Source organism: Pongo pygmaeus, chromosome 19 (assembly GCF_028885625.2).
Source record: "Pongo pygmaeus isolate AG05252 chromosome 19, NHGRI_mPonPyg2-v2.0_pri, whole genome shotgun sequence".
NCBI lineage: Eukaryota > Metazoa > Chordata > Mammalia > Primates > Hominidae > Pongo > Pongo pygmaeus.
Genome location: NC_072392.2, coordinates 97256990 through 97397042, shown reverse-complemented (window position 1 = coordinate 97397042; position 140053 = coordinate 97256990). Strand labels below are relative to the sequence as shown.

At 53.6% G+C, this 140053-nt stretch overlaps 4 protein-coding genes and 1 long non-coding RNA gene across 25 annotated transcripts in view; 3 read left to right on the top strand and 2 right to left on the bottom strand.

The window, feature by feature from the left end:
• The window catches only part of RBFOX3 (RNA binding fox-1 homolog 3), a 527163-nt gene extending 487235 nt beyond the window's left edge, over positions 1 to 39928 (top strand). For 5 of the 8 annotated variants that reach the window (XM_054457213.2, XM_054457210.2, XM_054457211.2 and 2 more), the window contains 11 exons: positions 13455 to 13709; positions 21741 to 21878; positions 24420 to 24473; positions 25291 to 25383; positions 26905 to 26965; positions 30970 to 31023; positions 31927 to 32059; positions 32512 to 32692; positions 33781 to 33842; positions 34808 to 34886; positions 38400 to 39928. In XM_054457213.2, coding sequence (XP_054313188.1) covers positions 13488 to 13709; positions 21741 to 21878; positions 24420 to 24473; positions 25291 to 25383; positions 26905 to 26965; positions 30970 to 31023; positions 31927 to 32059; positions 32512 to 32692; positions 33781 to 33842; positions 34808 to 34886; positions 38400 to 38402 — 1080 coding nt within the window. In that variant the 5' untranslated portion in view covers positions 13455 to 13487 and the 3' untranslated portion in view covers positions 38403 to 39928. The remainder of the gene's footprint in view (positions 1 to 13454; positions 13710 to 21740; positions 21879 to 24419; positions 24474 to 25290; positions 25384 to 26904; positions 26966 to 30969; positions 31024 to 31926; positions 32060 to 32511; positions 32693 to 33780; positions 33843 to 34807; positions 34887 to 38399) is intronic. The other 3 variants (XM_054457214.2, XM_054457215.2, XM_054457209.2) reach the window with 3 other exon arrangements.
• A 745-nt stretch (positions 39929 to 40673) lies between these two features.
• ENGASE (endo-beta-N-acetylglucosaminidase) lies at positions 40674 to 54150 on the bottom strand. Of its 8 annotated transcripts, none has more exons than XM_054458348.2 (15): positions 53989 to 54150; positions 51568 to 51635; positions 51200 to 51401; positions 49442 to 49590; positions 48717 to 48874; positions 48021 to 48169; positions 47113 to 47278; positions 46298 to 46486; positions 46049 to 46152; positions 45582 to 45690; positions 45221 to 45411; positions 44486 to 44634; positions 43832 to 43940; positions 43442 to 43556; positions 40674 to 43243 (listed from the first exon to the last, which is right to left on the bottom strand). In XM_054458348.2, the coding sequence occupies exons 1-15, from the start codon at positions 54126 to 54128 to the stop codon at positions 42827 to 42829; spliced, it is 2415 nt and encodes an 804-aa protein (XP_054314323.2). In that variant the 5' UTR covers positions 54129 to 54150; the 3' UTR covers positions 40674 to 42826. The 8 variants fall into 8 exon arrangements, with proteins under 8 accessions (XP_054314323.2, XP_063512642.1, XP_054314321.1 ...); XM_063656572.1 differs by lacking the exon at positions 46298 to 46486 and adding an exon at positions 53189 to 53313 and having other exon boundaries at positions 51200 to 51397; positions 53989 to 54062; XM_054458346.2 differs by lacking the exon at positions 46298 to 46486 and having other exon boundaries at positions 43832 to 43937; positions 53989 to 54149.
• A 27345-nt stretch (positions 54151 to 81495) lies between these two features.
• Positions 81496 to 108849, bottom strand: C1QTNF1 (C1q and TNF related 1). Of its 4 annotated transcripts, none has more exons than XM_054458024.2 (4): positions 108710 to 108849; positions 87157 to 87325; positions 84603 to 84742; positions 81496 to 83773 (listed from the first exon to the last, which is right to left on the bottom strand). In XM_054458024.2, exons 2-4 carry the CDS (start codon positions 87309 to 87311, stop codon positions 83223 to 83225), a joined length of 846 nt encoding a protein of 281 aa, XP_054313999.1. In that variant the 5' UTR covers positions 87312 to 87325; positions 108710 to 108849; the 3' UTR covers positions 81496 to 83222. The 4 variants fall into 4 exon arrangements, with proteins under 4 accessions (XP_054313999.1, XP_054314002.1, XP_054314001.1 ...); XM_054458027.2 differs by lacking the exon at positions 108710 to 108849 and adding an exon at positions 105496 to 105568; XM_054458026.2 differs by lacking the exon at positions 108710 to 108849 and adding an exon at positions 97352 to 97520.
• Positions 104145 to 112587, top strand: LOC129017438 (uncharacterized). Its single transcript, XR_008495073.2, has 3 exons — positions 104145 to 104423; positions 111563 to 111793; positions 112182 to 112587. It is a non-coding gene; the product is annotated as an uncharacterized LOC129017438 (long non-coding RNA).
• Positions 112588 to 121904: 9317 nt separating this feature from the next.
• Positions 121905 to 139587, top strand: CANT1 (calcium activated nucleotidase 1). Of its 4 annotated transcripts, none has more exons than XM_054457501.2 (5): positions 121905 to 122052; positions 126212 to 126321; positions 133102 to 134058; positions 135891 to 136094; positions 137194 to 139587. In XM_054457501.2, the coding sequence occupies exons 3-5, from the start codon at positions 133428 to 133430 to the stop codon at positions 137562 to 137564; spliced, it is 1206 nt and encodes a 401-aa protein (XP_054313476.1). In that variant the 5' UTR covers positions 121905 to 122052; positions 126212 to 126321; positions 133102 to 133427; the 3' UTR covers positions 137565 to 139587. The 4 variants fall into 4 exon arrangements, with proteins under 4 accessions (XP_054313476.1, XP_054313474.1, XP_054313471.1 ...); XM_054457496.2 differs by having other exon boundaries at positions 121911 to 122052; positions 133406 to 134058; XM_054457499.2 differs by lacking the exon at positions 126212 to 126321 and having other exon boundaries at positions 121907 to 122052; positions 133406 to 134058.
• Positions 139588 to 140053: the final 466 nt, after the last annotated feature.

The following is a 140053-nucleotide window of genomic DNA, read 5'->3' as shown; positions in this document are numbered from 1 at the left end:
CAACTGTAATTAGCAGCAGCAGCAGCAGCATCACTCAGCATTTACTGAGCACCTGCTGTGTGCCTGAACCGTGTCAGCCCCTGGGGACTCAGTGATGGAAGCACAAGCACTTGTGCTCGGGGTCTCAGGGTCTGGGGTGCTACCCTCCACTGCTGAGGTTCTGGAAAGTTCAGGTGGGCTCAGGTGCCAAAGCACCACCAGAGGTTTCTTCACTGTGATCACAGCCTCACTCTGGCCTGAGGCATTTGCAATAGCACCCCTGCTGAAGCAGGGCCGTGCACCAAGGTCTCTGGCTTTAAAGTACCTTCAGGGACCCCTCTGTACATCCTGCACCTTAGGGATGACTCCCGAAGAGCTCCTGATAAGGAGGCATGAGATTGCCCTGGAGCGAGAGGTCTCCTGAGCTACCCGTCCTGGTACAGCAGGCTGGGGGGCAGGGAGGAGTCCCCACAGGAGCAAGGGCAGCCCCGGCTCCCAGGCCTCTCACCTTGCGGGCTACGACCTGGCTTTTGGGGGTGTTCCATGCTGGTCAGGGGCCTCTGCTCTCATCCGGCAGGGATGCTCACTCTCCCAGTCCAGCCGGAGCCACAGACCTTGGAGTTAGGAGCCTGTGAGCTGTAGAGGTGGCCTGTTTCTGGGCAGAGGAAGCAGCTGAGTCTGAAGGCAGGAACCTGGTGTGGGAGAGAGAGCTGTGGCTGCATAGTCCCTCCTGTCCTCCTCCCACCTGTGACCTCCATCCTGGGAAAGCCCTGGCGGATCCTGGGTCCACAAAGCGCCTGGGGAAAACCTGCTTCTGGGACCTCAGCGGGTCATAGAAAACGTTCACGATGGTTTATTTCTGCTTCTGTGCTTCTGGGAAGCAAAGTCCCCCCATCATCCACACATGGGGGATCCGCTCTAGGAGTCATCGAAGCAAATGCTCAATGCCAGGAGGACGTGCCCAGCCTTCAGTTGGCCACTCAGGAAACTGGAGGTTTCGACCAAGCCAAACATAATAGAGGCCGAGTGGGGGACCCCAATCATGGAATCATGCATCTCCAATTTAGCCAATGTTGGGGAGGGCTTCCGCCAGGAGTCTGCTCCCTGAGGGTAGGACTCTACCCGCTGCTGTGCCCAGACATCTAGAACCTGGCGCTGAGTGGTTGCATGGTGTGTATGTTGGAGGCAGATTCACGCACGCCATTGCTCACTTTCCTGCTGGTGCAGATGTGAAGAACAACAGCGCTCCCTGCCCACACCAGCAGCGTGATGGGGGCAGCGTGACGGGGGCAAGTCAGCCTCTCCGGTGCCCATTTTCTCCTTGACAAAGTGGACAGAATGTTCTCTGAGACGCCTTTCAGCTCGAACCTCCTGGGATCAGGGGTCACAGGTCTCTTATGAGTAGGGCTAGCTCCACCCTTCTCGGAGATATCCAGATAACTGGTGCTGTTCCAGCCCAGTGCAGCTTTAATCACGGCAGGACATCTTTCCCGGAACCAGACCCGACCCCAGCACACAACGTGACATCAGGAATAGGAACCGGCCTCTGATGCGGGGGCTCAAGGGCCCCTGGTCAGGGCCACCTGGGCCTTCCCTTGACATCATCACGTTTTCCAGCTTAATCTTCATCCGTTTTAGATAATCTTTTATTTTCCCTAAAACTTCCTTGACCTGTAATATGCACATTAAAAAAAGAAAAGAAAATAGGAGCATCACCTGCAAGAAAATACAAGCAAATGCATTGTCTAGAAATGCCTGTTCTTCTGTTCCTCCGTTCTTCCCACCTCCTCTCCTCCCTCATCGCTCCGGACACCTGCTTCTCCCTCGGGTCTCCCTCTCATCGTTCCTGTTCACGCGTTATGTCTGGGTTGTCCTCTGGCTCTTGGAAACTACCCGCTCTGCTCTTGAACTGGCCACCTGGGCAGGCACAGCTGGGGAACCCCCCTTTCTGCACTCAGGTATCAAGAAGGGAAGCTGCTCCCAGCCCCTGAGGAAGGAAGGGTGCACCCAGACCTGCGTGATGGTGACGTCGGGTGACAATTTGGAAGGCTGGCCTGGATTCAGATCCGACCAGAGCCATTTGCCTGTGACTCTTGACCTGTAAGTTGGGAGTGAATGTGGCGTTGGAGTCGTGCTGAGGAGCAGCCAGGATGGGCAAAGCTGGTAGCAGTTGGCCACTCAGGAAACCGGAGGCTTCACCCAAGCCAAACATATTAGAGAGGCGGATTCTGTGCGTCCTTGGAGGACCAGCCTGCGAAGGGGAGGCTGTGGGATGCCTGCAAAGCCCGGCACCGGGTGGAAGTTTCCAGAAGGCAGATTTCAGCTCAGTGAGTTGCAGGGCTGTTCTGAGATGGACTGAAGGAGCCTGCTCGTCAGTAAAGCACCAGTCAGGAGGCTTGTTTGAGCAGACGTCCAGGGTGCCGGTCAGGGAGGGAACAGAGGAGACTTTGGCTGGCTGGCTGGGCTGGTTGTCTCCTGCAGGAACTACCTGTTCTAAGATTCTAGAACTGAAGGAGCGTTCAGGGTGCTCAATTGCAGCCAGAGACGAGGATGTAGACTCCCTGGCATGCAGAGATGGGGCCTTGTTTGCACGCCCTTGGGTATGTAGACGGGGAAGAGGGCAGGACCACCCCTGCTTCCAGGCAGGGGAGGTCAGAGTAATGAGGTCACCTGATCCAGCCATCATCAGGGACCCCAGGGACTGGAACCCACACCCCCTGCCTGCCGGAGGTCAGCCCCCCGGGTCACCAGCCTCCCCTTCCAACACCAGATTCCTCCAGGATCTCGGGAGGGCTGTGGGCCGGGCAGGGGTGCTCACATCGGGTACCTGCCTGTGAATCGCTGCCTGCCACATGAGGGCACCACACGCTGTTGGTGAGATGGCTCTGGCCCCCACCCCAGACTCTGGAAGTGGACATCCGTCTGTCCTGTTCTGGTCCCCATCACAGGGATATGTGGGGCTGACAGCCTCAAGCCCCCTCCTCCCACCAGACTTTCACACGTCTGTGTTCCAACCGCATTCAAACTGGGAATGTGGCAGATGCGTCCAGGAAGTCTGAGGTGTCCCAGACCGTGGGGAGGGGGCGAGGGACTTTCCTGCTCATGGGCCACATAGACGCTGGCCTTGGTGTCCCCTCTGTGAAACTCAGCTTGTGACATCCACCTCTGCAGGTCAGCAGGAGAATTAAATGTGCAGGGGGGTGGTGGTGGCTGTGAGGGTGAGGGCAGCACAGATCTGCAGGTGGGTGGACTCGCCTCTTGGGCAGGCAGGTGACCTGCACGGGTTGCACAGGCTGTGACACACCTCACAGCTCGGCGGATGGGGCCTGGCGTTCCCCTCTCCCTCCCTTCCCCATTTCTGCCTGGAATGGGCTTTGCCCAGAGGTGCTGGAGAAATGGCCCAGTGCCCAGCCTTGCCACCAGCCTCACTCCCCCTGCAGCCTGCCCTGCCGGCCCAGGGCCACGCGGCGCCCTTCCCGCAGGCGGGAGGCGTCTGAAGGCAATTAGCTTCATTGTCCTGGAGGGCCCGAGAGGAGAGGGAGCCAGGAAGGGCTGTGCCGAGGGAAGGCGGCCAGGCCGTGCGGGAGGGGCTCCATCCACAGCCAGACCGTCGGCCAGCCTGTCTCCTTGCCGCCTGCTCCCTGAGCGGCCTGCCAGCCCGTTGTCCCACACACAGGCTGGAGGACCTTACCAGGCAGGACTGGAGAGCACATTGGCCAGTGGACAGGCCAGGTAGAGAACACACTGGGCCAGCGATGTGGGCAGAGACCTCTGGGGGTCCTCAGCTCTATGTCTGGAAGATGGAGGGTGCTTCTGCCCGACCCTGCCTCCAGCAGATGAGTCATTGTCCCCATCCCACAAACTAAGTTGCTGAGGCCCAAAGTGGTGGTGGGGCCAGTGCACAGGGTCCTGGAACCAAGGATATGTACACCCAGAGCACAGCCCAGGCGAGGCCATGTGGCTCGGACAGTCAGCCACAGCCCCAGCCTGCCCAGGGCCCCACCTGCCTATCCTGGACTAGGGAAGCCCTTGCCCCACACCGTCATGTCATCAGGATCCAACCGGCAGCAGGTGGCTCGCTCATTCCCGGGTAATTGGAGACGAGTTTATTTTCAAGGAGGTGTCTAGAGGGCAGGGTTGGAGGGACCACCAGGGACAGCACAGGACCCCAGAACTGGCGACAGCAGAGCCATTGCCACGCCAGGCCCGGAGGAGCGGGTGGAGGAAGCCATGACTACAGCCAGGGAGCGGGGAGAGTCGTGGACTGGGCTACCCCCGAGACAAGGTCAGTCCACCATGGTCCAGGACAGAGCCAGCCCAAGACTGCCTCCCAGTGGGCAACCAGGGGACCAAATACACCAGACCCACACTCCTCTCCCACCCCCCACTGTCACCAGGAAGCCACAGGGCAACGGGTCCAGGCCCGGCTGCCAGGTTCATGGAGCAGAGGCAGGGTAAGGGGTGGAGAGCGGGCCTGGCAGGCCAGCCACTCCCAGAGCCCTGGCCCTGCCTACAAGGCCAGCCCCGGCCACCCCCCTGCACAACACCTTCCCTCCGCCCCCACACCCGAGCCGGTGCCGTCCCTCTCTGTCATGGCCCCTGGTTCACCTTTGCCAGACACGTGGACATTAGCCTTTATGGAGCTCACCACCTTCCAGCCCTTGCTGCTGCTGGCTGGGAATGGTCAGTTCCCTGTGGTACCAGAAATCCTCTAGTGTATAAGGCCCCGTCTCATTCACCTCTAAATACAGGGCCAGAGGAGGGGCTCCATAACTGTTGCTTGAACTGCATTTAATTTTAAAATGTCGAGTGCAATCTTTGCAGACAGCCTCGTTCAGTGTCATTTATCTGCCACAACATCAGGCCTCCAGGGCAGCCGTGGTGGTCACCTTGCTGTGTGATCGAAGGGAGTTGGGCGGTGGTGTGCTGGTAAATGTCTAACAACCCTCTCTCCTGTGACAAATCCCAATCCAGCCCTTATGTGTGACGTGCAGCCTTTGGCGATTCCTGTGCTGCAAATGCTCCCACCAGGGCTGATTTCAGGCTCCCAGTGTGGTCACTAGACCTGGAGTTGTAAAGAGCATGCCCAGTGGCACTCTCATGCTAGGATGAGCCAGCCACCACCTCCATGCCAACTCATCTCGCACTTCCCTGCCTGCTGTGTTGAAGAGGGTATGTGCAGTAGAGTACATGGGAGGGGGCAGTCTATGCAAGAGCCTCGGCTCTGTGACCCTGGGCAGGAACCTTGGCCCCTCTGTAAAAATGGCGTTCGTGGTACCGACCACACAGAGGAATGGTAAGTAAAGATGAGATGATGGCCGCAAGGCAGTGGACACAGAGCAGGCCTGCAGCACAGCCGGGTTTCCTGCGCGTCCCCACCTGCATCAATAGCCCCTGAAGGGGGTGGCTGGCCAAACTTCACTGCCTGCCGCCTGCCTGCCAGGCGCTATAGGAATGGCTGCCCAAGCCTCATCTGCAGAGCAAGGCCGACACCTGAGCCTGCCTTACAGGCTTGTGGGGATTCAATGAGATGGCACGTGAGGTACACTAGAGCTTGGTCAGCGAGCACGCCCACGGAGACCTCTTTCTTCATTTGCACATTGAGCCATCCATTAGGGACATTGTTAGTGTGTCCCCTCTGTGTGTCACACACTGCTCTGGATGCTGGAGATTCAGCAGCAGGAGGGACAAAGTCCTTGCTCTCCTGACTAGTTCTGGGGGCAGAGGCAGACGGTGATCATGGATGCCTAGAGGCACTCAGAGGAGGAAGGGCAGAACTGGGCTGGGGGTAGAGGGGGTGGGGAGTGCCAGCAGGGCGGGGAGACTCCAGTTTTTGTTTTTCTTATTTTTAATTTTTGTGGGTACATAGTGGTGTATGTATTTATGGGATACATGAGATGTTTTGATACAGGCATGCAGTGTGTGATAATCACATCAGGGAAGATGGGGTGTCCACCTCCTCAAGCATTTATCCTTTCTGTTACACACAATACAAATATGCTCTTTCAGTGATTTTTAAATGTACAATTAAGTTATTATTGACTATAGTCACCCTGTTATACTATCAAATAGTAGGCCTTATTCATTCTTTCTGCTTTTTTGTACCTATTAACCATCCCCACCTTCCCCCAGCCCACCGCCACTCGCCTTTCCAGCCTCTGGTCACCATTCTTCTGCTCTTTGTGTCCATGAGTTCAGTTGTTTTGATTTTTAGATCCCACAAATAAGTGAGAACATGCGATGTTTGTCTTTCTGTGCCTGGCTTATTTCACTTAACATAATGATCTCTAGTTCCATCCATGTTGTTGAAAATGGCAGGCCCTAATTTTTTTTTATGGCTCAATAGTACTCTGTTGTGTATCTGTACCACATTTTCTTTATCCATTCATCTGTTGATGGACACTTAGGTTGCTTCCAAATCTTAGCTATTGTAAACAGTGCTGCAATAAACAGCAATGCAGATATCTCCTCCATATACTGATTTCCTTTCTTTTGGGGACATACTCAGAGGTGGGATTGCTGGATCCTATGGCAGCTGTTTTCAGTTTTTTGAGAAACCTCCAAACTGTTCTCCGTAGTGGTTCTTCTAATTTATATTCCCGCCAGCAGTGTCTGAGGGTTCCCTTTTCTCCACATCCTCGCCAGTATTTGTTATTGCCTGTCTTTTGGATGTAAGCCGTTTTAACTGGGGTGAGATGATATCTCAGTATAGTTTTGATTTGCATTTCTCTGATGATCAATGATGGTGAGCACCTTTTTATATACCTGTGTGCCAAATTCCTTAGGTGGCAGCTAGATGTTCAAGGAACAGCGGAGACATTTGTGGCTGGAGTAGACAAGCGAGAGGAGAGAAGTAGGAGCAGGGGTCGTGCAGGACCCTGGTGGGGGAGGGGCCATCTCAGGACTTTGGGGTCTACTGTGCAGAGGATGGAGTGTAGGCGCCAGGGAGGAAGCAGGACCAGACAGGAGATGATGGCGGCCCGACCAAGTTGGGAGCAGTGGGCGGTTCAAGGTGGCTAGAGGCAGAGCCAGTGGGGTTTGCTACTGGACTGTTTGTGGGGTGTGGGCCAAAAGAGCCAAGTCAAGGGTGACCCCCAGATTAGGACTATGTGCTGGACTGGGGGGCAGGTGTTTCCTGAGATGGGGAAGACCTCAGAGATGGGTTTGATGGGGGCAATGCGGACGAGGTCAGAGGTCCCTTTGGGGGCACGTCAAACCCTCAAAGTGTGGTGTCCGAGTGGAGACTGCAAGGGGCAGCTGGGACTCTGGGGAGAAGTCCAGGATGGAGATAAAACTTTGGGATTGTCAACATACCAATGATTTTTTTTTTAATTTTGAGACTAAATCAAAACCTTCAGAAAGTCAGTATAGACAGGGAAGAAAGAGGTCCAAGTTCTGAGCTTTGGGGCCCATCAATATCCAGATGTTGGAGAGATAGACAGGAATCAGCAATGCAGATGAAGCTTCCAGTAAAATAGAACCAACCGAGAGTGGGGCAGTGCAGCCAAGAGAAGTGTCTCCACATAGAGGAGCCACAAACTGTGGCCAACGCTGCTGAGGGCCCAGACCAGACAAGGACTGGACACATCAGTCACATTGCAATGGTCACACTGCATTTTCAGTATGGTAGATGTAAAAGCCTTGACAAAGGTGGCTTCAGGGAATGGTGCCTCGGAATGCTGGCTTGGAGTGGGATCCAGAGAGAATGGGAGTGAGGGAATTGGGGCCACAGGTATAGACAACTCATTTGGGAAGTTTTGCTCTAAGGGAGGTGGTGAATTGGGTTTGTAGGATGAAGGAGCCATGGTGTCAAGGGTTTTCTTTCCCTGTCACGGGAGAGACTGCAGCCTGTCAGGGTGCTGGCAGGAGGAAAACATTGATGGCTCTGGAGTGCAAGGGGCAAATTGCCAGAGATGTGAGCACATGACAGTGAGAAGGGCTGGTTTCTAGTGTACAGGTGACGTGGTTGGTCATGTCTGGGAGCACGATGCTCATCGCTGGGAACAGAAGGGAGGGCCTGGTGTAGGTGACGAGGCAGGGAGGTAGGCAGGTGAATGTGGATGTCATCTCCTGTTTCCTAGAAAACAGGAAGCAAGGTCTCACCAAGAGTGAGGATAAAGGAGGACATTCGGAAGGTTGAGGAGGAAGGGTGAAATCAACATTCAGGTTGTGAGAGCTGAATGGCAGTGCCTGGCCCATGGCAGGGGGTGGTCATGGATTCTGAATGAATCATTCAGGGTGATTTTGTGTTTCTCTCCATCAGTGTGGGCTGTAGAGTGGAGCAGGAAGAGCTGGGTCGTAGCAGTTTTGCCAGGCACAAGTGATGATAGAAGAGGGGGGCAAGTTTGTAGAGGAAGGAAGGATAACAACTTATCCGTGGTCTTTAAACTCATCCATCTGTCCATCCACCGATCTATCCATTTATCCATCTGTCCATCCATCCACCCACCTACCCTTCCATCCACCCACCTACCCTTCCATCCACCCACCCACCCATCCACCCACCCACCCATCTGTCCATCCAACCATCCACCCATCCATTCATCCGTGCATCCACACACCCACCAATCTTTCATCCACCCTTCTTTCCATCCACCCTGCCATCCATCTATCCATCCACTCATTTATCCACCCTCCCATCCATCTACCCATCCATTCATCCATCCACTCATCCATCCACCCACCCATCCATCTGCCCTCTCATTCGTTCAGCCTTCCACCCATTTATCCACCCTTCCATCCATCCATTCACTCATCCATCTACCCACCTTCTGATCCGTCCACTCATCTACCCACCCTTTAATCCATCCATCCACCCATCTATCCAACCATCCATTTATCCTTCCATCCACCCACCTGCCCATCCATGAACCCCTCCCATCCATCCATCCATCCATCCATACATACATCCACCCGTTCATGTACACTGAGACTCTTCTGAGTAGAACAGGGTGCTGTGCTGAGTGCAGGGATATGGGGACAAAGGGTGAGTGAAGTGGTCCCCATTCTCTGAGAATGTGCAGTCCCCTGGGGAACCAGATCCTTCCACAAGCTGGTCCAACATGAGGTCATCTGAGATAAGCCCCATAGCCCAGCAGGAACTCCTCCACTCACACCACCCAACCCCAGGCCCTCATTGACTCTGAGCCTAGCAGACCTGGGAAGAAGAGAAGCAATGGGACAGATACTGGCTGCACAGCCTTCTGTGTGCTGGGCTTTCACGCGCCCTCTCAGGATGGGCCTGATACACTTTGCTTTTCTGGTCTGGGGCGCTCCACCAGGGCTGCATGTCAGAGTCTCCTGGGAAACATTGGTTGTAAGTGGCCTCCGTTGTTCAGGAGTGCAGCCCAGGTGTGGACACTTCTCTAGGTGACTGGGATGTGTAGCCAGCTCTGAGAGCCACTTGCAGGACCACAGCCACCCCAGCACAAGTGTGGAGGACACACAGGGCAGGGATATTGCTTGTCACCCTAAGACCCCCTGAGTCACGCTGGCTGGCTTTCATTCTGCATTTCCTCTGCCCAGGCTCCATGGTGACCATTTGCAGATGGAGAAACCTGTGCAGAGAGGACAGACAGTCACCAGGACCACCTGGTGGCTAAGGGGGGACATTGGAGCCCATCCCCATGCATTGCAGGGTCTAGACCCCGAGGCTTGGCTGTGAAACCTCCTCTCCCTTGCAAAACCCCCTGGGCAGGGCTACAGTTCCATGTGGAGGTACATACGGTGGGTTTGGGATCCTGGCTGCCGGTTCTCCTCTCTGGGGTCCTCCCGTACTAGTTTGGCAAATCACTTTGTCTCTGCACCTCGGTTTTATTAGCTGGGAGAGGGGGACGTGTCCACTCAATGAGTGAGCGTCTGTAAAAGCAGGGAGCACTGTGGGCTCAAATATGCTGTTTTATTCTAGTGTCACAAATGTCCCTAAAATGTCCCCATCTCCTAGGGACCTCTTGCCCACCACAGACGCCCTCAGATCTGGCACCTACTGCCGGAGCCCCCCCCTTTATGTTGGCGGGTTCCCCTGTCACTTGTTAGCTCAGGACTCTGGGCTTCAACCCTGCAAAACCTTAAGTGAGAGTGATTGGCAGCTGTCATTCAGCCCCAAGTTGAATGACAGGGATGAGAGCCCTGCAGAGGGTTAGAGGTAGGGTGAGAAGGAAGCAGATGGGACAGGAGCTGCGCTTTCTTTTTTATTTTATTTTTTTTTTTATTTTATTTTTTTTTTTTTGAGACAGGGTCTTCCTCTGTCACCCTGGCTGGACCACAGTGGTGTGGTCTTGGTTCACTGCAGCCTCAACCTCCAGGCTCAAGTGATTCTCCTGCCTCAGCCTCCCACCTAACTGGGACTACAGGCATGTGCCACCACGCCTGGCTAATTTTTTTTTTTTTTTTTTTTTTTTTTTTTTTTTTTTTTGTAGAGAGGGTTTCACTGTGTTGCTGAGGGTAGTCTCGAACTCCTGGGCTCAAGCAGTCCTCCCACCTCAGCCTCCCAAAGTGCTGGGATTACAGGCATGAGCCACTGCGCCCGACCAGGAGCCCACTCTTTCTCAGGCCTTGGAGGAGGTGGAGGAGGGGGTTGCTGAGAAGACAGTGCAAGTCGGTGAAGGCTCTAATCAAATATTTATCAGCAAATTCATCTCCCCCGTGTCTGCAGGGCCCTCATGCTGTGCCTTCCACACTTTCTCTTCACTCTCTTGCTCCTGTTTTCCTGATTTTGCCTCTGGCCATCCCAGGTGCTAGATGCTCTCCACCCCTCCTGGGTGCCCCGACTCTCCTTCCCTCTCCTCCTTCGTCATGGATCCACCCCTTCCCACTGGACTCAGTCACCAACACATTTGCTAACAACGGACGATGGGGCCTTGCCAGCTACTTTGGAGCAATGTGCCAGGAACCTCCTGCGAGTGCGTACGCGTGCACACGTGTGTGCCTCCCTCCCGTGGCTCAGGAGCTTGAATGTCGCCCCAGTTTCAGAGTCTGCAGAAGGAGGGAAGGAACCAGCTGGCTTTTTGGGGATGGTAGGAGGACAGCACTTCTGCTCCTTAGGTTCCCGCTCAGTGAGTCTGTTGCAGGATGGTGAGCACCGAGACGGCCCCCGCTGCAGAGCCCAGGGCCGGCCGGCACTGGGGGCTTCAGGGAGCAGGGCACGGCTGGGTTGCCCGGGCTCCACCCTTCCAGCTATGAGCACCCACCCTAGGTTGCTGGGCCCCCGGACAGAGGGTTTGGGGCCTATAAACAGAAGGAGGGGGTGGCCGGGTCTGAAGCAGAACACCCAGCCTTGGACCGTCCCTTGGGGCCGCATCCCTGGTGCAGCCAGGTCCCTTGCAGCCCCCAGTGCTGTAACAATGGTTTGACATCTGGGCCGTTGTTTTCTGAAGCTTTCCTTTCCCGCTGGACTGCAGGCCCCACCAGCAGGGACAGGGGCTGTCGAGGTTGCTGCCAACGCAGCCCCTTCCCTGGCATGGGCCTGGCACACCCCAGGTACCCAATCAACAGTTGTTGGGTGGATGTGTAGGAACTGAATGAAGGACGCAGAGGACAGGCCAGGGGTGGGGGAGGCAGGACAGAGGTGGACATGCCAGGTCTACCCGTGCGAGGAGCATGGGTACATAAGGGGCTCCTCCTTAGCCAGGGGAGGCACTGCCCAGAGGCCGAGAACACAGGAGCCCAGCAGAGGGGGGATGTGTGGGTGTGGAGGGAAGCGAGAGAAAGACCACCCTGCGAGGGCAGCCCCCAGCCTCTGCCTGCACCTAGTAGGTGCTCACTAACGTGTGTGGTGTGAACAAAGTGTGCGTGGCCCCAGGCGATGGGAGCATGGGGTGGAGGCGCAGGTGAGGGAAGTGAGCAGCCGCTTCCCTGCTGGGCATTCCTCCTCCCCACAGCAAACCCCACCTTCAGCAAGGACGCGGACTCCTGCCTGTCCCTGCCGGGGTGGCTGTGAGTGTCAGACCCATCCACATCTGAGCAGGAATCCTAACACACAGGTGGGCTGCTCCAGGCAGAGGCGGCATCTGTCCTTCCAGGCAGTGGGGCCTCCTCACCGCAGACTCCTGGGGGGCGAGTGCCTCGCCTGCTCAGGGGGTCCTGGGCCTCAGGCTGTGTCTACAGTGGAGGACAGCGAGTGGAGGAGGCGAGAGCCCCTTTCCCTCTGCCGCCTCCGCCTGCACCTTGCTCTCTGGCACTGTGAAAGACCCCAGCCCTCCTCTTGGGGTCATAAGGCCTTCCCACCAGGGTTGCTTCTCAGGCCCTAGGTCAGTGGTTCTCAGTGCACGCAGATTGCTGGAGGAGGCCTGGGGTGCGCCCTGGAATCTGCATTGCCCACCAAAAAGCTCTCAGGTGCTGCTGATGCTGTGGGCCCAGGCCCTCCACTTTGACAGCTACTGCCCTATATTGCTCCTGGGGCCCTGCCCAAGGGCCTGGGCTTCTAAGAGCCTCTGAGAGGCTGCGGGAGCAGTTTTCCCCACTTGGGGCAGCAGGCCTTCGAGGGAGCACAGACAGATCTTTGAGAGCTCCTCAGAGATCCTTGAGACAGAGGCCGGAACCCTCCCCGCCCCCCTGACACACCCCACTGTCACGGCCGTCACTGCCAGGGGAGGCAGGAGGCCCTGAGTTCAGCTTCTGCATAGTCACTTCCAGGGATCCAGGTGTGGGCTGGGCAGCGCCCTCTCACTCCTGCTTTCCAGTGACAAAACTGAGGCTTAAAATTATTTGAAGATGAAGTTTCGCTCTTGTCGCCCAGGCTGGAGTGTAGTAGTGCAATTTTGGCTCACTGCAACCCCTGCCTCCCAGGTTGAAGTGATTCTCCTGCCTCAGCCTCCCGAGGAGCTGGGATTAGAGGCACGTGCCACCACGTCCTGCTAATTTTTGTATTTTTAGTAGAGATGGGGTTTCACCATGTTGGCCAGGCTGGTCTTGAACTCCTGACCTCAGGTGTTTGGCCTGCCGAGGCTTAAAATACTTAAGGAGGTGGGAAGCAGGTGGGTTGGCTCTAAAAGGGGAAAAGCAGTAGTCCTCACACTGCTGGAACATTCTGTGTGTTGTGTGAATCCATGTCAGTATCCCGCTGGTAGAGGTTTTATGGATGTTACCGTGAGGACCCTGGGCACAAGGTGTACAGATCACTCTTTCTTACAGCTGCATGAGCCTACAGTTACCTTAAAATGGTTAATTTTTTTTTTAAATCAGGTAGTTTTAAAAAACCCTCCAGTTGTTCTTGTACCCAGGTCTGACAAGTGTGAGTAAATGGGCTGAAACCCGGGGGTGTCTGACTCCAGAGCCAGGCTCCCTGGCATTCCCAGCACAGCACCGCCTCCTGCTCTGAGCTGGTGCCTATGCCGGCGAGCCCCCCTTGGAGGGGCCAGGGAAAGGCTGCTGAAAATACTGCTGGAGAAGCTCTGCTCAGCCACAAGGCCCCATCCTCAGGGGCTCCGGGAAGGGGACAAGATTCTAACCAGGACTTGCTCTCTCTCCTTCCACAGAGCGATCAGGACGCCACGGCTCCGCCTGAAGCAATGGCCCAGCCCTACCCCCCCGCCCAGTACCCCCCTCCGCCACAGAACGGCATCCCTGCCGAGTACGCCCCGCCCCCACCGCACCCCACGCAGGACTACTCCGGCCAGACCCCGGTCCCCACAGAGCATGGCATGACCCTGTACACACCAGCACAGACCCACCCCGAGCAGCCAGGCTCCGAGGCCAGCACACAGCCCATCGCCGGGACCCAGACAGTGCCGGTAAGCGCCCTCATGACCCCAGGCCCAGCCCTGGAGCTTCAGGGAGGAGCATCCACCCAGAAGAAGGGTGGCCCAAGAGGGTATGAGGTGTACCAGGTGGGTGGGGGGCCTGGGCAAGGCCTCTGTGTATGGAGGGCGGGCCTTTTACGGGGCTCCTGGGCCAGAAGTCACCCCCAGCGAAGGCACTTCCAGCCCCTGCTCAACCCCCGGCACCGAGCTTTGTGATGAGCAGGCATCTGGAGGGATGGCCGGGCACTGAGGGGTGGGGTGGCAGCCACCGTCCTCCAGCCGCCTGGGCCTGGCTTCCCTGCTTCGAGCAAACACTCACCCCAGCTGGGAGGTGTCCTCGCTGCTAGAGACCTGTTAGTAGAAAGTGAAGGAGACGGGCGGAGGGCGGAGGCAGAGCCGCGGAGGCGGCCCGGGGCCCTCCGAGCTGCCTCGGGTTGCAGGCCCTCCTATCATTTCTAATCACTTGTAATCTACCTGCTTGGCTGGCCTCCAATCAGATAGCTTCAATTATGTGGTTGTAATGCAGCTCCCAGGCAAAAGTGCTGAGCCCTCACTTCTCAGATTTCCTGAGAGCAAAGAGAGCCGGCAGGGAGTGGCCAAGCGGCTGGCCTGGAGTGGGCTCTGGGTACAAAAAGCAGGCCCTGCCTCCACCCACCCCGCAGAGCCCCGGCCGGCGTATTCCTTTTCTCTGGTCCCTTCCACTGAGATCTCCATGTGCCTCCGCTGCCCCTGCTCTGGGGCTCCAGGTTCATCCAACTGTCCCCGCTGGCCCTGTCCCAGCCACTGGATGTGCTAGCTGGCGGGGCTGGGCAGGAGGCCAGAGCTCTCTGCACTGCCCGGGAGTGGCACTGCCCTGGCGGCTCCCAATGGGCGTCCCCTCCCCACTGCCTCAGCCCTCCCGCAGTCCAGCCTGGCTCCCAGCATGCTGCGTGGATGTAGATAGGAGCCTTCCCTTGGTGCATGTGTGGGCAGGGGCTTCCTCCAGCGTCACCCAGGCCCTCTGCGGAGAGAGCCCACCCAGCCGCCTCCTGGGCTGGACCCGACCCTCATCTGGCACCCAGGCGGTGCCCTTCCTCCCTGCTTGGAGCCCCACCCAGCCCGAATCTGCCCCGAGGCCATCAGCCTTTCCAGCGCCCCCAGCATCCTGATACCCAGGGTTCCTACAGCCACAGGACACACGTGGAAAAGGCCAGACCCTGGGGTGGTAGAAGCAGTGGCCAAGCCATGCTTCCCTGTCTGTTCTGGATCTGATTCATCAAACCCACGCCCTGTGTGTGCTTAGAAAAGAAAGAGACCATCCCATGAGCCACGCCGGGTTCACCATAAACAAGTCGCGCGAGAGCAGGCTGGGTCTCTTTCTGACTGACTCCAGTAGACACAGCTCATCTGCTCAAACCTCTGACAGCCACCTTATGGACAGACGAGGGGGTCTCTCATGGTGAGCCTCAGGGGTTCGTCCCAGAAGAAAACCAGAAGCAGGAGGGTCAGACGCACAGAAAACACAGCTTGGGGACAAACCTAGCGCTCTAACTGAACAACAGAACCGAGGCCAGATGCCTCCTGGACACCTGGGGCCACCAGACACAGCCTACCAGGACACACATAAAGTCTTCCTTCACTCGGCAGACATTTGCTGAGCACCTGCCGTGTTTCAGGCACTGAATTGGCACTGAGGCTACAAAGAAGAAAGGACCCAGCCCTGTCCCCTAGTTCCTGCCACGCAAGGACAGGAAAGTCAGAAACAGAGGCTGGCTTGGGTCTGGCTTGCCCGTGAGAGTCCACGGACCGTGGAGAGAATCCCCGAGTGAGCAGCAGCTGCTGAAAAGGCGAATGCTGCATCCGATGAAGTACTCTCCGACTAGGAGGATGGGAGTCTCACCACCCAGTCGTCAGCCTCCAGAGCCTCCCAGGAATCGTGTCCAGGTGGGAAGCACCCAGAGCCCAGAGAATGGACAGACGGCCTTGACCTTCCTTTCTTCAGGCTGGGGTCTCTCAGGTCTGGCAAAGCGTTGAGGGTCATGGTCTACAGATCTTTCATCCGGGGACCCAGAGGAGAGAGTCATTCTCCATGACCTGCACCCAGGGCGGGGCTGCAGGCAGAAGTTACGGCATCGGCGTGGTACCCCACGAAGAACAAAGACCTGGGCCGCCTCGGAGGCCATGCGCTCCCCGACCTTGGAGTATTGGTTCATGCGGAGCCTTCCCACCTTGGAAGGCAGTTGGAGAGGGTGTTCTAGATTCCAGGAGCTCCTTCCTCCCAGAGGCTGCCCGGCACTCACAGCTGAAGGCCAAACGCCTCCCTGTTGGCTCAGGTGTCCCCAGGCCCTGTCCCTGGGTCATCAGCAGGGCCCTTTCAGCTCACTCGAGCCTCCCCTTGGCCCTGCCCCAAGCAGCCTGGTATTTCTAGATCTTCGGGATAGGGAGTAGGGTGAGTTCAGAGCTTTGGTCCAGACCTGCCTAGGTCAGAGTGCCTTCCTGAGCTCCCGGGGCACTCAAGGGCCCGTGTGCAGCCAGCAAGTACCCTGGTCTCTTCCTTCCCCACCATCCCTGAAGTCCTACCCAGGGAACCCCCCGCCCCAAGAGCCTGCTGCCCAGGTTGGCACCAGGTCAGGGCACACAACCCCCTGTATGCTCCCTGGACCCAGACACCGCCCAGAGGCCACTGGGGCTTCCCGCCCTCTCGCCCAAGGGGACTTCCTTCTGCTGGCGAGCATGGGCTGCCCTGGCAGTTGGTGTGGCCAGGGCAGTGGAGAGGGGGAGCTCGGAGCGCCTGTCCAGTCCCCACATCACCCGCCCCACTGGTAGCTGTGGCAGAGCCGGCCCCTAGATGGCAGGGTCCTGTCCAGGCCCGGGGGCCCACACAGGCAGCCTGTTCCGTTCTAGGACCTGGGGCTGATGGCGTCGATGGGAGAGAGCAGTGGTCCCTGCAGCCCATCCCCATGCCTCAGACCTCCCCGTCTCCTCCACCCCAGGACCCTCAAAGACAGGCTGGGCCCCAGCTTCCTGCTGCTCCTCCCCTCAGGAGGGTTTCCAGCCAGGAATTGGTGGGAAGTCCGTGTTCATCCAACTCAGGGCCTTTCCCGACACCTCCACCACCCAGGTGGGATGTACCCCCCAACCCCTAGTCACAGAAGCAGAGCTGACCCTGCAGAGAGAAACATGGGGTTCCTGGGGGCCACCGGTCCCTCAAAAATTAGTTGGGCATGGTGGCTCGTGCCTGTAATCCCAGCTACCCGGGAGGCTGAGGCAGGAGAATCACTTGAACCCAGGAGGTGGAGGTTGCAGTGAGCCAAGATCACGCCGCTGCACTCCAGCCTGGGCGACAGAGCAAAACTCTGAGAAAAAGAGAGAGAGATTAGCACGCAGATAAAAAATGCCAGACAAAGCATGGAGGGTCACTGTGGAGGGCCATCCAGGTAGAGGGAGACGGAATGAGACTGGTGTTTTCCAGAGCCCATGTGGGCTCCTCCACCTGCCAGAGGGGACCCCACGTGGGCCGCGAGGGCCAGCACCTGCCCCACTGCCTGCTGGGGATCTGGGCTCTGCACCCCTGGCTTCACTACAGGCATAGATGCTTGCGCCCAGGTCCCTGGAGGCCTCTCTGCCCAGTGACCTGCAGCCCAAGGATGAACCTCTGTCCTCTCTGCCGTCCGTCGGGCCTGAGCCTCCTCTCGGAAACTCCTGCACTTGCCCTGATCTTCCATTTGGACCACCTTGTCTATAACTACAGGCCTTACAGTCTGGCCGAGGCCCTCTCTCCTCTGCCAGGAGCTGCAGCCCTTGGTCACTATGTTCTTGGCTCTCACAGCTTATGGAAGGGGTGAGGGATAGGCCGTGGCTGGCCGCTGGCCTGAGAAAGGCAGAAGAGAGGAGGCGCTGGTCCCCAAAGCAACGCCACAGTGAGGCTCAGCTGAGATGCCCCTACCCAGGCTGGGAGGTGGGAGTGGATGAGGCGTCAGTCGGCTGCCCGTGCCACAGTGCAGAGGCCAGAGCAGGGGAGCTTGGAATCCTGTGTTCTTCAAATGCCACGTGGGAGCCGACAGCTCCACCCAAGGAGGGGCCACCAGTGCCGCCAGGCTCTGAAGCAGACACTCCCAGTGGATAGGCTGAGACCACACGCAGAGAACCCCTCCTCCAAGGCTGACTGGCTGCCCACCAGGGGCTCACCAAGGCGGGTCCTTGCCTGAGTGCCCAGGAGGTCTTTGGAGGAACGAAGGAAGATGGCGCTGTCGAGGAAGGGATTTCCAAAAACCGGTTCATCTTGTGCCGCAGCAGCACAGCTTGGTTCCATGCCAACAACGGCCGCTGGGTCCCACCTGCTGTCCAGGGTCTGCCTAGGTCTGCCAGACCCTGCCCAGGGCTCATTCCCTTTGCCTGTGTCTGTGCCAAGCTTGGGGGGCCCAGGCAAAAGTGGGTGCAGGCTCCTCAGACGATGTGGAGAGTGGGAGATGCTGTGTGGCCTCTAGACCCCCACCCTGAACTTGAATGGGCTGGGGAGGTGTCCATAATGGCCGGGCCAAGAGAGAGCTGGGGAAGGACGCAGAAGCAGGACCCACAGCCCAGTCGGGAGGGAAGGGCAGTCCTGTTCTTTCCTCTTTCCCTGCATTTCAGATCAAGAAGCAAAGATGCCTTTTTTTTTTTTTTTTTTTTGAAGTGGGGAAAGAAAGCCCCTGAGAAAGTTGGAAAGGCGGTGGAGGCTGCTGGACCACTACAATCAGCGGTGGGAGGGCCTCTGTCCCCCGGCCCGGGGCAGCCTGTGTGCAGTCATGCGCGGGCTTCCCTGCACACCTGACAGTTTCACAGCCATTGAACCCACTTAGCCTCTGCCTGGGCTGAGCAGGGATAGAATAGCTTCTTCCTCAGCTGTGTCGTGGCCCCACTCATGGCTCCTCCCACTCACACCCCATCACCCCATTCCTCCCGCCTCATCCTCGGCTGCTCCCCTTTAGGACTTTGGGGTGGATGCCCCAGCTCCCCTGGGTGGGCGTGTGGCCGGTTCCCACCATCGTGGCCGCCCTGGTGTGCTCACCACCGCCCTCTGCTGCTCAGAGGCCAGAGCTGCATGCCCCTATCCAGGCCGGATTCCCGAATCCGGGATGACTCAGTCACCCCAAGTCTACCCAAGAGCAGCAGAGGGCACGGGCGCATCCCTGTCCACCGAGGAGGAAAGACCCATGCCTGTCCAATGGGAGCATGGGGTTCAGACCTCCATAAAGATCGGCGGATGTTTGGACGGTCTCGCCTTGGTTCAGGGGTAAGGTTGTCCCCTCCGGAGGTCTAGCACAGGCTTGCTTTCTGCAAGAAAACTTCGGACCAAGGAGGATGGCAGCAGAACTGGGAAACTAGGCTGCTGGGCATCTCCAGTTCCCCAGGCTTGGATGGAGGAGCCCCCCGCGTACCCCTGTGGAGCCAGAGTCAGCTGCCCTGTGTTGCCCGTCACTGGGGACCTGATGCCAGCCAGACCAGGAGTCTCCGGAGGCCTGTCGTCCACCCTCCTGGCCCTGCCAGCTGTGCCCACCACGGATGCCTCCATGCCAAAGCTCAGCCCCCGCTGATGGGGGTGGCACATGTCAGGGAACCCCAAGGAGCAGCCGCCCAGCTTGCCCAAGCCTGGGGGCTCATGCCCTCCGAGAGCCGTGGCCTCTTTCCACCTCTTGGGGTCCTGAGGGAGATGCGGGATGCACCCGCAGCCTCATGCCTTGGGAGCACGTAGAGCTCAGAACACACACTCGTCGGAACTGGGTCAGCACACCCCACGGCACGTCTGCTCAGACAGGTCCTGCAGTGCATGCCCAGGTGAGCACCAGGACAGCAGTTCCCACGCTGTGGGGTGTGTGCTGCATCCTCGCTTCTCAATGCAGGGGACAGAGCTGCATCAGGGACATGGACACGTGCTCCACAGCCCTACAGCCCTCAAGACCCCACTCCCAGCCTGCCCCACTGCCAGCGCTAGGGGCTGTCGCCAGGGAAGAAGCTGCGGTACGGGGGAGGCTGTGTCCACCACCACCCTGCGCAACCCAGGAAGTGGTGACTTCCCCTCTGGTCACCTAGGGGCACCTGCTGCTCCGGAGCCTGGTCAGAGGCTTCCTGGCCACATGCAGAAATGCAGGGGAGCAGCCTGTCCTTCCAGAAAGGACAACCAGGGTGGCCGTGCAGGGGGCGTGACAACCGGACAGCCACTCAGACAGGAGTCAAGGGACCAAGCTCTGGCCACTTAGCTGTAGTGTGACCTTGGCACAGCTCTGCCTCTCTGGCTCCATTTCCTCTGCTGTGGGCCGAGGCCTCCGGCACTGTGACCCCAGGCTCCCCACTCACCGACCTAACTCAGCACTCCTTTGGTTGCCTGCGACAGATGCCCTCCAGAAAGTGGCTTCAGCAGCCAGGTGCTTCGCCTGGCTGGAGATGCGTGGGAATGGCTCTCTGGGGCCTCTGTTCTTGGCTTTTCTCCTCTTGCTCCCAAGCTGGCTGCCTCTGCTCCGCAGGCCACATGGGAGACCATGCTACCAGCCTTCCATTTGTACCGACTGCAGTGTAGGCCTCTAAGGGACCCCAGGCTCCTCTACTGCCCTTCGAGAAGGGATCCAGATGGCTGGAGCCAAGACCCTCCTACCTTCAGCTGGCGTCCTGTCCCAGAAGCCAGTTGGCCTCTGAGGAGGGGTTCTCCGTGTGTGGTCTCCAGCTGTCCACTGGGAGTGTCAGGAGGCCCAGAGCCAAAGATTCAAATGCAAAGGGTGTATTTGGGAGATGATCTCACAAAACCCCTAAGGGGCAGCATGGAATTGAGGCGGGAAGGCGAAGGAAGCCAATAAAAGGTACATTGTCAGCCTGCTGTTCCCATGGGCAGCTGAGCTCAAATTGCTGGAGGAAGCGTGGACAGTGAGAGCCCCTCCAAGGCACCCCATGGGAGCTGGAGCGTGCACCCACCACCTGTGCCTGTCGCTACCGAGGGACTCTCCTGCACCCTGGTGCTCCTGTGCCACCCACCCGCCTTGCCAGTGGGCTGAGCGGGAAAACAAACAGCCTTCGAGGCTGGCACCTGCGGTTTGGCTGCATCCACGGAACTGGCCTGTAGAGGCCCTTGGGCCTGGGCCCAGGTCGTGACGAGCTAATGGCCACCTTGGACAGTCACCCATGCATCCACCTGGCCGATGCTGATGAAGCACCTGCCGCATGCCTGGAGTTCCTGCTCTGTGGATACAGCCGGGACCGAGCCAGACTGAAGGCCAGCCTTGCCGTGAGCTCGTGGCCAGTCCACTGGAGAAGACCACGCAGGAAAAGCCTCACACAGGCCACACTGTGCTGCCTCGGGCAGAACCCCTGCCTTCTCACAGGGAGCTGGGGGCCGGGTGGCTTTTGTTTCCTGAGACCCAAGTCTTTGGGAGCCCATCTGCCCACCAAAATTTGGGTCCAAATGGGGGCTATAAAGGACTGGACTTGGCCACGCCCTGCCTTGGGAGAGGCTTCCGGAGGTGAACGCCGAAGGTTCTGAGTGGCGGCAGCAGGCTGGAATAAGCAGGAGCATGGCAGGGATGGGGGACACGAAGGGGCAGCACCTTCGGACAGGCGGATCCTCAGGCCAGGCCGACATCTGTCTGCAGTTCACCACTTCATCATCAGGACTTGAAAGCCAGTGGGGTCCTCAGGCTCCCAGAACTGCCTTGAGATGTCAATGGGGCTAAGAGACCGTGGAGGTTCAGCCTCTGTGGACAGGCCTGGGCTGCGGGAGCGGGGAACAGAGCAGGCCAGGAGGCCTTGCACTGGGATGGCGGGAGGGAGGCGGCCTCACCTGCACAGTTTGGGCAAAGGCCTAGAGGTGGGGCCTCTCTGTGTGAGGTGCCCCTGTGCTGTATCTCATGGGAACCGTCTGCCCAGATTCTGCCAAGGATCCCAGCCCAGGGATGGGGGAGAGGCCCAGAAGGGTGGGGGAGAATCTGGCCTTTAGACTCTGCCGTCCCTTTAGCAGAGGGGATGGGCAACCCCGCACACAGATGCAGCCTCCACAGCCCAGTCCTCTCCCTGCAGCAGACAGACGAGGCGGCACAGACGGACAGCCAGCCGCTCCACCCCTCCGACCCTACAGAGAAGCAGCAGCCCAAGCGGCTACACGTCTCCAACATCCCCTTCCGGTTCAGGGACCCTGACTTGCGGCAAATGTTCGGGGTGAGTGTGCGCGGCCTCACCCATCCTGCCCTCCATACCTGCCCCAGCTCCAGGGTGGCGCCTACAGGCCCTGCCTTCCTGCCCATACCTGCTCCCCCACGTTTCCTGCCTCCCACTGCGCAGGGAGCCTCTGGGGCCCCAGGATTCCTTCCCTCCTGGGCCCAGCCCTGCCCTGACCTGAACCTGCTGGGATGGTGGCGGGGAAAAGGAAGGCCTCAAGCTGAGGAGTAGGGGGATCTGTTGTGGCTGCCCCTCAAACCCCACCCCTCCTGCTCCCAGCCAGAAATCCACCCATGGCCCCCAGGCCACCTGACCTCAGGGGTTTCCTAGAGTACCTTGGGACCTCGCAGCCAGTGTGGTTATGACCACCCTGTTGCCACATTCTGGCTCCCATCTCCTCGCAAGAGGGTACCTGGAGGGGCAGCTCGGCCTCCCACAGAGCAGCAGCCTCAGCCCCGGCCTCTCCTGTGTGCCTGGGGACCAGGCAGTCAACCTCTCTGGGCCTGTGTCCCCCGGGCCCCCATGTGGGGAACTTGGAACCGGATGCACAGTCGATGGGAAGTGAAGCCCATGCTGGACTCTGAGGCCTGTTCCGGGTTTTGCACTGTAGGCTTCAGCCCTGTGGTGTGGTCACTGTGAGAACGTGCAGGGCTGCCCCTGGGTCCTGGGGCACTTTGTTGTTATTGGACTTGAATGCACCAGGCAGGTGTTGATGCCTGCGGGGGCTGGGGCTGCCAAGTGGTGGGTGAGTGGCAGCAGCTGGGTGTCTTAGCCCGGGCTCCCAGGCCTGCCCTGGCCACAGAGGACCACGCAGCCTGGCCGTGTTTCTTCCCTCCCTCCAAACTTCTCTTCCGCCTGCCTGCCGCGGTGCCCACCCCACCTCTGCTGCGCAGGTAGAAAGCCTCTGGCTCCTGAATCCCAGCCTCTCTCCTCATGCCATCTTGACCCAGGTGGGATTTGTCAGGCAGACTGGAAGCACCTCTGGCAGCCCAGGGTGGAGAGGTCCCCCTCCACCTACCCCCTGATGTGACCCCTAGAAGTCCACTCCCCATCTCAGGAGCCCAGCCTGGTTGGATTTGGAGTCTAGACTCACTGGGGGGCTGGCATGACTTAGAATCATCAGATGGCAAGGACTCTGTCCCTTCTCGACTCTGGGTCCTGAGCAAGCTGCCAGATTTCTCTGGGCCTGGGGCTGCCCCTTAACAGCAGCTGACATTTTGGAGCTCTGGCTGGCTGCCCTCAATGGATGGCATTTTGGAGCTCTGGCTGGATGCCCCCTGCAGGGGACCTGTTTACGGACACTCAGTCCCTGCAGGACGGGGGCACCATCCCCTGTCAGCTCCCTGGGTCCCTACAGGACAGGGGCACCATCTGCCATCAACTCCCTGGGTCCCTGCAGGATGGGGACACTGTCCCCCGTCAGCTCCCTGGGTCCCTGCAGAATGGAGGTTACTGTCCCCCTCTTTTCAGCACCTGGCAGACTTGGGATTTCATTGCTGTCTGGCCCCGCTGGGGCTTGCTGCACCCCCCACCTCCAGGACTGTGTGGAGGTGACTGGGAAACCCCCGTCAGCTGCCTGCACTGCAGGCTTCAGGACAGGCCCTGGGGACCTCAGAACTGTTGTTCGGGGCTGTTCACAGGCTCATGGTCTCAGTACCAGTGAGAGAGACAGGGCTGCCCCATGGGGACTGTGGCCAACAACGGGAGGGAAGGCGGCAGCCAGAGCGTCATGGCTCAGCTGGCCCGAATGTCCTGCACAGGCAGGGCCTGGGTTCAGGTCACCATTGCTCAGCACCCCACGCCAGCACAGCCCCATGACAGGCTGTGCAGGGTCCCAGGGGCCTGGGCAGAAGACCCTCCCTCTGCTTCCCTCTTCCCCCTGTCCAACCTCCTCCCCATCTCAGGGAGGCCTGAGGGTCCCATTTCCCAACCAGGGGGCCTCAATCTCCATTTCCTGACCCCAGCACTTTCTCTTCTCTGTGGCACTTTGTCCCCAATGGGCACTCATGTTCCTCTGTCTCCCTCTCCCCCATCCTTTAGAGAAGGGTCTCAAAGCAGACCTTTACCCTTTAGTGTGAATTAGGGGTGGCGATCGTGCCTTGGGTGCCCTATCCCCACTGTAACCCTTTCCAAGTGGCCAAGTCCTAGCAGGGTGTGGAAGGGACACTGGTGATGTGCCTACCCCCATCCCCAGCTGGCAGCTGGAGTTAGTGTCCTGGCAGGAAAAGCTCCCCAAGGCAGAAGGGAGACACAGGCCTCCAGGAGAGGCTGGGAGAGCTGTCCCTTCCCCTACACCACACCAAGGACCCTCTTGGTGATGCCTTGGGCACCCTCTCCCCACCATCGCCTTCTCCAAGTGACCAAGTCCCAGCTGCTCCATGACCAGAGGTGGGAGGGGGTCCCAGGTCTCCTTTCCCAAGCTGGGGGCCCAGGGCAGAGCACAGGCATGAGCGTCTCAGGAGTGGAGCTGGCGGCCGGGCCAGCGGTCTTAACCCGCACTTTCCTGTCTGCCCCACTCCCTCTCTGTCTCTGTCTCTGCAGCAATTCGGAAAAATTTTAGACGTGGAGATCATTTTTAACGAGCGGGGCTCCAAGGTGGGTGCCGCACGGAGCTGCCGCCTTACAGCGCCGGCTGTAGGTCCCGCCAGGCTAACGTGTGAAATGTGCGTTTCCTTCCTGGAGAGCTTCGCGCCCGAGGACCCCTGAGCGACACGGGTGCTTGTATTCCCCGCTCTTCCACCCCCACCCGCCCCGCCCCCACCCCAGCTGTCTGTGTTGTTGCTGCCGCTGCCGCTTTTTCTTTCTGAGCCACCAGGACCTCTTGCCTGCACCCCAGAGCCCTGGGCCCCAGGCCCGGGCCCCACCCCACTGAACGCTCACCCCAGGGGACCACTGGCCTTGAGGCTTGAGGGAGGGGCTACAGAGAGGGCAGGCTGGGGAGGGTGTCCGACGGAGACAAGCCCTACTCCCCTTCCAGGAAGGCACGACCCTCTACCCTGGGCTCCGAGGGTGGAGATGGGTGGGCTGCCCCTGCAGGTCCTGAAGCCCAGCCTGGGCCCCCCACCCCAAGGTGGGGTTCAGGGGGCAGGCCTGGCCTGTGGTCAGGTGTGACGTCTCTTATGTGGCTTTGGCCTGTCCCTTTGGAGATGCTGGGTGATCAGCTCAGGTTGGGCTCAGGCTGGGTCAGCAGCTGCCCCCCTGGGGCCCATACCCCTCCTGGCATCCTGCCGGTGGCCCTAGGACAGACCTCTGGGCTGCCTGCGTCTCTGCCTCAACTCACCTGACTCAACCCCTTCTCTCTCTCTCCCCCCTCCCCTGCCCCCCTCCCACTCCTCTTCTTCCTCCTCTTCCTCCTCTTTCTCGCCCTGTGTCCTCCTCTCCGTGCCTGTCCTTCCCTCTCCTCTGCTCACAGGGTTTTGGGTTTGTAACTTTTGAAACTAGCTCAGATGCTGACCGAGCCCGGGAGAAGCTGAATGGGACGATCGTAGAGGGACGGAAAATTGAGGTGCTCAGATAAGTGTGCTGTGGCAGGGATGCCCCAAGATCGCCCACCTGCCCCCCAGCTCCCCCAACCAATCAGCCCCACCACTGCCGCACCCTTCAGAGAGCCTGGCCAGGGTCCCCTGGGGTGGGAGGAAGACTCGCACTAAGGCCAGGGTCACTGGCTGCCAGCTAAGCCCTATCACCTGTCACCCCTTCAGGCTCACCCAAGGTCCCCTCTCCCCTGCCTCTTCCCCCCTTTTCCTAGGAGAGGCCCTGTCCCCAACCAGACACTGGAGGAGCCCCAGAAATCCTGTTTTTGGGGCTTGGCAGCCTCAAGGACCACAGCCAGCCCACCCGGTCAAGGAGCCATTAATCCCCAGACCCTGCTCACCATGGAGCAGCGGCTGTCCCCAACCTGTCCCCACATGGCCCGGTCTGGGCCCTACAGTTTGCCCCCACCTTGGCCCCACTCCACCCCTTGTTTGGGTAGAAGCAGAGGCAGCAGCGGCAATGGCCAGGGCAGAGGAAGAGACCAGGCCCCAAGGAGGAGCAGGCAGAGGGGGCTCTGGGTCCCTCCCTGACACCCACCCCGCTCTGTCCCCTCCTTCCCTGCTCCCCAGGGGTCCAGAGTGTCAGTGGGCTGTGTTCCCTTGCTGCGGCCTGAGTGTCTGGAGCTGGGTCCCCCAACAGGCAGGGCAACCAAAGGGTGGCTGGAGGAGGGCTGGGGCCAGCCACCAAGACAGAGCCCTCGGGCAGGCAATGAAGGGCCTGAGAGGAGGTTTCCGGACTTCTGAAGGCACTGGCTTGGCCAGGCTGCAGCCCCACGCCCTCGGGGCTCACATGGAGGACGCAGGGGAGGCAGAACAGCCCAGACCCCTTCCTGGGACCCATCACCCCTGCTATTCTCAACTCCCTTCCACACATGCCTTGTCTTCTCCATCCCAGGCTGCCCCTGGACAGCCTCACCCAGGCATATGTGTGGAAAATAGGTGACTTCGTGCCCAGAGCCCCCCTCCCTGTTGGCCTCGTTCTCCAGGGGCACACGGGCCCCATCAGAGACCTCTGTACTCTGCAGTATTGAGGACTCTGGCCTCGGGGGAGGGGGGGCATCATCCAGGAGGGGTATGTGGCCACCTTGGTACCCCTGCCTAGGTAGGCCTTGGCAGCCTCAGGGAGGAGGGGGCATCCTGGAGTCCAGCCTCTTAGCTGGTTCTGGTCAGAGAGCACTTTGTGGAGAGTCCACCAGGGAGCTGCTCCAGCTGTTCTGGGGTGCCTGGGAGCCTGGGGCTGGGTTTATGGGAACAGCCACATGAAGAACACAGGCCAGCAGGCCTGGGTCTGGGGTCCTGGGCCAGGCGGGGCTTTAGCCCGTGCTGGGAGCAGTGGGGGCCAAGGCTCCCAGAGGGCAGGCAGCATGGTGGAGAGAGGAGGCCGGGGTGGGCGGTGCCGGGGGGTTAGGGGAGCAGGGCGGGGAGGAGTGGCCGGTGGGTCTTCCAGGAGGCTAATCCTCCCTCTTCCTCTCTCTCCTTCCCTCTTTGGACAGGTCAACAATGCCACGGCCCGAGTCATGACCAACAAGAAGACAGGGAACCCCTACACCAACGGTAAGGGGCTGGGTCCCCCCACGAGGCTGCCGGGGTCACTGGTTGGGACAGAGGCCCTGGGGGAGCTGGGGCTGCTGCAGGCTGACCTTCCTGGATCCTAGGCAGCCTCCATCCCCAGTGTCCCAGCCCTGGGGCTGCTGCTCAGCTCCTGGTCAGAAGCGGGTGGGGCAGAAGAGGCAGGAGGAGAGCTGGGGGCCACTCACCCCACTCATGGCCCCGTACAATCAGCCATAGCTGGAGTCTCGCTTTCCCAAGCGTGCCTGGCCCCCAGAGGCCACACGTGCAGGCTTCTGATCCAGGGGGACAGCTGTGCCTTCCTGGATTAGGACTGACTTTCCCCCAGGGCCAGAGTTTGAAGGCTTCTGTGCTGAGAACTGCTGCACCGATTCCCAGTGTAAGCAGGCTCAGGGAGGGCAGCGGGGGCACGGGGGGCCTTGGATGAGCTTCTAGACCTCTCTGAGTTCCAGTCTCTTCATCTGCAAAACAGGAATAGTGACATCATCCCCCAGAGCTGTTCGATGACAAATGACACCTTTAAGCGCCATGAGCAAGGGCCCGGGGGGAGGTGCTCAGATTTCGTAGGATGTGATTACAGGAACTGCCTTCCTGGGGCTTTTCGACATGGGTGGCCCTGAGGCCCCAGGCTGAGCCCTGCTGTCCACAGCAAGGGGAGATTGAGGAATCTTGTGCAGGTGCACCACACTGCAAACGGAGGTGGCCGGTCTTCCTTGGAGATGGATCTGCCGACACTAAGTGCTGGCTCTGGAGAAGCAGAGGGACCACTGGTGGCCACTAAGTGCTGGCTCTGGAGAAGCAGAGGGACCACTGGTGGCCACTGCGAGTCTTAACTCCATCCGGCAAACGGAGGTGGCCAGTCTTCCTTGGAGATGGATCTGCCGACGCTAAGTGCTGGCTCTGGAGAAGCAGAGGGACCACTGGTGGCCACTGCGAGTCTTAACTCCATCCGGCAAGGGGCCTGCTTTGAGCGGAGCGGGATACGTTGGGGGCCTCCGCTCATTCCTGCCAGGGAGCAGCTTCCCACTCGGACCCCTTAGAAGCCTCAGCGCTGCCCCTAGACAGGATGGATCTCCCTGTTGCCATGGACTCTCAGACGGTGTCACCCCCAGCCTCTCATGGCTCCCCATGTGATCGGCCATACGTGGAGTCAGGTGACGACCAGCACGGAAGCCTGGGCAGGACCGCCCGATCCGCTACCTCTCCCCCCAGCTCTTCTCCTGGTGTCCGATGCTGGGGTGGGGCCGGGCCTCTGGCCTGGCCCAAGTTAGACTTGATTCTCGTGGCCTCATATCCTGCTTTTCTGAGGACTTACACGTCTCAAATTCTTTTTAAAAATTTGGGAGTGTTCCCGCTTTGCAAGCATCCCGAGTGCGTCCTGGGTGTGACTCTTCTGTGATCTGGCACTTGGCACAGGAAGTAAAAGCGGTAGACATTTTTACAGGGTACAGGTGATCAACTAGTGGGGCTGCAAAATCTCTGGAACCAGCTGCCCACTCTGCACACAAGGGCCACGCCCACCGCTGTCTGGGCAGAAGTGAGAATTCAGGGGAGCATGGAAATCAGAACAGACCCATCTCTGAATGGCCTCGGGCTGTGCGGCTCATGAGGGGCACAGAACCCACGCCAGTGAAACATCAGGGAATGGAAGGAGGTGGGAACCTTTGCCCACCTTTGCAGCAAGAGCCGTTTCATCTCAATGTCTTCATCAGCCTGGACACAGAGGGCTGCAGTGGGACGGCCCTGGGTTCTCTGCAGGTTGGCACCGAAGCCAATACATGGGCTCTGGTGGCGAGTGCCGCGTGACTTGGCTTCAACACTACCCAACAGTCTGGAATTCATCAGTTGGGGGTGGAGGTTTCCATTGTAGAAAACAAACCCACCAGGTTTGCCCAGGTGTTAACTATTTACGGTAGAAACAGAGGCCAGCCAGGCAGTCTCAGGCTGTCTCTGCCATCTGGGGTTCCAGACAGTGAAATGGAGGCAGCAGAGACAGGTGGAGGCTCCCAGAGGCAGAATTGACAGGGGAGGGCACCCAGGAAGCCAGAATTAACAGGTGAAGGTGCCCAGGGCCATCTGAAGCACATATGCAGCCTCCAAGTCTCACTCGCCCAGAGTGGACCCAGAAGAGCCACTGGATGGAGCCCAGGGGAGTCTGGGCTTGGGGTCAGGGTCTCCAGGACTCTGCTCCATCATGGGCCTTCTAGTAAGAAGAGTCAGTTCTTCGGACTGGAGGTCTTCCCAGAAAACAAAACATTTCTTTCAGCCTGATGCAGTGGTTCACGCCTGTAATCCCAGCACTTTGGGAGGTTAAGGTGGCAGGATCCCTTGAGCCCAGGACTTCAAGACCAGCCTGAGCAACATAGGGAGACCCTGTCTCTACAGATAGTTTTTAAAATTAGCTGTGGGTGTGGTGGCAGGCACCTGTGGCCCAAGGTACTCGGGAGGCTGAAGTAGGAGGATCACTTGAGCCCAAGAGGTCGAGGCTGCAGTGAGCCATGATTGTCCACTGCACTCCAGCCTGGGCAACAGAGCAAGAAACTGTCCCCCCCCGCCAAAAAAAGTTTCTTCCTTCCTAACCTGGGATTTATCTTTTTGGAAGATTCCAAAGTCCCAGCAATGGCGTCCAGACACAAGGTTGTGTGATGGTGGGCTGGGGATAAAGGTGGGGTGAAGACTTGGCAGGAGGAACATACCCCGACCCTCCATCCTTACTGCCTCCGGTCTGCCTGCCCTGCAGTGGGGTTGTTAGAATCTGGGTCAGGGGCTCACACGTGGCCTGGGCCCACTGCCACCCTCTCCAGATGCTATCTCCCCAGCTGGCCAGTGGGCTCTCGTCCCTGCTGTCCCTCCCCCTACAGTGCAAAGGGACAAGGAGCCGGGCCCACGGGGGATGCTGTAGAGATAAGACCTGGGTACACTGAGGAGGGGTAAGGGGCTGGGCCTCGTCAAGAAGCCCTCCTACCCACCCTGTCAGAATGCCTGGAGCCGGAGCCCACTCCAAGGCAGCTGGTTTCCCCCCCAGAGGCCTCCAGGTGGAGCAGGTCTTTGCTCTGCTCCTGGGTTCCCCCAGGGAGAGGAAGACTGACCCACCTGCAGGAAGGGAGAGGCTGGGATGCCAATTACAGCCTGGGATCCATGGAATGGCCAGGAACATGGGTCTGGCTGAGGGCTGCAGGCTGGGATCCCTGGCTCTGCCACTCCCCAGCTGGTGACAGGAGGTTGCTGTGCCACTCCAGGGCTCTGTTTCTTCATCTGCAAAATGGGGAGGGTGTGATGGCTCACTGGGCAGTGAGGACCCAGTGAGTTTCGAACAGTCTGTGTGGCTCACACACAGTGTTGAGGAAAACCAGCCCGTCCTTATTATCATCCCCAGTCCAAATGCCCTTTCCTCCTCGACCTGCTCCCAGGCCACCCTCCCGGACAGCCGCTGTGGGGGAAGATGAGAACGGGAGGAAAGTGAGAGCAGGACTCAGCACTGGGAAGAGGGAGCGGGAGGGGGACTTTGGCAGGCAGTGGGGAGAGGTTATGGGCAGAGGCCAAGCACCTTTCCTGCAGCCTCTGGCCACCTGGAGCTCGGATGGTGGGGCTGTGCTGAGTCTGACTCCAGAAACCCTCATCCCAGCTGTGCTCAGAGGGGTAGATAACAAGTTCCACTTTCCCTCTCCAGTTCTCTTCTGGGAGGTGGGTACCCCAGGCTTCGGGGGATGACACCCAGGGGTGAGGGTTGCTCAGGGGCAGACTGGGGAGGATCACAACTGGGAAAGAATCCTAGCAGAGCCCCAGGCAGAAGAGTCAGGACGGAGTAGACCCTGGTGTTCTGAACCCCGCACTTGTCCGGGCAGTGTGGGAAGGGGGGCCCGGCGCGGGGAGGTGCCCCGGGAATGTCCCCAAGGGCTCCACCGGTGTCGCTGGGGTTCTCAGGCATAGGTTTTGGTGGGAAAAGGGTCGGGGAAGGCAGTGACTAGGTCTCTGTGCTTTTTTTTTAGGCTGGAAGCTAAATCCAGTGGTCGGCGCAGTCTACGGGCCTGAATTCTATGCAGGTAAAGGCTGGGGCGGGGCGGGGATGGGATGAGACCAGCCACTTGGCCCCGTGGGGCTCTGGGGGCTCTGGGGGCTCTGGGGGCGGGGCCAGGTGGGCCGTCCCCGCCCTCCCACCACCGTGTTGACTGAGTAGAGCTCCGGGGGCGGGGCTAGGTGCGCGGGGGGGGGGCCTAGGTGCGCGGGGGGGGCTAGGTGCGCGGGGGGGGGGCTAGGTGCGCGGGGGGGGGGCTAGGTGCGCGGGGGGGGGCTAGGTGCGCGGGGGGGGGCTAGGTGCGCGGGGGGGGGCTAGGTGCGCGGGGGGGGCTAGGTGCGCGGGGGGGGGCTAGGTGCGCGGGGGGGGGCTAGGTGCGCGGGGGGGGGGCTAGGTGCGCGGGGGGGGGGCTAGGTGCGCGGGGGGGGGCTAGGTGCGCGGGGGGGGGCTAGGTGCGCGGGGGGGGGGCTAGGTGCGCGGGGGGGGGCTAGGTGCGCGGGGGGGGCTAGGTGCGCGGGGGGGGGGCTAGGTGCGCGGGGGGGGGGCTAGGTGCGCGGGGGGGGGGCTAGGTGCGCGGGGGGGGGCTAGGTGCGCGGGGGGGGCTAGGTGCGCGGGGGGGGGCTAGGTGCGCGGGGGCGGGGGCTAGGTGCGCGGGGGGGGGGCTAGGTGCGCGGGGGGGGCTAGGTGCGCGGGGGCGGGGGGGCTAGGTGCGCGGGGGGGGGCTAGGTGCGCGGGGGCGGGGGGGCTAGGTGCGCGGGGGCGGGGGGGCTAGGTGCGCGGGGGGGGGCTAGGTGCGCGGGGGCGGGGGGGCTAGGTGCGCGGGGGCGGGGGGGCTAGGTGCGCGGGGGGGGGGGCTAGGTGCGCGGGGGCGGGGGGGCCAGGTGGGTCCCCGTGTGCCTCTCACACGTGTCTCGGGCCCCGTTTCCTGCAGTGACGGGGTTCCCCTACCCCACCACCGGCACAGCCGTTGCCTACCGGGGCGCACATCTTCGGGGCCGGGGCCGGGCCGTGTATAATACGTTTCGGGCTGCGCCACCCCCACCCCCCATCCCGACTTACGGAGCGTGAGTACCTGGGCCGGGGGAGGCGTGGAGGAAGGGCTGGGAGGGCGGGGAGGAGGGAAATGGGGAGGCCCTGCGCAGTGCGAGGGGCTAGGCAGCTTTTCCAGACCTGGGGGGGATCGTGGGAGCCCCAGAACTCAGGCCTGCAGCTGCCTCCATTATCGTCACCCCCATCCCCACCACGGCGGGCATCGCTGAGGTCGCTAGCATTTAGGGGGACATTCAGAGCCCCAGAACCTTGTCTGGATGCTTTAATGGGGCTGTTGTCCACTCTTGAGGTCAGCGAGGGGCTTCTCTGAGCCCTCTCTGCTCCCATTCCCTGGGGTCTGGTGCCCTCCATCACTAAAGGGGTTGGGGGTACAGCTGCCTGGGGTCGGGTGGGCTATGGGCCCTGGGGTTTGTGGGAGAAAGGAGCTGATCAGCAAGGGTGTTACTCTATTGTTATACCAAAACAGGGCACTGGAGCAAACGCTTGTTAAAATGCCAGTCCCATGGGCGGGGCTGGCACCGTGCCCCCTCCCTCCTCAGCAGACACCGGAGCCGGCCTACCCCACCTCTCCAGCGTTCCCACCACTTTCTTGTCCGTTTGCTTCCAGGGTCGTGTATCAGGATGGATTTTATGGTGCTGAGATTTATGTAAGTGTAGCCCCGCCGGGAGGGAGGGTGGGATCAGGCGTTCTGTGGGTCTCAATGAGAAGTCGGCGTCTCCTCTCTCACTGCCCGCTCCTCCCATCCCATCCCATCCCACCCCACCCCACCCTTGAAGCCAGGAGGGCGAAGGTGCCATGTCTGCCCAGAGTATGGCGTCCCTGAGAATCCCAGCATGGCACAGTCTGGTTGTTGGTACCCATCAAGGGAGCAGTTAATGGGTCGCCCAGCAGCCCTGTGAGCTGAAAGCATCTTCCCGTGGGCAAGGCCTCATATAATGGGGGCAGTGGGACTCTGCCACGTCCCTAACCACACTGTGATCAGTGAGTGAGCCCCTAAGGCACCCACAGCACAGGCTTCAAGAGGGGCCAGGAGGCAGGGCCCCTGGGTGCCTGTGCTCCAGGGCCTACCCCCCTTGATGGGGTCTGGTGGCCTCTCTCCCCTTCATGGGGCCACATGTGCTGCTTCCTCTGTCTCAGACTCACTGATGGCCACACCCCATGTACCCAGCCACCCTTCAGTCCTGGGCAGCTGCCTACAATTCAATTACCTGTTCATCTGAGGCCAGGACATCATCTGAGCTCACGTCCTCTTGTGCCCTTTACCCTTGACCCTTCCTGGTGTCCAGGACACTATGCAGAGTCACTGTGGGTTCTCCCAGCCCCTCAGCATCCAAGTCAGCCCTCACTGGCCTGGTGGCAGGTCTGTGAGCACCTCTTCTTTGCCAAGGCCTAGCACCCAGCCAGATGAGTCATGGGTACCCGCTAATGTGTGTGGAGTGCACAGATGGGTGTGTGAATGAATGAGTGAATGAATGGAGTGGACAGGCAGACCTGCCTCGCCCTGAACTGTCCCACCTGGCCATCTGCAGTCCTCGGTCCTGTGTTAGACCAGAACTAGGTGCCCAGGCCAGGCACCACCTAATCCTTACCCAGCCAAGGCTGGGAGGCTGGGAAGGTCTGCAGTCCCTCCCAGGGCCCCACCCGCACAGGGTCTGTCTCCTCTCCCCACTCAGCCTTTCCCTGGGGAGCCCCACTAAGTCCCTCTGCTGTCTCTCCCCCCCACTTACCCTGCAGGGAGGCTACGCAGCCTACAGATACGCTCAGCCCGCTGCAGCGGCGGCAGCCTACAGCGACAGGTGAGGCCAGGGGCCGGCGCTGTTTTGGAGCAGGGTGGGGAGAAGATGGACAAGGATCCCTCAGGAGCTGGGCCCAGACAGGCAGGAGGCGTAACCCACCCTTCCAGGCCTGGTGGGAGCAGGGTTGGGACAGGGGAGCAGGTCTGAGTGTGGCCCTTGAGCCAGTGAGCCTCTGACTTCCGTCACTTCCTGCTTGCCCCATGGGGAGGCTGTGGAAACCCCAGGTGGAGACCGCATCTCTGATTCCCAGTCCCCCCACCGTCCCCCGCAAGCCCCGTGCCCACAGTGGCTGTCTGTCTTGGAGGCAGACGCTTGAGTGCTTCCTCCTGGGGAAACCTAGCCTAGTGCCTTTCCCCTCGGACATCTGGCCTGTTGGCGGCTGAGCTCCACCACTCTGGCCTGGGGACCGCTTGCACCCCCTCCCTCCCTGCAGCCCCGGCTCCATCTCCCTGAAGTGTGGTGTACAGGGTGCCGTGGCCCAGCTCTGCCCTCTGAGGAGCTGAGAGTTCCCTGCACAGACAAACTGCTGCAAGTCGTGAGGGACATAGTGTCACATTCTTGGGGGCAGTGTTCCTGGTCCCTCCCCGTTGACCCTCTCTCTCTTCTCTTGAAACCCTCCCCAGCATTTACCACATTCTTTTTGGGGTAGAAGTTTGTTTTCCCTGCAGACGAGCTCTATGAGGACACCATCCCCCTCCACGTAGCACTGAGTGGAGCACAGCCCCCTGCTCCCCGTCAGGGTCAGCACACTGTGGGCATATTGAGAGGGTAGCCTGTTGTGTTCCAGAAGCTTCCTTCTTAACAAGAAGGAGGGGTAGGCCTTGCAGGAGGGGAGGGTGCCTTGCAGATGGGACTTCGGTAGACGGTGCCCATGTAGCGTCTGGGAGGAGGTGGGAGGCCGTTGCTGCCCCTCACCTGACCCTCCCCCACCCTCCTCCCACTTCCCCTCCCACGCTCTTCCCTAGTTACGGCAGAGTCTACGCAGCTGCCGACCCGTACCATCACACCATCGGGCCCGCGGCGACCTACAGCATTGGAACCATGGTAAGGAGCCCGGGCCCACCCGGCCCTGGGTGCCAGTCCTTACAGCTGGGCATGGGTGGCGAGGCCCTTGGGGGAGAGGCCGAGCCCTCTGACCAGTGCCTTTGTCCTGGAGACTTTGGAAGGACCACGGCCTGGAAGTGAGTTAGGATGAGGGGAGGGCTGGCCCCTCACGCCCTCTCAGGTGCGGGGAAGCAGGTTGAATGGCTGGTCAGCCCACCATACCATTTGGTCTTCTGGAAAGCACCCCAATGTGCCTGATCCGTTTCCCTGAGCTCCCTCACTATAATAAAGTCCTGTTGAGGCCCCTCCATTCCCATTTCCACGAGGAAAACCTCAGAAACCAAACCAGGGCCACCTCTCCTTCCCAGCAGAGGCTCCCAAGGCCCCGGGGCTGTTTCTGCCCACGCCGCATCCCCACGGCCCACCTGCACTGCTGCAGGCCCCTCACATCCGGGAGGGGAGTGTGGGTAACCGGTTGCTTCTCACCAGGCCCTAGCTCCTGGCTTCCTGGGGGCTCCTGGGGTCCTGGGGAAACAATGCCTGCCCTGCCCCAGCCTCCTCCCTCAGGCTGTGGGGTGGAAGGGGTGGGGCAGGGAGGTGCGCGATGTGGCGTGTCTGTGTGTGTGTGTGTGTGTGTGTGTGTGTGTGTGGCCAGCTGTCGACACGTGCAGCCCAGCTCACTCTGCACCCAGAGCTGCTTCCAGCAGACACCTGCCTCCTGTGCCCACTGGCCCCAGCCCCGGGGTGTGAACGCGGGTTTTAGCTAGCTTGGCATCCAGCATCAAAGATGAAAACAACTTGGGAGAGTGAGGAGGGAGGAGGTTCAGAGGCAATATGGATTTTTCCCATCTCTCTTGGTTTTGATGACTCCCTCCAATTTTTGATTTGTCTTTTTCAATTTTTAACGAGCCTCAGGCACCCCCAGCAGCCTGTGGTGTCTGTGGGCAGCCACAGGGGCGGGCCTGGCGTGGCCCCACCCGGATGGAGGTGCGATACCCTGGCTCTCGAGCCCTCTGCGCAGCTGCAAGCTAAAAGCTTTCATTAATGCACGGAGGGTTCCCTCTTGTGTTTTCACTTTATTTTTCAGATTTTCTATTTTTCCCCAATTTTTCTTCTCTTGCGCTTGCTGTGTTCTTCTTTTCCGGCAAAACTGGGTGGTGGGAGGGTGGGAGGCCCCTTCAGAGCCTTCCCTGACTGGAGGCAGCCCAGGACACAGGAGAGCTGGAGCATCCAGGACCCGCTCTATCCAGCAGGACAGGGCTGGGCCCCAGGTGGGCCCAGGAGGACCCAGAGACCCCGCCCCGCAGAGAGCAAGGCTCTGAAACTATGCCCAGCAGGCTTGCCTCTCCCAGTGTAGCTGGCCTCAGTGGCCCCAGGCTCTTGAGCCAAGGCCCAGGAACCCACCAGGAGGTCCCTCAATGCTCTGAAGATGCCCTGTGCCACCCTGCTGGGGTGCGAGGAGGTGGGGCTCAAGCTGGGACCCCCCGCCCCCCGCATAAGGACAGTGGGAGGCCAGGCCTGAGCCCAAAGAAGTGACCCAGAGATAACTCAAAGCTCGTGACCCAGAAGCACTGTTGGCCATGACCCCAGAGCACCCCACACTGGCCCAAGACCACCATGTCAGAAGCAGGTCCTACTCCTCTTGTTGCCATGACAACCCCACTCCTTTCTCCCCAAGGAATATAGGGGGAAAGAAAACAAGACTTAGCTATTTCTCTTTTTGTTTTTCCTTTTTTTTTTTCTTTTTGCTTTTTCCCCTCTTCCAAAAGACGGTACTGATTGGCTGTTTTTCATCTTTGATGTTGCAGGCTAGCCTCTGCCGAGGAGGGTACAGCCGCTTCACCCCCTACTAGCAAGAGACCCAGCCCCTAACAGCATTCACACTGACTGCCTATTACACACCAAACCCAACAGCCCAAAACCAGGCACAGCCACCAGAAGACAGTGCACCCCTCCCGGTCAGCGACACGCACGGCTGGCCCCCTGCGACTCTAAAATCCATAGATATTTCTCTCCAGCCAGTTGGTCTCCCCACCCCACCTGTGCTGGTGTGTGTGTCTTTGACCCTGGTTCTTCCTGTATGTCTGAAACCGTGATTTCCTATTTTGACTTTGTCGATGTTGTACTATCCAAGCCATTGCAGGTATGGTATGCACACCGTGGGGTCCAGGCTGGGCCAGGACACCAGGCAGCCCCCAACCTGGGAGCAGCGGTAGCGCCCTATGAGGGCAAGAGCCACGTTTCCTGGCCTCTCGGGCTGCACAGAACAACAGAAATGCCTGGCAGGGCCTCCCCCAAAGCCATCCCACCAGCCCCGTGCCACAGCCCTAGCGTCTGGCGCCCTGACACAGGGAGGGAGGGGCTCCAGGAGCCCAGTGTGGGTCTCCCCGGCCTGAGGGTGCTCCCGCAGGCCTTCACCCAGCCAACCACAGGAGTAGCCACTGCCCCTCCTCGCCCCATTCAGCTGAAACTAATATTTTTAATTAAATTTTATTGACGGCATTTCTTGCCGACGTAGTCACAAGCGTGTCGCGTGGTGTGCAAACTGCTGTGGTCACGCCAGTCTCCGCGACTCCTTAGCACTGCTGCAGCAGAAAGTGCAAATGTGGAAGGCATGTCCCGGCCACTCCTCAGGGCGACCCTTAGCACCGCAGGGCCGAGGCCAGGCCAGCCTTGCAGGGGGGTTGTCCTGGAGGCACAGCCTACTTTCTCTGTCCCCAAGCTCCGAAATGTCTTCACTGGGGTACGTTCCGGAAGGAGGGGTCCTCAGCGGGAGAGCCGACGAGGGGCAGAATGCACCCTTGCTCAGGCCCTCCCCTGAGCGCAGGACGGTCAGCCCCAGGTCAGCCCCCTCCCTGCATTAGGGAGACTACAGGCCGGGCGCTGTGGCCTGCGGGCCACTCCTTCCTCAGCCCTGGGACTGGCCAGCCCGGTGCATGGCCCTTCTGGGGAGACGCTGGCTGGGACCTCAGTTGAGCACAGCCCTGGGCAGCTGCTGGCCTGCCTGGGAAAAGCCAGCCAAGACAGGCACAGTCCTTTCCTGGGGCTGGCCTGGGGCACACAGATCTGCACCTCCATGACAGGGAAAAGTAGCCTCAGGTTCTGAGTGTGCCACGGCTGGGCTCCTGGGGCTGGAAGGCCAGCTGGAGGGTGTGGGTTCCCCACCAGTGAGGGCTGAAGTCCTGCCGCCCACCAGGCCCTTGCCGTAGGGGGCCCAGCTCCCCCACCTCCCGTGGCCAGACCATCACCCTCTGCCATCTCATCCAGGCCGCCTCGAGGCCTGTGCTGGCCCAGCCTCTCCACTCGCCCTGCCCTGCTCAGCTCTGTCTCCTCCCATCCTGGGATCCACCCACACTCAGCCCTGGAAGATGAGGGTCCTGGAATCTGGGGGGCAGGTGTGGCGGCGCCAGGACTTTAGGCCAGGGGCCCCGTGCCACGCGGTCCTGTCGCCCTCACACCTGCTGCACCTCCCCCTGAGAAGCTGCAAGTCCTGCCTTTCTGTTTCTGTTGTAGTGAAACCTTCCACCGTTTCCTTCTCGGACCATGAAGGGCAAAAACAAAAAAACAAAAAAAAAATCACAAAACAAAAAAAACAAAAAAAGATGTTAAGATCCAAGCAACAAAAAAAACAACCAAACCAAGAGGCATCCAACCAAGTCCAAGTCCCGCGTCCTGGCCACACGCCCGCACCGAGGGAGCACGCCGGCAGGGGCGCCGAGGAGCGGCCCCGAGACAGGACGGCCCCACCGCGTCCTGGCTGGCAGCACAGTGGGAACACGCCCCTCCGTCTCAGGCAGTGGGGGAGTTGGAAGGGAAGGGGCCTCCCTTGCGGGACCCGTGGGGGGCTCTGTTTTCCATCCAGTCTTCCTTTCCCAGCCCCCAACTCCCAAGGCAGTGTGGAGCCCAGCAGCGGTGGAGCAGGCCGGGGCCTGAGCAGGGAGGCGCTGCTAGCAAGACTTGATCTTTGTGGCCAGCTGTGCCGGGGGGCCGGTGGGGCTGGGGGGTGTGGACAGCTTTCATCCCAGGGGCTCCACTGGGCCCCGTCACCCTCGTGTTGCGTCCCCTACGTCCCACCTCCCTCATGCCCGGCAGTCCCGCCCGTGCCCCCAGCCTGGCGAGGAAGCTGTCCAACAGTAGCCCCGGGGCCAGCTCCCAACAGAAAGGGCTGACGTGGCTCCAGGACTCAGGGGCGCTCCATGGGAGGACGAAGGAAGCCCAGCCAGCCCGGAGCCACTCCTCACACCTCCAAGTGTGGCCAGGTGGGCCCTGAAGCCAAGGACTTGCTCTTCCTGGCCATCTCCCTTTCTGGAGGAGGCTGGGGGCCTGTGTACACCAAGGCTGACCTCGTGCTGCCTGCTGGGACCCAGCCCTCCCTGCCGCTCCCCTGCGAGCCCAGTCCACTGTGGGCGCCCAGGGCCAGGGACGGGCCAGCACCCGGCTGCACCGCGAGGTTGGGAGTCACAGTGGCTGTGGGCCTGGACGGGCACAGCCAGAGCAGGGGCCCATGGGAAGGGCAAGGGATGGGGAAGCCTGGGCCAGCCCCTTCCCTGCTCCCAAGGCAGGTGTCCAGGTGGCGGGAGCAGCACCAAGGACAGCCGAGCTTAGCCGGTGGGAGGAGCAGGAGCAGAGCAGGTGGCAGGGAGGATCCCCTGGCGAGGCAGGGAGCACTGGAGTAGGGAAGCAGCAAAAAATACAGGCTCCCAACGTGGCTCCACTGTCTCATGAAATGTCAAAAATTTAAAAATACACCTCACTTTCTATTCAGCATCAGCTACTGAAGCTATTGAAATGGAATTCTCCTTTTCTATTCCCGTTGTACATAGCCCCACACCCTGCCTCCGGCTTTGTCCTCTGTACAGAGCCCCCTGTCCCCTCTGCTGTTCCGGACCCTTTTCTTGCAGCAGCTCAACTCCCCGACTCAGATCCCCAGGACTGCAGCCGAGCCCCAGGCTTCCTTTCTTACCATTCTGTATGCTTCCAAGGTGTGACCACTCAAACTAACAGTATTATTAAGATTATTAATAAAGATTTCTTTCTTCAAACCAGGACAACTCTGTATGCTCTGGCAGCTCCCGGGCATGGTGGGTGGAGGGCATAGCGGCCCAGGGTGCAGGATGGGATGCAGCCCTGCCTTGGCCTACAGCCAGGTGGCAATGGCGTCAGAAGGCCCTTCTAGGCAAGAGACTTTCCACTCCCAATCCTCAAGTCCAGGCTGGTCCTCTGCCTCCAGCCCCAGGATAGGCTGGGTGGGTGGCAGTTCATGGCAGATCTGTGCTGCCTGGCCTGCCTCTCAGACTCAGGTCGAGGCCAGCCCTGGTCCCTTCTTTCCTGGTTACAGCATGTGCTGGACACAGCGTGACCTCAGAGCAGAAAGCACCCCAGGAAGCAGAAGGGTTAGAACTGGTGACCACACAGCTGTGCTTGGTCGACCCAGTGCAAGAAAAAGCACGGAGCTGGGAGGGTGGGGGGGCATGGCACAGAGGCATAGGTGGCTGGTGCTCCAGCCAGTTCTGCACGCCTGGTGTAGCCTGAGTGCCCACAAGGAGCCATGTTGCTTCAAGGTAAAACCCACTTCGCCAGCCCCAGTCACCCCTCCTGGAAGGTGGGTAGGAGCTAGTGCACAGCTGCAAAGGGTCAGCTGAGGAGGGGATGGGAAGATGAGTGGCAGAACCTCAACCCAGAGCTCAGAAGCCTGGGGCTGGGGCCAGGGCTGGACAGGGAGCCAGCATCCAGGGCCGGGCTGGTGCTGCCCGCACCCCATCACACCAGGACTCGACTGCACTCTTCACAATGTCAGATCATTTATTTCAGAGCAGTTACACCCAGCAGAGGGGCACAGGCTTAAACGCCGGCATATTAATTTTCCCGCACACGAGCCCTGCATGGGGGTGGGGCTGGGGAGCCGGGGCGGTGCAAGTCTGCCATACGCCACGCTCTACTAGGCCCCCTTACTCCTAATTGCCTGCTCACCAGACTGTGAGAAAATAATTGCCACTATAAATTTTCCCTCCTCTGCATAAAATATTCGGGGGAACCAGCACTTAAAAAACAGACTTCATGAAAGAAGGGCAGCAAGGCGTGGATGCTGCGCCCCCCAAAATCCCCGCAGCAGAGGACACAGGCCAGGAGCCCCTTCCTGGTTCCCCCTGGTTCCAAATGAGACAGAAAGGCTCAAAGAGCTCCTGAGAATGGTCACGGCTGAGAAAAAGTCAAGTGAGTGGCTCCAGGCTGCAGGGGGTCAGCAGAGGGAGCCTCCTGCCCCATATCCTTGGCAAACTCACTTCTCCTTCTGGGACCACACAAGAGACATGGAAGAATGTTCCTAATTAGGCAAGAGCACAGAACCCCTAATCCCAGTCTCTGCTTGGCATGAGTACCCAGGCAGGCAAGGAAGATGGAGAAAGGTGGATTTCAGCCCCTGGAAGGAGCCCCGGCTCAGAGTGGCTGCTGAGCACCCAGCCTTGCCCTCCTCTGGACGTGGGAACAGGTGTGGCTGTGCTGCCACCTGGTGGCCTCTTCCCTCACTGCAGGGTGAAATGATGTGGATGCCAGCCCTTAGGTGTGGGCTCCAGCTGGGGTCACAGAGCATCCCAGCCCTCAGCACTGCCCGACATAGAGGGAACCCCTACCACTGGCCCTATGTGGCCTGGGGGTGAGAGACCCCCCCCCAAAAGTGAGGGACTTCAGGCCATTGACACCGTGGAAGGACCGCAACAGACCCCACCTAGACCAGCCGCAGGATGACCCAATGCCGTGGGGTCCAGACACCACACCAGGAAGCCTCCCAGGCAGCCCAGGTGTAGCAGAGGCTGTGCAGCTGCAGAGGCCTGGGCAGAGGGGAGGAGGCAGCGAGAAGAAAGAGCAGGAAGGACAGAGGAAGGCACCTGTGGTGAAGACCCTGCCTCCCTCACACCCCCACGCACCTGTGCTGACTCCTGCTCAAGGGGTAAGCCTGGAGGTCTTCCCGGTGCTTGGACAAGGCTGAGAAGGGAGGACGTGAAGGAACAGAGTAGCTGGAAAAGCCCCCACGGGTCCTGCAGCTCCTGCACTCAGGCTGGGGCTGGGCTGGCGTGGGGAGCAGGTGCTGCTTCCTGCATGGACTGATCTGCTACCCGAGCCTGAAGGGCGGCTTGTCCAGAGCCCACGGCCTCTCACTGGGCAGAGGCAGGGCCACAGCGCAGACTGCCTCAGAGCCACTTCCCTGCACGCCCCCAGCCCGGAAGAGACGCAGCAGAGCCAGGGGCTGCTGAAAACGCTCTGGAGATGACCTCACACTCAGCAGCACAGTAAATTGCCAACGCCAGGAAACACGGAGCAGCTGGGGCTGGCCCACGTGGAGGCACAAAGCCGGCGCCGGCTGGCCCAGAATGCCCACTCCTCAGGGAAAAGGGCCTTTCACACTGGGAGGAGGGTTCTCCAGGGTATCCTGTCCCGCATCCCGCAGGCAACCCCACCCCCGGGAGCTGCGGTAGCTCGTCCTCATGCTCAGAAACGTCTCGGCGCCTGCTCCAAAGCCTACCTGCCACAATCTAAGACCCTTTCTAATAGTTTCATCTGCAGGAAAGAAAATCATCATTCTCAGCATCAGCATCTTGCAGCCTATTAGGAAATGTCCTTTATGGAATTTTCTGTTCTCAACTTCCTCCCCTCCTTTCATTTTCACCTGGGAACCATGTACCATGGGGAGGGACAAGGCAGAAACAGAAGGCCCGCCACTTGCCTCGCAGTGACCAACGCTGCAATCCCACTCCTTGGTTTCCTGTTTCCATCACCCCCAACCAGAAACCCACAGCACTCAGCCCGGGGTCTCCCGCCCCAGCCCCGGGACCAGGACCTCGCCGCCACTGCGGGCACTTAGCAGGTCCAGCACAGGCCAGGGGCAGAGAGCCGGGAAGAGGCCTCAGCCCGAGGCCAGGAGACCACCCGGCCTTAGCATCCACTCATGCGGGGGCTGAATAAAGCAGAACTGCCCTGCCCCACTCGGCCTGAGGCACCCGAAACCCTTCCTTAGGGACAGGCTCCACCAGAAACTCCATGCGACGATCCTGGCCGGGCCCGGCGGCTTCCACCAGCAGGTCCACTATCCGGTACTGGGTGGCAAAAGCCAACCCCAGGAACATGGGCATCTCTGGCCTCGGCAGCTCCCTGCCCGGAGAGTCATCACGCGTCCCTCCCCAGCAGTGGATTCGGAAGCAACGGACTTGTGAGAGGAGGAAGGACCAGTGCAGGGTGCAGCTGAGCTGAAGCAGAGCAGGGGGCCCCTCCCGCTCAGAGGCGGACGGCTGCCAGCGGACGTGAGAGATGGTGACGGCCTGCACCTGGGGCAGAGGGGCCAGCAGGCTGGCAGCATCCACCACCTGGCAGGAGAGAAGGCTCAGCACGGCCGGATGCCTGGGGGCAGGGAGAGGGCTCCCCAACCCACACATTTCCCCTCCCTGACTCCTCCACCCCAGTTCCCCGCTGAACCCAAGAAGGGGGCAGCCTGGGGCAGCTTCCACCCCCACTCCAGCTGGACAAACGGCCAGCCCAGCCGGAGCCCCTCTGGGAAGCATCACCTGGATCTCTCCAAGCCGACAGGTGAAGCTCTCCTCCTCCCAACCACCCGGCGGCCGTGAGAAGCAAACAAGGAGGTCTAGCAGCAGGCACCCACGCAGGCTCACCTCGTAGCAGCTACGGGGCGAAAGGGCTGATCACTGGCCGGGCTCAGCCCAGCGGCTCCAGGGTGAGCCGTCCAGAGGCCCCAAGCCACAGCAGAAGGGAGATGCGTCCCAGGGTCAGTGGGGACCCCAGGCCGACAGCAGGGCTCCCAGCAGCTGTCCTGGGCTTCTGTCTCAGAGCTGCCCAAAACCTGGCAGCCAGCCCAGGGCCCCTCCATCCCTCCAGCTCTGGGGTTTCCCAAGAGACTTGAGTGAGGGAGAGGGACGTGAGGAAGGAGAGGGACTTACCGCTGGACCCAGCCCCCGCTCAGCTGCCGACCGCAGCGGCCCACCCATCTGGCCAGCTTTGTGGGGGGCACCCGGAGGGGTCGGAGGCTGTGTCTTGAGCTTGTTTCTGCTGGAGAAGGAGACGTGGGACTTGAAAAGGAGAATCTCAAAGGAAAAGGCACTGAGAAGGACCACCAAGAGCGTCCCAGGAGTCCAGAGAAGACTGCCCGGTTAGGCCAGATGCTCGCAGGTCCCGAGAAGCAACCAGGAAGGGCTCCAGAGGAGCTCGGTGAATGAAACGCATATCTGGGGTCAGCCACGCTCTCACTCGTCCTGGCGTCCTCCAGCCTGCTGTCTCCCCCACCCCATTTACTCGCCCCTCACCACACCACGGCCAGCAGCAAGCCTGTGTGCAGCTCAGGTCTCTGGGAGGGGCCCATGTCCACCCTGCACAGGAGCCTCAGCTGCCTGACGAGGACACGGGACAGAGGTTGTGGCTGAGAAGTGAATCCTCCCTGTCCAGACCTTGACCACAAGCTGCCCTGAGTCCAGCAAAGGCAGGATTTACCCCGCACTGTCCACACCAGCTCCTCCCCACACTCCAGGAGCCTCTCCACACTTCTCTCTCCTGAGCTCTTCACCCTGGGCAGAGGCAGGCCTGGCCCATTACCTCACCGTTCAACACTGAGATGCCACCGATGTGGCAGCTGCCGGCATCCCCTGTGGTCAGCTCCAAAGCAACCGTGACGTCCGTGGGCCCCTCAAGCTTATACACCATGGACAGGTAAATCCTGGGTGGCACTGGGGCCTGCAGGGAAAATAACCTGGGGAGAAAGGTCCTGTGATGAGTGCCGTGGAGCGATCACTGAGAAATCGAAGCCAGCTCCAAATTGTGTCCACCAGCCCCTCCCTCCAGGAACAGGGGGCCTGGGTGCCAAACGCTCCCACATCGTGGTCCTGTCCATAGCCCGGGGACAAGTCCTCCCCCAAGGCCAGATTCTTTTGTGGGCTCAAACATCTCAGTTCTGAAATACCATATGGGATTCCCTCATATGGGGCATCTAAAGTATCCAAACTCACAGATGCAGAGTCAAGGGGTGGCTCTGGGGGGCTGGGGGAGGATGGGGGGCTAATGTGCAATGGGGAGAGTCCAGTCCTACAAGATGACACAGTTCTAGGGATCTGTCACATAGCAACGTACGCAGAGTTAACACTCCCGTACTGTTCACTTAAACATGGTTAAGATGGTAAATTTCAGGTTAATGCATTTTTGACCACAATTTTAAAAAACCAATCTGGGTCTGTCCTCTGTCCTTGTTCTGGCCTCCACTGCCCCGTCTGTCCAGTTCCGTGGCCACCACGTGTGATGGGAGAAGCTGGTGGGCCCACCGTCCTCCGTCACTCACCCACCTAACAGCCACATTTCCAACCTCCGGTGGGATCACACCCCGGACGAGAAGGGAGCTGCCTCCATGCCAGGCATCCTCCAGGCAGCAGTGCGTCCTCACCCAGCCCCGGCCATCCCCTCCCAGCCTGTGTTCTCCAAACAAGGGCTGGATCTCCTGGGCGCTCAGGTGGTACCAGGGCCCCACTGCCTCCTCCTGAAGAAAAGGGCAGAACAGGGGCACTCAGCAGAGGCCAACAGAGCAGGTGTGCCTGGAGCGGCAGGGAAGGGCAAGACCACCACCGTGCCTGCTGGCAAGTCCCAGGCTCCTCCCACCTGTCCCAGCTGAGGCCAGAGGACAGACACGGAGGGAAGACACCCACCCACCTGGCCATAGCAGACCCTCCGTGCACCCATGCCCAGGCAGAAGGACGTGACGAAAGGCAAGGAACAGATGCTATGTGTGGGCAGATAACGCTCCAGCCGGCCCCAGAACCTGCCAGAGACATGGGGGCAACAGCTCGATCCGGAGGAAGGGAGGGAGCCTCTCAGTGTCCCTCAAACTTGCTGGTGGAAACTCGAGGCTCTCCTGCACCCTCCAAGACAGGACTTCCGGGAGGACTGCAGCCTCCCCTGCTACAGATATGCTGCAAACACAAGTCTGCAGGAAGCGGTCGCTGGGTTTGGCCCCTGCCTGGAAGCAGCCAGGGTGCTGGTTTCTTCCCCCCTCATCCTCCCTTAACCACCCCCCCATAGGAAGGGCCACTAAAGCCCACAAACGTGTCCTATCAGAGACACCAGAAACCCCTCCCTCCCATCAGCCTGCACTAAGCACCCAGGACGGCAGGACTCACTTGTCCTGGTTCTGGAAGAAATCCTTCTTCTCCAGACACTCATACACCCAGCCGGGGGCAAACAAAGCCACGGAGAAGCCATGCTTTCGGATCAGCTCCAACGACTGAGGAGACAGAGGGAGACGCTGGGCACATCAGGACCACAGAGTCCAGACAGGCTCCTGGACGCCAGTGACGTGGGGTTGGGGCTCTCAGGGCAGCTCAGAAACGGGAGGGGGAAGCTGTCCAACCCCTCCCTCCCAGCTGCACCTGGGGGCTGCTGGGCATCACCCCCGTCGTTCCACAAGCCGGCCAGAAGAGGGCGCGGGAGAGGCGGTGAGCGCTGCTGCAAGGGCAGGGGGCCAGGAGCTGGGCGCTAACTGGCTGTGGCTGCGCGGTCCCATCGTCCTCTGGCACACCTCTCATTCGATTATCAGAATCACCGGCAGTAAAGAGGCTCTTTAGTTATTGGATTAATTTACTCATTTAAAGCTAAATTAAGGGCTGAGAACATCTCTGGGGCTCTGGAAAGGGGCAGGACCGATAGGCCAGAGGCAGGCAGAGCCCTGCGCATCCCACGCCAGGGGCACCGGCCTGGCCCCGCTCCTTCTTCTGCGCTGGTGTGGCCCGCCTTGCCGGAAAATGCTCCCTCGTCATGACACCTACCGCTCCCCAAACCCTGGGCACCTCCCCCGTCCTCACCCCTCAGCCGCAGTGAGAGGCGCTGCAGGCCCCTCTGCGTCCGCGCAGGCTTCCCTTGCGGGGAAGGTCAAAGAACGCAGCTGGGACAGGAGGCCCAGGCCCGCCGAGGACCGGACAGTGGGGGAACGGCGCGCCTCTGTCTGGTAACACCCACACAAAAATACATTATCTGATTGTAGAAATAGCCGGGAAAGGGGTTTCAGTGGGGACACAGCTTGGCCTGGGCAGGACACCCTGTTTCTCAGTGCCGCAGGATCCCCACTATGGGAAGAACAGGGGCTGTCGTTCCTTTGAGGTGCAGACGGGAATGGAAGGTCCATGAGGAAATGAGGTCCCAGGGGAGGCACTGGGCCGCTGGCCCTTGGGCGAAAGCCACCACCCACCTTGTCTGTGTCGAATCGGCCTCCGACCACGTTCCCCCGAGCAAACACATCCACGCCCACGTACACATCAGCCCGGCGCTCCCCAGCCTGCCCCAGCATCCGCTCCAAGTGCTCCTCCCGCCAGTTATAGTTAGTGAAGAAGCCGTCGCAGGAATCAAAGAAGACCCTGAGAAGCAACAAGGACCTGCTGTGAGGCCCAGGCCCAGAGGGACAGGGCCACCCCCTCCACCCACACAATCTCAGCCTTTTCCCCTCCTAGAGCTCAGAGGGACAGGGCCACCCCCTCCACCCGCACAGTCTCAGCCTTTCCCCTCCTAGAGCTCAGAGGCACCTGCAACTCACGGGCTGGGAGCTGCCTCCAAGACCTAGGACACGGCCTGTTCCCCAGGGGCAGGGAGCAGCCCCAGATGGTGACCTGAAGCCCTTGCGCGGCATCCATGGTGTCTGCTGAGGCTCAGGATGTTAAGAGAACTCTGCCTTTTTGAGACGGAGTCTCGCTCTGTCGCTCAGGCTGGAGTGCAGTGGCACGATCTTGGCTCACTGCAAGTTCTGCCTCCCAGGTTCACGCCATTCTCCTGCCTCAGCCTCCCAAGTAGCTGGGGCTACAGGTGCCTGCCACCATGCCCAGCTAATTTTTTGTATTTTTAGTAGAGATGGGGTTTCACTGTGTTAGCCAGGATGGTCTCGATCTCCTGACCTCATGATCTGCCCACCTCGGCCTCCCAAAGTGCTGGGATTACAGACATGAGCCACCGCACCCGGCCTACCTTCTCCCTCTTTTTACCCAATGTAGTCACATGTGCACTGCCTCCATGAGGGAGACTGCACCTGCCCCTTGCGGCACCCGCCCCTCGCAGCACCGGCCCCCCGCGGCACCTGCCCCCTCACGCACCCGTCTGCAGGCTCACCTGTTGTGCTGGTTGAGTTCGTCTTGCCATTTGAGCTGCCCACTCTGCACCACACTGTCATACCAGAGCACCAGGCCCCCCGGGACCTGCCGGTGCAGCTGTGTGGTGAGGTACCGCAGGAAAGGAGGCATGTTCCCCACAGCGGCCAGCTGAAAGAGAGGAACAAGGTGAGAGCCTCAGTGAGCCCCAGATCCGTCTATCATGAGAAGTATCCAGCGCTGGACAGACAGGGGGACGCGGAGCAAACAGACCCACAGGTGAAGCTGCAGTTCTGAAAGGCCCTCCCCACCACAGCCCCGAAAGTGGACTCCAGCCAAACAGATGACCGTCCTTTCTTATTGCGGCAAGAAGGACATGAATGCAGAAGTCAGGAAACCGAAAGGGGAGGATGCCCTGAGAAGGAAGCCACACACCCAGCCCAGAGCAGAGCGTGGAAAAGGAAAGGCGTGCTCACAGGCAGGGGCGGGAATGTGAGAGCCGGCCAAGCACGCTTGCTGGAAACAGTTGGAGGAGATTCTGTCTCACTGCAAATAACTAAGATTTCAGAGCTGGCACTGCCCGGGAGGCGAGACGTGGCTCTTACTGCTGCAACCTGCAGCCCAGGTGTGGGGCGAGGTGAGGCCAAGCAAGGAAAGAGGTGGAGGTGGGCGGCAACACAGCAAGGGGCGGTGAGGTGGGTGAGGGCCGGACACTCACACTCAGAGAGTTCTCGATGTTGATCAGCCAGCCATCAAAACGAAAAAACTGAGCGATCTGGACCAGCCGGTCAGCCACTGCCTGGTATGAGCGCTCATCCCCGGCCAGGAAGGCTTCACAGAGCCTTCCCCCTTCATTCCACTCCGTGATGAAAGTCCCTGTGAGGACAGGAGAGAAACAAGGTCGGCCACGGGAATCACCTTCCCTCCACCTGCAGTTTTCACAGCGAGGTTCTCGAACCAGCAGCCTCAGTATCACCTGACCACTTGGTAGACATTCAAATCCCCATATATCGCGTGAATCAGACACCCTGCCAGTGCGGACCAGCAATCCTGGTGACGGAAGCCCATCAACGATTGGGATTGGGGCTAAAGCCTGAGAAGCACTGTTCTGACCCAGGAATTGGCAAACCGTGGCCCTTGGGCCAATGCCCGCTGCTACCTGTGTTTATAAATGCAATTTTACTGGAACACGGCCCTGCCTATTTGTTTACCTGCTGTCACTCAGATAATCACCACAGTGACCCAGTGGTCTGAAATGTGACAATACTATCTGGTCCTTTCCAGAAAAAGCCTGCAGATGCCTGTCCTGACCGACCGAGGCGGCCCCAGCAAGGGGCTCTGGGCACTGAGAAGCAGGCAAAGCCCGTGCCTCCTAATCACGGGGTCCCCTGGCCGGTGAGCTGAGGAGTCTGGCTGACACAGAGGTGAGTCCTTGGCTCTTACCCAGCACACAGACCCCATGCCTGTGGGCAGCATTGGTCCAGCCCACCGGGGGGATGGTGACGGTGTGGTGGCTGAAGTACACAAAGACGTCGATGCACTGCCAGTGGTAGAAAGCATAGGGAGTCTGCACCACCGAGCCCTGAATGAACCTGGGGAAAGAAACAGAACAGGGCTGGCCATGGCAGCTCATGCCTTTATTCCCAGCACTTTGGCAGGCCAAGGCAGGCAGATCACTTGAGCCCAGGAGTTTAAGACCAGCCTGGGCAACATGGCAAAACCCCATCTCTCCCCGCAAAAACTGGAAAAATTAGCCTGGTGTGGTGGTGCACACCTGTAGTCCCAGCTACTTGGGAGGCTGAAGTGGGAGAATCGCTTGAGCCCGGGAGGTCAAGGCTGGAGAGAGCCCAGATTGCACCACTGTTCTCCAGCCTGGGTGACAGAGTAAGACCCTGTCTCAAAATACAGAAAAAAAGAAACAGAGTCGGGTCCCAGGAAGCAGAATAAGGACACAGAGACCGCAGCGTGTCCCCAAAGGTTTCTCTTTAGTTCCATTCAGTCAAGACTCCCTGGAAGCCTGCTGTGTCCAGGCAAGGTGCAGGCAAGGAGAGAGGCAGGAACCAGCTGCCACTCCTGTAGCCACAGGCAGAGTGCTCTGACCAGGGCATCAGGCATTTGCCACAGCATCCAATGGACCGAGCACTGCTACCCCCTGTGAGCAAATGAACAAAGGAAAGAAAGGAGGGGAAGCAGGAAGGCTCACGTCAAAGTCCCGTCTCTGGCTTCCCGCTCTATGTGGAGGGGTAGGCAGTCCCTCAGAACAGAGTCTCCCGGAACTCGAAGGTCAGGGCTGACAGCCGTGTGAGCCCAAGATTTCATCACCTGCTTCCGTCTCTGCCTTGATGGTTGGCTCGGACTCAATCACAGGGTCCAAGATTGTTTTATGGACATTTAAAAGCGCCACGTGGACTCCATGGCAACTTTGGATGGGACGTCTGCAGCTGGGGTGGGTGGGGCGTGTAACATCTCTGTGCATCAAAGCCAGAGCCCAGCGACCCAGAACAGGATCAGAGCTTAAGGGAAGAAGGTGACGAACACCAAACCAAGTGAGGGGGTGAGGCTGGCGACAGGCAACTGAAGAGGACCCCCTGCCTGCTGTGCCCCTTCCAATCTACCAGCCTTCAAGTTGAGGAGGTTCAAGGAGTCAAATGATTCTAGAGCTGAAAGGAACATAAGACACTGCCTAATCCAATCTTCCTTTTTTTTTTTTTTTTTTTTTTTTGAGACAGTGTCTCACTCTGTTGCCCAGACTGGAGTGCAGTGGTGCAATCTTGGCTCACTGCAATCTCCGCCTCCCTGGTTCAAGTGATTCTCCTGCATTAGCCCCCTAAGTAGCTGGGATTGCAGGCACCTGCCACCATGCCTGGCTAATTTTTCTATTTTTAGTAGGGGCAGAGTTTCGCCATGTTGGCCAGGCTGGTCTCAAACTCCTGAGGTCAGGTGACCCACCTGCCTTGACCTCCCAAAGTGCTGGGATTACAAGTGTGAGCCACCGAGCCCAGCCCAATCTTCCCTTTTTACAGATGAAACACTGGAGCCTGCCTTCTTCTCGCAGTTAGTGCAGTCCCTCCAATGCCCGTCTCCTGACTCCCCGCCCAGTGCTCTTTCTACACATGGCACTCTCTCCTACCCCTCCAGCCCCCACCCCAGCAAAGGAAAACAATCAATGTAAGCAACATCAATGTAAGGCCAGGTCCTCACCTGTCGTCCAGGTACCCGCCCATCATGTCATGACACAATAAAGTCCGGGGCCTCTGGCTGCTCAGAGGAGGCTGGCGACACGCCAGGGGCTCCAGGGCCACATTAAAGCCATCCTCCAAGCAGGGCGTCCACGCCAAGAGCTCCTCCAGCGAAGACAAGTAAAAGCTGATAGGTTTGGTGGTGTCCTTGTCATAATATCTAACTGGTCCGAGGACAGAAACATTGAGCAATTAATGGAAATTATTATAGGATTAATCAAAACACTTTAACAATAACACAGAAGGAACATGAGAGGGGGTGGGGGCTGACCTGCCCCAAAGCCCCAGGTGTGAAGGTGGAGTCGGTATTCAGAGCCTCTGTCTCCTCACCTGGCAGGGGGTCCGGGGAAAAACTGACCACCTCTCGAAAGACTGTCTCTTCTTCATCATCTTTGGTCCTAAGCAAAGAGGGAGTTGTACATTTATAAATAAAAACATAAATAGGTAAGAACACTTAGAAGCAAATGGACCAGTTTCATCTAAACATGGAGAGATATTCTCTGCCTTATGTTGTTTAATATTAACTATAGAAACATTGTATAAAGCAAGGAAGTGCCCTGTGATAGTCATAAAGTTTTAACTGTATTAGCAACCAGGCCTTGGCTTCCACATGCACACAGGTGCCAATGATTACCCCTAAGATTAAACCTTACCCTAGGCCAGATGCAGTGACTCAGGCCTGTAATCCCAACACTCTGGGAAGCCAAGACGGGCAGATCACCTGAGGTCAGGGGTTCAAGACCAGGCTGGCCAACATGGCAAAACCCTGTCTCTACTAATACAAAAATTAGCTGGGCATGGTGGCGCACGCCTGTAATCCTAGCACCTTGGGAGGCTGAGGCAGGGAGAATCACTTGAACCTGGTAGGTGAAAGTTGCAGTGAGCCGGGATTGCGCCACTACACTCCAACTTGGACAACAGAACGAGACTCCATCTCAAAAAAAAAAAAACAGAATAAACCTTACCCTCTAAAGCGCCACCCAAATACCACACTCCAAAGACCAGACATAAATACTTCACAGGGTCCCCAGGATTTTCTATGGCCAAGGGGCAATATCCAAATACCCAAAGTACCAGAAAGTTTCAGGTCCTAAGAGAGCAGAGGCCAGGCTTCCTCTACAGGCCACACTTTTCTAAGTGCCTCCCGTGCTGTTCATGGAGGTATGTTACAGGGAGAAAGAGTTCCTTCGTTCCTTCGGTACATTAACATGGAAAGCTCCTAAATACATCTCAGACCACTTTCTTTTAAAAATTGATTGATTGATTGATTGAGACAGAGTCTCGCTCTGTCGCCCAGGGTGGAGTAAGGTGGTGAAATCTCAGCTCACTGCAACCTCCAATTCCCGGGTTCAAGTGAGTGTCCTGCCTCAGCCTCCCGAGTAGCTGGGATTACAGGGGTCTGCCACCACGCCTGACTAATTTTATACTTTCAGTAGAGACTGAGTTTCACCATGTTGGCCAGGCTGGTCTCAAACTCCCGAACTCAGGTGATCACATGCCTCAGCCTCCCAAGTGCTGGGATTACAGGCATGAGCCACCACACCTGGCCTAAAAAATTATTATTATTTTAAGAGCAGTAAGAAGACACTGCAGTGGCTATTTATGGGCCATGGCACCAACATTGAGGTTCTCTAAATCTACCAATGCACAAGGCCACTTCTTTGTTCACTGAGCTGTCATCTGCCATCACTCCACTACCATTCAGAGGCCTGTTGCAAAGAGTCCTCTGTAGCATCTGGCACCACCAAACACTGACCCAGGGCCTCCAGAATGACATTGGGAGACCCTGAGAACTGCAGGGGTGGGGGACAGATTCAAGCAGAGATGCCGCAGTTGTTCCTCTCCACCTTCCTTTTCCGAAGCCCCCTCCCTTGTTGACGTCCTTATTATACTTCAGCCACCCCCTCCCAGGCCTTCTCAGAACAATCCCACAGCAGGTCACCTTTGTCACCTGTCATTCCTCCACTGGGAGGGAAAGAGCCATCTCCACATTCCTCCTGTCCAAAAATATCTTTCCCAGCAGCCAGCCTCCATCCCATCCTCATGAGGTCTGAAATGCTCAGCAGTCTCACTGCTCTGGGTTTAGAAACAAAGCTACCGCGGCTGTTTCCGGAAGCCATGTCTGTGCTCCTAACTTTTCCCCCTGCAACCTACTGAGGGGGGGTTTACTGGGTGGAAAGGTGCCCCCCAAAGGAAGGAAGCCCAGCCCAGAGGGGCATGTTCGTCCCTTTCTGTCTCTGTGCTTTGGCCCTTTCTGTTCCCCCCCAGTTGGATACCCTACTCCCTATTCTCCACCTACTGAAGGCTTCCTCCTCCCCAAAGACTCAGTTCTAGTGTCACCCCTGCAGAAGGCCACCCCTTCCACCAGCCGGCATCCACTGAGCCATGCATGAGCACCGCCGCCGGGATCTTCCGCATAGACCAGCGACATGGGAGGCAGGGGTCTGGGCGGGGCGCCGGGATTCCCGCTGGGCCCCGCGGCCACTCGGGTTTGCACCCGTATTTCTGAGATAGGCAGGGGTCACGCACGGGGACCAGAGGCCGCTGCCCGGCAGTGGCGCGAGGACGGCGGGGCGGGGCGGACCGGGGCGGAGAGGCGCTGCCACCCGCTGTCCCTCACTGTGCACGGAGCGGACACAGGCGCCGGCCCCCCCGCCCCTCGGCGCGCCCGTGCCGGGAAACCTAGGGCCCCGGGGCCACGGACTCTCTCAGCCCCGCGGATCGGGGGTCACGCGGGCCCCGCAGCCCCACCTCCTTCCCAGCCGCCGCCGCCGCGGCCGCGGCTCCTGCTCCTCCTGCGTCCCTGCCTCCGGGGCCCCCAGCCCCTGCAGCTGCCGCTCCCTCCGCCGCCGTGTCGCCGACCGGGTGACCGTCACCGCCGCGGCCTCCATGACACTGTCCGCGCCCGCCGAGAGCCAATCGCAGGCCCGGGCCCGCCCCCGCGCCGCGCTCGGCCAATGGGAAGTGCGCAGCGCTGACGCCGCGCTGGGACGGGACTCCGAGCCGACTCCCGGCCAGCGGCCCCGCGGCGGGGACTTTGTTGCGGCGACAGGCCGGGGGCGGGGCCGAGGACGGGGCGGGGCTGTGAGGGGCGGGGCCTGGGCGAGTTCCGAGCCCAGGGTTCGTCGTCGTTCTTGTTGTTGCCCATCATTGGCTATGAGTCCAGGGTGCTAGAAGGCTCTATAAGGCTTCGGAACGCCCCAATCTTAGAGTTCTCTCTTTAGTCTCACCAGCTTCCTTTTTCAAGCAAATCGAGGTTTATCCCGGAGAGATTAAGCAATCTCCCAGAGGGCACAAAATCAGCAAATGGTGGAAATAAGACTTTAACTCATGCAGCTAACCCCTATTTAAAAATAATTTTCAGACCGGGAGCAGTGACTCACGTCTGTGATCCCAGCACTTTGGGAGGCCGAGGCGGGCGGATCACCTGAAGTCAGGAGTTCGAGACTACCCTGGCCAACATGGTGAAACCCCGTCTGTACTAAAAATACAAAAATTAGCCGGGCGTGGTGGTGCGTGCCTGTAATCCCAGCTACCTGAGAGGCTGAGACTGGAGAATCGCTGGAACCCGGGAGGCAGAGGCTGCAATGAGCCGAGACGGTGCCATTGCACTCCAGCCTGGGCGACAGAGGGAGACTCCGTCTCAAAAAAAAAAAAAAAAAAAAACAAAGATGAAAGGTTAGTAGGTTAGTATCGGGCCATGTGGAAGCTGGTGTCCTATATAGGATGCATAGTTTTCCAGTGAAACACAGACTTCTTTCTACAGCCCCACGCCTGTCCTCGACAGTAGTAGTTGCTCTGCCCCTAAGCGTGCAGGACCTGGAGTGGCACCTCTGCAAGAGTGGCACTGCCCAGCGTCTTAGGCACAAAAGGAGTTCACAGGAAACATGATAGAACAGAGCCCTGAGAAGCCAGAACTCAAGGCTGGGCCCCACAGGGCAAACCAAGGCTCTCCTCCCTCCAGGCCCCAACGCCCCTCCACAACTAGGAGCTTCCAGTGCTGGGCTGCAGCTGCCGCCCAAGCCAAGTTGACTGGGCCTTTATCATTGTTGCAGACTTTGAACTTTATGAGGCTCCAAGCTTCCATAAACGCCAATGGTGGGAACTATGACTAAGGTTGTTGAATATGGGCCATGGTGCAGGCCAGCCAGTTAGGCAGGAAGGACGGGCCACTCAGAAGCAGGACACGCTGACCCATGGGGAGGACAGAGATGGCAGAGGCCTCCTCTTTGGGGCTTCAGCCCCGGGAAGCTTACAGTGAGCGAGGGCAGTGGATCACCAAGTTCCCTCCTACTGTGTTCAGGGGTGCACCGGCCGTGGACAGTCTTGATCTGGTGTGCATCTAACCAGGTGTTCCCAAGCCCTCACCTGCAGCTTAGCAATAAAAATAGATAAACTTTCATCCTACCCAGATTAGAACACAGTTCTAAGGGATACTTTGAACAGCCCTTAGGTAATGCTCAGTCTCTGGGAGAAAATATGCCCAAACCTCCCTTCTCTTCTCTCCTTTCCAAAGAGTAGGCACCTGGTCTAGAAGAGCAAGAAAGTGAAGGCAGCCCTGCACGCCCCTAGGACAGAGAGGACTTAGATCTCGTGGCCTCTTGTTAGCCCATGTGGCTCGTGGTCTCTCTGAACGTCAGGCCAAGCCTGGAGGGGCCCTATCTGCCTTGAGCTCACATTGGCTCATGCTGGGGCTCTAGACCCATTTGAGGCCTGAGTGGGCCGTCTAAAACCCTAACCTTCTAGCGTTTCCAGATAAAATACAGAGCAATCAGTTAAATCTGAATTCCAAATAACTGATGCCTGGGACATAGGACAAGCTTATATTAAAAAGTTACTGCATATTTATCGAAAATTCAAACTGAACTAGGATGCTGTCTATGCATTTGCTAAATCTGGCATCCCTACCTGTGAATCGGAACTACAGCCTCGGCAGAGCCATCCTGCCCTGTTACAGGGGCCCCTCTGACACCTCCCTGCAGGCTCTCGGCTGTCCTGGGCTCTGCCCACACCAGTACTGGAAGCCTGGTTGGTTTGGGACAGCTGAGCCTCCGGCCTCCCTGCCTGACCATGCTGTCCTGTCAGCTTCCTGTTGCAGGTTGTGCCGCAGTGCGTGCACTTGCCTCTGCACCACACCTCACCATGCCCAGGGCGCCCGGAGTGGGGACCTAGACTCACACCTGCTTGCTCTGCGTTCCTCTGCCTTCTCTGTCATGGTGTCTGGGGGAGCCGGAAATGAGAAGCAGGTGAGTGGACACCACCTGGCCCCCAGGCTTGGTTGCTGATATGCTGAAGAGTGTGGCAGGAACTAATTGTCCGGAAATGAGAAGCAGGTGAGTGGACACCACCTGGCCCCCAGGCTTGGTTGCTGATATGCTGAAGAGTGTGGCAGGAACTAATTGTCCCCAATATTCCTTCTGAGCCTGTCCTTTAGGAACGGAAGCCCCACGTTTTTGCTGACTACGTGGTAGCCCAGATGAACACAACGTTCCCCAGAGGCAGAACTTAGACTTTCCACGTGTACTTACTTACAAGTAAGCTGTGGTTTATGAAACAAGAAACAAAGTGATAAGTGCAATTCTGGTTGTGCCTGCAAAACAAAGTGGGCATGCCCTCCACCTTTCCTTCCTCGCTTCTGTTGGTCGCCGGCTGGGTGCAAGGATGTGATGGCAGGAACTGCAGCAACCCTCTGAGACCATGAGATGGAAGCCACTTGTGGAAGGGCTGGGAGGGGCCTAGGTCCCCAACAGCAAGACTAGTGTTGCCCTGGACTGCTTATGTCTGGACTCTTTTTTTTTTTTTTTTGAGACAGAGTCTCACTCTCATCCAGGCTGGAGCTCAGTGGCATGATCTCCACGCACTGCAACCTCCAGCTCCCAAGTTCAAGCAATTCTCCTGCCTCAGCCTCCCAAGTAGCTGGGATTACAGGCGCCCACCACCATGCCTGGCTAATTTTTTGTATTTTTAGTGGAGACAGGGTTTCACCATGTTGGCCAGGCTAGTCTCGAACTCCCACCTCAGCCTCCTGAATAGCTGGGAGTACAGGCGCCCACCACCACGCCAGGCTAATTTTTTTTTTTTTTTTTTTTTTTTGAGATGGAGTCTTGCTCTGTCATCAGGCTGATCTGCCCACCTCAGCCTCCCAAAGTGCTGGAATTACAGGCGTGAGCCACCGCTCCCAGTCAGCCCAGACTCTTAAATGACAGAAATACTCTTCTGTCTTATTTAAGCCATTACTATGTTGGTGTTTTTACAGTAGCTAAATCTAACTAAGATGAGTGGGGTAAATCCTGGAATTTAGACAAACCTCTCGAAACAGCAGCCTGCTTGCAAGGCTGGTATCTTTTTTTGTCATTCAAAATCTTCTTACCTTGTTTGTTGTCATTGCATTCTTTCTGCAATAAATCTCACTGTCCCTTCATTCAGATACATGTCTCAAACAAGCTGGAGGAAAAACAAAAAGCACAATGTAAAACTTTCAAGGCTGGACGCGGTGGCTCACGCCTGTAATCTCAACACTTTGGGAGGCCAAGACGGGAGGACTGATTGCTTGAGCAGACTTGGAAACCAGCCTGGGCAACATGGAGAAACCCCATCTCTCCAAAAAATATGAAAAATTAGCCTGGGCCGGGCACGGTGGCTCATGCCTGTAATCCTAGCACTTTGGGAGGCAGAGGTGGGCAGATCACTTGAGGTCAGGAGATTGAGACCATTCTGGCCAACGTGGTGAAACCCCATCTCTACTAAAATACAAAAAATTAGCCGGGTGTGGTGGCATGCACCTGTAGTCCCAGCTACTTGGAAGACTGAGGCAGGGGAATCACTTGAACCTGAGAGGCAGAGGTTGCAGTGAGCCACGATCATGCCACTGCACTCCAGCCTGACGACACAGCAAGAATCCATCTCAAACAAACAAACAAACAAAATATTAGCCGGGTGGTGGCATGCGCCTGTACTCCCAGCTACTTAGGAGGCTGAGGCAGAAGGATCACTTGAGCCCTGGGAGTCGAGGCTGCAGTGAACCACGATTGTGCCACTGCACCTCCAGCCCGGGCAACAGATTGAGACTCTGTCTCAAAAAAAAAAAAAAAAAAAAAAGGAAGAAAGAGTAAGAATAACTTTTCAACCGTCACTCCCTTTATCCTTGGTACTCAGTAAAGGCTTAATGAATGAAAGAAAGCTGTGGCTATGGCTGGCCTCTTGCTCCAGCCCCCCGACTCACCTTTATACCCACTGGAGGCTGTGCCCAGGTACCTGCTCGAAAGTCCTGCCTGCCTGCACACCTCTGTCTGTGAACACACACTCACTCCTCAACGATACGATGACACTACCTGTAATGCCTGCCCTGCCCATTTTCCCTTGTGTTATTATTGCAATTGCACAAATGTTTGTTAAACAAAAATTATGGGAGCCCATTATTTTGGACTGAGCTCCTGCACTGGGCTCCAGCAGACCACACCAAACCAAGATGGAGTCACTCATGCTAAACGCCACGTGTCATCAAACTGAAGCCTTAAGGAAGCAGATAGATCCCAAAACAGACAAGTTTTTCATGAAAACAGGAGATTCCAGTCTACGTAAGCCAGTGTAATAAGGAAGTCCCCTCTGCTTTAACCTTTACCAAAGGAGGTAACACGATGGTAACCAATTGACGTTTTTCCTGTTTCCCATCTCACAAAACCCGCTGTCTGCCATTGGCCAATGGAAGCTCTTACTCCATGTTGTAGAAGGGAAGCTGCCCCGATTCATGAATCTCAAATAAAAGCCAATTCCATTTATAACTAAATGTGTTATAATTTTGTCTTTTGACACACGGCAATCATTTTCTCCTTTTAAAATTTCGAAGTATTGCAGATAGAATTCATGCTCCCTTTCATCCACTCCCCCTTGCTTTCCATAATTCCCCCTCAATAGTCCACCCCTCAGTATTCCCCCAATATCAGCAATTTGGCCTGTATTTTTCCAGATGTTTTAAAATACTTTTCTGGGCTGGGCACAGTGGCTTACACCTGTAATCCCAGCACTTTGGGGGCTGAGGTGGGCAGATCACTTGAGCTCAGGAGTTTGAGACCTGAGCAACATGGCAAAACCCTGTCTCTACTAAAAATACAAAAAATTAGCCAGGCATGGTAGAGCACACCTGGAATCCTAGCTACTCTGGAGGCTGAGGCAGAAGAATCACTTGAACCCAGGAGGCGGAGATTGCTGTGAGCCGAGATCACGCCACTGCACTCCAGCCTGGGTGACAGAGCAAGACTCTGTATCAAAAATAAATAAACTAAACTAAACTAAACTAAACTAAAATAAAATAAAATACTTTTCTGTGCATTTATAGATATTTAGAACATACACGCTTTAAAATATGTGTATGTACCTGGAACTATATCGGGCTGTTTGTGTTTTATAAAAATGGTATCATATTGTACAGGTTATTCTGCATCTTGCTTTTTACACCTAGCAGTATTTTTTAAATCAAGCCATATTGATTTATATAACTCTAATTTGTTCATTTTGACTGCTACTTAATATGCCATCATTTCAGTGAATGCTTAAATAGCAACATAACAAACATTTGTTTGCTATTTTTTATGTTAAAATGAATATCTTTGTATAAACCTTTTTGGGTATATATGTATGTTTTTTCTTTTTAAGGTAAAAACATGAGTTACTAACAGTAGAATATGCACACTTTCAGTTGTAACAGTCACTACCAAATTGTCATTCAAAATGATTTCACCACTGACATTTTCACCAGCACTGGATGAGTGTGTATTGCTCCGCAACCTCTCAAACAGTGATGTTATCAAACTTTAAGCTTTTTTTGCTCACCTGATGTGTGAACATTGAGTTTCATTGTTGTTTTAACTTTAAGTTGCACCAGGCATGGTGGTTCACGCCTGCAATCCCAGCACTTTGGGAGGCCAAGGTGAAAGGATGACTTGAGTCCAGGAGTTTGAAACCAGCCTGGGCAGCATAATGAGACACCTGCAACTCTACAAAAAAATTTTAAAAATTAACCGGGCATTGTGGCACACACCTGTATTCCCAGCTACTCTGGAGGCCGAGGCAAGAGGATAGCGTGAACCAGGAGTGAGGCTGCAGTGAGCTATAACTGTATCACTGCACTCCAGCCGGGGTGACAAAGCAAGGCCTTGTCTCTTAAAAAATCTGAACCAGCCAGGCATGGGAGGCTCACTCCTGCAATCTCAGCACTTTAAGAGGCCGACGTGTCTGAATCACTTGAGCTCAGGAGTTCAAGACCAGCCTGGGCAACATGGCAAAACCCTGTCTCTACAAAAAAATACAAAAAATTAGCCAGGCATGGTGGCGTTCGCCTGTAGTCCCAGCTACTTGGGAAGCTGAAGTGGGAGGATTGCTTGAGCCCTGGAGGTTAAGGCTGCAGTGAGCCAAGACTGCACCACTGCACTCCAGCCTGGGCAACAGAGTGAGACCCTGTCTCAAAAAAAGAAAAAAAGCAATTTGACACACACACACACAAAAACTTCAAGTTGCACAGCTTGTAATATCAATTAGCCCTTTGGACATGTGTTACATCTTCTGTGACAATCCCATTAAGCCCTTTGTTCATTTCAATTATGTCCTTTTCTTACTGGTGTATAGGGGTGTATTGCATACCCCAGATACTAATATTTTGCCTTTACTGTATATAAAGGGAGCGAATCTGTGTGCTGCTTGTCTTTGAACTCTTTCAAAGTCTCTGGTACTATCTGTATTTCACACTTCAGTATGGTCAGGTGGATTCATATCATCATATATGACTTTCCTGTTTTCCCCAGTTTAGCAGAGCTGTCCTGCTGTAAGCTCACAAAGGTATTCTCCTGCATCTTTGGCCAATAATTCTCTAGCTTAATTGTGCTTGTTCTTTTTTTCTTTTTACATCTACAAATTCAGATGCCTTTTGGGAAGCAGGTCTTTAATAGTTCATCTTCCTTTTTGGTTATTGACCTACTCGGACCTTCCTTTCTTTCTGGGCCAATTTTGCTGATTACTGTTTTCCTAGAAAAGTGTCCATTTCATCAAGGTTTTCAAATTTGGGGTATTAAGTTATTCCTAATCTTCTTTTTTCGTCTCTTGGTTGTGCCATCTCTTTTTGTTTATTTGTGTCTTCTTCCTTTTTTTTCATGCTTTTTTGCTGAAGCACTGTCCATGTTACTCATCTGTTCAAAAAACAAGCTCTTTATTTTGTTCTATTTTTTGTTTCATTAATTTCTGCTTTTAATATTCTCATGCTCTTTGGATTTATGCTGTTGTTCTTTTTCTGGATTTTTCTTGTTTGGTTTTCTTGGTGTTTGTTGTGTGTGTGTGTGTGTGTGTGTGTGTGTGTGTGTTTGCCAGGGTCTCACTCTGTCACCAAGGCTGGAGTGCAGTGGCAAGATCTCAGCTCACTGTAACCTCTGCAACCCCCAGGCTTAAGTGATCCTCCCACCTCAGCCTTACCAGTAGCTAGGACTACAGGTGCATACCACCACACCTGGCTAATACTTTTTTGTAGAGACAGGGTTTTACCATGTTGCCCAGCTGGTCTCGTACTCCTGGGCTCAAGTGATGCTCTTGCCTTGGCCTCCCAAAATGCAGGGATTACAGGCATGAGCCACCTCACCTGGCCAATTTTTTTTTTTTTTTTTTTTTTTGAGACTGAGTCTCACTCTGTGGCCCAGGCTGGAGTGCAGTGGCGTGATCTCGGTTCACTGCAACCTCCACCTCCTGGGTTCAAGCGATTCTCCTGCCTCAGCCTCCCAAGTAGCTGGGACTACAGGTACGTGCCACCACACCCAGCTAATTTTTGTATTTTTAGTAGAGATGGGGTTTCAGTATGTTGGCCAGGCTGGTCCCAAACTCCCGACCTCAGGTGATCCACCCGTCTCGGCCTCCCAAAGTGCTGGGATTACAGGCGTGAGTCACTGCGCCTGGCCGCCTGGCCATTTTTCTGGTTTCAAAAGTGGAAAGTTAGGTTCACTTATTTTTTTATTTCTATTCTCATTTTTTGATTTTTTATTTTTCCATAGGTTATTGGGGTACAGGTGGTATTTGGTTACATGAGTAAGTTCTTTAGGGGTGATTTCTGAGATGTTGGTGCACACATCACCCGAGCAGTACACACTGTACCCTATTTGTGGTCTTTTATCCCTCACCCCTTCCCACCCTTCCCCGCAAGTCCCCAAAATCCATTGTATCATTCTTATGCCTTTGCGTTCTCATAGCTTAGCTCCCACTTATGAGTGAGAACATAAGGTGTTTGGTTTCCCATTCCCGAATTACTTCACTTAGAATAATAATCTCCAATCTCATCCAGGTCGCTGCAAATGCCGTTAATTCATTCCTTTTTATGGCTGAGTGGTATTCCATCGTATATATATGTGTGTATATATATCACATATATATCAGATATATGATATATGTGTATCATATGTGATATATATCAGTATTATCATATATATCACAGTATATATATAATATATATCTCACAGTTTCTCTCTCTCACATTATATATGTATATATCACATGTATTAGTATATATACTGATATATACCATATATGTGATATCAGTATATCATATATACCACAGTATATATATCTATATATGGTATATATATGGTATATCATATAAGTATATATATGATATATATACTGTGATATATATGATACATATATCTCAGTTTCTCACAAGATTAACAGGGATATTCTTGGCCCATATATATACCGTGAATCACATTATATATATGATATACCATATATATACCATATATATACCATATATATGATATACCATATATATACCATATGTACACCATATATACGATATACCCTATATATACCATATGTACACCATATATACGATATACCATATATACACCATATATACGATATACCATATATACACCATATATACGATATACCATATATACACCATATATACGATATACCATATATACACCATATATACACCATATATATGGTATACCATATATATACACCATATATATGGTATACCATATATATACACCATATATATGGTATACCATATATATACACCATATATATGGTATACCATATATATACACCATATATATGGTATACCATATATATACACCATATATATGGTATACCATATATATACACCATATATGGTATACCATATATATACCATATATATACCATATATATACCATATATATGATGTACCATATATGTACCATATATATGATGTACCATATATGTACCATATATATACCATATATGTACCATATATATGATATACCATATATGTACCATATATATGATATACCATATATGTACCATATATATGATATACCATATATGTACCATATATATGATATACCATATATATACCATATATATGATATACCATATATATACCATATATATGATATACCATATATATACCATATATATGATATACCATATATATACCATATATATGATATACCATATATATACCATATATATGATATACCATATATATGATATACCATATATATACCATATATATGATATACCATATATATACCATATATAATATACCATATATATACCATATATATGATATACCATATATATGATATACCATATATATGATATACCATATATATACCATATATATGATATACCATATATATACCATATATATACCATATATATGATATACCATATATATACCATACATATACCATATATATGATATACCATATATATACCATATATATGATATACCATATATATACCATATATATGATATACCATATATATACCATATATATGATATACCATATATATACCATATATATACCATATATATGATATACCATATATATACCATATATATACCATATATATGATATACCATATATATACCATATATATACCATATATATGATATACCATATATATACCATATATATGATATACCATATATATACCATATATATGATATACCATATATATACACCATATATATACCATATATATACCATATATATGATATACCATATATATACCATATATATACCATATATATACCATATATATGATATACCATATATATACCATATATATACCATATATATGATATACCATATATATACCATATATATACCATATATATGATATACCATATATATACCATATATATACCATATATATGATATACCATATATATACCATATATATGATATACCATATATATACCATATATATACCATATATATGATATACCATATATATACCATATATATGATATACCATATATATACACCATATATATACCATATATATACCATATATATGATATACCATATATATACCATATATATGATATACCATATATATACCATATATATGATATACCATATATATACCATATATATACCATATATATACCATATATATGATATACCATATATATACCATATATATACCATATATATGATATACCATATATATACCATATATATACCATATATATGATATACCATATATATACCATATATATACCATATATATGATATACCATATATATACCATATATATGATATACCATATATATACCATATATATGATATACCATATATATACCATATATATGATATACCATATATATACCATATATATGATATACCATATATATACCATATATATGATATACCATATATATACCATATATATGATATACCATATATATACCATAGATATACCATATCTATACCATAGATATACCATATCTATGATATACCATATATATACCATATCTATGATATACCATATATATACCATATCTATGATATACCATATATATACCATATATATGATATACCATATATATACCATATATATGATATACCATATATATACCATATATATGATATACCATATATATACCATATATATGATATACCATATATATACCATATATATGATATACCATATATATACCATATATATACCATATATATACCATATCTATGATATACCATATATATACCATATCTATGATATACCATATATATACCATATCTATGATATACCATATATATACCATATCTATGATATACCATATATATACCATATCTATGATATACCATATATATACCATATCTATGATATACCATATATATACCATATCTATGATATACCATATATATACCATATCTATGATATACCATATATATACCATATATATGATATATATACTGTGATATATATGATATATCTATCTATCTCTCTCTCACACACACACAGTTTCTTTATCCACTCATTGATTGATGGGCATTTGGGTTGGTTCCATGATTTTGCAATTGCAAATTGGGGTTGGCTTATTTTTAAATCTTTTTTGTTTTCAAATGCATGCAGTCTCGGGGACACGTGTGCCCCTGAGAATCACTTCTCTTGTTACCCCATAGGTTTCGATGGGGTAGTACTTGCATTTTCATGAAGTTCTAAATACTCTGTAATTTCTACTTTTAGCTCCTCCTTCACCCATCAAAAAAAAATTCTTAATTTTACTGTAGTAAAGTTCATCAGCCTTTTCTCTTACTATTTGTAGTTTTGTGGGTTTTTCTAAAGACACTTCCTTAGTTCAAAGTCGTGACCTTATGGGCTACGCCATCCTCTGTTATTTTCTGCAAGCGTTATTGTTTTCCCCTTAACCTTCAAATCTGCAGCTCACCTGGAATTGCTTTTATTTATGACGTGAGAGAAGGGGACACCTTTTATTTTATTTTTTATCGTATGTCTCTGCAGTCATCGCATGATTTCCAGGAAGTCTCTATCATGGCTCTGCAGTGCCCCCTTCTGGAAAGTCACACATCCACACGTGCCTGAGCCCTCTATTCCATTTGTCTTTGTTTATCTTTGTGGAAATCCCAAAGTCCTAATGCCAAAGCTTTAAAATAAATCTTTATATTTAGCAGAACAAGTCCTCCGACCTTGATCTCCAAGATTAATAGGGATATTCTTGGCCCTTATATTTCCATATAATTTTTATTTTATTTTATTTTATTTTATTTTATTTTATTTTATTGAGATGGAGTCTAACTGTGTCTCCCAGGCTGGAGTGCAGTGTCGCAATCTTGGCTCACTGCAACCTCCACCTCCCGGGTTCAAGCGATTCTCCTACTCAGCCTCCTGAGTAGCTGGAATTACAGGCACACACCACCATGCCCAGCTAATTTTTGTATTTTTAGTAAAGACGGGGTTTCGTCATTTGGCCAGGCTGGTCTTGAACTCCTGACCTCAGGTGATCCGCCCACCTCGGCCTCCCAAAGTGCTGGGATTACAGATGTGAGCCACTCTGCCCGGCCCCACATAACTTTTAGAATCGTACTTTCAATTTCTTTCTTCTTTTGTGAGATGGAGTCTCACTCTGTCGCCCAGGCTGGAGTGCAGTGGCATGATCTCCACTCACCGCAACCCCCGCCTCCTGGGTTCAAGCGATTCTTCTGCCTCAGCCTCCCAAGTAGCTGGGATTACAGGCGTGGGCCATCATGCACAGCTGACTTTGTATTTTTAGTAGAGATGGGGTTTCACTCTATTGGCCAGGCTGGTCTGGAGCTCCTGACCTCAAGTCACCTGCCGGCCTCGGCCTCCCAAAGTGCTGGGATTACAAGAGTGTGCCACTCAGCCCAGCCCATTCTGTTGATTTCTATTAGAATTTGGACTGAGATATAATTGAAATCCCAGGTTGGGAAAAAATTGACATCATTATACAATTCGGTTTGACAGCACACGACTATGGCATATTCTTCCATGGAGACCAAGCAGATGCACCACTCAGATCTCCTGCTGGGCACAGGGGAACAGGTGACCAGAGGCTGAGCTGCTGTCTTTGGGGATCTCACAAAGCCAGGCTGAGGCCGTGCTGCCCGCAGGCTGCTCCTAGCCCATGACTGAGCACAGCAGTGTGACAAAGGATCACGTTTGCTCGAGGACTGCCCATCAGCCTGGCCAAACCTTTCTGGGAACTATGCTACAGTTTGAGATTCTTCCAACCCAATCCTCCTGCCTTACCCTCTCTTTCCCACATAGTCTAATCTCCCCACTGCAGCCTCCTCCCACCTTTATCCTTCACAAGCATGTCCCCAAATGAATCTCATGGACTCCCAATCCTGTCTTGGCATCTTTTCAGAGAATAAGAACCAACGTGCTGTCTGTGGATTTCGCTTTTATACTTCTTAACAGTTATCTGTGTACAGGTCTTACACATCGATTGTTAGATTTGCCTCTGGGGCTGGGCACAGTGGCTCTTGCCCATAATCCTAGCACTTTGGGAGGCAGAGGTGGGCGGATCACTTGAGGTCAGGAGTTTGAGACCAGCCTGGCCAGCATGGTGAAACCCCATCTCTACTAAAAATACAAAAATTAGCTGGGCATGGTGGCGGGTGCCAATAGTCCCAGCTACTTAGCTGAGGCAGGAGAATCACTTAACTGGGGAGGCAGAGGTTGCAGTGAACCAAGACTGCACCACTGCATTCCAGCCTGGGTGACAGAGCAAGACTCCATCTTGGAAAAAAAAAAAAAAGATTTGCCTCTGAGTAAATGACATTTTGTAAGTGGCCTCTCTGATGGGTTAAAGATGGCTGCAGATTCTCTGCATCTCCTCCCATGACATGGTGAAGTCTGTTACCCACCGCTTCCCTGGGCTGGCCCTGTGACTGGCTGGAGGGGCTACCATGTGACTCCCGAGGCCCGGTCCCAGTAGGCCTCACATATTCCTCTCCTACCCTCTTGGAGCACTGTGCTGAGATCGCTACACTCCGAAGAAGCCTGGGATGAAAGAGGATGCGGGGAAAGAGACCTAGACACCTCAGCCCTTTCAGCTGAGGCCCTAGACACGTGCGTGAGGCCATCGTAGGCCACCTGGCTCCAGCTGAACTACCTGCTGCAGCAAGCCTCATGAACAAGCCAAATAAAGCCAGCAGATCCACCTGCCAACCCCCACGATCATGACGATCATGACGGATGAGGAACTGATGTTTCTTCTTAAGCTATTAGGTAGGTGGTTTGTTATGCAACAATGTAATTAATTTGGTACAGGCTTGCCTAAAAGATAATGCAGATTCAGTTGAGTCCACCAAAGTAAAGTTAATATTGCAATAAAGTGATGATATAGTTTGGCTGTGTCCCCACCCAAATCTCATCTTGAATTCCCATGTGTTGTGGGAGGGAGCCAATGGGAGGTAATTGAATCATGGGGGCGGGTCTTTCCCGTGCTGCTCTCGTGATAGTGAGTAAGTCTCACAAGATCTGATGGTTGTAAAAAGCGGAGTTTCCTTGCATAAGATCTCTTCTCTTCTCTTGTCTGCCACTACGTGAGATGTAGCTTTCACCTTTTGCCATGATTGTGAGGCCTCCCCAGCTACGTGGAACTGTAAGTTCGTTAAGCATCTTTCTTTTGTAAATTGCCCAGTGTTGGGTATGTCTTCATCACCAGCGTGAAAACAAACTAATACAAGTGAGTTACAATTTTTTGGTTTCCTGGGGCCTGTAAAAGTTATGTTTATGGGCTGGGCACTTTGGCTCCTGCCTGTAATCCCAGCACTTTGAGAAGCTGAGGCAGGAGGACCAAGTGAGTCCAGGAGTTCAAGACCAGTCTGGACAACATAGTGAGACCCTGTCTCTACAAAAAAAAAAAAATACAAAAATTAGCCGGGCCTGGTGGCGCATGCCTGCGTTCCCAGCTACTCAGGAGGCTGGAGCAGGAGTAGTGCTTGAGTCTGGGAGTTGGAGGTTGAAGTGAGCTGTGTTGGCGCCGAGGATTTACAGCCTGCACAACAGCGTGAGACCCCCATCTCTAAAATAAAAAAAAAAAAAGAAATTAATTATAAAGTAATGTTTACATTATACTGTAGTTTATTAAGTGTGCAATACCATTATGTCTTAAGAAACAAGGTACACAAGTTAATTTAAAAATACATTATTGTGGCTGGACGCGGTGGCCTATGCCTGTAATCCCAGCAGTTTGGGAGGCCGAGGTGGGTGGATCGCCTGATGTCAGGAGTTCGAGACCAGCCTGGCCAACATGGTGAAACCCTGTCTCTACTAAAAATACAAAATTAGCCAGGCATAGTGGCAGATGCCTATAATAGAAGGCTAAGGCAGGAGAATCACTTGAACCCGGGAGGCAGAAGTTGCAGTGAGCCGAGATGGTGCCACTGCATTCCAGTTTGGGTAACAAGAGTGAAACTGCATCTCAAAAAAAATATACATTATGTATGTATATATATATAGCTAAAAATTGCTAGTGATTATCTAAGCCTTCAGCAAGTCTAGTTGTCATCATTTTGCTGGTGGAGGATTTTGCCTCAATGTTGGTGGCTGCTGACGGTCCAGGGTGGTGGTTACTGAAGATTAGGGTGGCTGTTACAATTGCTTTTTTTTTTTTTTTTTTTTTTTTTTGAGATGGAGTCTTGCTCTGTCACCAGGCTGGAGTGCAGTGGCACTATCTTGGCTCACTGCAACCTCTGCCTCCCGGATTCAAGCGATTCTCCTGCCTCAGCCTCCTGAGCAGCTGGGACTACAGGTGCGCACCACCACGCCCAGCTAATTTTTGTATTTTTAGTAAAGACGGGGTTTCACCATGTTGGCTAGGATGGTCTTGATCTCTCGACCTTGTGATCCGCCCACCTTGGCCTCCCAAAATGCTGGGATTACAGGCATGAGACACCGCACCCAGCTGGCTGTGGCAATTTCTTAAAATATGACAACAGGGCTGGGCACCATGGTGCACACCTGTAATCCCAGCACTTTGGGAGGTCGGGGCAGGAGGATTGCTTGAGCCCAGGAGTTCAAGACCAGCCTGGGCAAGATGGCAAAACCCCGTCTCGACCAAAAAAAAAAAAAAAAAATTAGGCATGCTGAAACACACCTGTAGTCCCAGCTGCTGGGGAGGCTGAGGTGAGAGGATCACCTGAGCTTGGGGAGGTTGAGGCTGCAGTGAGCCATGATTATGCTACTGCACAACCTGGGCAACAGAGTGAGACTCTGTCTCAAAAAAAAAAAGACAACAATGAAATTTGCCACATTGAGGGACTCTTCCATCCAGGAAAGATTTCTCCACAGCATGCAATAATATTTGATAGCATTTTACCCACAGAAGAACCTCTTTCAAAATTATAATCAGGCCAGGCATGGTGGCTTGGCCTGTAATCCCAGCTCTTTCGGATTCAAAGTGATCAGTTGAGGTCAGAAGTTGGAGCCCAGCCTGGGCAACATGGTGAAACCCCGCCTCTACTAAAAATACAAAAATTAGCGAGGCGCTGTGGCGGGTACCTGTAATCCCAGCCACTTGGGAGGCTGAGGCATGAGCATCGCTTGAACCCGGGAGGCAGAGGTTGCAGTGAGCCAAGATCATGCCATTGCACTCCAGCCTGGGTGACAGAGCAAAACTCCATCTTAAAAAAAAAAAAAAAAAATAGAATCAGTCCTCTCAAACCCTGCCACTGTTGTATCAATTACATTTATGGAATATTCTAAATCCTGTGTTGTCATTTTAACAATGTTCACGGCATCTTCACCAGGAGTAGTTTCCATCTTAAGAAACCGCTTTCTTTGTTCATCCCTAAGAAGCAACTCTCATCCATTTAAGTTTGATCATGAGATTGCGGCAACTCAGTCCCATCTCCAAGCTCCACTTCTTATTCTATTTCTCTGCTATTTCCACCACCTCTACAGTTCCTTCCTCCACAGGAATTTTGGACCCTCCAAGCCATCCATGAGGGTTGGAATCAAGCTTTTCCAAACTCCTGTGAATGTTGTTGGCCTCCTCTCATGAATCATGAATGTTCTTAATGTCATCTAGAATGGGGACTCTCTTCCAGAAGGTTTTCAGTTGACTTGCCCAGATCAATCAGAGGAATCTCTAGCTATGGCAACTAAAGCTTTACTATTAATATATATATGATATATGTTTTCTTAATCTGAGAGATACTTTATTTTATTTTATTTTTTTTAGATAGTCTTGCTCTGTCACCCAGGCTGGAATCCAGTGGTGCTATCTCAGCTCACTGCAACCTCTGCCTCCCAGGTTCAAACGGTTCTCCTGCTTCAGCCTCCCAAGTAGCTGCGATTACAGGCATGTGCTGCCACGCCAGGCTTTTTTTTTTTTTTTTTTTTTTTTTGTATTTTTAGTAGAGACGGGGTTTCACCATGTTGGCCAGGCTGGTCTTGAACTCCTGACCTCAGGTGATCCGCCCCTCCTCGGCCCCCCTCGGCCCCCCTCGGCCCCCCAAAGTGCTGAGATTACAGGCGTAAGCCACCGCGCCTGGCCCAATACTTTATTTTAAACTAAAATAACCAGCTTCTATTTGAATATTTTTCTATAATAAAGACATATAGCTTTTTGTGCTAGTTTGGTTTTACTTGTTTTTGTTTGTTTTATTTTGTTTTTCTGAGACAAGTTCTGGCTCTGTCGCCCAGGCTGGAGCGCAGTTGGCACGATTATAGCTCACTGTGACCTCAACTTCCTGGGCTCGATACTGTCTCAAAAAAAAAAAAAAAAAAGGACAAGAATGAAGTTTGCCACACCTCCCCCTTCAGCCTCCTGAGCAGCTGGGACCACAAGCGCATGACACCATGCCCAGCTACTTTTTGCATTTTTTGTAGAGATGGGTTTTCACCATGTTACCCAGGCTGGTCTTGAACTTGTGGGCTCAAATAATCCACCTGCCTTGGCCTCCCAGAGTGCTGGGATTACAGGCATTAGCCACCATACCTGGCTGCTAGCTTGGTTTTTCATACTAAAAAGGTAGCATGTGCGCCTCACACAATGCACATTAGGTAGAATTTAAAATACAAATGTGGCCAGGCGCAGTGGCTCAAGCGTATAATCCCAGCACTTTGGGAGGCCGAGGCTGGTGGATCACGAGGTCAGGAGTTTGAGACCAGCCTGACCAACATAGTGAAACCCTGTTTCTACTAAAAATACAAAAATTACCCAGGCATGGTGGCACATGCCTGTAATCCCAACTACTCAGGAGGCCGAGGCAGCAGATCGCTTGAACCCAGGAGGTGGAGGTTGCGATGAGCCAAGTTCACGCCACTGCATTCCAACCTGGGTGACAGACCGAGACTCTGTCACACATACACACACACACACACACACACACACAAATACAAATGTACTCATTGCCCAACCCCAACCACCATCCACTTCTCCGCTTCCTGTTTTGTTTTTTTTCCCAGATTTTTTATTGTGATAAAACACACATAAGATTTGCTAAATTACCCATTTTAAGTGTACCGCTCAGTGGTGGTGTGATTTTCCTCTAATTTGGCCTTCAGGTCTCTTCTGGAGAGTGGCTGTAAACTCGCCCTGACAAGGCTCCAGGGGAAGTGCTGGTGGGTGTTTGCAGTATGCCTTTCACAGGAGGCTTCTTTTTTTGAGACAGAGTCTCGCTCTGTCTCCCAGGCTGGAGTGCAGTGGCATGATCTCAGCTCACTGCAACCTCCACCTCTCGGGTTGGAGCATTTCTCCTGCCTCAGCTTCCCAAGTAGCTGGGATTACAGGCATGCGCCACCACACTGAGCTAATTTTTGTATTTTTTAGTAGAAATGGGGTTTCACTGTGTTGGCCAGACTGGTCTCCAACTCCTGACCTCAGGTGATCTGTCCCACTTGGCTTCCCAAAGCGTTGGGATTAGAGGTGTGAGCCACCACGCCCGGCCATAAGAGGCTTCTTTATTCTGGTAGATGGCCTAATGCCTATGCGTCACCAGGTGTCCCTCTCCCAGGAACCTTGTTTCCACTGGAAGCCCTTGTGGCTTTTGTGTGACCTGTGTCCCTACCAAGATAGCGACTCTCTAGAAGAGCCCTGACCAGGAGGCATCATTACAGAACACATGACAGAAGAGAAACAGTTTATTACTCACAGACCCTGGAGAGAACAAGGTGTCCGAGAGGGCCATGGGCAGTCCAGAGACAGCAGGGAGCTCACCCAGTGAGGGGAGTGTATGTGTGTACGTCGAGGTGGGGTGGGTGGGGACCTGTAGGATCAGGCCCTCATTGAGGCCCATGGGCATTATCTTATTCTTTCTTGTGGGGGTTGTGGATTGCTAGTTTAAAGAAAACACACACAAAAGGGGAATTTATTGCCATGACTCTGGTGTTGGCCACTAAGTTTTTGTCACAGTCAGCAATGGTGGGATGTGTTGGGTTTGGGGTCAGTGGGATGAGGAATAAATGGGTATAACACAAATAACCACATGAGAAGGGGAGTTTTAAGGCCAAGGGTGACATGGTATGTTCCAGAAAAAAACTATGCTGCATCCAATATTAGATTCTAGCCCTGTTCATTTTCTTTGAAGAGTTTTGGTTTTGTTTGTTTGTTTTGTTTTATTTGAGACAGAGTCTGGCTCTGTCGCCCAGGCTGAAGTGCAGTGGTGCAATCTCAGCTCACTGCAACCTCCACCTCCCAGGTTCAAGCAATTCTCCTGCCTCAGCCTCCCGAGTAGCTGGGATTATAGGTGCCCACCACCACACCTGGCTAATTTTTGTATTTTTAGCAGGGACAGGGTTTCACCATGTTGGCCAGGCTGTTCTCGAATTCCTCACCTCAGGTGATGTCGGCCTCCCAAAGTTGTGTTGTTGTTGTTGTTATTATTATTATTATTGTTATTATTATTATTATTATTTGAGATAGAGTCTGGCTCTGTCACCCAGGCTGTAGTGCAGAGATGCTATCATGGCTCACTGCAGCCTCAACCTCCCTGGGCTCAGGTGATCCTCCCACCTCCGCCTCCCGAGTAGCTGGGACCACAGCCGTGTGCCAACCTGCCTGGCTAAATTTTTTCTATTTTTTGTAGAGATAGGTGATAGGTGCGCTCACTTCGCTGCCCAGGTTGGTCTCGAATTCCTAAGCTCAAGCGACCCTCCTACTTTGACCTCCTAAAGCACTGAGATTACAGGTGTGAGCCACTGTACCTAGCCAATAAAGTATTCTATTATTCTTATTATTATTTGAGATACAGTCTCACTCTGTCACCCAGGGTCGAGTGCAGTGGTACAATCTCAGCTCACCACAGCCTTGACCTCCCTGGGCTCAAGTGGTCCTCCCACCTCAGCCTCCCAAGTAGCTAGGACTACTAGCATGTGCCACCATGCCCAGCTAACTTTTTGTAGAGATGGGGTTTCACCACGTTGCCCAGGCTGGTCTTGAACTCCTGGGCTCAAGAAATCCACCTACCTCGGCCTCCCAAAGTGCTGAGATGACAGGCATGAGCCACTATACCTGGGCCAATAAAGTATTTTTTAAATTAAGGTATGTACATTTTTGATAAGAATTAATGCTGTTGCACACTTAATAGACTATAGTATAGCGTAAACATAACTTATATATGCACTGGGAAACAGTGCTGACTCACAGCCCAGCATTCCCTATAGATGCTGCCACAATAAAAACCTAATGGTTATAGCCAGAACCCCCTCACCCCGATGTTTCCTCCTAGGAATTTTCCACCCACTGACCCCCACCCTGCGCCTCAGCTATAAATCCCCACTTGCCCAAGCTGTATTCCGGGTTGCACCCAATCCCATTCCTCCACCACAAGACCCCATTGCAATGGTCCCTGTACCTGTCTCAACAGTCCTGATAAGGTCTGCCTTACCATGCCTTAACAAGAGTCACTAAATAAGGTCTTCTTTAACAATTCGGTCAGGTGTGGTGGCTCATACCTGTAATCCCAGCACTTTGGGAGGTCGAGGTGGGTGGATCACCTGAGGTCAGGAGTTCAAGACCAGCCTGACAAACATGGTGAAACCCCATCTCACTAAAAATACAAAAATTAGCCAGGCATGGTGGTGCACACCTGTAATCCCAGCTACTCAGGAGGCTGAGGCAGGAGGATCACTTGAGCCCAGGAGGTGGAGGTCGCAGTGAGCTGAGCTCATACCACTGCACTCTAGCCTGGGTGACAGAGCGAGACTCTGTCTCCAAAAACAAACAAACAACAACCAAAAAAAAACAATTAACAGAGTTGTGCAGCTATCACCACAATCTAATTTTAGAACAGTTTGTCTCAGCCGGGCATGGTGGCTCACGCCTGTAATCCCAGCACTTTGGGAGGCCGAGGCTGGTGGATCACAAGGTCAGGAGTTTGAGACCAGGCTGACCAACATAGTGAAACCCTGTCTCTACTAAAAATACAAAAAAATTAGCCAGGCGTGGTGGCGTGCACCTGTAATCCCAGCTACTTGGGAGGCTGAGGCAGGAGAATCACTTGAACCTGGGAGGCAGAGGTTGCAGTGAGCCGAGATCATGCCACTGCACTCCAGCCTGGGCAACAGTGCAAGACTCCATCTCAAAAAACAAAACAAAAAAAACAGTTTGTCTCCCCAAAAAGAAACCAAGTAGCAGTCATATTCTAATGCCCCCACCACACACAAGCAGCCTTGGAAACCTCCCGTCTGCTTTCTGTCTCCATGGATGTGTCTCCCCTGGAGGTTTCATATAAATGGAATCCCACAATATGTGGTCTTCGTGTCTGGTTTCTCTCACACAGTGTAATGTTTTGAGGTTCATTCCATGCTGTAGCATGCATCACTAATTCATTCCTTTTATAGCCAAATAATAGCCCATCATATGGACACACCACATTTTATTTATTCCGTTACCCACTGATGGATATTTGGGTTGCTTCCATTTTTTTGCTATTATGAATACTGCTAGGAACATTGGAGTACAGGCTTTTGTGTGGGAGCTTGTCCTTAGTTCTCTTGGGTATACACTTAGTGGAAGTACTGAGTCATGTGGCAACTCTATGTTTAACATTCTGAGAATTTTCCAACTGGTTTCCAAGATTATTATTTTCTTACTGGCGACATCCGTTGAGAATCGCCACCAAATTCACCATTGTTCTAGGCCTGGATTCCTCCCTGCATCTCTCACCTTTCCTCTGGTTCATTTTCTCTCAGCGCAGGTTTTCCAGTAACAGATTCTCCCAATTTTTGTTTGTTTGAAAATATCTTTTTAAAAATATTTTAATTGGAAATAGAACTGAGATGGACAGTTATTTCTAGCCCTTTAAACATTCCATTCCACTATCTTGTGGCTTCTGCTCTTTTGCTTGTATTTGTTCATTCTCTTGTTGCTATAAAGAACTGCCTGAGACTGGGCAATTTATAAAGAAAAGAGGTTTAATTGGCTCACAGTTCTTCAGGCTGTAGAGGAAGCATGATGGCTTCTGGAGAGGCCTCAGGAAACTTTCAATCATGGCAGAAGGCGAAGGGGAAGCAGGCTGGTCTTGCATGCCAGAGCAGGAGGAAGAGAGAGACGGGGAAGACATTTTGACACAACCAGATCTCATGAGAACTCTATCACAAGAACAGGGGGACTCAAGGGGGAACACACCCCCATGACCCAATCACCTCCCCCCAGACCCCATCTCCAACATTGGGAATTACAATTTGACATGCTTGGGTGAAGACACAAATCCAAACCACAGCAGAGGTCCGTTGTGATACTTATTATTGCTCCTGTGAAAGAAAATATTTTCCCCTCTCCTTTTAAGACTTTCTCTTGGTCTTTGGTTTTTAGTAGTTGTACCATGATATGCCATGCTGGCTGTGACCTTGGTTTTATTTGTCTTGCTTGGGATTCACTGAGTTTCTTGAATCTGTACCTTAGAGACTGATCAATTGGGTGATTTTTCTCAGCTATTTTATCTTCCAATATTTCTGTTGCCTTTTCTCTCTCATGTTGCCTCCTGGGACTCCAGTTGCACGTGTATTGGGCCGCCTTATTGTCACTTCTGTACCTTTGTTCTGTGCTTTTATCCTTTTGTCTTTCCATACTTCTTTCTAAATATTTTCTTCTGATTTCTCTTCTAATTCACTGATTTTTCTTTTCAGCTCTGTACAGTATGATGGTATATTTATCCACCAAGTTCTTAGTTTCTTTTTTTTTTTCTGAGACAGGGTCCCGCTCTGTACCCCAGGCTGGAATGCAGTGGTGCGAGCATGGCTCACTGCAGCTTCCACCTCCTAGTTTCAAGTGGTGCTCTTGCCTCAGCCACCCAAGTAGCTGGGACTACAGGGATGTGCCACCATGCCCTGCTAGCTTTTGTATTTTTTTGTAAAGATGGGATTTTGCCATGTTGCCCAGGCTCTTAAATTCATTTGTTTTGTTTTTCACTTCTAGAGTTTCCTTTTGCTTCTTTATTATCACCACCATCATCACCATCATTAAAGTTTTCTGCCACAAATATCAATCCTTTTTTTTTTTTACCTCCCTGAATGTAGCAAGCATAGTTATTTTATATTTTGATTGTGATAACTCTAAATGGTAAAGAGTTTTTTCCCCCGCATGGTAGGCATTTAATACATTCTTGGGGAATATCTCAGTAAGCAGGATCTCAAGTTGCATGGAGAACTAACTTAGTGGCTATGTCAATTGATCGGTTGGAACATTTCCTGTCTTTAGGCAAGCAGGTTTCCAAATTTTCCAGAGCATATGGACTTCTAATCCTATCTGTAAAAGTGTCTGAAGTGGAAATTCCTTGTCCTTGCCTGGCCATCTGCATAATGAGAAATGGACTCACTCCATTCTGCCCTAGGAAGGGCTGGATATGGGAGCACTTGAGGTCACCATAGCTTCCCATCCCTGGCCCAGCTGTGGAAGGACTTTAGAGAGGAAGACATGGTCCTCAATTAGTCATTCCTTGTGGAATGCTTCCCCTGGCACCTGTATCAGCCTCCCACTGACTTCGTGATCTCACCCACCAGTTGATTCAAAAATGCTTGTTCGACAATGTCCTTGGAAAAACTAACCCTGACACTCCCATCCCATCTCACTGGCCCTTGGCCCCTGCGCCATCGTAAACCAAGCCTAGAACAATGGGACCAACTCTGAAGGTCATGACTCTGGAGCCCCAGGACTTTCCGGCCTTCAACAGAGAAGGCTGTGGCAGCCTGAATTTTTGGTTTTGTGTTGTTTGTTTTGGGAACTACTGTTTATTGAGATATTATTTACATACCATAGAATCATCCATTTAAAGTGTAGAATTCAGTAATTTTTAGTTTAGATTTGCTTATTCTGGACATTTCATATAAATGGAATCATGCAACGTATGGCCTTTTGTGTCTGGCTTCTTTCCCTTTTGATACTGTTTCTTTGATGTACCAATGTTGTAGTATGTAATAGTACTTCATTCCTTTTTTTTTTTTTTTTTTTTTTTTTTGGAGATGGAGTGAGTCTTGCTCTGTCGCCCTGGCTCTGGAATGCAGTGGCACGATCTCTGCTCACTGCAACCTCCGCCTCCCAGGTTCAAGCAATTCTCCTGCCTCAGCCTCCCAAGTAGCTGGGATTACAGGCACAGGCCACTATGCCTGGCTAATTTTTGTATTTTTTTAGTAGAGACAGGGTTTCCCCATGTTGGCCAGGCTGGTCTCGAACTCCTGACCCTGTGATCTGCCTGCTTTGTATAGACACACTGCATTTGTTTATCTGTTTATCAGCTGATGGGCACTTGGGTTGTACCTGCTTCTTTGTTATTACTAATAATGCTGCTATGAACATCTATCTATAAGCTTTTCATAGACATATATTTTCATGTATTTTGGGTATATACCTAGAAGTGTTATGGCTGGGTCAGCTGTAGCTCTATGCTTAACATTTTGAGGAACTGCCAGTCTGTCTTCTAAAGAGGACTCACCATTTTGCATTCCTGACAGCAGTTCCAGCGGCTCCATATCCTCACCAACACATGTTATCATCTGTCTTCTTGACTACAGCCTTCCCATTAGTTGTAGAGTTGTGTCTCGCTGTGGTTTTGACTTGCGTTTCCCTGATGATTACACCTGTTCATGTGTGTATTGGTTACTTGTATATCTCCTCTGGAGAAGTGTGGGCTGCTTTGCCCATTTTTAATTAGATTATTTGTCTTTTTATTGAGTTGCAAGAGTTCTTTAAATATTCTAGATATGAGTCTCTTATCAGATATATGATTGGCAAATATTTTCTCGCATTCTGTGAGTTGTCTTTTCACTTACTTGATGGTGTCCTTTGAAACAGAAATTTACAAGTTTGATGATATGCAGTTGATCTATTTTTTTTCTTTTGTTGCTTGTACCTTTGGTATCATACCTAAGAAATCATCACCTAATCCAAGGTCATAAAGATGTACGCCTGGGCTTTCTTCTAAGAATTTTGTAGTTTTAGCTCTAATATTTAGGCCTTTGATCCATGTTTAATTTTTGTATATGGTGTGAGGTAGGGGCCCAACTCCATTCTTTTGCATGTTGGGACGTTGACATCTTGCGTTATTTATTATTTTATGTTACATTCTATTTTTTTAATAATCTGGGCAACAATGTCTCATCTTATGCTAGTCATTATGGCCCAATAAAATCAGCTTGTCATCACGCCACTGCATTCCCATAATGGACCTTACAGAAAATTATCATTGAGGACTAGTGTGGGCCATGCCCTCCTCATCCCCATCCCTGGCTACAAAAGCTCCTGAAAGTCCTAACATAAGCAGTTATTTCGTTGGGCTGAGTCATCAGCCATTTCTAAGTCCTTTTGCTGAAACACTGATACTTGTATTACAACTGAGTTTTCCAGACCCTTTACTGAGATGGCTAGCCAATTTCTCACCAGCTTGGGACAGGAAACTGGGAGAGGACCCCGTCAAGATCAACTGCTTGGGGAGGGCATCAGGTGGAGCAGATCACTTGGTACCAAGCATGCAGCTCTTCTGAGAAGGCTGACTTCTGTGTCACACGGCAGTCAAAACCCTGGGAAAGTCCTCAGGAAGGCAAGGACCATATCTTATCTGTCCTTATGCCTCCAGTGCCTAGCACATGGTCTACCACAAAGCAGGAGCAAGGGAAATATTTGGAGGAAGAATGGGTGGAGCATAAATGCCAGCCTGAAAATATTGGGGGTGGGGAAACCCCAAAGATAGAGGGGTGTTAAAAGGAGCACGGAGCGGGCCCTGGAGCAGACCCTGCCTCTTTTCCCACGGGAATTTGGGCAGCAGAGAAACAAGTATTACATGGTCCACATGACTCAGTCTCCAGAGAGGGTTGTCATTGGGCACCTGTATGAAGCTGGCTGATTCCCTCCAGGCACCTCTGGGAAGGGCACTTAGCCCCTGCTCCCCACTGCCTGGGAAGAACGTCCTCTGCTGAGTGGCCTGAACTCTGCAGAGGTGGGGGCCTGCTCCTTCTCCCACAGAGAGCAGGATTGCAGGGTCCACCTGATCCAGTCTGGCTCTAGCCCAAGGCCAAGCATGACCACGTGGCCTCACCCCAGGAGCGGGCAGAGGAAGGAGATCAGCCGTTTGCAGCCTGCTGGCACCAGAGAGAGCAAGGTAGCTTCTGTGCTGCCCGCTGGCAGCTGGATCAGTGCCTGGCTGTTAACCCAGTTGGCAAGTGATGGAGAGAAGAAGGAACATCTGCTCTGTACCACAGGAGAACAGAAGGGGCTGCTGATGGGTGTATTCAAGCTGCAAGCCATGGTAGAGGTTGAACTGTAGCCCCCAAAAAAAGATATGTCCAAGTCCTCACCTCTGCTACCTGTGAATGTCACCTTATTTGGAAATAGTCTTTGCAGATGTAATTAAGTTAGGATCTAGAGAGAAGACTGTCCTGGATTTACAGTGGGCCCTAAATATTTACCTGATTCTCTAAATCCAACAACAGGTATTATAGTAAGGGAAGGGAGAGGAAGATTTGAGACACATGGAGGGAAAGCCACATGAAGATGGAGGCAGAGCCTGAGGAGATGCAGCCACAAGCCAAGGAGTGCCTGGGGCTACCAATAGCTGTAAGGGGCAGGAAGGACCCTCCGCTAGAGCCTTATGCCACCCACACCCCAACCCCGGTTTCCACGGCAGCCCTAGGAAAGGAATAGTGTGTCCAGGCTGCAGAGCCACAGCCAAGCTGCTACCTCCACAGTTTCTCTCCCTCCCGGGGGGACAGTGCGGTCCTGCTCAGAAGATCAAGCCCCTGCCTCCCACCCACCTCTCAGACCCACCCAGGCCCACCCAGGCCCCAGGCGCCCGACTCAGGCACACATTCAGCTGCAGCTGAGACACAATCTGGCTGCCCCTCCCATGGGAGGCTGCACCCCCTGGAGGAGCAAGGCAATTCAGGGTCCAGCATGCACCTGCTGGGTACCAATGTCCCCAGGTACGAAGCTGAGGGTCTCCCAGGCAGGAGTGGGCCTTGAGTGCAGAGGAGAAGACGATGAGGATTCGGTTTAAAGAGCAAACTGACGAGGCAGGATGCTGAAAACACAATTCTGAGTTTAATGTTTTCTGGAAAGAGCTGGGGGAGCTTAAGCAGCGAGTGTGGTGCTCTGCTTCCGGGCACGCCCACAGGAACTCGGCTTCAGAGTCTGACCCGCAGAAGTTCTTTAAAGAGAGGGACTTAGGGACCCCAGATCCCGGCAGCCAGGCCCAGAGAGGGAAACAGGATTAGTCAAAACCAGGTGGGGGATGGAGGGAAGGAAGAGAGGCAGCGGGGGTTTGGGGGCCCAGCGGGTAGCAAGAGTGACCCTGGGCATCAATGTGGGGTGAGGTGGAGAGGGGCTATGGGGTTCCTGAAGATCAGAGAATGTGGTGGCCATGGGCAGGGCCAGAGCACCGTGGAGATGCCACAACCCTGCTCCAGGTGGTCCTGAAATTGCCACAGGGGCTATTGCCTCTCCTGCCACCCAGCTCCTGAGAGTGAATCCTGACACGGCTGGTTGGGACGTGCACTTCCTCTTGACTCTGGTCTCAGGACTGAGGCTCACAGGAGCCTGAGAAACAGGCAAGCGGGAGCTTTCCAGCCCCTTCCAGCTCTCCCCTGCTCTGAAGCCTAGAAAAAGCCCCTCTCAGGCTACTGGTCAGAGGCCTGGATGAGGGCGGTGGGGGGGGCAGAAAGAGTCTGGATCAGCCTCGCTGCCAACCAACACAACACATATGGAAATGGGGATGCTTAGCCCACGAGGAGATGGGAGACTGCAGTGCTGTGTGAGGTGTTTTATAAAAACAGAAGCCAAGGCCCCAGGGCCTTCTGGGGCTGATTCGTGCGGGAGGAGGCACAGAAAGCCAATGCCAGGTTGGCAGGCATAGAGACCCCGCCCCCAAGGGCTCTGGGGTGGCACAGGGGTGGAGCAGAGCCACACATGGATGTACCAGGAGCTCTGCCCCTCATAGAAACGTCTGCAGGCCTGGGGGACCCACGGGTCCCTGGCCACTGTCAGGAGCCCTTCGGCTGCGTCTACCACCCGAAGCCAAGGCAGGGGGCTCAGCTGTCCCTCTGGGAGGCTGACACTTGGGGCCCCAGCCCCCATCACCTCGCAGCTATGACTCAGAAAGACCAGCAGAGCCCTTGCTCAAGGCCACAGGGATATCAGGGTCCACCTGTCCCTCAAGAAAGCTTCTACGTGGCTTAAAAGAATTAAGCCAGAGGTAGTTTCCTGCCCCCAGCCCCTCCCCTGACCCCAGAACTTTAACTTTTGGAAATTCTCTTAAGCAGAGTCTCAACTGAAAAGGCCTCTCTCTTGGGAGCCAGCAGGCTGGCTGGAAAGACAAAAATAACAACCCTTTTCTTTGTCCTCCACGGTTTACTTTGCTCCTTTTGAGACCTTTAGAATTTGCCTAATTATTTCCAAGGACTGGAGCCGCGGTGCCGCACCCTGGGACGCCCTGCCGCCACCCGCGTCTCGCCGTGCGGGGTCACTTGAGGATGTGTGCAGAGACGGCAGCAGAAGGTCCCCGAGGGTTCTCGCGGGTGCCCCGCCCTGGTGATTTCATCTGCCGTCAGCTCTCTCCAGAGGCTGCGGGATCTGGGAGCACCGACCGCTTTGGCTTTCCGTGTGTGCAGGGCGTCTCCTGAATGCCAAAGCCAGGGAGGCAGAGTCCAGGGATGGGGGAAGAGGCGGTGGGGTCAGCCTGGTGCTGAGCCCTGGGGTCCGCACAGCGCAGGGGTGGAAGGTGGAGAGAGGAAAGGAGGTGGCCGGCCAGCTAGGGCTCGGTGGCATGCTTGACTAGGTAGCCACTGAAGGTGATGTAGGTGTCCAGCTCCTCGCTGAAGATGGCGTTCTCGCGTTCACCCTTGTAGAGGCGTACCCACACCTGGTCCTGCTCCCGCAGCTCCAGCATCAGGCTCTGGCTTTGCATGATGCTTCGGTCGCCCACCTGCGCGAACAAGATCACCACCTCCTCCTCGTTCTTCATGATGTGCAGGTACGTCTCCTTCTGGTTCCAGGTGTGCACGTTGAGGCTGAAGAAGTAGATGCCGGGCACGTAGCAGTAGAACTTGCCGGTGAACATGTTGAAGTGGCCGTAGAGGTTCACGAACTCCGTGTCGAAGATCACCGTCTGGTAGTAGTGGTTGCTGTGCATGGGCTTCTTCCGGCCCACCGAGAAGGCGGCGTAGTGGCTCTTGCACCGCTCCCCAGGGGCCCCCATGGAGCCCTTCTGCCCTTTGGGTCCAGTGTGGCCCCTGGCCCCTGCTGAGCCTGTTTTGCCATATTTCCCTTGGAGGCCTCGATCTCCGCGGTCACCCTTCTCCCCTAAAAGGGACGGGAAAACGCATGCTGTTAATGGAGCAATCCAGTGGTGTCCTGAGCCTTGGCTGCTCACGCTCTGGTCCCTGGCGCTGTCCTGATTCGTCCTCACAGCCCTGACCTGGCAGAAGCTTCACTCCTGCCCCCAGCCCCCCGCCACAGGCGGCTTCCCAGCCTGGCACAGAGGTATTGTGATTCCCAAACTGGCCAAGCAAACAGACTCAACCTCAAGGATGGTTCTATTTTCGCCCAGAAGCAATAATTTTTTTTCCTTCTGGAAAGCCCTGGCAAAAAAAAAAAAAAAAAAAAATGGAACATACTGGTTCGTCCAAAAGCAATGGGCTCTGCGGCCAGACCCACGGCTTGCTCTGAGCAAATGAACTCCAGATGTCGGGGCCGGCTCAGGATCTAGGCTGCAAGTGTTCCCAGTTCGATTTCACGGGGCTGTGCAGGGTTATCTGCCGTGTGCAGGACCAGGGCGAGCAGGTGGCATTTCAGAAAGCAGGCTGGGGGACCAAGCCCCAAAGCAAAGGGCCTAGAAGCCTGGTGTCCACATACAACTGGAGGGATGAGGCCCCAAGCAGCCACTGGGCTCCCTCTCCTGCTCTTGGTCCTGCGGGCCCCTTTCCAACCCCTCCTCTTGGAGAGGGGCCAGAGCCTCAAAATCAGAATTTCCTGTGCCTTCCCCTCTAGATGACAGCCTGCCTGCCTCTGCTCCCTGTCCCGAGGGAGACATTCTGCTCTCGCCCAGCCCCACCCTAAAGACTCCATCCCTTCCTCTGGATCAGCAGAGAGCAGCCTGGCCACCCCGTGCTTGTCTTTGCAGCCATCTGACCTTTCAAGATAGTGATGTTGATCTGGGGCACTGCAGTCACTGGGTACATAGAGGTACCGGGGTCACAGCAGCGCAAGCACCGGGAAGCAGCGAGCCCCTGGTCCTGACTGGGCCTGTATTTTTCATGTTGTTCTTCAGCCCTGAGGGAATAAAGAATCACAGTGAAAGTCAGCAACTCTCAGGCCTGGAAACCCTTCTCTCTTCTGCTGCCAGTGGTTCTGGCGTGCCTGACCTGCCTTCTCACTCTCTCACCTGGACCCACAAGGCTCTGTGTTCACGCTGGTGGGCTCATGGCCCACTCTGGGATCCTCACTACAGAACGAGCCCCCTGCCCTCTGTTAAAGGCAATGACAGTCCTGGAAACACACAGCAATCAACTGAGTGCCACGCAAGATGGGGGCTGCTCGGGAGAAATCCACATCTCTAGGAGAGGGTCTTTGGGTGACACAAGACAATGCTGGGACTCCCTATCGTATATCTGTGATGCTAGAAAATAACATATGAAGCTGACTCGTCTGCAAATAAAAAGGTTCAACTGGATCTTTAGGATTCCTCTCAGCTGTAGCCGCTGGAGAGACACTTATGTTTCCAACCTGACATTGGAAGGACAAGCCCGCAGGCAGGATGGATGGCGGCGGCTCCTGGCTGCCACCTCGCGGCCCCTCATGGCATCACATGTGCTCTGGCTTGTGGCTCTTCTTGCCCAGGCTGTAGAGCCGTGCAGACCCATGGAGACAGCAAAGTCCCCCTGGATGGGCCAGCTCCTCATCTAATGCTGCTCCCACTTCTGCACCCCAGACTGTCCAGGAAACGGATCTCTGTGCCCTAAGTTCAGCTACCCATAAGCCCAGGACTCCCAGATGGACATTTCACCCCTACCTCTCTCCTAAGCCCCAGACCTTGACTTCAAACTTCTCACCAGAAGTCTCCATCTGGAGATGCAACAGGCCCCACAAATGTCATGTGTGCAAAACCGAAACCCCTGTCCCCATCCCTTCGCCCCTGGAATCTTCTGAGCTCTGTTCCCAGCATCAACAGCGGGTGCCCAGGGTGGAGCCTTCAGCGTCACCCCTGACTCCCCCCACCCCCTGCCACAACCTTCAGCAGAGTCCTGGGCCCCCAGCCTCAAGGCACCTCCAGACTTGAGCCCAGGGCCCTCATCATCTCTGATGCACCCCTGCCATTTCGACTCTCGCTTGGAATCTGCCCCTCCCTGCACCAGCTCATCCTCTCTGCTGCCTCCCTCTGGCATTCTTCCAAGAACACCATCCAATTCAAGCTTTCCCATGACTCCTCTTGTTCTTTCTAGGATTGAGCTCAGGTGAGACCCTCCCCAACTAGACCCAGCTGCCTCCAGGCTCAACTGCCCTCCTGTCCTCCAGCCTCCAGCACTGGGTCTCACCATCCCAAACCACCCACCAGCCCCAACAAACACTGCCAGCCATGCCTTTCTGGCTATCAGGTGGCTTTCCCCTCCTTCTGCACCTGGGAGGCCCCCAGGTGTGCTTCAAGACCCAGTTCACTCCTCTCAGTCTTCCTGGGCCCCACTCCTCCCTCTCCTGGCCCTGCCTCCAGCGTCATGGGTGCACCCCTACTACAAAGCCCACCGTGCCACCCTGTCTCTCATGGGTCTGCCTCCCTCTTGGCCTCAGAGCTCCTGGAGGCCAGGACTATGCCACTCATGTGTCCCCCTGTGCCTGGGGGATGGCCTGACTGATAGGAGGGGCTCAATCAAAGAAAGAGGAGGGAGAGGAAGAAAGAACGGAATGGTGTGACTCAGCCTCAAATCCTGTCCAATCCCATTGTACACTGAAGTTAGCCTGAAGCCTCAAGTATCAAGTCAGCCCAACACTCAAAATCATGAAGAGACTCCAAGCCAGGCTTGAGCTGTCGCCGGGTCTCCAGGACCTCACGCTGGATACATGGCAGTTGGGTGAAGCACTCGGCTTCCCTAGGAAACGTCCCAGGTCAGCCGGAGTCTCTCTGTCATTGCAGGTCGTAAACACGAAGGCAGATGCCATCCAGAGTCCTTCGCAACCTTTCAAGGGAAGCTGATACTTGGCCTACCCAGTATCTGTTGTCCTCTCCTGTCCTGCAGTGTGATGAGACGCGTGGGCTGTGGACACCAGCTCTTGGTCCAGCATCTCTCTTAAGGCCATGCTCCACCTCTCCCTGCCTCCAAGTGGTGCCTAGGACCCCAGCAGATATTCTCAGCGGACAAAGTGAGAATGGAAAGACAAACCGGAGGGCGGGTTGGGAGCTTGGTCTGCTCTTTTCTTAACGAGGCAGCTGCAAAGCCACTTGCAGACCCCACTCCTTTAGGCTCGTGGTGAGGCTGGATCACTGTCCGCAGTTTCAGGTGAGGTGCCCAAGCCACTGAAAGGAGGAATAGCTCGTCCGTCCTGCAGGACCAGCCTCCAGCAGGGCCACGGCTTAGCTTCGGCTTTCTCGCCTTCACATCTCACAGTGAACCAACACCCCCAGGGGTCCCAAGGCCCAGGCTCAGCATGGCCAGAGCCAGAGCTCCTGCTATTACACCCTCGTGGCCCCTCACCTCTCGGCATGGTCCGGAGGGGACGGCAGCTCCTCAGTCCCCTCCCACTCCTGCTGTTCCCCCTGGACATGGGGCACACGACTCAGGACCAGGCCAGAGGCAAAGGCCAGGAGCAGGCAGTATGCCAGCAAGAGTCCCTGTCCACGGGAGCCCATCTTCCTGCCGGGCCCTGGTGGGAAAGAAACACACGGGGAAGGCACCGAGTTAGGAAGGAGCTGCAAAGAGAAACAGCCTCACGCCACTGGGAAATGCTGCAGTTACACAGCTTCTGGGAGGACAACCACTTTCACACACCAATGCATGCACACACAACGCATGTGCACACACGCACATGCACACAATTCACATACATGCAACCCACACACATGCACACTCAACACACATGCAATCCACACATGCACACACATTCACATACACTCACATGCAACCCACACATTCACATGCACACTCACATGCAATCCACGCACTCACATGCACACTCTTAACACACATGCAATCCACACGCTCACATGCACTCTCAACACATGCACACACGCACATACATGCAATCCACACACATGCACTCAACACACATGCAATCCACATGCTCACATGCACTCTCAACACACATGCACAACTCACATGCACACATACCCAAATCACATGCGCACTCAACACACATGCACACACATGCACACATGTACCCATATCACATGCACACTTACATGCAATCCATACATGCACACACATTGACATACATGTAATCCACACACATGCACACACTCTTACATGCACACTTACATATACCATCACATGCACTCATGCAATCCACACATGCACACACATTCATACATGCAATCCACACACATGCACACACATTCACATACATGCAATCCACACACATGCACACACATTCACATACATGCAACCCACACATGCACACACATTCACATACATGCAATCCACACACATGCACACACATTCACATACATGCAACCCACACACGCACACACATTCACATACATGCAACCCACACATGCACACACATTCACATACATGCAATCCACACATGCGCATTCACATGCATGCAATCCACACACATTCACATACGTGCAACCCACACATGCATTCATATACATGCAATCCACACATGCACACACTCTTACATGCACACTCACATATACCATCACATGCACTCATGCAATCCACATGTGCACACAATACATGCAACCCACACACAGGCACACATTCACATACATGCAATCCACACACATGCACACACATTCACATACATGCAACCCACACACATGCACACAACATATATGCAATCCACACACATGCACACACATTTACATATACACATGCAACCCACACATGCACACACATTCACATACATGCAACCCACACATGCACACACATTCACATACATGCAATCCACACATGCACACACTCTTACATGCACTCACATATACCATCACATGCACTCATGCAATCCACATATGCACACACATACATGCAACCCACACACATGCACACACATTCACATACATGCAATCCACACACATGCACACACATTCACATACATGCAACCCACACACATGCACACACAACATATATATAATCCACACACATGCACACACATTCACATATACACATGCAACCCACACATGCACACACATTCACATATACACATGCAACCCACACATGCACACACATTCACATACATGCAACCCACACATGCACACACATTCACATACATGCAATCCACACACATGCACATTCACATACATGCAATCCACACGCACACTCAACACACGTGCACACACATGCACACATTCACATGCATATACCCACATCACATGCACACTCACATGCACCCACACATACTCTCAACTCATTCACATGCATGCATTTCCACTCATGCACACATGTGCTCACATGTACACCTTCACATGTGCACACACACTCTGCCCCCAGAGCCTCAGCCAGTCAGGCTGGTGTTGAAGGGTTGCTGAGCAAGGTGCTGTCTCTGCCCACCCAGCCTCTCGGGAAGGAGAGTCTATCAGCCGCTGGCCCCACAGACAATCGTTTACCACCCCTCTTAGGACAGTAAGAAAAATCCCAAGTAAGCTTTGAATGATCATCATCCCTTAACTCAAAGCAAAGCTGGCTCAATGACCAGGTCCTTCACCGGTGGGCAGGTGGATAGGAAGGTGGCTGCAAGCTGCTTTCTGGCCACCAGGCGGCGCATCAGCGAGTGTCCTTGGCATCTACTTTAGGGATGTGCCAAGCCCAGCCCCACAGAGCAGTCATCCTTCCAGGAAGCCAACCCCACGTCTCTCACTCCTGGAGCTTTTGGCAAAAGCTTGGGGCAGGACCCCCTCCATCCAGCACTGGGACAATCCTTCTAGAAAGGGGTGCTCACGGAGGTGGCGAGTCCAGGGAGCCCCTGACAGGAGGCGCTTGGGCCCACATTAGGCGAACGCCCACCTGCCACCCTGTGAGCAGCTCGCTTCCCTCGCCCAGGAATCTGGCATCAGGAGTCGCAGGCCCAGCCATTTCAGGTGGGCCGAAACCTCCCCACCGAGGGGCACAGTGACTATGGTCAACTCTAACCCCTCTTTGTTCACCAAAATGTAAAACTCGAAATGTCGCAGGCCCCGTGGGAACACCTTATTCAACACACCGCCACCCAGTGAGAAGGTGGGTGGGAAGCGTCCCTCACTCCCGGCTGCTAGGCCAGTGTGGACTCCAGCTCTTTCTTGAGAGGCAAACAGTGAAAGCAAGGGCTCATCTCCAAAGGCCCTGGGCCAGACTCTTCCTCCTCTAACTCCTCTTATGTTTAAGGAAAGTTAAAATCCTGAGACAGATTTCTTTCTCTGCCCATATTACACACCAAGATGACCGCGACGTCTTACTCATCTTGGGAAGCCGGGAATTTCTTCCACACATGCCATCGCTTGGGGGCTTTGGAGCCTCTGCAGGGGATGGCTGTAGCGGGCTTTTTTTTTTTTTTTTTTTTTTTTGAGATGGAGTCTTGTTCTGTCATCCAGGCTGGAGTGCAGCAGTGTGATCTCGGCTCACTCCGCCTCCTGGGTTCAAGTGATTCTCCTGCCTCAGCCTCCCAAGCAGCTAGGATTACAAGCACGCGCCACCACGCCCAGCTAATTTTTGTATCTTTAGTAGAGATGGGGTTTCACCACGTTGGCCAGGCTGGTCTGGAACTTCTGACCTCAAGTGATCCACCCACCTCAGCCTCCCGAGGTGCTGGGATTCCAGGCGTGAGCCACGGCGCCCGGCCTTTAGTGGGCTCTTGAGTGAAGTCTGAAGGGCTCCCCACAGAGCCCTCACACCAAGTCAACATTGCAGGCGAAGATCTGGAGTCCAGGGCTCTCCCGATAGAGCGTCCGAGGTGACAGTGAGGAAAGCAAGGCTGGCCCCCCCGAACCTCTCTCCTCCCCTGTCACACATACCTACACCCAGTCTTCACCGCCCTGCATGGCCCCCGCCCCATCCCTGCAGTGGCTTAGCTGGAGCCCCGACCTCCAAGTGTCCTACTAGCCAGCTGTCCCTCCCATGTGTCAGGGCCCAGAGACCATCCCAATGACCAAGGAGCTGCTTAGGCCACAGCCCCCACCCAGAATCTCTGATACCTCCCACCACTTGCCAAAGAAAGTGTGTATGTGCACATGGTAATTTATAAAATACACATCTAAGTTCTCTCTCCAGCCATCCGTCTGGTTAGGTTTGAGAACACTTCCTCATTAATAATTTTTATCTCATCACAGATGGCCCCACAATTAATCCTGTAGAGAGACAATATTCATTCATTACTGTACCAAATTTGTAAATGAGAAAACAGAGACTTGGAGAAGCTAATTAGCCTAAAATTCTGATTTTTTTTTTTTTTTTTTTGACAGGATCTCACTCTGTGAGTGAGTGCAGTGGTGCAATCTCGGCTCACTGCAGCCTCTGCCTCCTGGACTTGAGCCATCCTCCCACCTCAGCCTCACAAGTAGAAGGGACTGCAGGTATGCACTACCACACCTAGCTAATTTTTTTTTTTTTTTTTTGTAGAGACAAATTTTCACCATGTTGCCCAGGCTGGTCTCAAACTCCTGGGCTCAAGTGATCCGCCCACCTCAGCCTCCCAAAGTGCTGGGATTACAGGCGTGATCCTCCACGCCGGGCCAAGACTGATTTTTGAGCAGGGTGGCTGCATTTGAACTCAGACAGGCTGACAACAGATGACAATAAAATCCTGCCCCCCTTGTCTTCAACACCCAACTCAAGGTCTCATAGTCTTCCTGAAGGCTTCCCAGGCCCCTCAACTGGGAAAAATTCTCCACCCTCGGTTTTAGTTTTCTTTTTTGATACAGGGTCTCACTCTGCCTCACTCAGCCTCAACCCTCCCGGCTCAGGCCATCTGCCTACCTCGACCTCTCAAGTAGCTGGAACTACAGGCACACGCCACCACGCCCAGCTAAATTTTTTTGTTGTTGTTTTTTCGTAAAGACACGGTTTCACCGTGTTTCCCCGGCTGGTCTCAAACTCCTGAGCTCAAGCAGTCCACCTGCCTTGGCCTCCCAAAGTGCTGGGATTATAGGCGGGCGCCATAATTTTGTTTTTCTTATTGTCTCCTACTGCAGACAGTTTGTCTAGCCTATGAGAGTCTACTCAGCAGACCGTGGGTGACCTCCTCCAGGGCTGGGACGTCCCCCAGCCAAGCATCCCACAGCACCCTGAACGTCACTGGTGCTCAGCAAATATTTGTCAGATTGAATTCTCTAAATTTGTTTATTTCTCTATTTCTGTATTTCCTCTGTTTCTCCTTGGCGCCTTAATAATTACTCTGTTTTTTCCTTTTAAGTGGCAAACTTGTACCAGTTAAAAGGAAAAGAGATTTTCCTTTCTTTAAACATTTTTTTCCTGAATCCCAAATTTTATATATATACATACACTTGTTTACATATATATACATATTTACATATATATATACACACACACACATATCTATTTCAGAGAGGTTGGAAAGTAACTACAAAAGGCATTAAAAAGCTACCTTGGATTATTCTACTCTGTGGTATCTCAACCCCGGCACCATTGAGGGATTGGTGGTTTTTTTTGTTTTGTTTTATTTTGAGACAGAGTCTCGCTCTGTCACCCAGGCTGGAGTGAAGTGGCGCAATCTCGGCTCACTGCAACCTCCGCCTCCCAGGTTCAAGTTATTCTCCTGCCTCAGTCTCCCTAGTAGCTGAGATTACAGGCATGCGCCTCCACACCCGGCTAATTTTTGTATTTTTAGTAAAGACAGGGTTTCGCCATGTTGGCCAGGGTGGTCTTGAACTACTCCTGACCTCAGGTGATCCACCTGCCTCGGCCTCCCAAAGTGCTGGGATTATGGGCGTTTGCCGCCGCACCTGGCCAACCCTGGCACCACTGAGGTTTAGGCATAGATAATCCCCTGTGGTGGGAGGCTAGCCTGCATGCTGTAGGATGCTTAGCAGTAACCCTGGACTGTCCCCACCAGATGCCATTAGCACCACTACCTCTAGTTATGACAACAAAAAATGTCTCCAAATGTGGTCTCCAAATGTCTCCAAAAAATGTCTCCAGCATTTGTTTTTATGTTGGTCTATCTCTTTCTAGTCTAGCAAAGGGATTTTCTACACCTTGGTCAGAAGAGACGGGGTCCAGGATGCAGCTGGGTTAGGAATGATGCTGTCACTGGGGTGGGGTGGAGCTGGGAAACCCCAGCAGAGAGCCCCAGGCTCAGGCTGGTAGGGAGAAGGCCACTTTGGCAGTGGTGGCTCTCCTCAAAAGCCTGCTCTTTGGAGTCAGATTGAAATCTTTCCTTCTTGAAAAGATCTTAAGAACCATTTTACCAAATCCCACAGCAAAGCCAGCGTCGTAACATTATGATCATTTTAGTCACTTTTGGGCAAAAACAGTATTGCCCAACATCTAACCAAACTTGGCTCCAGATCACTGTTAGTGATTTCCAGCAAAAATCCCCCTACAGTGGGGAGGCTGTGTCCCAGCAAGGTTTTCTGGAAGAACGTGTTAGGCAGTTCCAGGGAAGTGCCCTGAGCACATCTTGACCAGTGGTGTGAAACCCACGTGAATCCAGATCCACGTGGCCCAGTCTCCAGGCCTCATCACAGTCAAGGCAACTGAAGACAGTTCCAGCATGACTCAAGCTCTTTACTTGCCTTTCCCAAATCCTGCAAATTTGAGCCAATTTCCATGGTAATTCGGCGACCATTTTCCTTCCCTCCATGTCCCTGAGGACCAGCCGCTCTTCAGCATCCCTTCCCCAACCCCACATCTTCCACCTACACCCGACCTTCTCCCCAACAAGAACACATCCCCCTTTACAGGAGGAGGGAGGCTGGAAAAGAGAAACCAGGCTACACGCAGGACGTAGAGGAGGACAGGAAGCCTGAGAACACGTCCTTGTTAATAATTTGTATCCCGGCCGGGCGCGGTGGCTCACGCCTGTAATCCCAAAACTTTGGGAGGCCAAGGCAGGTGGATCACCTGAGGTCAGGAGTTCAAGACCAGCCCGGCCAACATGGTGAAACCCCGTCTCTACTAAAAATACAAAAATTAGCAGGGCGTGGTGGGGTGCGCCTGTAGTCCCAGCTACTTGGGAGGCTGAGGCAGGAGAATTGCTTGAACTCAGGAGGCGGAGGTTGTGGTGAGCCAAGTTCGTGCCACTGTACTCCAGCCTGAGCAACAGAGTGAGACTCCGTCTCAAAAAAAAAAGAAAACAAAGAAAAAATATTGTATCCCTTGGTTGCTTGTGGTGGCTCACACCCATCATCCCAGCACTTTGGGAGGCCAAGGTAGGTGGATTGCTTGAGCCTAGGAGTTCCAGACCAGCCTGGACAACATGGTGGAGCCCCATCTCTACCAAAAACACAAAAATTAGCCAGGCATGGTGGTGTTCGCCTGTAGTCCCAGCAGCTGCTCAAGAGACTGAGGTAGGAGGATCACCTGAGTCCAGGAGGTCAAGGCTGCAGTGAGCCGTGATCGCACCACTGCACTCCAGCCTGGGTGACAGAGTGAGACCCTGTAGTAATAATAATAATTTTTATCCCTCCACAGGCCTCATAGCTCTGTGGTAGATCCTTTAAGGAGACAGTAGTCACACACAAGTTCATGATTCCTTATATTTGTTTCAAATTGGGCCTTTTGGCTGGGCCCAGTGGCTCACGCCTGTAATCCCAGCACTTTAGGAGGCTGAGGAGGGTGGATCACTTGAAGTCAGGGGTTCGAGACCAGCCTGGTCAAGATGGCGAAACCCTGTCTCTAGTAAAAATACAAAAATTGGCCGGGCACAGTGGCTCACACCTGTAATCCCAGCACTTTGGGAGGCCGAGGCTGGTGGATCACGAGGTCGGGAGATCGAGACCATCCTGGCCAACATGGTGAAACCCTGTCTCTACTAAAAATACAAAAATTAGTTGGGCATGGTGCCACATGCCTGCAATCCCAGCTACTTGGGAGGCTGAGGCAGGAGAATCGCTTGAACCAGGGAGTCGGAGGTTGTGGTGAGCCGAGATCATGCCACTGCACTCCAGCCTGGCAACAGAGCGAGACTCCACCTCAAAAAAAAAAAAAAATACAAAAATTAGCTGGGCATGGTGAATAAATAAATAAGTGAGTCCTGTTATATTTTTGTCTCACCTCCATGCTCTCATGCCTGCGTGCTGACAGCGGACCCCTGAAGCTCTGGGACCATGTGCCTGGGCTTTGTCCTGACGCTCCACCCAGCGCAGGGTCTTTTGTCAAAAGCATTCTGTAAACACTGTTTTCCTTTTTCTTTAATCCTCATCAGGTGAGCAGCTGTTCTGAGAGGCAAGAAGCCTATAATCTCTTTGAATTGCAAGGAGCCTTGGCAGACAAGTCCAAGCTGCCCTCTCAGCTGACAATCTAACACAGGCTGGGTTTACTGAATGCCCATGATTTGCATGGCATTGTGCAAGAGCTTGGGAGGAAGTGATTCAACCATGAATTAAATCTATTCCCTGACCTCAAGAATATAACAGGCTAGTGAAGGAAACAGACACGTACCCAATTATAGCTCAAGACAGAACAGCACATGTTGAATTAAAATGCTAAGTGGGTAACATTCTAGAACTGTGCTCTCCGGTACAGTGGCTGCTATGTGTGGCTATTTAAATTTAAATTAATTAAAATGAAAGAAAATTCAAAATTCAGTTCTTCAGCTACACTAGCCACGTTTCAAGCATTCAATAACTATTAATACATGTAGGCCGGGCACGGTGGTTCACGTCTGTAATCTCAGCACCTTGGGAGACCAAGGTGGGAGGATCGCCTGAGCCCAGGAGTTCAAGACCAGCCTGGGCAATATATCCGGACCCCATCTCTACAAAAAATGCAAAGATTAGCCAGGCATGGTGGTGTGCACCTGTAGTCCCAGCTCCTCTGGAGGCTGAGGCAAGAGGATTGATTGATCTCAGGGGGTTCAGGCTGCAGTGAGCCATGACCGCGCCACTGCACCCTAGCCTGGGCAACAGAGCAAGACCCTGTCTCAAAACATAAAAAGCCACATGTAGCTAGTGGTTACCATGTTGGAAAGTATAGAATAGAACATTTCAATCATTGCAGAAAGTTCTGTTGGACAGCTCTGTTCTAGATTAAAATGAAGTCATCAGAGAGGAAGCAGTAACTGTGAACAAACGGCAGGCCAGAAATCTGAGAGGCGTTTAGACCCTTTCCTCTCGTGCATCCACATCTCATCCGTCCCCAGCCTGCTTGAATAGATCCTAAAGGTCAACTCTCCCTCCTACCCTGTGCCTGTATCAGATGCCCTCCAGGGGCTCCGCTGTCCCCCAGACCTCAGTCCACCCAAGACGAGCATCTTCGTCTGCCTTTTCCAGGGTCTAGACGTTGCCCCCGCCCCCGGTTTACATTCATCTCCCAAGGAAGCTTGGCATAAGATAGGACTTTATCCCACACCTAGTGGTTTCCAGTTCAAGAATTGGATTCAGGCCAGGTATGGTGGCTCACGCCTATAATCCCAGCACTTTGGGAGGCGGAGGTGGGCAGATCACTTGAGGCCAAGAGCTCGAGACCAGCCTGGCCAACATGGTAAAACCCTGTCTCTACTAAAAATACAAAAATTAGCTGGGTGCAGTGGTGTGTGTCTGTAATCCCAGCTACTCAGGAGGCTGAGGCAGGAGAATCGCTTGAACCCAGGAGGCGGAGGTTGCAGTGAGCCGAGATCCCGTCACTGCACTCCAGCCTGGATGACAAAGCGAGACTGTCTCAAAAAAAAAAAAAATATGATTCAGCCCAGCACCCAAACACTCCTGGTTTCTACACAGCCTCAATGGCCCCTTAGCCATCACCACCCCTTCGTGCCACCCCCTCCAGCCACCTTTGGAACATCCCCAGAATCCTCCCAACCAGAAGAGAAGCCCTGAGTCCACTCCCCCTCGGCTGTGATGTCTGGTAGAATTCTCCTGTTGAGAAGCATAGAGCTTTCCTGTTCCTGCAAGAGGATTCAGGTACTGGGTTGCCAAGAAAGAGGAAGGTGCCACATTGGGGTGTCCTTCTGACAGGTGACATCTGCTCATAGCCCTTTCCTCCCCGCCAGAAGCCATTCATTCGTCATGCTAATTGCCCATTGACCAAACTCTTCCAGTGATGGGCAGGAGCGGGGCAGAGTGGCTCCCATTTGATGAGTGATGTGTGTTTACCTCTTCTAGAAGCCCATTTAATAGCTAATGTTCCCTGCTCTAATTGCACTGCCCCCACTGGTCTCAGACTCTCCCTCTTCCCCTCAACCTCGTGGTGGATGGGGTTCCCTTATGGAAGGAATTCTCGCCAGATGGAGGCGAGCAGCCTCTTTTCCTGAGAGATGCCGGGGGTCCTGGAGCCCATCTCCTCTCTCAATCTCCCTCTCTCCTGTTTCCAAAAAGCTGCCCTCTGTCTTGCAGAAGGAGGGTTTGTTTTTAAGGCTTAGGTGTTTATTTGGTTACTTCCAAAGCCCAAGTCCAGGGATGAATACAGACTCTTCCAGGGCTACTTGCTAGTTAATTAGCAACAGTTCCCTCTTCCCTGGAGGGGAATGAGGTCTGGCTTGGGACAAAAAAGTGAAGCGAAGACAGGCCAAGAATTCTCCCATCCTAAAGCATCTCCCTCCCATCTTGGAGCAACTGCACCTTCACCAGGAAGGACTCACCTGGAGCGAAGAGTGAGACTCAGTGTAAATTTTTCCCCAGGCCCTGCAAACGAGGAGGCCGCATGAGCCACCAGGCATCCGGCCTTCGGGGCGCTTGGCCAGCCCAGCCTCCAGAGCTCCTATTCCGTCCCAGTGGAAACAAAGATTTCCTTGAGTAGAGCAGCTGTCCTCAGCTCACCTCCCAGCTGGAAGGCCTCGGGCGGCAGGCTTGCCCCTGCTTTGAGAACCGTGTGAGAGAGAAGAGGCACCAACAGCTGCCCTGAGCCCACTCTGCAGGTGGCCTGGCCCGCCGCCCACTTCCCCAGCACCAGCAGCAGGGACACCCTTGGGGACTGACCGCTCCCAAGACAGAGGGAGGAAAGAACCTGGGAATTCTATGGCCTGGTGCCCCTTCGCACCCAGCCCTTTACAAGCAGCACAGACGTATTTGGTTGTCTGGGGCCTGGACAAGCCCCAGCATTTTCCAGGCAGCTCCTGAGGAAGCCTGGCATAAGACAGGGCTTTATCCCCAGCCTGGGGCTTCTAGGTTGGGAATATAATCAGCACAGCATCCCACTGGCCCTCCTCCTGCTGGCCCCACCCCGACTGCTTGGCTACAATCACCCACGACCCTCGTGGTACCCAACACCCTTCTGCATTCCTCTTTCGTGCACACTTTAAGCATCTGCCAATGTCGACTGCCCTCTTCTTCAGCCCTGGGGTTTGGCCCACACTGTCTCCCAGTGTTTAGCCTTCCTGATCAACCCCCAAAGACAGGTGCTCTCCCAGGCTGTTCCTCAGCTCTCAGCTCTTCTTGCTCCTAATTCTCCTACATTTATTTATTTATTTATTTATTTAGGATACAGGGTCTCCTTCTGTCACCCAGGCTGGAGTGCAGTGGTACAGTCATGGCTCACTGCAGCTTCAAACCCCTGGACCCAAGTGATCCTCCCATCTCAGCCTCCCGGGTAGCTGGAACTACAAGCACATGCCACCACATCCAGCTAATTAAAAAAAAAAATTTTTTTTTTGGAGACAGGGTCTTGCTATGTTTCCCAGGCTGGTCTCAAGCAATCCTCCAGCCTTGGCCTCCCAAAGTGGTTAGGATTATCAGCATGAAGCCACTGCGCCTGACCTCTTTCTGCCTGTCCTGGTCCACACCACATCTTCAGCTGACAATGCTCCAGTCAATGTCCGTACCACTGACCTGGCTGCTGAGACCTAGGTTTGCAAATGTTTATGTCAATACAGTGGCTACAAGCCACATGGGGCTATGTCAGTTAAACAAAATGAAACATCCAGTTCTCAGCCAAGGAGCCACATTCTAAGTGCTCACGTGACTAGCAGCTGCCATACTAGACAGCACAGCTCTTAGCACCTTGCACCACAGCTGAAGGTTCTGCTGGGCAGCGCTGGTCTAGACATACGCAATCATCTGCTGAACAGCTGAACACCTCCTCTTTGCTCTGCGCTGAGACTTTTTTTTTTTTTTTTTTTTGAGACGGAGTTTTGCTCTTGTCGCCCAGGCAGGAGTACAATGGCACAATCTTGGCTCACTGCAACCTCCACCTCCCGGGTTCAAACAATTCTCCTGCCTCAGCCTCCCAAGTAGCTGGGATTACAGGTGCCCGCCACCACGCCCAGCTAATTTTTGTATTTTTAGTAGAGATGGGGTTTCGCCATGTTTGTCAGGCTGGTCTCGAACTCCTAACCTCAGAGCGATCCACCCGCCTCGGCCTCCTAAAGTGCTGGGATTACAGGTGTGAGCCACCACACCTGGCTGCCCTGCCCTAAGGCTTTTAAGCCCCCAATTAACTCATATCCTTCTCCCCCGTCCTTACCACATTGGCTTCTCCTCCCGTGGCTTGCAGCTTGGTGAAAGCTATGCACACCATCACGCAGGGGCCCGGGCCAGAAGCCTGCAAGCCACTTGGATGCCACCTTCCTTGCACCCGCCACATCTCATCCATCGCCAGCCCCCTGCAGGTCTCCTCTCCTCTCCATCACTTCTTCCCCAGCCCTGGCTGGTTTTCTGCCTCCCATCTGTCTCCCACACTGCTTCCAGAGGCAGCTCTGAAAAACGCAAATCTGAATGCCACCCCTGGCTCCAAGGGCTTCCTATGCCAGTAAAGGAGGGAGTAAGCCCTGAGCGTTTCCATCGGCCCTTCCCCACCCCGCGTGAGTCCCCTTCACTCCAGCTCCCTGAAGCTACTCAGTCCCTAACAGGTCACACCTGAGGTCTCGTCCTCTGGCACCCGCTCTTTCCTCTGTCTGGATGCCTGTTTCTCCTCCACCTTCTCCATCCATGTATTCTCCAGAGCTCAGCCTGAGGCCACCTCCTCCGGGAAGTTGCCCAGATCTGGGTGTGCTGTAAGTGCCCCTCCCCCAGCATCCGGACGAACCGGTCTACAGTCCTTGGTTTCCTCATCCTGTCCCCACGACTCCAAGCCCGTGGGAAATGGGAGCCCCATCTCATTTCTCAGGCATCACCAGCATCCGGTGTCTAACTCTCAACAGGGCTTGAACGCTCTCCTCACCTTCAATCAATCCGAAGTACAGAGCCCTCATTCAAAGATGACATGCCCCAGCCACAAGCCTGTCCAAATCTCTCTCCAACTCCAGCTGGGGACACAGAGATCCAAGGTACATCACTGTCACCAGAATGCTGACTCCTGGTGTGGCCATGTAGCCATCTGCCCCAGAAACGCTCCTCCTATCTGCACTCAGAAAGTCTATTGCTTCAAAGAGATGAAACCACTGCCTCCATTCACCAAGGTTACAAACCACCTACATGTCCAGGAAGACAGTCTAATGAAATACATGGCTGGGTGCAGTGGCTCACGCCTATAATCCTAGAACTTTGGGAGGCTGAGGCAGGCAGATCACCTGAGGTCAGGAGTTCAAGACCAGCCTGGCCAACATGGTGAAACCTTGTCTCTACTAAAAATACAAAATTTAGCCAGGCATGGCACATGCCTGTAATCCCAGCTATTCAGGAGGCTGAGGCAGGAGAATTGCTTGAACCTGGGAGGCAAGGATGCAGTGAGGTGAAATAGCACCACTGCACTCCAGCCTGGGTGACAGAGTGAAACTCCATCTCAAAAAATAAAACAAAAAATTTACAGTGCATCCATCCATGTGATGGAAACTAGAAAAACAAGGTGGTTGATGAGAGTGGCGAACTCAGCAATAGGGAGGGATGGGGATTGTGGTAGACCAGGAAACGCGCTCTTTCTAAAGACATTTAAAGAAATAATATGAGCCGGGCGCGGTGGCTCACATCTGTAATCCCAGCACTTTGGGAGGCCGAGGCGGGCAGATCACGAGGTCAGGAGATAGAGACCATCCTGGCTAACACAGGGAAACCCTGTCTCTATTAAAAATGCAAAAAATGAGCCGGGCATGGTGGCGGGCGCCTGTAGTCCCAGCTACTCGGGAGGCTGAGGCAGGAGAATGGCATGAACCTGGGAGGCGGAGCTTGTAGTGAGCCGAGATCACGCCACTGCACTCCAGCCTGGGCGACAGTGCAAGACTCCATCTCAAAAAAAAAAAAAAGAAAAAAGAAAAGAAATAATATGGAGGGACTGAGGAGCAGAATCAGCCAGCAGCACCAGTTAGGCGTCTCTGTAAATAGGTGAATATTTACTGACATGGAAAGATGTTTGGGCCGGGCACAGTGGCTCACGCCTGTAATCCCAGCACTTTGGGAGGCCGAGGCAGGAGGATCACTTGAGGTCAGGAGTTCAATATCATCCTGGCCAACATGGTAAAACCCCGTCTCTACTAAAAAATACAAAAATTAGCTGGGTGTGGTGGTGCGTGCCTATAATCCCAGCTACTCGGAAGGCTGAGGCAGGAGAATCGCTTGAACCCAGGAGACGGAGATTGCAGTGAGCCGAGATCACGCCACTGCCCTCCAGCCTGGAAAACATAGCGAGACTCTGTCTCAAAAAAAAAAAAGAAAAAAGAAAAGGAAAAGAAGAAAGGAAGGAAGGAAGGAAAAGAGAGAGAGAAAGGAAAGAAAGAAAAAGAGAAAGAAAGAGAGAGAAAGTTTGTAATACAGTAATGAGTTTTGAAAATGCAGATTGAAAACATGCAGACCCAAACACATGCACATGCACACACACATATGCACACACACACACACACACACACAAAACCACAAAGACCCAAAGGCCACCCACCGGGCTGCCAACAGCAATTATCTGTGGTGATGAAAATACAGATGCTTACCATTTTCTTATTTTGGCCTCTCTTTCTTTCCCCTGTAAAAGTCAAGTCCTTTTTTACAGTAAGTACACATTATTTTCCACTTAGAAAAATGACAAATAAGCCCCACCCTGGGGACTAAGGGAGCATTTTGTTTATTCCAGGAAACTCGACTAGATGCATAGAAGAGTAGGATGGGGAGAAAAGAGGGCTTGTGATGCTGCACCGTTTAAGGCTCAAGCGGAACCATGGGGAATACAAGTTGACCTAGTGCTGAAGTCTCACGCTCTTTTGCTCATTTGTTCAACAGGTGTTTATTGAGTGTCTACTATGTACCTGGCAGGGAGCTGGATTCTCGGGACGAATGGAACAAGATGCCCCTTCCCTTGGGCAATAGAGTCCCTGGCAGCTATGGTATGGGATGTTAGGACCAGGAACGGCACAGGTGTTAGGGAGCCCAGCAGGGTGGCACTTCATCCAGGCTGGAATTAGGCTAGCCAGAGAGAACCCATTTCCTAGCAGTGAGGAGCTTTGTTCGTCTTTGGCCCTCGCTGTGGAAGGAGGCTGCCTGAGTAGGGCCGGTGACCTGCAGCCATGAAACACAAGGAAACAGAGCCCAGTCCTGCAGCCCATCCTGTGTGTGATGTGCAATGGCCGGCATGTTCCTGGACCCAGGAGTAGCCCAAAGTTTATCAGAGATTCCTTCTGACAAAGCCCCGCTACCCCTGAAAAGCCACCACTGACAGCCAGGCTCTGGCCATGGTGCCTTCCCTACACCGCTGAGCTTGATCCTTAGAAAGCTTGATCCTTAGAATGCCTGATCCTTAGAATACCTGATCCTTAGAATGCGCAAACAGGCTCAGAGCGATGGAGCCGCTTGCCCCAGGTTCCACAGTGGGGAGGTGCTGGAGCTCAGATTAGACCTAGGTGTGTCCGACAGCAAAGCACATTACACTTCACCCGGAGGGGTAGCCAGAAAGACGCCAGAGAGCATAGGCTCCTCCTCCTCCCAAGCCATGGTGCAGCGACCGTTCCTGCCCACTGGGCTCAGGGTTACAGTGCCCACCAATTTGCTTACTTGTTTACAGGTGGAACAGCTGCAGCAGCCTTTGGCTTTGAGGACTGTATCCAGAAGCTGAGCCCTTGCATTCATCATTCAACAGAGGATTACCGAGTGCCCACTACATGCCAGGTACGGTATGGGGCACCAGGGAAACCTGTAACCATCTTCCTTGATGCAATGTGCTAAGATATCCCTGGTGCCAGCCTGCTAGCATCTTAAAATACACCACTGGAGTTTAATTCTTTTGGATTTAGGCACAGGATCACCAGGAACATCCACGCACGCACACACACACACACACGCACACCTTAAAATGTGAGGGGCTTGGGCAGTGTGGCCCATTGGATGTGCATTTTTAGGGCACTGCTTTTGTAGGGTGAAGAGAGACCAGCATGCTGGCAAGTTCTGAAGAAGGGAGGAAAAGACCCATGTGCTGGGGTACAGATGATTTTCTCTCCCGACCAGTGCCCTCTAATGGGCAGAAGCAGACCTGAGCTCTGGGTTGCAAAGGAATCTGAGTTCACGCACCACACAGGTAGGACCCACAGGACCATGGGTCTTGCCCTCATCGATATCCTTTCATGGAGGAGGGGGCTCCCCTGAATGCCAGAAGACGCAAGAGACCTGTGATCACCCCCTAACCCACCCAGATCCTTCCATCTCTCACTTTAGATTCTTTACAAGGAAAATGGGTCTAAGCATTTTCTGAACATACCCCTGTCCCCAGCTCTGAAGACTGGCCCCAGGAACCTGTGGGCAGAGTCGGGGGGCCCTGCCCGCCTTCTGACCTACATCTGCCTCGAACCCACCCAGGGCTGGCAGCTTTCCCAGGTGAGGTCCTTTTCCTTCCCTGCTCCCCAGGGCAGAGGGCGGCTGTTATCCAGATGTCTTGCTGAGGGGGGATGGGTACAACCCAAAGCATAGGGTTTGGGGCATTCCACCAAGTGTGGCTTTAGCTGTGGCCAAGAGCAACATTTTACCCAGCACAGGGCACCAAGAACTTGACTTCCCCATGCCCCGCCTGCCCGTCTGCCTCTTCTCCTCCTCCCCTCGACTCCTGCCTCCCTGCCTGCCGTCTCCTGCTCTACTCTGTCTCGTGTCAAGGAAAATTCCTACAGGAGCCAGGGAGATGGGCAGACACGGGCCCGGCCACAGCCATCCCGACGGCCGTCCTGGACAGGGGCCCGGGGAGGGGCCTGCAGTCTGTGCCAGCCCCGTCTGAGGCTGGAGAAGGGCTTAGCTCCAGGGGGCCTCAGAGGCAAGAGAGCAGTGCCCTGGTGTACAGTGGGGACTGTGGGGGTCCCCGTGCCCGTGCCAGAGACCATCCCCCTTTGAACCACATTCAGATGCTAAGCCCAGCTCTGGAAATCAAGTGTGGGCAAGAACGGACAGCTGGAGGGGTGCTGATTTGCCAAGAGCCACTCATATCACCCCAGCACAAGTGTCACACAGCCGAGACCTTGACAAGGACCCAGAGATAAAGATCCTTTCCACATGGCTTCGAAGCCCCTCCCTTCCTGCTCACACCACATGCCTCTCTCGGAGAACTAGAGGCTGCAGCGGCGGCAGTTGGAGCATCTCACTGCGGGGCTCGGGAAGGAGGAAAGGAGTGAGCATGTCCTGCTCCTGCACATCCCTGCTTAAGCTCAGGACTGGCCCTTCCAGGCCAAGGACCCCAGCACAGATCCCAGGACAGGGCCCCAAGGATCCCTGGCTCATGAGAGCGGCTTGCTGGGCTGCCCCAAGAGAGCCTGAAAGAAACACATTGTCGAGCTGAGCTGACGTCGCTGTTTCTTCCAGACTGCTCTCTAAAGTGGGCAGGTGAGTTCTTGCCCTGCATGAAGGAGTCAGGGAGATGGCAGGGTCCTGTCCAGAGAGCTGCCTTGTGCCATCTGACACCAGCAGGCCAATTTCAGCAGGTTAACAGGGGAAAGGGCAACTGTGGCCCACGAGGGAGTGCCCCCACTTGAACATCTCTAGAGGCTACTGATTGTCAGGCAGAGGTGGGACTGTCCAGGGGATGGTGTAACCTGCTTCTTCTTCCTGCCCTTCCTGGTGTCCATCACCCCCATCCCTTTCCTAAGGTTCTGGAGCCTCAGCCACAGCCCCCCACCCCAGGAACAGGGACCCCTGAGGACAAGACACAAATGGGAAGCTCCAGTCCCTGCTCACAACTGTATCTACGAAATTCTTTTCATCTTTGTTTTGATGAGCAAAGTTCAATGCCAGAATATTTGGTTTATGAGTCACGCTAATTACAGCTGGGGGGAGGCACCAGGAAGAACAGAAAGGAGCATGTTCCAAAAACACTCTGTTGTCCTGGTTGCCCTGAACAGGGGGGTCACTTCCTAGGAACAAGGAGGGAACCCATGGCCTTCCTGGGACAGCTTGGGCTTTCTCTGCTCCCACTTGGGAGGATGTCCCCCGCCAGCTGGCTGCACCTGCCTGGGAGGGGCAATGGTGTCCTGTAGCCGCACAGCGCCCACCTAGGGCTTCCTGCATCATGCTTCCTGCCTCCCTGAACAAGCCCACTGGGGACACCACCCTTGGCAACACAAGAGGAGGAGAGGGAGGCGGGAGGAGAAGTAGAGAGTCCCTGGGTAGCAGACCTGTGTCCTTTCTGCCCCCGGGCATTCTCTGTTAGCAGCTGGGAGAGAGAAGTTCCCAGCATCAGCTTTGCGAGCTGAGCGCCATGTTCCCAACACCAGATAGGAAGGTTAAAAGTATACGCCCTGGAGGCCAGGCGCAGTGGCTCACCCCTGTAATCCCAGCACTTTGGAAGGTTGAAGCAGGTGGATCACTTGAGGTCTAGAGTTTGAGACCAGCCTGACCAACAGGGTGAAACCCAGTCTCTACTAAAAATACAAAATTAGCCAGGCGTGGTGGTATACACCTCTAATCCAGCTACTTGGGAGGCTGAGGCAGGAGAATCACTTGAACCTGGGAGGCGGAGGTTGCAGTGAGCTGAGATTTGGCCTTGCACTCCAGCCTGGATGACGAAAGCGAAACTCTGTCTCAAAAAAAAAGCATACGACGCACTTGGGATAAAGACACAGATTGGAGTCTTGAGTCCTCCATCCCTGTCTCTGGGACCTCAGGCAAGCCGTGAGCCTCTTGAGCTTTGCAGCTCTGCTCTTTCCACAAGTGAGAGTTCCTTTGATAGAAGTGTTGAGAATTAACTATTATAATAATTATTATAATTATTAATATAATGTTCAGCACCTGCCATGTGAGAAGCAGACACACAAACATATGGCTAACATGATGATGATGATGATGATGATGATGATGATGATGACGATGATGATGATTGCCACTGTTGTTGTTGGGTTGTCTCTAGGGACCTCTCCAGCTCTACAGGTCTAAGAGGGAGGGTGGGGAAGCTTCTGCTTGTCCTCAGCCCTCAGCTCCCATCTCCCTGTCTTGGTTCCCTCCTCCCTGGTTGGCAGGTGCTGGAGGGGCCTCTTGGAGCGCGTCCTCCCATGTCCTCCTGCTCCCGGCAGCACGCACAACAGCCCAGTGCGTCTATCTGTGGCTGTTCATGGCTGCACGGCCTGCCAGGGAATGTGTACTTTCCTGCACTATAAAAAGCAGAGGCCGGGCAGCCTGTCAGGACGTCACATGCTCCCCTGGGGCCGTGAAGTGGCCAGCGGTGGAGAAAACAGTTTCTCACGGCATTTCTCAAGTTCAAAGCTCAGGACCAGAAAGCTCCCAGCACGTCATGTTGCCTCCTTTCCTAGAAACTAGGTGGAGTAGAAGAGTCAGGAACACTTCACAGAGGGGGACGGCTTCCTCCCTCCCTCCCAAGCAGGGATGAGTCGGCCCAAGGGTGCCTGAAGCACGCGGAGGGTCCAGAGAAGATAATCTGGCTTTCTGGGGCTGGAAGAGTGTGGCCCGGGAATTGGCCCCGCGAGGCCCGGGCTAACAGTGGGGACCACACCTGCACCGGTGGAGAAGCCCTGGAGGGCTGGGTGGTGGGCAGTGTGTCCACCTGCGAGGTCCAGAAGCCCCCGGGCGGCTCAGAGGCTCCAGCCCCAGGCCGGGGGCCACTCCCAGCGGCACTGGCAGCTTCGCTTCCCAGGAGGGCCCCGGGGAAGCAACATCGTTTTTTCCTGCCCAAGCTGGACCCCCTCCAGGACACCAAGGCTGTCAGATGCGGGGGCCAAAGTCAGCGCTTCCTATTCCGTGAAGGTCCAGGTTGGCCACAGACAGGACTGGACAGACCCGGCGGTCAGGTGGTCCCAGTGATAAGGAGTGGGGTGAGGGCATCCCCGCCAGGTGCAGCCGCGGGCATTAGTACCATTCCTCTTCCTTCCACACCCTCAGAAAGGCACCAGAGAACAGTGAAACAAGATAAACACCCCACAAAAAACCAGGGGGAAGGTGCAATTCCTCCCGTTAATATCCATGTGCAGAAGAGCCCGGCTCCTCCACAGTCAGGGAGACCCGGGACCATCATGACCCCCGCGCAAAGGCGCCTGTGGCGGGGGCTGAGCCAGAGCCAGCCGCCAGGGCTGCCCCCGAAAACCCGGGTCTTTCCGCCCCTGCGCCGCCACCGCCAACACGGCCCCTCCCACGACGCTCTCCGTCCGTCCTGGCCCAGGTGTCTGCCATCCCCGCCCTGGCCACCAGGCTGAAGCCACGAGGATAGGGGCGGGGCAGCGCTGGGTCCCCCGGCTCGGCCACCTACCTCCGTCCCGCCGGCCGCTCCTCCCGCGCCGCCCTTAGAGCATCTCCCGCCGGCCAAGCCTCCTCCCGGCCAGATCCGGGGCGACGCACAGACTCGGTGAAGGAAACAGAGCAGGGGAGAAGGTCTTCCGGAGGACCGCGGTGCAGAAGAGGAGGGTGGGGGGCGGTACGAGCAGCCACAGGTCCCCCCCCCCACAGCACCTCTGTCTCCCCGGCGCGGTCTCCGAGGTCTCTGCGAGCAGAAGCGGAAGCGCGGTTTCTCGAAAGTAAAGGAAGAGGCGAAGAAAGTGGGACAGACGCGCAAGGAGCGAAGCCCAGCCAGATGTGAGCAGCGAGGAGCCTCCAACACCCCCAGCGCTTTTCGTCCAAACAGCAGCCGCGGAGGATTAACCGTGTGTGCCCCGCGCCGCGCCTCAGGGAAATCCAGCGGCCGCCTCCTCCCGGCCCCCTGGGGAGCCCGCCAGGCTGAGAGTGGGGGTGGGGCCGATTCCGTGAGTCTGGAGGTCCGTCCAGAGGCGGAGGGGCTGCGAGCCCCAGACGAGAATGCCCCCCGCAGGATGGGGGTGTCCAGCAAGGCTGAGCGCTCCTAGTCACTTGGTAGCAGAGGGATGAGCCCCAAGGCCTCTGGGATCCGCTGTGGCCAACCCCGAGGGGTCAGGTCTCCAAACAGTGGCAGACCTGAGACACCCTGTGCATTATCGGGGACTCAGACAGGTTTGGGGGAATCCGTGAACCCCCAGAACAAAATGCCAAACTGTGTGTGTGTGTGTGTGTGTGTGTGTGTGTGCGCGTGCGCGCGCGCGCACACGCACACACATCTTTGGAAGGTGATGGTCCACTGTTTTGTTCAGAGTCTTGAGAGCTCTGATCTAAAGGTTAGGAAGGAGCCTCTGCCGGGGAAGGTTTCCATTTTCTAGAGAACAGCACGAGTACAGTGGTGGGCCCGGGGTGGCTGGAAGCACTCCTCAGTCTCTATCAGGCCTCTCATTCCTTGATATGAAAACCTGACATGTTCTCAGTCATACACAAATATTTTTTCTGAACAAGCCCCGTAGGCTCCCCTCCCATCCTGATCCCTGATCCAGGCTGCTCCAGAGCCGGCCCTGGTTGGGACCCAGTCTCCATCCCTAGACTCTGCGTCAGCCCAACTTGCTGTGGAAACTTACCATATCACTAGCAGGGGAAGGATTTGGCCAGAGAAGCAGAAGCCAACTCTGATGATAACAGCATTCCCCCTTTTTTTGCTTCTTTCTTCCCCCCCTCTGCCCTGTTCTCTCCGAGCTGCCCCTTACCTCAATGTTGTAGCTGGATTTTTTTGTTTTGTTATCCTTCCTGTGAGGGTCTGTCTCTGGACAAACAGGAGATGTGAAAACGGGGATGCTGGTTGGGACATTCAGAGCAAAACTAAGAGGCCTCACCTTTCCCTGCCTGGAGTGTCCTCCCATCCGCTGCACCAACAACTGGATAGATGAAAAGAATCAAAAAGGAGAGGAAGAAGAGGGTGCAAGCACGATGCCCGCTGCCTTGCCCCAGGCTGGGCAAGGCCAGCCCTCAGGTAGAGCTGAGGACAAATGGAGAAGAGAACAGAAGGGGAGGCTTCTGGGCAGACTTCCGGGCAGGCGAGGCGCCCAACAGCCTCTCCACAGAGGCCGTGACTGCATGCGTCAACCCCTTCTGTGAGCACAGGGAGAAAGGCTGCCAGGCCTCTAGCACCCAGGGGGAACTCAGAGGACACGATGGGGATATGAAGTCAACACTACTTAACCAACTAGAGATGCAGCCTCCGCTAGGCTTAGAAGATCAGGGCTTGCCTGTGTTCTTGGCATACGTGTCTGAGGCTTGGCAAAACCTACATCCCTGGTTGCTTATTGATACAGGAAAAGCCAGAGATAAGTTTGTCTCCATTCCTGTAAGTGACATGAGGAAGTTTCCCAGTCACCAGGAGCAAGACTTAGCACACGGACTGACCTTTCCTTAGTTACTCTGTCCTCAAATAGCCCTTGGTGCAGGGATATCAGAGAAAACAACAGCATTTTTTGCAGCCCTTATGAGACCTTCGTCCATACTTCAGAGAATCTAGGCCTTTCTAGAACTCTTACGAGCTAGGAACTCCCTCAGTGCAATGAGAAGGCTTCTTGTTGCCCTGCCTGGGAGCCTCAGACTCAGGAAAGTCCTGGGCAGATACCAGAATTAACAAAGCGGGACACACAGCTCAAAAGAGAAAGAGATGCAGATGATGGGCTGGGTGTGGTGGCTCACACCTGTAATCTCAGCACTTTGGGAGGCCGAGGTGGGAGGATCACTTGAGCCCAGGAGTTTGAAACCAGCCTGGGCAACATAGTGAGACCTTGTTTCTACAAAATATAAAACAATTAGCTGGGCTTGGCAGCACACACCTGTAATCCCAGCTACTCAGGAGGCTGACGTGAGAGGATCCCTTGACCCCAGGAGGTCAAGGCTGCAGTGAGCCCTAATCATGGCATTGCATTCCAGCCTGGGCAACAGAGCAAGACCCCCATCTCAAAAAAAAAAAAAAAGTTGTGGATGATGGAATATTTATTCTTTCTCTTTACCCCATCCAAGATGGCTTTGGTGTTGAAGAACTGGAAAACAGTTATCTTTAACACGATTCCAAGACAGAACTCAGAGGCCCAATATAGTGCAAAGTTCTAGAAAGACAGCTGAAGGCTGGTCATCTCTTCCAGCTGCACCTGGTTCATCCTACTAGGAGGCCTTGTCCTGGCTCTGTCCTACCTTGAGGCAGTCTGGGGATGCTACCAAACTTCAGTGGGCCTTAGCTTCCTTATCTACAAAGCAGAGATAGGTCCAGGGTCTCTTATCTGGAGCCAAGGAGGTCAGATATGTTCAGAGTCAGATGCAAATATCCCACAAAGCATCTTACCCAGTGGGCTTTGGGCAGCGCCCCTTCATCAAACACTTGAATATTCTGCAGTGGGATGAAGGCATCCATAGTCCAGGATAGTTCAAGCCACATTGTTCTGTCAAGTTTGTGTGTGCCAAATTTAGAGGAAAACTAAGTTTTCAGATTTTTTGCATTTCAGGGATTTTGGAGAAGTGATTGTGAACCTGTAGTTTCTCACATGATTAATAAAAAGGTTGATGGAGCAGACACAGTGTTCATTGCAACTACCATTATTACAAATATAATCTTCCTTCCATCCTCTTGGGAAGAGGAGGGAAGGAGGAGATTAGAAAAGGGATTACTCGTTTTCCTTGAGGCAGCAACTGGGGATAGGGAGCAGTGGTATCAAATGGTAACAAAGAGATCCCAAGATCTTGTGTGAGACCCAAGGCTCGGAGGCATGGGAACTTCCAAAGAATAGGAGTTGAGGTCTGAGCACATCTTAGGTGCCACCATCTTGGCTCACAACTCAAGGCAGCAGGCGATGGGCAAAGACTCACAAGGCCATCTCCCAGAGAATACAAGCTAGTCCTCAATAAAATGAAAAAAAAAAAAAATCCAAAATAGAGAGCATGCCAGGTTCCTAATGCTCTTTGTCATCAACTTCACTTCTGCTTTGTAATTGTAAGTAGGAAAGATGGAAACTTTGGCAAGCAAGGGATGTCCTTGCAGAGTGGCTGATTTTCTTCCTTCTCAGCCTTAGGTGCCCCCAAGCAACAAGAGGCAGAGTGTTTTCCCTTTGGCAAAATCCTTCCCTGTTGGGCAACAACAACAGAAATCAAAAACAAAAATCAGCCACAGTGCCTGGGGGATTTCATCAGCCCTGAGATTATGGGTCAGAAGTCAAAGCCAACTTCCACAAAAACTGAGTCCCCTCCCCAAGGTCTCTCTTAGCCCCCACAAACCCATCCTAAAACTTCCTAGGACCTCACATCTACACAAAGGTGTCTGGGTCAAAACCCCTAAAGGCTTCCTGAATATTCCCAAATCATCCCATATTCTTAGTCAAGGGTAGGGCCTAGAATGGGAAGAAATATTTCCTGGAACCCCTGGCAGGGGAGGCAGCACGCTCTGTGCCCTCCCCAATTTGGTAATTCTTTCTCTCTGCCTGGGCCTGTCACCACCACTCGCTGGGTCTGTTTACTTATTGCTGGAAAAAGCAATGTGACCTCAGTTAAAGTCTGCAAGACACTCGGTTCCAGATAAGCACAGCATGTCATTAGCAGCACTGTGATTTTTCCCACCGCGGCCCTAACATCCCGCCTTTCCCAGCTATTTTGGGTCGGGCTGCCCAGTCATCCCACAAGGGCAGAGATTGGTATTGCAAACTTTGAATTCTGTTCCCAAGGGTAGCGATCGGCTGGCTCCGACGGTGACGTCCCACTGCCAAGGGCGGGGAGTGGGGAGAGTCTCCACAGAGCTTCGGAGAAGCTGCTAAGATGGAAAAGTGGAAACTTGGCAGACAGATCCAGCCTCCCTGGCCACTGGCCCATGCTCATGGCTCCTGGATGGCGCTCCCACGTTCTGAGCAGCTTGGGACAGGTGGAGATCAGGACTGGCAGCTGCAAGGACACACCAGGTGAAAAGGTTTCTTTATGGTCCTCACACCTGCAGAAAACCAGGAGGGCAAGGGCGTTCCCTCTCCCAAGAAGCCATGCCTTTCCACAGAAGTCTCCCCTGAGGCCATGTACACGTGTACTTTGCAACTCTATCATGCCATTTAATTTCCCTATGCCTCAGTTTCCCCACCTCTGAACATTTACTCTCCTGTTTTGGCAATGAATGCTTTCAATTACGTGGAGACAGGCATATGCTGAACGACTAGGCAATATTTTACTTGATAAATAAGATGGGAGGGCCCCCTGGTGGACTCCCCAGTTCCAAGCACTTAACTATGAAATGAGTGAGTAAATGCATGTCAACACATGAATGAATGATTCAATAAAGAATGTCTTGTCCTTATGCAGAACCACAGAAACTAAAGAGAATTTCCAAAAGGAGTCTATGGTGAAGTCTCTGATGATGCAAAGAAGAAAGGAGAATGAAAATCCAATGAAAGCCTGATTGTATTCGTTGACCTTAAGGAAAGTGATTTTATGGCACAGCCTCTCTGGAAGGGAGGGTGTGTTCGCTCACAGAATGCAAATACCCTTTGACCCAGCAATCTTTCTGCTAGGAGTTTCTCCTACAGATAAACTTAGAATGGTGCTCAAATAAGTAAGTTCAAGGATATCCTCTGAAGCATTGCTGTGGTATAAAAAGAGCATAGATATCCTCAAAGGACATCATTGGGGCCTGGTAAAATAAATTCCACACAGTGGAACACCGTGTAGCTCTTTAGAGAATAAACAGCTCTCTATATGTGATATGGAACAATCTCCAAGCTATATTGTGAAGTGAAAAATTACAAACCCTTACTGAAAAGCATTAAAGAAAATCCAAAGAAATGGAAAAGCAAAGCATGGTCTTAGATAGAAGACTCAATATTACTTAAAAAAAAAATCTCAGTTCTCGCTCAATTAAGCTATAGATTCCAAGCAATTCCATTCAAAATCCCAGAAGGCTGAAGGTGAGTAAGGTAGGAGGGGACTTGTCCCACATCATAGGAAGGCTTATTATAAAGACATAATAATGAAGATACTGGTATTGGAACAGATGTGATCAAGTATATTAGTTCAACATGATAGAAGGCCCACCCGACAAAGACCCATGCGTGTATGAAAACTTGATCTATGACAAAATTGGCACTGCACATATATCAATGGGGATAGGATGGATCAATTCCTAAAAACACACAAAGATGATGGGGAATCCACAGAAAAAGAAACGTAAAGGGCCAAAAAGTGTAAGAAAAGATATACAACCTCACAGTAATCAGGCAAGGAGAAGACATTGATTACCATCAGATTGGCAAAATTAAGCCATCTGATGATGTCTGTGGAGCTGTTACTGGAAAGGGTCCTGAACCAGACCCCAAGAGAGGGTTCTTAGATCTTGAGCAAGAAAGAATTTGGGATGAGTCCACAGAGTAAAATACAAGCAAGTTTATCAAGAGAGTAAAGGAGCCCGGACGCAGTGGCTCACACCTGTAATGCCAACATTTTGGAAGGCCGAGACAGGCGGACCACCTGAGATCAGGAGTTCGAGACCACCCTGGCCAACATGGTTAACCCCTGTCTCTACTAAAAATATAATTACCCCTATTCCTGCCTAACCTCCAGGAATGCAGCCCAGCAGGTCTCAGCCTCATTTTACCCAGCCCCTATTCAAGTAGCACGCCTGTAATCCCAGCTACTCAGAAGGCCGTGGCATGAGAATCACTTGAACCGGGGAGGTGGAGGTTACAGAGAGCCAAGATAGCACCATTGCACTCCAACCTGGGCAATAGAGCGACACTGTGTCAAAAAAAAAAAAAAAGAAAGAAGAGAAAAGAAAAATGGCTATTCCATAGGCATAGCACCCCCAAAAGCTGCTGGTTGGCTATTTTTATGGTTATGTCTTGATCATATGCTAAACAAGGGGTGGATTATTCATGAGCTTTCTGGGAAAGGGGCAAGAATTTCTTGTAATTGAGGGTTTCTCCCCATCATAGGCCATATAGGGTAACTTCCAGACGTTCCCATGGCCTTTGTAAACTGCCGTGGTGCTGGTGGGAGTGTTTTTTTAGCATGCTAATGTATTATAATTAGCATATAATGAGCAGTTGGGACAACTAGAGGTCATTTTTGTCGCCATCTTGGTTTTGGCAGGTTTTGGCCAGCCTTTATACTGCATCTTGTTATATGAGCAGGGTCATTGTGGCCTGTATCTTGTGACCTCCTATCTTATCTCACATCCCAGGAGGTTAAAATGCCTTAACCTCCAAGGAATGTGGCCCAGCAGGTCTCAGCATCATTTTACCCAGCCCCTATTCAAGTTAAAGCTGCTCTGCTTCCAATGCCTCTGAGGTATCCCCCCTCCTTTTTACAAGAGGACCGTTAATCCTAAGGGTTGTAGAGGTAGAAAGATTCCTCTTCCGTAGCTTCTTCAGGCTACATAGGGGTAATGATATTCTTGTCTATTAAGGTCTTTTGTATTCAGGATAGAGAGGAACTCAGTCAGAAAGCATCAGTATAGTGACGGCCATTCATAACTCTGAGTTCCAACAAAAGGTGATATCTGGAAGATTGGCAAATGTTCAATTTAAGAAAACAGTGAGTAAGCTTATTCTGCATTCCTACACAACGAGTACAACAGGAATATATTCCACAATAGTAAAGCAAAATAAGTAAAATTATCTGATATGGTTTGCATCTGTGTCCCCACCAAATCTCATGTCCAATTGTAGTCCCCAAAGTTGGAGGTAGGGCCTGATGGGAGTTGATTGGATCACGGGGGCGGTTTCTCATGAATGGTTTGGCCCCATCCTCCTTGGTCATGATAGCGGGTGAGGTCTCGTGAGATCTGGTTGTTTAAAAGTGTATGGTACTTCCTCCCTCTCTCTCTTTCTCCTGCTCCTGTCACGTAAGATGCCTCTCCCCCTTTGCTTTAGGCCATGACTAAAAGCTCCCTGGGGTCTCCCCAGAAGCAGATGCTGCCATGCTTCCTGTACAGCCTACAGAACTGTGAGCCATTAAACCTTGTTGCTTTATAAATTACCCAGTCTTGGGGATCTCTCTATAGCAGTGTGAGAATGGACTAATACTTTATTCCAAATAAATTAAATAAGGCATTCCATTAACTGGGCAACCGTTGGAACTAAGCTGATATGGGGTTGCTAACAGATTCCAATACGTGCCCTGAATTAGAATATTGATCCAGATTTTTCTTACGTTACCCATCCCTATTATTTGTTCTGAGCCGTGGCCAGAGATCACTGGTTGGTTCCCAGAAATAAGCAGGGTCAGTCTAGATTGCAGGAAAAAAAAAAAAAAACCAAAACAATGAATGAGACTAGAATCTAATAACAGGTGTACCATAGTTTTTGAAACATAATTTTTCTCTCTCCAGTCCCCATTTTTGTTAAAAACAAATAATGGTAAGACTTATTTGTTTGAAAAATAAGCCTTAGTCTTATTATACTTGGCATGATCATTTGCATGAAGTGCAGCAAGAATAATTATTCACCATATAGGCTCTTTTTACAAAAAATTGGCTTTGATGGAATCTTGTTCCATAAGGAATCTTATATTTGACTTTTTAAAGCCTTGCCCAGTCATGGGTTTATGCCTTCAAATACCTGTATGGGTTAGGTAAATTTCTCTCCTCTCAAAGTCCCAATATAACTTAGGGCTCCTGGACCTGTCAAAAAGTGACATTCTTTACTTACCACATGGCAGGAACCCTGTACAGGGACTGCGTAGACAAGGTATAAAGCCAGTTTTTCCAAGGGCCTTTTATTAGCTCTATAAGTCAACTTTGATTCCTTAAGGCAGTTTTTTTTATATTTGAAAACATGCCATTCCATTCAAAGCCTTAGTAAAAACCAGTTTCTCCAATTGTGTCCTGTTACAAAAGAAAACAGATCCTTACTGCACTTATGCAAATAACTATTAAAATATAGCCATAAATTAAGAATACTCACAGTTTTCAATTTTTGGAGAAATCAGGTAGAGAGAAAGAAATATGCTCCAAATTTTGTTTACAGGAGTGTATTTTACTCAACTGTTAAAAGCTGTAAATAGCTCGAAAGAAAAGTTTGGCCGGGCACGGTGGCTCACACCTGTAATCCCAGCACTTTGGGAGGCCGAGGCGGGCGGATCAAGAGGTGAGGAGATCAAGACCATCCTTGCTAACACAGTGAAACCCCGTCTCTACTAAAAATACAAAAAATTAGCCAGGTGTGGTGGCGGGCTCCTGTAGTCCCAGCTACTCGGGAGGCTGAGGCAGGAGAATGGCATGAACCCGGGAGGCGGAGCTTGCAGTGAGCCTAGATCACGCCACTGCACTCCAGCCTGGGCGACAGAGTGAGACTCCATCTCAAAATCAAAAGAATAAAAAAATAAAAAAGTTTGCTTGACTTGGAAAACAAAACAGAAAGGAACAGCAATACTTTATGTAAAAAGTCATAAAAAGATTATTTCAGTCTTTCATTAGTGTATGCAATTAATTTGTTTTGCTCAATATTTAAGAACACATTAGCTTTCCAAAAGAGTCTTGGAAGCTTTTTTCCTCTCTATTTTAATGGCACACTTTCCAAAGTTATCAGACACTCGCATTTAAGAATAATTGTCAGCATCCTATAGCTGGTTATAAACCTTCTTTTGAAGAGGATTAAAACAAGACAATAATTGTCCCTGAATGACAAAAAAGTCCTAGGACAGCCACAGTCAAAGATACAATTGACAAGCAAATTTCATTACTCCTGTAGCGTACAAGTTTACATAACAATTATAATTATTACCGATAACATACACTAAGTCATTATAGGAATTTCCCATAATTTTAGAATGCATACCAATAACATATTTATACAAATATGGTCTAAAGAAAGCCAAACACCATTTCATACTTGATAATGCTTCCTGTATGATTTTAATATACCAAATAAGCCAAATAAGTCTCTTTTGGACTTTAGGGTTTTTACCATCTAAAAGGATTAATCAGGTCAGAAAAAGACATATTTAGAATCTGATTTTGGAAAGTTCATCAAATATCAAAAATTTAAAACACTTGATATTATAAAATAAAATTCCAGGTCACTGTAAGTCATTTATTTAGCCAAAATGTTAACTCAACAATTTAAAAAAGGCAAAAAGCTTTACTCATTGATAGAGGGAAGATTTAGCTCTTCAAACAATCTGTCTCTTTTCTTTCCCTTCTTTCTCCTGTAGTTTATTTAAAAGGTAAACAAAAATCTTTCATTATCTTTAATATTACATGAAAATCTTGTTCAAGAGAGAAAGCCAAATTTCATCTTTGCATGAGTGTACTATTGATGTCAAATTCAATTCCTAGTAAAACTTTATAGACAAATTTTCCTAACTTCAATCAGTTTGACCATAATGTAAGATTTTCATAAAGCTTTTATAACCCTTTACAATTTTTTTTTGTTAAAGAGTGGACCAATGCTCTAAGAAAACCCTGTTGTACTTTTATTCCAATGTTCAATTTATGGAAAAACTGAATTAATACTCCTTTAACTTTAGCCAATATGTTAACACAGAGAATTGCTTTTACAAGATTAGTCTTTCACAAACCTTCCACAACTTGCTTAGACCTTCCGTTTTCTCCTATCTAAGAACAACTCTTTAAACTTCCAAACCAGGCAAAAACAGCCTGCCTTCCCATGCCTTCTTATAATCTTTTTCCAAATACACATTATACTTTCCTTACACACTGTGCATGTAAAAGTGTTCCTCCAGTAACCTCAGTTACATATGGTACAATGTTAACTCTTAGCAACTTTTATTTTTGGCAAAAAATTTGGTAAGTGATTTTATTTGTGTACCAGGTGTACAGCTTGGGGCACCAGACAAAAGTGCAGATAAGCTCTGACTCCTTCCAGCATAGCTAGGGGCATGGCTAACTCCATATGTTCCCAGGCCTTACGTAGATGCTAATGGCTCCAAAGAAGGTAAATTGAACAATTATCAAAAGTCAGAGAAGTAGTTTAGTAAACATAGTATCTGACCTGCCTAATTTAGACCAAATGTCTAAATTTCAAAGACATTTTTATTTTACCAATAATCTTTAAAACTGCCTTGCTTTTCCAAAGATGACTAAAGTCATGTGAACAAAAAGGCATTAACATTTTAATTTTTCTGGCAAAATATTTTATTTAAGTGCTTATTTTTATTTAAGCCAATTAAATAGAGCTCTTTTATGTATTTTGGTTGTAAAACATGACTCACAGGGATGGTACAGACCAAGAGAAAATACCCCTACATGGTCACAAGTCAACCTCCCAAGGACATAAAACAAGACGAGGGGGAATCCTCATCCAGTTTTTGTTTCAGTGACCTGAAGCAAAGTTGTCAACTGACCAGTTTGCTGGGCCAGCTTGAATAGTGGGCTTACAGGGGTCCTAGGGCCACATTCTATCCTATGATACCCCTTTTATGACAGAATGACACAGAAAGCCAAATTCATAGCACAAAGTACACCAGATTCATCACAGCCTAAGACTAGCCTCACAAATCCTTTTTCCCATTCATCAAAACCTTGCAGAGGAGACAGAGATTTTTACCATTCATTCAACTGGTTTGCATAGAGAGAGAGAGACCAGAGGCCTGACTGGTAAGAAATCCTTACCCTTTTGCCAGCGTGCCAGGTTTCTGGGATCCCTTTCCCTAAGCAACCCTTGTGTCCCTGCTCACAGCACCATAACTATGGGGGCCAAGCCACATCACAAAGGAAAAATCACCCTTTTCCATTTCATGGAACCATAAGCAAAAGCCTCTCAATTTTGCAAGATGCTGCACAACAAGTTGCATGGGGGAATCGAATCAACATTTTCCATTCTGGCCAGAACAAAATATACTTGACAAAACACAGACACTAGCCACCCCCCTCAGCACCCAATATCGACCTGGCAAGGCTCAAAACTTCCCCCATTGGCCCCTGTAGTGTTTAATCCATTCAAAGTGGGGCGGAATGACTGCCAACCAGGAGTTTCAACAGGTAGTTTTTGGGCAAGATGGAAGAGTAGATCATCACCCAGAGTGACAGAGAAGACAGACAAGGGAAAGGCGAGAAAGAGAGAGAGGAAAGGGAAGGGAGAAGAGTGTTGCCTGTGGTAGGTTGCAGAGGTGAGGAGCTCACAGAAGCCAGAGAAAGATCCATCCATCACAGTGACACTGAATCAAAAATTCAGACAGCTGCTTGTCAAAAAGAGATCTTTTCCAGCAGTCCCATCAGCTCTCAAGTTTTCCTCTTTGAGGGAGGAAAAAAAGCTCCCCAGTTCCCATGATCCTGCACATGCCTAATCCTGTCACCCACAGCCATCAGCAAAGAGGGCATGGCAAATTAATCCAAATAGAATGGCGGTTAACATCCTGCAGTGCTGAATCCATTTTTAACCAAGAGGGCTCTTACTGAGGGTGGCCTCTAACCTTAAGTTGAGCCATGAACCCAAGTTTGAACAAGCATTCTTGTTCTTTACAAAGAGGGGCCTCTGACTCCCTGTGTCTTAGGAGGGACTCTAACTCTCCTAATTTGGACCTCTAACCCAATTCCATCCATTACCCTGGATAAAATACCCCACCAAATACCCAAAGTTGGTCAACTGGTGCTGAAGTCTATTTCCCTTGGGTCAGAGGTCTCTCCAGTATTGTCCCTTCATGGTTTCTCAGCAAGATGTTATCAGAAAGGGGTTCCAATCCAGGCCCCAAGAGAGGGTTCTTGGATTTTCCACAAGAAAGAATCTGGGGCAAGTCCACAGAGTAAAGTGAAAGCAAGTTTATGAAGAAAGTAAAGCAATAAAAGAATGGCTACTCCATGGGCACAGCAGCCACAAGGGCTGCTGGTTGGCTATTTTTATTGTTATTTCTTCCTCATATGATAAACAAGGGGTGGATTATTCATGAGTTTTCTGGGAAAGGGGAGGGGATTTCCTTGGAACTGAGGGTTCTTCCACCTGTTAGACCATCTAGGGTAACTTCCTGACATTGCCATGACATTTGTAAACCATCGTGGTGCTGGTGGGAGTGTCTCTCAGCATGCTAATACATTATAATTAGTGTATAATTAGCAGCAAGGACAGCCAGAGGTCACTTTCATTGCCATCTTGGATTTGGAGGGTTTTGACCAGCTTCTTTACTGCATTCTGTTTCATCAGCAGGGTCTCTGTGACCCATATCTTGTAACCTCCTATCTCATCCTGTGACTAAGAATGCCTGATTTCCTGGGAATGCTGCCCAGCAGGTCTCATTTACCCAGCCCTTATTCAAGATGGTGTTGCTCTGGTTCAAAGACCTCTGAGAGAGTCACTGGGTCTCTCATCCATTGCATACAGTTTTATTTCATTTTATAAAGGTTAAAATAGACAGAATTAAACAATATATTGTTTAGGGATACATACCTATGTGCTAAAATTATAAAGTAAGGCAAGAGAATAATTAACACAACATTCAGTATTGTGGCTACCACCTCTTGGGGGTAGCAGGGAGCACAGAATAGGAAGAAGAACCTGGAGAGCTTTAAAGATACAGGAATAATGTGTTATTTCTTAAGCTGGAAGGCATATGTGGATCTTTTAGAAAATAAATATTCAAATATAATTGTCACGTGCGTCCATGTGAAGAGAGTCCACCAACAGGCTTTGTGTGAGCAACAAGGCTGTTGATTTCACCTGGGTGCAAGCGGGCTGAGTCCAAGAAAGGAGTCAGCAAAGACTAGTGGGATTATCATTAGTTCTTATAGGTTTGGGATAGGCGGTGGAGTTACAGCAATTTTCTGTGGGCAGGGGGTGGATCTCACAAAGTACATTCTCAAGGGTGGGGAAAATATTACAAAGTACCTTCTTAAGGGTGAGGGAATATCACAAAGTACATCATCCTAAGGGTGGGGAGGGTGTATTGTCATAAGGTCAATTGATCAGTGAGGGTGGGGCAAGAACAGATCACAATGGTGGAATGTCATCTTTTGTGGTTCTTCAGTTGCTTCAGGCCATCTGGATGTATATGTGCAGGTCACAGGGGATATGATGGCTTAGCTTGGGCTCAGAGGCCTGACAATAATGAGTATTATGTGAGACATGGTTGGGACTCAGTTTAGCATGACAAGATACATTAATGAATTCAAGAAAGGTTTGTCTCCTCTCCAAAATCAAAAACCAAAAGTGCATAACAGTGTGTTTAGCACATTTCTATTTAGTTAAAGGTAATTTAAGATACGTGTTTATGACTTGTTTGAATACCATATAACATCTCTCAGAGGAATCACAAGAAACTAGAAATAGTGATCGCCTCTGGGCAGGGAATACAGAACGGCAATGGGACGCTTATTTTTCACTGCGCACCATTTATATAATTTGAATTCCTCCTCTTGTGTATCTGTTACTGAACGGAAGGTTTTGAGAGAGCTGGGGGAAGTAGCTGGTATCAAGCAGGAAAGCTGAAGATGCAGATGGGCAGGGGGCTGGTGCACCCTTCTGCCAAGCTCTCCTGCCAGAGGCTTCACGGCCACCAGGCGTTTCTCAGAACTTTGGGATGGAGGAGGGCGGGGCCAGGGAAGCCTTTTAACAGAGTGCCCTAATATATCTCGGGGGCTAGGGCTAGGGAGGGGAAAGGAGAAATCAGAGACCCTTGTTTGGCAGGTTTGTCAATTGCAGATTGGTTACAGGGAAACACCCCACCGTCCCCACCCCAGGACACTACAGCCTTAGACCTCCCTGATCCTGGCTTTGGAAACTGGTCAGCAGCACTCTGGAGGCGGCTGTTTTGAAGGGCCAAGGAGAGGGGCTGTCTGAGAATGAGGATGGCAGAAAGGGGACTACGAGGGTCGGGAGGCCCATGTAAGGGGGCCCTCGCTCGGGAATGAGAACTTTCCTCCCCAGTAGCCTCCACCCCCCCAATGCCTCCCACCCCAAAAGATCTGCTTGGCCCACGTTCCAGCGCAACGCGGTGGAACACGGCCCTCGTCTGCCAGCGAGGACGCTCGCGCCCCTCCGGCCTGCAGCCAGCCGGCCGCTCCTCCAGCGCGCAGGCGCAGGACACACACAAAAAAACCACAGCTCCCAGCAGCCCTCGCGCCGTCCGCGCGCAGCCGCAGAGCAGAGGCTGCCGGGAACGCGGGCCCAGAGGCGGGGCGAGCGCGCGCGGGGCGGAAGTCGGTCGCCTTTCTCCGTCGCGGCCCTTAGCCCAGCCAAGCCCACCCAAGCCCCGCCGACCGCGGGCACCGGAGCCAGCCCCGCAGCGGGTGAGTGACTCTGCGCCCGCGGCCGCCGGCGCCCTGCCCCAGCCACGGGCCCGGGCTCCCGTCCCGGAGCCTGCCGCCGCCCTCTCCGACCCTACCGCGTCCCGCCCCCTGACCCGTCAGGCCCCCTTCCCGTGCCACCCGTGCGGGACCTCTGCCCCCTGACTCGCAGACCGGGCTGGGACTCTGCCCTCTGACCTGTGGGAAAGTCCCCTTCTTCCGACAGGCGGTGGACACCACCCCCTCTGACTTTTGGGACACCTCATCCCTGGGACTAGCGTGGGGACCATTACCCTCTGGTTAGTGTGGGCACCTCCCCTCTCTAATTAGTGTGGGGACCGTACCCCTCTGATTAGTGTGGGCACCTCCCCCCTCTGATTATGTGACTCCTCCCCGCTCTGATTAGTGTGTGACACCCCCCTTCTGATTAGTTTGGGGACCATCCCCCTCTGATTACTGTGGGGCACCTCCCCGCTCTGATTACTGTGGGGCACCCCCCCACTCTGATTAGTGTGGGACGCCTCCCCGCTCTGGCTAGTGTGGGGCACCGCTCCTGGGAATGACCCCCTCCCACCACCCTCTGACTTCAGATACCCCTCCTCTGGTCTATGCAGGGTGTCTCTGGACTGATAAGGGAATTTTCTCCCTCTGACTGGCACTTGGTCACACCTGTAACAGGCCAACCTTTCCCACCCCATCCCAGTTCTTGCTCTCCCTGCCCTCATCCAATTTGGAGCCTTCCTCCAGGCAGCACAGCTCACTCTCATCTTTCTGTATGCAAATGGTTCGCCCTCCCCACCATACCTGTCTCACACCCCTACTGCCATCCGGTCTGGATTCTCTCATTCTTGGAGACTGGTACCTTCTTGCCAGTCCATGTTGCCTGGTGCCTTTGCTTCTCCCTCCGAATGGTCTTTCCCTTGCCCTCTGTGTACCCTAGGCTTGGCACAGAGCACCTGTGACCACTCTTCCATCAGCAGACACGTCTCTCTCCCAAGCACCTTTCCCCCTTAGTGACCCCTGGAAAAGCAGTCTCTTAGTGTTTCAGCTCCATTTCTCATTTTGTTCTTGAGGTTGTATGCCCTGTGGCCTTTCCTACCACATTTTCAACAAAGCAGAGGTTTGGAAATGTGAGGCTCTTGGTGTCAAGTGAATCTGGCTAGCTCTCCAGTGTAAGGGCCCAAACTTGAAACAAGTGTCGGGTCGTAGAAGGCTCCTAAAAGGAAGCGGGTGCCGCAGCCCTTCAGGATCCGCAGTCTCCCAGCTCTTCCTCCCTCTCCCTCTGAGGAGCTTTGCTGAGAAAGGTCCCTCCAGGCCTGGGCCACAGACCCTCCCTCCAGCCCCACCCCAGGCCTCTCAGCCGGACAGTCTGGCCAGAGCCTGTGGAACGGCAGCGGGGCTCCTCCCAGGTGCTCCTCCCTGCCGGCCTCAATGAGCCCTCTATCCCAGCACAGGCCCCTGCTGAAAGGCACATTGAAGGAGCCAACCCTCTCCCCTCTGGACGTGGCAAGGGTTTCCTGTTGGGGCAGCCCCAGGCATCTTCACTGCCTGGACTCAGGTGAAGCATGGATTTCTCCAGGCACTGTCATGAGGCCACCGCAGCAGTGTGGGGACCAACTTCTAGTGCCACTTTTTCATGTCCAAATTAACGTGATCACGAAAGAGAATGACATGTCACAAGGTGGTAGAGGAAACCATCCACTCGCAGCGGGACAGGACCCCTGGACCCTGGGACACCTCGCTGGAGGGGCACATCTGAGGTTTGACGCTTCTGATCGCCAGAGGTCTCCTTTCTTCCCCTTAGGCTATAACCATATTTTCCTAGCCCATGGCAGCTCAGTAAATGTGTTGGTGTAAAAGCTCTTGGTACTCCAGAACGTTTTCACTCACCCGTCACTGTGCACCTGGTCTGCAGGACCCCCCCCCCCCCAAGCTGCAGAGTACGTGAGGAGACGGAGAGTGTGGTAGGAGCAGTTCTCCTGGCCCTGTGGGTGTTTTTACCCTGCCACCTGGATGTGGCTTTCGAGGTGTGTGTGCCTGTGCAGGCTCCCCCAAGTACTTATGACCCGTCATTGGAGTCTCGGTCCTTTCTGGCAACCGTATAGGTAGATAGGTAGATGTATAAATGCTGTAGTGTTTTCTCTTTCAAAAACAGAAGATCTGAGACTTGGAACTATTGTCCAGGTCCTGAAATGGGTCAGTACTATCAACAAGGAGGTCATTTTTCTGTTGTTTGTTGAATGGTACCAGGGATGCCGAGGACACACAGCATTCATTCTTGTCACTCAGTGCACTCTGTACTATTAAGAGTTCCTGGAAAGCTCTTATGAAATGCCACTATCAAGGGAATTAAAAACTTTTATATTAATTCTTAAGAATGTTCATGTTGATTTTCCTTTTACTTTAATCAAGATGGTTAATTAGGAAAAAATCATCCTGGCAGTAGAGAAGTCTCTTTGGGGAGACATTCTGTTTTTTCTTTTGGACCCTCCTCATCTCTGTCATGCGTGCAGTGATCATGTGGAGCGCCTGGTTCCCAGGCAGGACGCTGCTCCCCCCGTTCCTCTGGGATGGTTTTATGGGAAGTGAAGAAGGCATTGAAGTCTGGCTTAAGACTTAAGACAGTGTGTGATGCCACCGTGTGGGAGTGGGGCAGAGGTGAGACTGGGACCCCCCAGAATGGCTCTGAGGGTCTTGCCGGGTTGAATGAAAGTCCTGGCGATGCAGCCTTTGTGTCCCAGGAGCCGGGCCCTGAGGAAAGCGTGAGGAGAGAAGGTGGCAGTAAGCAGGTGGGCTCGTGCGGGTGCCGCTGCGGTGTGGAAGGCAGCCCTGATCCAGGTCCAGCCCTGATCCAGGTCCATGGGGCGGTGGTCCCATCCCGTTATTTTCACACACTCTGGAAAAGGACACCTTCCCAGATGTGTTGTGCCATTTGGAATGTGCCTTTCAACTGAGAAGGTCACTTTTTGGCTAAAATTCCTCCAGGTGTAACATCGATGATACAAATTAAGCAGACACAGCCTCTTTACAATGCAGTAACTGCAAACTGTAGAGGGTTCTGAAGCTGTGGGCCCACCCCATAGACAGTGACTGGTCCTGGCCCTTCGAAAAACCTGGAGGCTCTTTCCCCTCTTCCTCCTGTGATTGGTGGAGGAACAGCTCCCCGAGATGTCCACGTCCTACCTTCTGAGCCTGTGAATATGTTACATTACATGGCAAAGGGGAATTAAGGTTGCTAATCAGCCGACCTTACAATAATGAGATGATCCTGGATTTTCCCAGGGAGCCCAGTGTAATCACAGGGTCCTTAAGAACAGAAGAGGGAAGCAGAAGAGCCAGAGGGAAATGATAGCCAAGAGGCTTGGGGAAGTGCAGTGGGCGGGCTTTGGAGGGGGAGGAGGGGCCACCAGGCAGGGAAAGTGGGTGCCTCCAGAAGCTGGAAGAGGCATGGGAATGGAGCCATGGCCCATGTTAGGCTTCTGTCCCACAGGACGGTGCCTGCTGCCGGCCGTGTGCTGGATACTAGGGGCTGCGGACAGGTGCAGAAGTCAGTCACATCCTGAGCTTGACCTTTAAGGAGGGTGCTGTCTGTGGAGGCGGGATGGCCTAACCAGACTCCCTGTGACCTTCCTCCTTGCTGATTTCCTTGTACTGCCACCCCCAGGAGATTTGCCATGGAATCTGCAGGTACAATAGTTAGCCTTGCAAGGGCCGAAGCAAGAATCAGGTAACATTTTCAAGGAGTCTGGCCCATAGCAGGCATTAATAAGTGTTTCTTTGAGATGCTGCACCCATGTTCTCTCAGGTGCTGTCAGCACAAGTGTGTGAAGGCCTTGGCTCCTGCCTTGGCCGTGCTGAAGAGTCTGTAGGTCAGCGGGGTTTGCTCTGTACCGTGGCAGTGAACACAGTGGGCACTCTGAGGCCTGCCTGCCTGCTCTCTGGGTGTGGGAAGGGAAAGGAAGGTAGCTCTTCTCCAGAGATAAGGGGTTGGCGCACCTGCTACCTGCCTACCCGTCCCTTCCGAGGAGGTAGGGGCTAGGATGTGGCGGCCTCTTAACATGATGATGTGGCTTCCTGCCCTGCCTGGATCCTGAAAGGGAGGAGCCTGGCAGCCCTCAGTAAACCTGCTGGTTCCGCCACCTGTCCTATTCCACTCCTGCAGGAAGCTGGAGAAACAGACCCTCTTGGCTGTCTGCTGTCCAGGGAGTCGCCGCTCCCTTCATTACAGCCTTGTGCAGAGTGCAGCGGCAGGCCTGGGAATGGCCTCGGGAGGTAGGTGGCCCCTGAGCCCTTCTCCTGGGAAAGGGCAGCAGCAGGGAGAGGCCTCCTGGGTGTGCACAGAGAAAAGCACACTGTTTCCCTAACCCCCCTCTCCCGAACTCCCCTCTCCCTAACTCCCCGCTCCCTAACTCCCCCCTCCCTAACCCCCTCTCCCTAACTCCCTCCCTAACTCCTCCCTCCCTAACTCCCCTCTCCCTAACTCCCCCTCTCCCTAACTCCCCTCTCCCTAAGTCCCCTCTCCCTAACTTCCCCTCTCCCTAACTCCCCCTCTCCCTAACTCCCCCCTCCCTAACCCCCTCTCCCTAACCCCCTTCTCCCTAACTCCCCCCTCCCTAACCCCCCCTCCCTAACTCTCCCCTCCCTAACCCCCACTCCCTAACTCCCCACTCCCTAACCCCCCTCTCCCTAAACCCCCCTCCCTAACCCCCCTCCCTAATTCCCCTTTCTAACTCCCCCCTCCCTAACTCCCCCCTACCTAACTCCCCAGTCCCTAACTTCCCCAGTCCCTAACTTCCCTCTCCCTAACCCCCCTCCCTAACCCCCCGCTCCCTAACTCCCCTCCCTAATTCTCTGCTCCCTAACTCCCCGCCCCCTAACTCATGGCTCTCCTGCACTCTGGGAGTGTCCTGTGGGATGGACAGATGCCTCCGTGGTGCCTTGCGAGCCTTGCAGGTGGTTGTCGCTCCTGTCGGTGCTCCTGTGAGTGCTCCTGTCAGTGCTCCTGTGAGTGCTCTCCAGGCAGCAGCAGGGGTCCTGTCCCTGCAGGCCCCTGAGCCTAGGAGATAACTGGTTTGCAGCCCCACTGAACAGGAGAGCCTGGCTGGCCACAGAACCTGTGACTTTGCTGTAGTTCCTGGGTCCTCTTGTTGCCGATTATCTAAAATCAAACCATTACTCTGCAGGCACTGGGGTTGTAAATCTTCTTTTCACAATAAAGCGAGCATTTAAACTGCTTAAAGCTTTGAGGGGTGTAGGGAGAAGCCTCACATGGGCCCCTTCTGGAAAGGACTTTGTCTATCTTGTGTCTTACCCTGGCTGGTTCATTTCTGTTGTTTCTGGCTGGCAACAAACAAAAGAGCCCCCCACCCCCCACCCCCAAAAAAGAACCCAACTTTTTAAAGAACATGCAAACTTTTGCCTGCAGCAGGCGCCGGCAGCCAGGCACCCCGGCAGCCAGTGGTAGCTCATACACCAGCATGGGCTGTGGCAAAGGCATCTGATTTGAAACTTTTTTGCAAAATAAAAGTAATTCCTTGGGGTCCTGAAGGAGAGATGATCCCAAAGAAACCCAAGAATCCAAGAGGGTCCCAAGGGAAGGTGTTCTGGTGCTGAAGTTAAAGGAATTTTCTGGAAGGTACACAGAGTTCTCTTGTCACTAGAAGCAGTCCCTTGTTTACAAAGGTGTCTGAGTCCCTCACGTCTCTGCCCCTCTGTTAGCTCTGGGGAATCAGCATGTCCTCGAGGTAACACTGACCACACGGGACTGTTCAAAGTCTGTCTCCCTCACTGTGCTGAGCTCCTGGAGGAAAGGCCCCTGCCTCCGTCACACTGATTCCCCAGAGGGGCAGAGACGCCGGGACTCAGACACCTCTGGTTCCATGTGGTCAGAGGACATGAGCCTCCCGGGTGGGGAGCACGTGCCACGGTGTAGACGCCGGGAGTCTGGAATGGGAAAGCGTGCAGTGTTGCACAGCAACCTGGGAGAGGTCCCGCTCCTGGGAGGGCTGGCGGAAAAACCCAGTGAGGCTTTCTCTGCAGGCTGAGACGTTTGTCCTTTAGATGGAAGGCATTGGGATCTACTAGAGTTGGAATCCAGACTTGCTTTTTGGAAAAATTATTCTGTCAGTTTTGTGGAGGGTGATTTGAGATGGTCTTGACCAGGGATCTGTCAAGGGACAGGGAGTCGGTATTTTCAGCCTCCACAGTCTGTTGCGACCACTCAGCCGTGCAGCCAGACTCAGCCAAGGAGGAGTCCTAGCTCGCTTTAATCAGCCACGTCTACACAGCAGGCCGCGTGTACACAGCAGGCCGCGTCTACGCAGGCCGCGTCTACACACCAGGCCGCGTCTACACAGCAGGCTGCGTCTACACAGCAGGACGCGTCTACACACCAGGCCGTGTCTACACAGCAGGCCGTGTCTACGCAGGCCGCGTCTACACACCAGGATGCGTCTACACAGCAGGCCGCGTCTACACACCAAGCCGCGACTACATACCAGGCCGGGTCTACACACCAAGCCGCGACTACATACCAGGCCGCATCTACACACTAGGCGGGAGACTGGATTTGGCCCACGGGTGGTAGTTTGCAACCCTCCCAGCAGGCGAGAGGGTACTTGTAGAGTGAGTGAGAAGCAGTAGCAGTCAGCCCCTGTGCACAGTTCTCTAACCTGAGCATCCGGCATGGCCGTCAGCATGGCTCTGGGAAGTAAACTGAGGCCAAGGGAAGTCCCTTGACTGAGCCCAGATGGTCTGTATCAGGGGTGTCCAATCTTTTGGCCTCCCTGGGCCCCATTGGAAGAAGAATTGTCTTGGGCCACACATAAAATCCATTGATAGCTGATGAGCTTAACAAAAATCTCATCTCATCATGTTTTAAGAAAGTTTACGAATTTGTGTTGGACCACATGTTGGACAAGCTTGGTCTAGATCATTAGACCAAGACTCTGAGAGTCATCAGGGTGAGATGGAACTGGAGCCGAGGCTGTGTGGATGGGGAGAAGGGAGCCAAGTCTAGAGCTGGGTGGGACACGTGGGGCTGGGGAGGGAGGAGGGTTAGGACGAATTGCTTCCTGGGATGGCTCCTGAGGGCCGGGAGTGCCGGAGCCAGGACAGGGAGTTCCTGAGGAGGACCTGGTTTGCGGTGCCTGTGGGTATCGGATGAGGAGGCTCAGAGACTGGGTCAGGCTAGAAAGGCGTGGGGGTCTTCACCTTAGAGGGCAGGCCCTGGGAGAGGTCAGTGGGCTGCCAGCACTGGGGGCCGAGAAGACCTGCCTGGGAGGAGGCCCACAGAGAGTGCCCCCCTGCCTCGAGGAGGGACACGGACGATGTGCTCACTGGGTTTGCCGCTGGTGAAGGCTTCAGGTGGCTGCTTCTGAGGATTAGCCAGAGGGAAGGAGAGGGTGTGAGTGTGGGTGCTCTTGTACCATGGTGGGCGAGGGGGCCTGGGCAGGGGTGGGAAGGGACAGAGGTGCCGGGGAGTCAGGGAGGGGTTTTCCTTCATTAACAGATTCGCCATTTATTCAGCAGCAGTTGAGTGTCTGTGGGAGTGTGGGGTCTGGAGGTAAAATGGTGACAAGGTGGGCGACTTGGGGCGGCCTGTGGATGGAAGGGAGGAACCGGAAGAGCAGGTGCCCAGCGGCTGGGGGGTCTGACCTGAGTGGCAGGTGTGGGCCCCACCCATGGGCCTCGGCTGCTGAAGGTGGCCGCAGAGTGGTCTCCTGGGAGAAGTGGGCCGGAGATTTGACAGGAATGGTGAAGGTGAGGACAGTGGCTCTCCGGAGTGCTGAGGGAGTTGAACAGGGAAGAACATGGGGGTTCCAGGGGCTGGTGATGACGACACCTCACAATGTCTGATAGCAGTCTATGCAGGCACCGTCGTTCTATGCTGACAAGCACTGTCTTCCCAGGCCTGCAGCTCAGATGTGGCAGCTGAGCAGCTTGATCTCTGGGGGGCTTGATCCAGGTTGTGGGTTCATAATATGCCTAAGGTGGGGCCCCCGGCAGAGTGCAGAGGGGCTGTTGAAGAAGTGGGTCATGGCCCACCTGGCATCTCTTTCCCTTCAGCCAATGTGTGCAGACCGTCTGCTCCCTGCCTGGCAGTGTGTCAGGTGCTGGGGCTGTGACAGTGGCCAGGTCCCTGCCCCAGGAGCAGAAATAATCACCTAGCCAGGCAGGGGTGGTGGGAGAGCCGGAGCAGCATGGGAGGGAGGCTGAGTGGGCAAGTCTTCCCAGGGAGCTGATGCCCTGTAAGAGAGACCGAGCTGCTGGTGCAAAGAGCAGGCCGGACTGTTCCAGGCAGGGGGAGCTGCAGGCTCTGCCAGGGCCAGTGTGGTCAGGGGACAGAAGGAGGCCTACGTAGCCAGCCGGCAGGCAGAGGAGATGGTGCAGTGTGAGGGCTGAGCGGGAGCAGAATGGGTTCACCCCAGGAGCTGAGGAAGCCGCTGAAGCTGGGAGTGTGCCATCTGATGGATGCTACTTCATGGCAGGTGGCCAGGGAGTGTCAGGGGATGTTGGTGGGGGGCAGCTGGCAGGGCAATTTCATGGCGGGGGGTATGGGAGTGTCAGGGGCGGAGAGGCAGGAGGGGTGGAGGGAGGCAGCCGGCGTGGCGCGGTGAGGAAGGGCCATGGAAGAGGACAGAATCTGCCCACGGAGTCAATGCTGAGGAAGGAAAACGGAGGATGAGGCCAGTCAGGTTTTTCATGGTGGCAGTGCCTTATGTTTTTATTGAAGTGTAATATTCACACAGAAAAGCACATCTCTCAGGATCCTGAGAGAGCTTGAACCAGACCACTGTGGACACGGTGGCCACCCATCACCACTACCCTTCCCAAGGGGAGATGAGCAAGTAGGCTTGAGGGAAGAGCTGCACAGGACTCGTATCTTGAAATGTCTAAGACACATGTCAGAAATGCAGGTAAGGGGGGGTGCAGGTGCTCGCACCTGTGATCCCAGCACTTTGGGAGGCTGAGGCAGGAGGATCACTTGAGCCCAGGAGTTCAAGACTGGCCTGGACAATATAATGAGGCCTCATCTCTATAAAAAAACATTAAAAATTAGCTGTGCCCCAGGTGCGGTGGCTCACGCCTGTAATCCTGGCACTTTGGGAGGCCAAGGCAGGTGGATCACCTGAGGTCAGGAGTTCGAGACCAGCCTGACCAACATGGAGAAACCGCATCTCTACTAAAAATACAAAACTAGCCGGGCGTGGTGGTGCATGCCTGTAATCCCAGCTACTAGGGAATCTGAGTCAGGAGAATCGCTTGAACCCGGGAGGCGGAGGTTGCAGTGAGCCGAGATCACGCCGTTGCACTCCAGCCTGGGCAACAAGAGGAAAACTCTGTCTCAAAAAAAAAAAAAAAAAAAAAAAATTAGCTGTGCATGTTGGCACACACCTGTAGTCCCAGCTACTTGGGAGGCTGAGGTGGGAGGATCGCTTGAGCCTCAGAGGTTGAGGCTGCAGTGAGCGTGATCACTGTCGCCTGGGCAACAGAACAAGGCCCTATCTCAAAAAAACAAAAAAAGAAATGTAGGCGGGATTGGCCTAGCAGGTAAGATAGAGTAATTCAGAGCTCAGTGGAGACTTCCTGGGCCTGGCTGGGGTTTTGAAGCCTTGGGGCTAGAAAAGGGGCAGGGCCTGGGCGCAGTCAGAGGAGGATATCCAGCACTGGGAACTCCAACCCTGCTGCCGGGAAGGCCCCGGTGATCAGCCCTGTGACCACCTCAGGGGGTCCTGAGAGGCCTGCCCCTTAAAGGGAGCGTGGAGTCTTCCCTGCGGGCCTGGAGGAACTGCTGGCAGCCCCCCTGTGCTGTTAGGAGGCTCACTCTGAGCAGCAGGCCCCACGTATGCGCCTTGTTCACTCCTTGAACCTCACCCTGGGGCTAAAACCTAAGACTGTCCAAAAGGTCCACGTGGAATTGTCACCCTGTTTTTGTATCTTCTCAGCCCAGTAGCCTGCAGCGTGGAGAAGGGGGTGTCTCTGGTGGGGGTGTCTGTCGCTGGCTGCCGTGCACCAGGGCCTCATGGTCCACATATTTGGGGCCCAGAATTGCACAGAGCCACTGGAGTCCCTCCCCAAGCCCTTCCCAGGCGCCCTGGCAGGGAGGACAGCGTCTACCCATAAAGGCACACGTTTGCTGCTTTGTTGTTTTCTCAAGGAGGACCCAGCCAGGGAAGCTTCTCAGGCCGGGATTCACTCACTGGGTTATAGTTGGAGATATGGAACCTCTGCCCAGGGCCAATGTTCTCGATCGGAGCACCGGGAGCCGTCTCCCCACGCCCCATTGTGGCACTTGGCGGCTGTCCAGAGACAGGCAGCTCTCACCAAGTCAGTGCAGACGTGGGCCTGGTGCCCCGTGGCTGCACTGAGCCATCGTGCTGTATGCCCGGGAAGTGGGGTTGGCGGCAGCGGTGAAGGGCTGCAGTTCCTGGCCGCCACCAGCACCCTGACCCTGGGGATTTGCCACAGAGCCACGCCTGGGGTGGAGGGTGACCTGGGAGAGGCCTGCGGCCAAGCCAGGCCCCACAGTGAGCCGAGCAGTTCTTTGGAGCCAAGGCACGACACGCTGGCCTCGAGGCAGCCAAAGCGGCTCAGACTCTGGTCCCTGCAGTCATTTGCATTAATAGAAACGCGCCAGGAGACAGACACCGCCAAAAACAACAACAGATACGAAAAAGAAGGCGTGTTTTTATTTGGTTTGGATGTGTTTGGTATTCCAATGCTGCAGGAGCCTAACCCAGAGGAAGTGGAGACTCCTTTACTGCACATCTGTCTGCTCCAGGCCAGGCACTGTTCTAGGAGCTAGCATACAGAGGTGGGGACAGAAACAAACAAACCGATAACTGTATACAATACTCTAACGTCAGGTGGGGACAAGGGCCAAGGACCCAGGGACGGAGGTTGATGTCGGCAGCAGAGCAGTCAGGGAGGGCTTCCTGGATGAGGTGGCATTTGAGTAAAATACAGACCTATACCCTGTCTATGATCCTATCCCACTTCACCCCGTCAGCCTTCCCCTCCCACCTGACTCCCCTGCGCTTCTCTCTTTAGAGGGACCACAGAGCACCAGCCTGCATGGAACTTCCTTCTTTCACTCAGCTTCCCACCTTGCCAGCTGGGACAGGGGAGATGGAGTAGTTTTGCTCTGGAAAGACTTCACGTCTTGCCGAATGAAAGAGCAAAGCTACTGCTAGAGTCGGGGGTTCATCAAGCCAAGGGAGTACGAATGCCCACAAAGTAGTGAAATGCTATTTCTTCTGGAAAAGTCAGCCTCCAGCACCTGTAGCTTCAGGAACTAAGATGTGACTGTGCTTGCGGAGGCGCTGACTTCTCCCCTCCCTCCCCGGCTGTGCAGGTCCCGCCTGTCTGTCACGCTGATGCCCGTGCAGCTGTCTGAGCACCCGGAATGGAATGAGTCTATGCACTCCCTCCGGATCAGTGTGGGGGGCCTTCCTGTGCTGGCGTCCATGACCAAGGCCGCGGACCCCCGCTTCCGCCCCCGCTGGAAGGTGATCCTGACGTTCTTTGTGGGTGCCGCCATCCTTTGGCTGCTTTGCTCCCACCGCCCGGCCCCCGGCAGGCCCCCCACCCACAATGCACACAACTGGAGGCTCAGCCAGGCGCCCGCCAACTGGTACAATGACACCTACCCCCTGTCTCCCCCGCAAAGGACACCGGCTGGGATTCGGTACCGAATCGCAGTTATCGCAGACCTGGACACAGAGTCAAGGGCCCAAGAGGAAAACACCTGGTTCAGTTACCTGAAAAAGGGCTACCTGACCCTGTCAGACAGTGGGGACAAGGTGGCCGTGGAATGGGACAAAGACCACGGGGTCCTGGAGTCCCACCTGGCAGAGAAGGGGAGAGGCATGGAGCTCTCCGACCTGATTGTTTTCAATGGGAAACTCTACTCCGTGGATGACCGGACAGGGGTCGTCTACCAGATCGAAGGCAGCAAAGCCGTGCCCTGGGTGATTCTGTCCGACGGCGACGGCACCGTGGAGAAAGGTAACTGGACCCTGAGGTTTTATGGAGGTGTGGGTGGGGAGTGGGAGCTCAGGGCCTGGCTGGCAAACACAGGCACATGGTAAAGAATTCACACACCTAGAAGCCAGGGATGTGGTGAGGGAGCACATCTCCCTCTTGCTCTGACCTGCGGTCCCCTTACCCTTAGCGAGGAGCATAGCCTACTGTCACTTCACACTGAGCAGTTTCTAGGAGTAAGAGCTTATCGCTAGAGGCCTGCGGGAGACGTGGGGAATCTTTCCAAGATGTTTTAGGCTGTATCCGCTGCTGCTCTCAGAGCCTCTGGGAACACGGCCCTTTTTACACCTTCAAAGGTTCTCAAGATCACGCTGGGATGTGCCCACCAGGAGCCTTGCCTTGAAAGCTATGGGGTCAGATGGTTCTCACTCAAAACCCAGACTTTGGTTTCATGTTACTGAAGGCTAAACTGCTGCCCAGCCCTCCTCTCCCTGAACCCCAGCAGGGGGAGGGCATGTGTGAGCTGCACCAACCCCCCTGGAGTGGAGCCTGATGCCAGCCTTTTTGATCACCGGAAAGGAGGTGCTGCTTCCACAGGTCAGGGACAGGCTTTGGGGAGGCACGGTGGCCAGTGTCTTCCTCCAGGGAGGAGGTGGGGAGGCGCCAAGGATGCTGGCAGAGGAGCTGCCAGCTCCTCTGAGCTCCGTTTGTCTGAGCTGGCGGTGGATCCCCACCTTCTAGAAAGCTAAATGCCACCGCAGGCTTTCTGAGGTCAAGGAGGAACTGCACTAAACAGTGGCCCACACAGTTCATGGCCGGCCAGGCCCTCCCCACACCCAGTGATAAAATCTTCAGTGTTTGCCCAGGGCTGGGCAGGGGACGGACCTCACCTGAGGTATCAAAGTGTCGGTCGCCTACTTCCTGCCTTGCACTTGTCAGAGTTTTAGGCAACCCTAGTGTAGTTCTGTCCTTCCCTTGGATAGGGAGGAAAGCGGGGTACAGGGAGCTCTGGGGTTGGGCTATACTTAGGTCATCCGGGAGGGACGGAAGACCCTGGCGTGGAGAATGTCTCATCGCACAAGGGGCCCAGGAGACCTCAGGTCCCTCCGGGGCCCTGCAGAGAAGCTACTGCAGTCTCGGGCAGTTCAGGGGGCACAGCTCCAGCTCTCAGGGGCAAGAAGCTGGCAAAATTTGGGGAAAGCAAACAGAAGTTAGAACACTAGGGTGTAGGGATGATAAGAATACACTGGTAGAACACAGGCTCCCACACAGCCCGAACTGTGGCAGCCTTCAAAGTTAGGCTTATTTTAAATAAATTAGTTTAAAAAGAGCAAAAACAGCTTCTGAAAAAATCCATTGAAAGGAAGACTGGGAGCCCCAGTACCAAGCCCCTCTCCGGCCACTGGAGTTAGAGTGATGCTCGGTGAGACCTCAGGTGTGGCCGAGGGCGGCACCCGCACTCCCCTGGGACACACGTGCCCCTTCAGAGTGCTGTCACTTTTCAGCTCTTCTAGCCTTGAAGGATAATCCTGAGGTTGGGGCTACAGCTTGAGGAGCGGGGAGTTGGGGATCAGAGGAGATTTGAGAGTGGTCACTGAACCTTCAGGAGCTGAGGGGAGGGCAGCCAGCCGGCCCTGGGTAGGAGCCAGGTGCGGGGCCGGGCGGGAGCCAGGTGCGGGGTCGGGCGGGAGCCAGGTGCGGGGTCTAAGGACAGGTGCGGGGCCGGGCGGGAGCCAGGTGCGGGGTCTAAGGACAGGTGCGGGGCCGGGCGGGAGCCAGGTGCGGGGTCTAAGGACAGGTGCGGGGGCGGGGCGGGAGCCGGGTGCAGGGCCTAAGGACACTCTCTGCTTGGCCAGGCTTCAAGGCCGAATGGCTGGCAGTGAAGGACGAGCATCTGTACGTGGGTGGCCTGGGCAAGGAGTGGACGACCACCACGGGTGACGTGGTGAACGAGAACCCGGAGTGGGTGAAGGTGGTGGGCTACAAGGGCAGCGTGGACCACGAGAACTGGGTGTCCAACTACAATGCCCTGCGGGCTGCCGCTGGCATCCGGCCGCCAGGTAAGAGATGCTTGCCCCAGCCCACAGTGTGGCTTCCACAGCCCACTCGCTGGGAACCTGCTTTCTCCTCCATTTGCCTCCAAGACCCTTTTTTATTTTAGACAGTCTTGTTCTGTCACCCAGGCTAGAGTGCAGTGGTGCGATCTCAGCTGACTGCAACCTCCGCCTCCTGGGTTCAAGCGATTCTTCTGCCTCAGCCTCCCCAGTAGCTGGAACTACAGGTGTGCACCACCACGCCCGGCTAATTTTTGTATTTTTAATGGAGACAGGGTTTCACCATGTTGCCCAGGATGGTCTCAAACTCCCGACTTCGGGTGATCCGGTGATCCACCCGCCTCAGCCTCCCAAAGTGCTGGGATTATGGGCACGAGCCACCACACCAGCCTCCAAGGCCCGTTTCTTGCTTGATTTTAGTGATTTTGGTTGCCTTTGATGGTGGCTCCCCTCAGGCCAGTGGATTCTGGCGGCAAACGAGCTGTTTTCTCTTTCCTGCCCCACTCGCCCTGGCAGCTGGCCTCCTAGCGTCCCAGCCTGTGGCCCTGTTGTCTGCACTGTTGGGTCAGGCCCTGTCCCCACCCCTGGTGCTGGGCTGTGGTGTCTCACACCAACATAGGGCCGGCAGCACTTTGGCCTCCCCCTAGTCAGGATGGAGTAGGCCTTAGGTGCCTGAGGTTCAGGAGGAAGTGACTGAGTCTGTGCCTTGGGCCCCAGACGCTGTCTCCTCTTCCTTGCATCCTCAAGGCAGCCTCCCCGCCCGATGCCTCCCCACGTCCAATGGGGGTTTGTTCCCTTTCCTTGGGCTCCTCTGTATCAGCCCCGAGGAGGCGCCGATGAGCCCGAATCCCTGATGCAGCTTACAGGCAGCTCTCGGGGGAACGGGAGGAGGCTTCAGGGGAGGGGGTGCTGCAGGTTCCCTGCGTGGGATAACCGAGAACACAGAACCTTCCAGAAGCCTGGAGAGCAGGGAGGGGTGGGTTGCTGTGGGCTGGTGGGCCCTGGTGGTCGCAGCCCCGTGCTTGCTACTGCACACGGCCTGATGGTGTGGGGCTGGGCATGCCAGGCCACATGCGTGTCTGACCCGCGGTCACCCGGTTCCCAGGCTACCTCATCCATGAGTCTGCCTGCTGGAGTGACACGCTGCAGCGCTGGTTCTTCCTGCCGCGCCGCGCCAGCCAGGACCGCTACAGTGAGAAGGACGACGAGCGCAAGGGTGCCAACCTGCTGCTGAGCGCCTCCCCCGACTTTGGCGACATCGCTGTGAGCCACGTCGGGGCGGTGGTCCCCACTCACGGCTTCTCGTCCTTCAAGTTCATCCCCAACACCGACGACCAGATCATTGTGGCCCTCAAGTCCGAGGAGAACAGCGGCAGAGTCGCCTCCTACATCATGGCTTTCACGCTGGACGGGCGCTTCCTCTTGCCGGAGACCAAGATCGGAAGCGTGAAATACGAAGGCATCGAGTTCATTTAGCTCAAAACGGAGACACTGAGCAAGGCCGTCAGGACTCAGCTTTTATAAAAACCAGAGGAGTGCACTTTTGTTTTGTTTTGTTCTTTTTGGAACTGTGCCTGGGTTGGAGGCCTGGACAGGGAGCCCGGTCCCGGGCCCGGCAGGGGTGCGGGCACTGGACCCCCGGGCCCCACGGAGGCCGTGGTCTGAACTGCTCTCCATGCTGCCATCTGGTGGTGAGATTGGTCACTTCAGGCATTGACTCGAGGCCTGCCGAACTGGCTGGGTCCTTTCTTCCATCCGACCTCGTTTCTTTTCTTTCCTGTGTTCTTTTGTTCAGTAAATATCCCTAGAGCTCCTACCATATGTCAGGCCCTATGCCTCACCCTGAGAACGCAGTGAGCATGAGGTGGACCTGTTTGCTGGGAACCCCAGGTCACCCCCTTTTCTTCCTACTCTGTGCCTGGAGCATCATGTCCACCCCTGCAGATCCTTGGAAAAGAAAATGTTTACGTTGCAGGGTATTGCATGGTCACGAGTGAGGGCAGGCCCCTGGGGACACATCTGCCCACAGCCGCACAGGCCAGGGCGCAGGTACATCTGTTGGTGCTCAGGCCTCAGATAAAACCATCTCATATGGCCAGTGACCGCTTTCCACCTTCAGGAAAATTCTGTGGCCGTGCAGCACTTTGAAGTTTTAGTTATTAACCTGCTTTCATTGAAGCAGTTTCCTTTCTTATAAAATGGAATCGCCAAATCTTATCACACAAAGTCCTGTAGTTACCCAGCCGGCTCCAACAGTGGGGGGGATTGTAAGGAAGCAGTGGCAGTTGGTGAAGCAAGTGTCACATTTCGGTGTTCTTGGCCAATGGATACAAAGATAAAGAAAACGTTGCCTTTTTCTAGGAACTGTCAGAAATCCTCATGCCTTTCAAGACTTCTATGAATGACTTGAATTTTTTATTCCCTGCCTAGGGTCTGTGAACAAGGCCTGTCTCTTCCCTGCGGTTTCTTTCCATGGCCTTTATTTCTCCTCTTCCAGTGGGAGTTTTGCAGGCTCTTCTCCGTGGAAACTTCACGAGCGTTGGCTGGGCCTCGGCTTCGCTGGAGTGTACTCCAGGGTGAAGGCAGAGTGGGATCTGAGACCCAGGTTAGGCACGACCCAGGCTGAGAAGGGATGTTTCCTTCATTCACAGTACCCTCCCCACAGCACTACCTCACCCCGACCCCCCCCTCACTCCCACCCCCCCCCACTCCCACACCCCCCCCACCTTCACTCCCACACACCCCCCTCACTCCCACACCCCCCCTCACTCCCACACCCCCCCCACCTTCACTCCCACACCCCCCCTCACTCCCACACCCCCCCTCACTCCCACACCCCCCCCCACTCCCACACCCCCCACCTCACTCCCACACCCCCCCCACCCTCACTCCCACCCCCCCCCCCCACCGCGATCATCAGGGGTGCCACGGTGGGCCGGAGGGTGCCGGCTCTGGCTGTCCCTGTGCCGGTCCCTCACAAACCTCTCCCGCTTTGAAACTCAAGCACAGCTGCGAGGAGGGCAGCCAGGAGGGACCCCTCTCTCACTGGTTGTCTCTTTCCCCGGCTATGTCATAGGTAGTGGAGGAAACGAAGGAAGTGAACGCTGAATGTGACACATTTCTGAAGAGCTCAGCTGTCACCGGGCATAGCCTGGAAGCCCCAAGTCTGTTCTGACTTTGCCTGGCTGTCTCTCTGACCCGCCTCCTAGACCATTGTCCTTGATGTCCAGGCTGGGTCATTTAAAATAGAGATGCAATCAGGAAGGTTGGGGGACTTGGGACTGTGGCTGAATTGAGACCTTGCTGATGTATTCATGTCAGCACTTGAGTCACAGCCCAGGTGCCCGGAAGCAGCCTCTTCACACAGGCAGTGATTTGCGATTACTTTAAAGCTCACCCTTTTTCTTCCCCTCTTTTCGCTGCTGTCAGCATAATGATTGTGTTCCTTCCCTATGGGATCCATCTGTTTTGTAAACAATAAAGCATCTGAGGGAGTGTAGTTGTCTTCTGTCTCCCGGTCTGTGCTGACTGTGTGCGGAGGCCTGGCCACGAGAGCTCCTGCGCAGGATGCTGGGCGTGCACACAGGAGTCGCCTGCCAGGGGAGCCCATCTGGAAACTGCATCCTCCAGTCCGTCTTGTCCCACAGTCTCAAGGCGCTCCAAGAGCACGAGCGCTGTGGTCAGAAAGGTAGGGTCTGAAGCCACTGCAAGCCCAGTCCTGGCTCTGTCCCCATCCAGCTGCATGTCCTTAGGCAAATGACCTAACTTTCCTGTGCTTCAGTGTCCTTGTCTGCAAAAGGACGCTCATCTCAGAGCTCATCCTGGGCTGCAGTGAACGGTAAGTGACTGGGTACGCGCAAGGGGCTTAGAACATCATCTGACGCATGCTGGGCACCCACGTGCCCGTTTTGTTGCTGCTCATCCCTGGGGAGCCATCTGGATGACTTGGTAAGGAGGCGCTCAGG

Bases quoted from the DNA above. Each gene is read 5' to 3' on its own strand.
- CANT1 (XM_054457501.2), top strand. From the start codon at position 133,428: ATGCCCGTGCAGCTGTCTGAGCACCCGGAATGGAATGAGTCTATGCAC. The intron at 134,059-135,890 runs GTAACTGGACCC...CTGCTTGGCCAG, and splicing joins CGACGGCACCGTGGAGAAAG to GCTTCAAGGCCGAATGGCTG. The intron at 136,095-137,193 runs GTAAGAGATGCT...CCCGGTTCCCAG, and splicing joins CGCTGGCATCCGGCCGCCAG to GCTACCTCATCCATGAGTCT.
- ENGASE (XM_054458343.2), bottom strand. From the start codon at position 54,128: ATGGAGGCCGCGGCGGTGACGGTCACCCGGTCGGCGACACGGCGGCGG. The intron at 47,279-48,020 runs GTGAGCCTGCAG...GTTGCTTCTCAG, and splicing joins GAACTCAACCAGCACAACAG to GGTCTTCTTTGATTCCTGCG. The intron at 45,412-45,581 runs GTGGGTGGGTGT...CCTTTTCTTCAG, and splicing joins GGAGGGTCTGCTATGGCCAG to GAGGAGGCAGTGGGGCCCTG.
- C1QTNF1 (XM_054458024.2), bottom strand. From the start codon at position 87,311: ATGGGCTCCCGTGGACAGGGACTCTTGCTGGCATACTGCCTGCTCCTG. The intron at 84,743-87,156 runs GTGAGGGGCCAC...TTATTCCCTCAG, and splicing joins CCTCCGGACCATGCCGAGAG to GGCTGAAGAACAACATGAAA. The intron at 83,774-84,602 runs GTCAGATGGCTG...CGTCCCTTTTAG, and splicing joins CAACATCACTATCTTGAAAG to GGGAGAAGGGTGACCGCGGA.